Consider the following 121,896-nt stretch of genomic DNA (forward strand, 5'->3'; position numbering starts at 1 on the left):
CTAAGTCAGCGCTTCTTCATTTCAAAATAAAACTGCTCAACTTAACAGAAACAACATAATTATAAACAGTCTGATTCTTAAACATTTTTGCTTTGGGCAGTTACACTATACTTAAGACTGTGCTGAAATTGGAGCTTGACCATTTGATGGTAAGTTGTTGGAGGTAGTACAGACATGCCCTGCAATGGATTGGCGACCTGTTCAGGGTGTACTCTGCCTTTGCACAACAGTAGCTGATATAGGCTACATTGAGCCTGGGACCCCAAAAGGGTCTACTGCTGATGTCCTTACCGTGTTTAGTGGATGGATGGACGGACGGACGGACAAATGGATGGATAGTTTATTAGGCTTGTTTCAGCAACTGTCAGACATGTTTGTCTGGCCTGTTTGCCTATTTTCAGGAAAACTTAGGGTTTGATGAAATCTTATTCAAACAAGATAATAATGAACTTTAAGCTGATTAAACAAAAAGTAACTGTTTTACAACTGCTCTAAAGCTCTATAGTCACTGAAGCCACATGGGTTTACCATGTTACCATGAGGTGGCTTGTATAAAACTAATGACCCCGTCACTTCAATGTGAAATGGTTCAAATTCCAAAAACTGTCGCTACAGCACCTTTTTGGACCTCTGTAAACTATTTTATTCTCCAAGGCGACTATACTGAAAGGGGAATTTTTATGAACTTTAAAAAAACATTTGTCTTTGAAAAAAAAAAAGAACTGTTCAAATAGAGGTGTGGCCTCTTCGCAGATAGACAACTGTGGAATATTCAGCTTTAGATTGGCCTTACAGGAATGCGCTGTTCTATTTAGCCATTGTAAGGGTTTAATGTTTGGCCAGGATTGCCCTCTGATATCAGATTGGGCACGGCGAAAGTGGGAAAGGCATGTTGACTTTGCTCCACCCACCTTAATAGCGTTGCAAAACAGTGATTGGGTGTGACAAAGTAGTACAAAGGTCTTTTGGGTTCACCCATGAGTTCACGCACCTGCCAATCAAATTTATAAAGAAATTCACCCCCCAAAAGTTGCCAGGAAGAGATTAAAAAAGGTAATATACAACAAAAAAAACCATTGAACCCACAAAAAAGGATTTGTTTTGGGGAAAATTCTGACTTTCTAAATCAGTAGAATCCATTAACTCCATTCTGTAACCAGCCTCTAGTGGTCTTTGGTGGAACTGCAACATATTTTCTGGTCTGGGTCAGTTCGCAAAAGGAAGATGAAGGTTTGTATTTATCTGAAAAAATGACACAAATAATAATGAAGTTTAGTCCAATCTATTTGATCTACAGCTGCATTCTGCATGTCATCAGTCTTGCATGGCTTGAAATCATAGCATTTTATGGCTGTTTGAATAATGTCAATGTCTAGTAACATTTGTGGACACTTACATTTCTCCAGTCGAGCTGCAAAGGAGGCTGCTTGGTGGTGTAGGGGTTAGTGCTCTCACAGTGAGAAGGCCATGGTTCAAATCCCACTGAGACCTTTTCTGTGGGAGGTTTGCATGTTTTTTTCAAGCATGTGTGTGCTGTGCCCCTGCAACAGATGGGTGACCTGTTCAGGGTGTTCCCCACCTTCATCCAACAGTAGCTGTCTCATGGCTCCAGCATCTACATGACCCTGAAATGGATTCAGCGGGTTCTGAAGATGGATGGATAGACAGATATTTGAACATTTTCAAAAGGCGGGCTGTCTGTCTTACACTGCTCTGATTAAACAGAATTTTTGACAGATACTGTTACAAATTCGAGGCAATTTTAAAAGGAGTTGGAGACCTATGAAACTAAAGTGTGACAGGTCACAGCTCTGAGGAAGAAGCTGTGTCTCAGTCTATCGGTGTGGGCTCTGATCTTCCTGTTTCTGCAGGGGAAAAGTCATCTGCAGCTCCACCTTCAGAAATGTTTTAGTCACAAGTTATCACAGTCCAGAGTTGTTTTTACCTTTGGCCCCAAAATAATTGAACTGGCTTACGGACTCCTATGAGCCTGTCAAACATTATTAAAGAAAATAAAGCAGTATTTCAATTGATGAAAACCTTTCCTTTATCTTCACCATAAGACATGTTCTTTTTTTAGATTCCAAATAAGAAACCAGACCAGTCTTAAGATCAGACAGCTTATTACGTGACAACTAAAGTTTGAATACAGATAAAATCACAAAAGAAACTATTTGCGATTCGTGATGGTGGATCTAACATCTTTTCGAGGCTCATTTGAGCCAGACGCATAAAGAACGGGTCCAGTTAAAAGATATCATATTTTTAAAATAAGCAGCTGATGAAGGTGAAGCAGGAAGAAAAAACTGCTTAAAAGAGGATCAAAGTAATTTTTTTTAAATAGATTTTTTTTCCTGAAACCTGCAAAAAGAGTGGCTTGTAAACATCACAGAATTAGAATTAGAATTAGGAACGAAAAACCTTTTTTTAAGCGCTGATATACTTGACAAAATTAAAAGGAACAGACGATTTAGATTCCTAGCATTTTTTTTTTTTTATAATAATGTTAATGTAAAATATTATTAAAAAAAAAAAGTTACATACAAACAAATCTTCTGTGAATTTTGTGTGCTTGTTTTGTACAGAATGTCTAAAATTGTAGGCCAACAGGTGCACTCCCATGCAGAATAATATTTATTTTCAATGCTACAGGCTGACCTTCCTTTAAAAGGCGAGGGCCATTTACACAACGGCGAAATTCTTTTCCTGATGCCAAACTAGACGTCTGTCAAGCCTGTCCGGTTCAAGTCGCTAAGTAAGACTGAAACTGAAAATTAAACTCAACAAGCAGCAGAGGAGGAGAACATCGTCAGGCCATTGTGGGATGTTGACAAAGAAGATGATGATGTAAACAATGATGGATGTCTCTATTAATAGATCTGGCAGAAAAGTGGCCTCAGCCAGAGAGGCGAAAGGATGAGAAGCCCCATTATGTCTGAATGAAGGAGTCAGCGCCTCAGTCAAGAGGGCGCTTCACTAACAAAGCGCATGTGACCGAGCCGCCCCTCCTCTGCGCTCCCAACCGCCCCTCTCCTGCTGCGCTGACCCTGACTTGTTTCTGCTGAGTGGCTGTTTGGAGGAGTTCTGAAGGTCAGAGGAAAGACTCCATGAGCTGGGAGTCTTTGACCCCTCCGATCCGCCTCGCTACTGAGTCACAGAGATGAAGCCATCCTGCCATGCTAAAAGGGCAATGTGTTGTGGAAGAGCAGACGGCAAGTGGGCCGCAGCAGCAGCTCTGACAAAAGGAGGGCTGTGGGGAGCCACAATGGGATGGTTTCAGAGGAGGAGGTGAAGAAGATCTCAGGGTTCAGCATACGCACCTAATTGTTAAAAGCTTGTTTTCTTCAAATAAGAAGAGACGGCTGTTTTCAACCCCTCTGTGGTCGAGGATGTAAAAAAATTCAACTGATTGCTCTTTTAAACTAAAGTATCATATATATTAATTTATTAAATTGATTAATCTACCACTATGATTATCTTTTGATCTATATTTTGAGTGTTCCCCATCATGTTTTAATTATATTTATATTGTTTCTAGGACCTCTGAGTCATGGGCAAAACTGTTGAGGTGGAATAAGCTCGCCTCCACCTCCCATCACCCATGTGTTTACACACTCTAGCTTACAGCCCATCACACCCCCAACCTTGTACATCAAAAATGGTGAGCAATGTTGGAGCTATCCAGCCATCCAGTTTGGATCCAGATTCCAGCTCAGACAAGGAAAACAAAGACGTTCATGGATCTACTTGTCTTCAAGTGGATGCATCAGAATGGAGCAGAGCAGGGAGATTGTAGCCTGTACCAAACAACTAGGAGGTTTTTAAAAAATGCAATTTTTCATCTGCTCCTGATTAACAATGATTTGAAACAAAGAAAAATACTAAGAAATGAAATTTTATGCTTAATTTTCTTTATACATGTCCTCCATTGTCAGAAAATTGCTGCAAGAACAAGTTAAAACACAATTTTCTTCAAATAAAACATGCATTGTTGTCATATGAGACAACTGATTCAACCTTTCCAGCAAAAATGTGCTTTTATTATCTCCCCTGGTAATAATCGACTCCCACTCCACCCTGTCCTATACGTGCTCGTTCTCACACACATTTTTCTTAATCTTACGGTAAACAGCTTTCTTCCACCCTGGAGCCTTGCCTTTCCCAAACTCACCCAGGGAAGCAGAGCAGGTAACACTCAGTTGTTTTTGGCTCCCGTCCATGTGATCCTGACTGTTTAAACCAAATTTGCTGCCAAGCTTCTTGCCCTGCCCTTAAAAATTCTTGAAACACTGCCCAAAACGTACTGTATTCTTCTGAAAGAGAACTATTGGTACCTCTGTTGTGGCAATAAAAAAGGAAAAAAAAAAAAAACAAGAAAGAAAAAGCAGAACTGGAAGGAATTTGAGCAGCGGAGCGCAGAGAACTCTAAATCTAAACAGACTAAACACAGAAATGACTAATCAAGTTGTGACCAAGACGTTCGACTTTTTTTTCTCAACAAAAGTTAAAACTTGAGGACTGATTAACATTGTGGGCTAAAGCAGAACAGGCCGTACATCTGTCCCACCCCTAACCCATTTGTCTCCCTCGCTGGGAGCCTGTTTTTGACAAACATTTGGCTGCGTGGCGCGGTGCCACCTCACGAGCATTCCCGTAAACACTCATCGCTGCTGCTCGGTGCCAAAATGTCAGGGCCTGCGGTCGGCCTCCAACCACAGAGCTGAACAATCCCTCAACCCGAGCAGAGCATCAGAAACAAGCAACTGTGCAAGGAATTAAATGTATAAGGGGGGGTGGCAAAACCGGGCCAAACACCGCCAAGAAGGGCTGATTTTCCTCTGTTTATCCACACTCCCATGGATACTGACAGAAAGACAGGAAAGGTAACTCTGAATGCCAGAGAATCACCTGAGATATAGAAAATACGATCAGGGCAGGTGACAGTAAGCAAGGCCCAAATGCCGCCCCCCTAAGAGCTCATTTTGACCCATCTCATCTGTGCAAACTGTTTTATTGGCAACTAAGAATCCATCTCTGTGCACATCAGTAAATAAGAGATCTGTTGTCAAAGCAGCTGCCCAGCAGGATCGCCGATTCAAGCCTGGGGTGGAATGAGCAAAGCATCCTACCTGACCTGTTCTGTCTGCGCAGGGATAAGGGATACAGAGGAGGAGGCCATTCATGCATGGTTGTGTGGGCGTTCAAAAGCGCACAAGCAGCAGGCACACAGCCCAGTCAGGTGCACTGCTGGGGAATCAAGTTTCCTTCTTCGGTACACCGTCCTACTTTACCTGTCAGGCAGAAAAAGAAAGAAAAAAAGACACAAGGAGTCTGTTGTGAAGAGAGATCAAAAAGAAAGACTGAACATTTAGCTTGAACATGTCTTCTTCCTGTTATTCTTGACAGCAGTTTAGAGAGGAGGCAAGATGCCCAGCATACGCAGCATCTCAAACCTGTCAGTAGGTTTGAATCTGCGGCTGATCACAAAAAAGCCGCTGCTCTGTGCATCATGAAACTTGGTGTCAGTTACAATAAAAAGACGGAAACACATCTATAAGAATAGTTATCGCTGCCAAGCTGATAGGATCTCTGATCAAGCACAATTTAGTTAAATGTAGAATTATTTGTCCAATTTTTAGTTTTATTTGGTTATAAAAAAGAGTTATTGGATAACCAGAGGTTTACACTGAACAAACATAAAAATGTCCTTTTAATGAACTCTTACATTGATGACTGACAGAGAATAAAATCATCAGAAAAATATATAAAAAAAGCTATCAATAAATAAAATAGATGTATTAATTTAAAGACCCACTCAGATGAAAACGTCTTTTAGTATTTTTCTGAGGATTGAGGACAAATATAGAGTTAAGATTAAAATCGCATTTCTGAGTATTTCTTTGTTTCAGATTGTTGTGAATCAGGAGCAGAGGAAAAAAAATGCATTTTGAAAAAGCTTGCAGCTGCAGTATTTGTTTTCCTCGTCTGAGCTGGAATCTGGATCTAAACTGTACGGTTGAAAAGCTCCAAAGTTGCTCGCCATTTTTGTTTTACTGGAAATGTCAGGTTGAAGGTGTGAGGGGCTGTAAGCTAGCGGGAGAGCATGTGAGGTACATTTCTAATGAACTCCTACCTATGCAGAAACGATGCCCTATAAAATGACAGGCTGGGAACACTTGTACAATAGATCCATAGATTATTGGACTGGGAGTTTAATCCTCTTATAAAATCATATATTAATAACTGACAGAAAAGCTGTTTTTTGCTTAAAAAATACAAAAAAATATCCATGAACAAAATAAAACTAGATTGATATTCCTTTTTAAATTGTTTTTTTTTTTTTAGAGAAATTTAATTTAAGTAATAGATTGTACAGCCTGAGGGGTCATGTAAGACATAAAAATTCCCACTGGAGGATATTTTCTGGGTCACTTCCCTTCTCCTGAGCCAGAAAGTCCCCAACGTCTCCGCCACACGGACAGGGTTAAGGCACAAACTGGAATGCTGCTGGAAGGAGGCCGGAGAGGGCGTGGCCGTCTCTAGCTCTCTGGAGGAACTTTCGCGTCATCATGCCCAAATAAGGTATGTCGACTTCCTCTACAGGACAGCTCAGAATCTACCTATCACAATATACATTTTTAATTAATTAGATGTAAATTGATGTTTTCGAAGTCAATTTATTGATTTATCAAAAAATTTGTTAATAAACACAAAAATTCGGCGCTTTTTCACGCTAAGAAGACATAAATGAACACATAAAGGAGTTAACAGCTAAAATGTGATTTTATAAACTCATTTTCATTGGTAACTGTGCCCAAATCGTGTTTATTCCGCGTGTTTTGTCACTATTACTCCGTCGCTGTCTTCCTTCGGTGCGATCTCGTGCCCACAGGCTTGTTTACAGTCGCCCCTTCCCGGCATCAGCGTCACTCAAAGTGACGTCTGCGGGGCGGAGTTACCGCGCCGCTTGGCCAATCAGGACGCCGCATGTGTTTGGCAGGCATCTCTGTGTCATGGGTGTATAAAAGACAGCCACTGGTCCTGGCTGAGCACACCTCAGCAGGCATCAAGGGCTGAAAGTCCTCCGGTCAGGGTTTCGCACAGTTTTGACTTGAACTTGAGAGGAGTGTGGAGCAGCCGGAAGGACGCTGATTCGAACACAGATTCGTGGGACTTGTTTCGCTCCTTTTCTTCAAGTGGTTTTTATTTATTTTGAATTTGTGGACACTGTTGACAGGCGCTGAGAGCCCCGTTTGATGCATGCTCTCTGCTGACACAGCTTTTGTTGATTATCCAGAGACTGTATTTCTGTGAGCACCTGGTAAGCTCAACTTTTTCCTACGACTTTATGTCTACAAAGATGGAACAGCCTTTTTATCATGACGACTCTTTTCTGGCGGCTTACGGCCACTCAGACGCGGCAATGCACGACTACAAACTGCTAAAGCAGAATATGAATTTGAACTTGACAGAGCCTTATCGCAACGTGAAATCCCAGCTGAGAGCCGACGACCTGTACCAGGGCGCGCAACAGGACGTGGGGTCTCTGAAGCTGGCATCCCCAGAGCTCGAGCGGCTCATCATCCAAAACAGTAACGGTGTGATCACCACCCCCACCCCGGGTCAGTACTTCTACAACCGGGGCATCACCGATGAGCAGGAGGGGTTCGCAGAGGGCTTCGTGAAGGCGCTGGACGAGCTCCACAAAATGAACCAGATGCCTCCTCCTAACGTGTCCATCGGAGCCGGTGGAGTTACGACGTGCTCGGGGGCGGCCTCTAGTGTCTTCGGCTCCCATCTGCAGCCAGAGACTCCCATTTACACAACACTGAACGCCTATTGCCCGAACACGAACCTCTCCTCTGCGTCCAGCTACCCAACAGCCACCATCAGCTACCTGCCGCCTCACCAGCAGAACCACTCTCAGACCACGACGCACGGCAACCACCACTTCCAGCACGCTCTCCCCGGCTCCGGGCTCCATCCGCAGCGGCTCGTTACCTTGAAGGAGGAGCCCCAGACCGTCCCCGACCTCATCAGCAGCGACGGCTCTCCTCCAATGTCCCCGATTGACTTGGAGACGCAGGAGCGCATCAAGGCTGAGCGCAAGCGGCTGAGAAACCGGCTCGCGGCGACCAAGTGTCGGCGGCGCAAGCTGGAGCGCATCGCGCGGCTGGAGGAGAAAGTGAAGGTCCTGAAGAACGACAACGCGGGGCTCTCCAACACCGCGTCGGTGCTGCGGGATCAAGTCGCCCAGCTCAAGCAGAAGGTCCTGACGCACGTGAGCAGCGGCTGTCAGCTGATGCTCACCAGCAAAATTGAAGCATTTTGAGAAGACAGAGACTACTAAGTGACTGAAAAGTGATAACACTGGAGTCATGCTCTGCATGCGCAGCACTGGAACCCCGGCCGATGCTGCCGGCATCACAGGGCCGAGTGAAGCAGCTCATGCCGTTTAGACTGATTGAATTGGTACTTCCGGATGCTGGACACCGCTCTTAGGACCATTCAAGCTTAGAAACCAGGGCAGCATCCAGAGCGAACAGAGACTGAGCAACAAAGCGGGCTCCTGGCCCCGCACCTCGGGTTTACTAATGGTAGAAATGGGAATAATTATTGTACTACTATGTACCTTTTTGACCCTATTGTCATTCAATGCTGCATTTATTCAATATGTAAATTATTTTTGTTTTCCTGGTTGATCCAGGAAAACCGATGTCCAATGTTTACAGTGTCTTTATTTTTTATTTGTGATGTGTATTTAAGTAAAGTGTTTTTAAAAATGAAAAGTTGCCTTTTGGGACCCTTTTATTTATATTTCCAAAGTACACATATTTTATAATTCGGTTTCATAAAGTACACCAGAGGGAACAGTAGAATTCGCTGGAAAGATTTTATTTCCTGCGATTCTAGAGACACTCCTACATTCCGCTGTCATTGTTTTTACGCACAAAACGTGGCTACGTAGGTAGGCCTTTCCAAATTACGCAAGGGGTTATCCATATATGGGCAAGTTGGTGCCTACTTCGTCACAAGTGAGGATTTCTGGGAACCCCCGCCCAGGTAGTGCAAACTGGTTTAATCGCAATCCCTCCTCGTATTGAACAGATACCGGCTGAGAGCTCCGGAGGGGCGGTGGAATTTCCTCTCAGCTGTTGCACAACTTTACACCGAGCTACCGCTCACCCAACGGAGCAAAGAGCAAACGTGTTGTCAGGTGGATGGGCTGAAGTTTTCCTCCTTTGTGGAGTAACAGGAAATTATTAAAAAAAGACCCGAAAAACCAATTAGATACATTTTTGAGCAAAACAATTTGCGGACCTTTGTCCCTCACGGAAGCGTTCCTGTAGAAAATTAACCGAACGACAGGATGTGACCGTGATTTTAGGAATGCTGAGGGTGTAATGGCACGCCGTTTGGCAAAAAAGGAGGCGCGCGTGGGCGTGGAGCGTAGGAGCAATAACATTTTTTTGTAGGCGTACCCCCGAGGTGAAATGTGAGTGGCACAAATTAAAAAAGTCCGGTCATATGTTAGAAAAATCCACACTTTTAACAAAAGAGCTAGTAGATAAAGATAATTAAAGTGAAAGTGTGAGCATTAGTGATCAAAACACGATGGAAGAAGAGTTGTTTTCTTTTTAAAATGATATAAAACGAAGACCTTTGTCCTAGAGAAACTATGGAAAGTGGTCTCCAGAGTGTGGAGGGGGATTTCTGACCAACTGACGCACTCCAACAAACACGTCGACCTGCCGGGGCCGTAAAGAGCGACGTGACAGTAAAGGCACCCACACGGAAACCACTTCAAACGACTCCAGGGGGAAACCTGCAGTCAATGCGCTCTCACTGAGACATGTTTTGGAGATAAAAACTTTTTAAGATGTTTTTTTGACCCTATTAGTGTAATTTCCATCAATAACAACTCCTATTTTCGCCGTGATCATGAAAATAGAATCAGGTACACCCACGCAGTTTCTCCTTTCCTGCCTTTTCAGCACTCAGACTGTTATCAAGGGGATGTACATTTCTTGAGTGTATGTTTTCTTTACTTAACAGATCATACAAGAAACGATTATTCTCTCGCATCATCTCAACCTCACAACAGTGCTTAAATGTCTCGATTTACGCAAACGGCGGGCCCGTGTGCTCCAGAGTGCGTAAAACAGGGCGCACGAGCGCCAGTTAAAGCCAAACAAAAGGCTCTCGGCGCGCTTTAGTCCACAACCCACACCAAGTGTCTGTGGGAACATCTGTGATCTGAACATTGACGTATGAAGAGCTCTGGTGGGTTTGAATTTTCCTCTAGTCGAGCCCCCTCCCCTCCTACAGGCGCTCATTCTATCTGCTCCTCTCCCCCCTCATCTTCTGTTCTCTCCTCGAGCACCATGAATATTCCTCCCACCCTGCAGCAACCATCTGAGCCTCTTTGAATCACTGCTTAGGCGGGTAATTAGACGTGATTTGGGATGGCGGTGCTTTTTATGTGGCCTAGATTGGGGAAAGTTCTCAGCAGTCATACAGAATAGCTGGAATCATGTTTATTCAATGTGTTGTGCTGGGGAAAGTGGGGGCTTCTCTCTGGAAAAGACCGAAATATGACCCACGTATTTGACATGTATGGAAGGTTATTTCACAGGAAAACTCAGAAAGCTTAAAAGATTATGGTCATGTAACAGAAGCAGCTCCTCCATCAGGCAATAGAGTTAGTCCTTCTGTAAAACACAGGCCGCGTGATTCTGGCATTTAAGTGACATTTTCAAATGTATTTCTAGTCTAATATATGCTGCAGAGAAGAGGCCCTTTGAGTTCACCCTTTCACTGAGAAACAGTGAAGAGATTTTGTTTGTGGACCTGTATCGCCACCTACTGGAGAAAAGCAGGCAGTGTAGAGTGAGAGACCTGCAGCATCCATTCATCCATCCATCTTCGAACCAGCTGATTCCCTTGTTGTGGTCATGAGGTTGCTGGAGCCAAGCCAGCTACTGTTGGGTGAAGGTGGGGTACACCCTGAACAGGTCACCAGCCTGTTGTAGGGCCACACAATCACATTCACACCTAGGGGCAATTTAGAGTCACCCATCAACCCCTGAAACATGTTTTTGGACTGTTTCTGGAAACCGGAGTGCCTGGAGAAAACGCACACATGCATGAGGAGAACATGCATAGTCCACAAAGAAAGAACCCAGCTGGAATTCAACCCAAAGCCTTCTCTCTGTGAGGCGAGAGTGCCAATCACTGTGGTGCACTATAACACTGTGCAGGCTGTACCTCTGCATCAATATAAGCTATTTTTCACATAAACTAAAATTTGATAAATAAACTTCAGTTTTTATTAGGATGCATATGTTTTCTTCTCTTTTAAAATAGTATTCTCTTTGTGAAGTTTTAGTTTTTGTATGAAAGGAAAGTTTTAGGAAACATCTAAAACAAGGGGAAAGTAATTTGGGGTTGTTGGTTTGGAGCTGCTTTGTTGATTGCTTGATTTATATTTATGGACTAAAAAAGGTATATAACTGAAAATGACACGACCTAAACTGAAAGCCAGCAAGGATGTCAGAAAGGGGCAAAGTGACCATGGCGTGGTGTGATGTGGACTACACCGATTAGATGAGAAAGACTAGAGCTCAAAATCACAATATATTGACACATTTCAATTCTAATATTCATTTTGTTTAACAATGAAAGCTGTTTCACTTTATTAGTGGTTTAATAATAAAACAGTGAATAATTACAATAAAAAAAAAATGAAATTTCTTTTGTTTTTTGGAAAATGACAGAAAATCACTTTGAAATTAAATTCATCGAGCCTTGCAACAGACTGGCCATCTGTCCAGAGTGTACCCCGCCTCGCCCAACAGTAGCCGGGAGACGCAGCGGTAACCCTGTGACCTTGAAAGGGATACAGCCGGCTAAGAGAATGGATGAATGGATAGATGGAATAAATGTATAGATTTGATAACTGATGACTGCCCCTCCAAGACAAGATCCATATGGTTTATTGAATTTTTAATATCCAACCTATGGGGGAAAAAAAAACTCTTGAGTCTTATTGAAACTTGTTATATGTCTGGAAAAACTGGGTACGAACTAGCAGCATATCTTTACAGTCCTACAATAATTACTTAAACACAAAAATGACATTGTCTGTTTTTTTAGTTAGAGATTTAGGAGCTTGAATAACTGCAACTTTCCTTTTATCCCAAATTGATTTTTCCCTTAAGCAAAAACACATTTTTTCACATGTCACATTTTTGTGGCACAATTGAAGTTTATGTTTTCTGACTTTGTGCATTTTCTAGCGAAATGTTTTTTCCGTTTTTTTTTTACAGATGTTTATTTTTCTTTTGTTATTTTTGTTTAGCTATTTTTTATTTTTAGCTGTTTTTTTGTGTGGCTTTTTCAGTATTTTTTATTTATTTTTTGCAGTTTGAAGGTCCATAGACCTGACAGGTTGCAGGAGCCCTCCTTGGTGTGGCACCCTGATGGTTTGCAAGTGCAGCTCTGTGTTGGTGGAACCTGCCGGTATTTTCTCTCGTTGCAGAGGGTTCCTCCAACACAAGCTGACTGGCATTTGGAGCAGGAACAGCAGCTCTGGCTGGAGCCCTTAGAGGGGGGCCTCAAAGCAGCATTCTGTGGTTGTTCTGTATGCTTTGGGGCTTTGTCTACCCCAGCTAAGAGCACAGCCATCGACCTGGAGTCCTGAGATTGTTGAGAAATCACCCGGATCTCTTCTCTGAGGCTGTTAACTTCTCTCTCCAAAGCCTTTTATCCTCTTGCAGAGAGGAAAACTGGAGTTGTTTCAGCATATTTCTCAACCTTTTCTTGTATCTGCAAAAGCAATTCTTCCAGAACAGTATTTTGTTCTTGCTGAGCCTGGAGGCAGTTTCCTCTTTGCACTTTTGTTCTAGAACATCAGCAGAAAATCCACAGTCTCCACAGACGCCTGCCCTTTCTTTGTAGAGGGCCACTCGTTGGGCCGTTAGCTTGGAGGTGAGGGCTTTGTTTGGTCAGAAGCAGACTTCTGATTGGCTCTTATTGCTGCACATCTGTCCTTTAGTTCAGCCAGGTTTTTCCGTTTCTCCTGAATTTCTTCTACTTCTTTGATAATATTTGATTTTGCTGTTCCAAATCCAGATTTTGATTGAGGATATTTTGTTTCTAATTGGAAGAGTTGTTCCTGCTTTTTTTTAAAGATTTTCCTGGAGATCTTTGGTTTCTTTGGCAGTGTTTTTGTTCTGTTTTTCCAAATCAAGAGTATCTGCCTTTGCTTGATGATATTCATGCTTTATTTTTGAGACTTGTTCCTGCTCATTTGGTCCAGTTTGTCCATGAATTCAGAATTGGCTTGTTTCAGTCCCTGGAGGGTTGGTGGTGACCTTGTGGAGCTGCCGAACCCATGGTTTAGCCTCCTCACACTGCAGAGTAAGCTGAAGGATTTCAGAGCCCAGGATGGTGTTCTGCTCATCCAGAACCTTGGTTAGGTCCAGGATGGAGGTATAATGTCATTTCATTGCTGCCTCCTCCTCATGATGTCTCTGGAGGTCTTTCAGCAGCTTCTGGAGAAAAATGTTTTTCTCCTGCAGTGTTTGGAGGTGATCTTTCTTATCTTTTAGCTGCTTTTCTTGAGGTTATAGAGTCATGATGGTGGTTTGGACCCTTTGAACCTCCTTCTGCAGATCTTGGTTCTCCTGACAGAGAGCTTAGGCTGTGAGCTTGGTTATCTTTAACTCACTGGATAACTCTCTTATCTGGAGTTTCTGAAGAGTTGCCTTGAGTTATGCATTGAGTCAGAAGATGGATTTTTTGCTGCTGTTACTAGCAACAGTCCTACAGGGGTTTTTGGTCCTGGATTTTCTTGCTGACATGTCTTTTTCCAGCTGCTTGGTGAGGTTGGAGGCTGACTTTTTTGCCTTGTTTTTTCTTTTCCTTTTTCTTTTTTTTTTTTGTTTTACTTCTCCCCGTTCAACAATTTATAATTTAAAAATTGGGTGGATGAGCTGTTTACACATACTTGAGGAAGGTATTTTGAACTCTGGCTTGAAATTCAACAGCAACCAGAAATTGTTTTAAACAACAAACCAGTGCAAGAAAATACCTGGATGCTTTTGTGCAGTGGCGTCAGTATCAAGGCCTGGAAGACCCAGAAGTTGTGGAGCAGAGAGTGAAGGCAACATGTGCTCCTCACAGCGTCACCAGGTCCTCAGCACCACAGGAAACCTGCCGTGACTGAGGCTGTGGTGACTCAAAAGGAGCTGCTGCACGGCCTCAAAGCGGTTGCTGCCAACAACTCTTCCAGAGAGACTCTCCGGATGAGAGACTCCTTCCTGATCCACTTTCCTGCAGAAGGAGCAGATTCATGGCAGAATCACGATTCTGTCCTCCAAGGACTGATCCACAGTGGCTCTTTTCAGAGCCACTCACTGTACTGAGGGAATTTGTGCAGGAACTGATGTGTTGGTGGTGGACATCCAGGGGGGACAATATAGAAGGACGGACTGGGAGGTAGCTGCATGCAATGAGCTAAGATGGAGTATCAATAAAGCTTCAGTAGAACAGCTACAATGGGCTCCTGAATTCTTGGTCACGCTCTGCCTGCTCGGACATAATCGTACATGGTGTGAGAAGCCAAGAAACTCGTCTCAGGCAGAGATCGGAAGATGACGCAGAGCTTGGTTTTCTTTTTTCTTTGTTTATAGTTCTAACTTTTAAAGGACATATTAGTGTAGTTCTTGACAATGCACTAGATTAAGACATGCAAACTAAAACTAAAAATAAACTAATCGCTTATACTAATTTTTGCCAAAACTATTTTTGTTGCTTTTTTGTGTTTTTACAATTTGACAGTGATAATCAGCAGATTCTTTCATCAGATTAAAAAACTCAGATGAATCTTTCTTTACAAGCCCTAACCAACTTCAGGGGTTAGAGCACAACCCCTCCCACAGCAGCAGAGCACTGGCAGAAGAATTGAACAGCTTCTTCCTCTTTTTTGAAGCTTCCCTTCACCTAGAGTCACCCCCCACAGCACTAAGACCGATGCGCCACTCATCCTCCAGGAATATGAGGTGAAAGGAACCCTGAGAGCTACCAAACCCAGGAAAGCATCAGAAACCCAGAAAACCCACACATGCATGAAGGAGAACATGCAAACTCCAAACAGAAGGAGCCCATCCGGGATTTGAACCAGGGCCTTCTTACTGTGAGGGGAAAGCACAAACGACGACTGTTGCTGCTCATCATTTAACTCTGTCATGAAAAAAACGCCCCAAATCACTGAACTGGCATGAGTTTGATCATGTAGTGTGTTTGGTCCTCCCCCGCCCTTCTGCAGCAATGGTATATTCCAATCAACTGTACACTGTCAGAGGATCGTGGAAATTTACACTGTTAGATAATTTAAACTTCAACTGTGTCTGATGTTCAGTCTGTATTGCAGAAATGCATGGTGGTACATTCAGCAGGTGGTGAGGCCTATATTGTCCAAATGCAAAGACCTGATCAAAAAGTAAAAGTAAAAACTAATAATAATATCTTTGACATTTTCTTTTTACCTTCTTGCCTAGTGCAGAGCCCACCAGGTTCCAAAAGTGCAGAAGAATGAAGAGAAAGTGGGATCTCAGGAACATTTTTTACTCAAATCCTTAAGAAGAACATACATTTTCTCAATGATTCAATGAGGTTCATTGTGTCTATAAAATTATACTGCGTATTTAAATTATTTTTTATCAGTCAGGGACGACCCTGACAAAGACGCAAGGTATTCCACCGAAACATGTCGGTACGTTTTATAAAACAAACCAGTGTCTGATAAAAAATAATTTAAATATGCAGCATACATTTTCTCAGTCAAATCGGTTCATAAACACACAGATGCAGGATTCTTCTCTGGCCGGTTTCTCCAAAGCTTTCAGGATTAACCAGATCTTCAACATTCCTCCAAACTCAAATTTGTCTTTCGAGTACGTATGAAAAACTTATTTCAGTCTCATTAGCCAGATGAAGGTCCCTCTTTCAATATGATGCTAATCCATAATTACAGAATGTGAATGAAAGGCGGCAGAGCAGTGGTTAGTCACTCTGGAAGTGTCTGTGTGAGAACATGCAAGTGACGGAAAGAAAGAGAGCAAAGCAGCTTCAAGCCCTTTGAAGGTCACATTGCAGAGACAAACGATAGGGATAAGCTGGTCCGCGTTACAATTTGTTGCTAACGTTGGCCTTGAGGAGCACTTGGAAATCTGCTGAAAAGGACAAAGATAACCTTGTCTCATCTACTGAAGGCTGCAGTTTGTCTTATCGCTCAAGCTGGGGTTCAGTCGCAGTCATTAGCCTGGTAAGTGTGTGCAGAATAATTCCCGTCTGTGACTTTCTGTCCTGCTCTCATTTACTCTGATGGCCACAGCTCTAACAGGGAACATGTTTCTAGCTAACATCATTAAGACACAGCAGTGAACAACAAAATGGTCAAAGCGGAGATCAGCTGCACACATAAACACACAAATATCGAGTGAAAACTGTGTCTGATTGTCCTCTCAAAAATAAATTTACAACGTTTTTTGTGCACCTGCAGAAGATGTTTTTGTAGAGACACAGGAAAGCACAACAGTGACCAGATCACAGTGCGGGTGGATTGCATCCATTTGCCTACATGATTCTCTGTTTCTGTCAGTTTCAGGCCCGAAGCAGTCATGGAAAAAGCTTAAAATACATTTTCCAGATGCTGCTTTGAATGTATAATTATCTGGATCCCTCCCTCCGAGTGATGGACGGACTGAGCTGCAGCTGCTGGATTGTTATTCTGCAATCTGGTCCTTGCAGTTGTTGTGCTGTAAGGACCAGATTGTTTTCACAATTCTTCTTTCTTACTGCGTCTTTAAGCAAAAATTTTAACCCTGCCATATGCTCAAAAACTCACCAAACGAATGTAGTACCCGGGGAAAATGAATTTTTGACACATGGAACAACCCCCCAGGAAAATGATGGCATCACAGCAGTAGAAAATGTCAAAAAAATGAATGGGGCCAAAATCTCCTATGGGCAGGGCCGGATCTAGACAACCCTGGTTTGGGGTGTAAATTTGTGTATACTGAGAGGTTGGGTTGTGAAATCATTGTTGACACCCTTTGCATTTACCCGGGGCATAGGACCAGTGCAAATGTGATGCTGGCTGGCTGATCATTTTGCTTATACTTATGGGGGCTCCCAAAAAAATGTCAAAATCCATTGACAGAAGCAAAACACACGTGGCTGGAATATTTAAATGGATTTGAGCATTTTGTGGCAAAACATGAAATCTACCCATTTTCATAGTTTAACACAATGTTCAAAAGACCAAAAAAGAACATGGTTTCAATGGAGATAAAACCAACAGAAAAGCTGCCATTTTGAAGACGGTTTTCGTTTTCTTAATGAATTTGTCACATGCAGCTGTGACGGGGTAGCAGAGGTAGAAGGGGAGAGTGAAGGGCTTGCAGCAGCCACTCAGCCAGGGAGGGCGGGTCAAAGGGGGGTAGTGCTTGCGAGTTAAACCATTAATATTTAAATCAGCAACAGAAAGATGCATTTTGACATCTATTTTGTAAATCTTGTCTTTCAGTGCCTCTAAGAAGCCTTGATGTGACAGAAGAGATTTTAGGGAGACACATAATTCAGGATGCATTTTGCTTTGTTTTAGGATGGCTTTAGCATGTAAACGGTGCAAACGTTTTATTTTCGAACAAGTCCTGAGAACTCAGGGGAAACAGTGGTGCTTGTGCTTATTTCTGGAGCTTTGAGCCTTCTGAATCATGGAGCAGAGACATTATGCGCAGCCCTGCTCAGCAGGGGGTTATTATGTTTAATGAAAGGAGCGCTCAGCGGGACTTTGGAACAAGGAGACAAGTTTGCAAAATCCATCTTGTCTGGCGGTGAAGAGATGTGGTTGAACCTTTCATGTAAATATGAAGTTCATCCTCTAACAAGGCCCGAAATGTTGGGCTGGTTTCAAACGCAGCAGGTTTATTAGCTCAGCTAAAAGTCCACAAAGCTAAATCAGGGTCAGGCAGGCAGGGGTCAATAAGGAGCATGGAAGCATCAGAGAGGAATCTAGAGGAGTCAGGATCCAGGATTTGGATGAGATTTGGGGCAGGCAAACAGGGTCAGAAACAATACAGGGTCAGGAAATTAGAAGATCAGATCCAAATACAGCACTCACTACATAGCCCCACATTAGATCATGTTTTATACAACAACGTTTTAACTGGCCCATTCTTCTTTTAAACATGTTTTATATCATTAATTTTTAATAATTATCATTTGATATCTGTGCATTATGTTTTTATTTTTTGTCAGTATTCATTTCTTTGACCATTCTTTTAAAATTACTTTTACTTTTCTGCAATGTGTTCTTGCTTTTTAGATTAAAAATACATAACAGAATTATAATTCATTTAACTGAATTCCATTTGCTCAGTTTCCTCTAATCTTTTTTTTGTGTTTTTTATTTTCTAGTTTTAAATTGTGTGCTTGTATTTTGTTGCACTTCGTCATGTCAAGCAAATTGTGTTGGATGTGTTTACAAGGAAAGTTCTTTATCATTAAGGTTTGATTGATTCAATGACCGTGGAGTTCAATGAGAAGTAGCCAGAATGACATTCAGAAATTCCTCTTTATTGAGAATGTAAAGAAAAGCACAAAGACACTGTTTTCAACAAGAGTCACACACATCAGAAAAATCAACAAAACATTTATGGCTAACAGTATCCTTATTCTGCAAACACGATTAGAAAAGAAACACTCACAGAACACCGGTGATCAAACTACCAGAGCGACCTTTTCTGGTATTAACACAGCTTCTGTGGTTCCTGCCCCCCCCCCCCCCCCTCCATCCCTCCCCAAATGCTGAGGATGCCTCTCCACTGTCATCTTCCCAGCAGACCTCTCACCCTCTGTTAGAAAGTCTAAGTTACATTCATTATGAGGTTACACCGCATGACCTGCTCCGCTACGTTCCAATGGGTTCGTGAAAAGACGCTAACGCACAGATTTAAGTCGCCTAGATGGGTAAATGCATTTACAGCGTGTGTTCATGATAGTCAAGAAAGGTTGAGACTCTGGATTCATGCAGGTGTGATGCTGCAAAAAGTGCAAAAAAAAAGACTCTTTCAGTTGAAACAAAAACCTTTTGTGGGAAAATAATCAATAACTTCAGAGCTCTTGCAGACACGATGCTCTTTCGGTTGTTTACTCATTGATTGATCTGCTCCTAAAGGAAAAGTTGATTTCTTAGATGTGTTTAAAACTAATCGGAGGATGGAAGTTAAAAACTGGAACAGGACTGTTATATCTACTGACATCACCAGCTACATCATCTACAACCCGCTCCCACTCCCCTCCACATCCACCACCTCCAGTGAGCGCTTGCGCAGCACAGAGTTTCCCTTCCTCTTGTTCTGCACGGGCAGCTTGGTCTTGCATGGAGCCCGGTACTGAGGCAGGCCGGTCTTGGTGGTATCCAGCTCCTCCGGGTCGTCCTGTTGGGCCCTGAGGGCGGCGATCACATCCTTGTCCGATGGACTGAGGGTCAGGCAGCCGCAGGGGCGACCCTCCACCTCACTCTCTCCAGCCTCTCCCTGTTCCTGTGGGTCGTCTTCCACTGTCATGAAGGCGTCACCCCACAGACTCTCGCAGAGATCCCTGCCATGCTGGTACATCTGCAGACAAAACACACCGATACCCCTTTATATGAACACGACATGAACAAGATGGAAGCTTGCACAAACCTTTTTGAGAACAAGATTCTGTTTTTTTGAGAAACTGGAGAAACTGTCTTTTTACCATCTTTGCATCTTACATTGATCAGGATCTGACTGCTTCAAGACCCCGCTAAAATTTCGCTCCAGGCCTTTTCTTTCACAGCTCTATTCCGAAATATGAAAGACTATTAATTTTTTCATGAAATATTGGGAGTACAAAATTATTCAGCCCCTTTACTATTGGTGCAGCAAACTCTCTCCAGATCACCAGTGAGGATCTCTGAATGATCCAATGTTTGACCTAAATGACTACTGATGATAAATAGAATCCACCTAATCAAGTCTCTGTATCTATGCACCTGCTATGTGATAGTCTCAGAGGTCCATTTAAAGCACAGAGAGCATCATAAAGAACTAGGAACACACCAGGCAGGTCCAAGATACTGTTGTGGAGAAGTTTAAAGCCGAATTTGGATACAATAAGATTCCCCAAGCTTTAAATATCCCAAGGAGCACCATGCAAGCGATAATATGGAAATGGAAGGAGTATCAGACCACTGCAAATCTACAAAGACCTAAACTTTCAGCTCAAACAAGGAGAAGACTGATCAGAGATGCACCCAAGAGACTGATGATCAGTCTGGATGAACTGCAGAGATCTACAGCTGAGGTGGGAGAGTCTGTCCATAAGACAGCAATCAGTCGTGTACTGCATAAATCTGGCCTTTACTGAAAGTGGCAAGAAGATAGCCATTTCTTTAAATATCCATAAAAACGTTTTTTTTTTTAAAGTTTGCCACAATCCACCTGGGAGACACAGCAAACATGTGGAAGACGGTGCTCTGGTCAGATGAAACCAAAATCCAAATTTCTGGCAACAATAAAAAATGTTATGTTTGGCGTAAAAAAAACCCAGCTCATCACCATGAACACACCGTCCCCACTGTCACACATGGTGGTGGCAGCATCATGGTTTGCGGCTGCTTTTCTTCAGCAGGGACAGGGATGATGGATGGAGCCAAATACAGGAGCATTCTGGAAGAAAACCTAATGGAGTCTGCAAAAGACCTGAGACTGGGACGGAGATTTGTCTCCTGATAAGACAATGATCCAAAACATAAAGCATAATCCACAATGGAATGGTTCACAAATAAACATATCCAGGTGTTAGAATGGCCAAGTGGCCAAGGGGCTGCATAAATTTGCAAGCCCAATATTTCAGGTTTTTATTTGTTAAACAAGTTTGAAATATCCAAATAAATTTTGTTCAGAGGTGTAAAAAGTACTCAAAAATTTTACTCAAGTGAAAGTACAAGTACTTAGGGAAAATTTTACTCAATTAAAAGTAAAAGTATCTGGCTAGAATCTTACTTGAGTAAAAGTAAAAAAGTACTCCATTAAAATTGTACTTGAGTATTAAGGAAGTAAAAGTAAAAGCAAGAAAGAAAACTAGAGATTCTTGTTTAAGCTTTTAATCTCAAAAAACATTAAATGAAATGCATACAAGGTTTTATCCTGCTTTAGAACTGTTTGTATTTAATTATCAAACTATAAGACAGACAATCTAATGCCAGTACACGCTACTCAAAGTTGTAAAACCTCAGATTTAACTTCAGTAGAAGCTGATTCTCAAAATTGTTAGTGTCAAGCCTAGCTCTTTTGGGGCTGAAAAGCAATCCTGCAGTGCTGAAAAGCCTCTCACAGGCAGCCGATGCGGGAAGAGGTGTATTAGTCTTGATAGAGAGGCTGCAAATAGCAGGAAACGTGAGCAGAGACTCCCTGGTGTCTGAAACACAGGCCAGATATCCATCCAACTCTTTGCTGGCTTCATGTGTTGTCGGTTTCAAAGAAGCGAAAAAATCTTCATCATCAGATGAACTGTTGGCCAATTCCTTCTTGTGGTCCAAAGGCTCCAGATGCACTCTGATGTAGTCCATGCCTACAAGCACAGTGAGCAGACACAAAGAAAAGTTTGGTTGAGGGGCTTCTGACTGGGAACAAATTTTATGGATTTTGTCATTAACTACATTTACGTGCAGTCATCTACATCTAAAATCATGCAAATCCCTTATTTTAGCATAAAATCTAACTGCATTTCCAAACCACATATGATACATATGAGTTTGGTTTCAAGAAACACTGAGGGATAACTACAACCTGCTGCAAGAATACTTTACATCAATATTCATATTGAGATCACAGCCAAAGATGGGATATAACATTCCTAAAAAGTGCAAAAATAAATAAATAAAAGAATAATTTTGGTATGGCTCAAAGGTTGCCCAGATTAGAATTCGTCAAGTGTATGTTGCTTGCATTCATTTACCTCGTTTTATGATGGTTTCATCATTTGTCCAAGAGGTCCGAAATTTAGGGAGAAGGATGGCAGCTGCTATGATCTCAGGATCTTCAAACATATGCTTGAATCGTGTTTGGATTCCTTGTTGTAGGGCATCCACAAGTGGGTCACAGTACCTGAGAGAATGGTGGAGTCGCTGAAGTTTCAAGCTTAACTGATGGACACTAGGCAGCAGCCACCCCAGCTGTGTATTCGTTTCCGCTTGCAAGATGTCGAGTACTTTTGCAACTGGACGCATTGTGTTGGCCCACTCTGTCAAGAACAGCATTTCTGCTGGATTAAACCTACAGGAGAAATCAGCATAATCAAAGAGTATTAAACAAAAACAACCCACATTTGTTTACATCGATAGAGGGGAAAAACACTTACATTGGAACCTCAAGAGAGGTGCATATATTCCGAAGTGCGCCTTCTCCTGCTTCTTTGCAAATTTGAAGAATTCTGTCAACAGCCATAAAAGTTGAATTCCACCGCGTTTGGTTTGGCCTTAAAAGCTGAAGCCGGCTTTCTGATTCAACAGCTTCAGCTGCTAGAGCCGATCGGCTGCTTTTATTCCATAAAGCTTGGCATTTGCCAAAGACAGATCTGTAGAGTTTCTTGTAGTGTTCATTTGAGAGAGCTTTTTGGGCATCAACGCTTGAGACTAGGTTAAGTAAGTGACAGGCACACTTTTGATGTTTTGGTAGCTGGAATTCGAAGCCATCGTCTTGGTCCAGGACTCGTGAGGCATCTTGGAATTCCACACCATCACTTCCCTCACCACAGCCTTCAGAATCAGTGTCATCACTTTCACACCTTCTTGCCTCAGTCTCGATATCATTGTTTTCCACACCAAAAACTCTGAAAGCCTTCATAAAGTTGGAACCACTGTCTGTGGTTGTGCAAACAACCTTGTCACGTATTTCATACTCTGAGTGGATATCATTCATGGCACTGGCCAGTACCTCAAAAGTATGAGAGCCCATTAATCTTTTGCAGGCAAGTGCAGCGGAATGTCTTTCAAGACTTCCAGGGTTGATCCAGTGAGCAGTTACACCAATGAATGACTTTCTACGTGCAGTCCAACAATCCGTTGTGGTTGCAATCCATTCAACTTCACTCATGGCAGCAGTCACTTTCTGTTTCATGATCAGAGCAGCTTCAGCTATCTTGGAGCGTAAAGTAGGCCTTGTAATGACAGAAATGCCAGGCTGCAGTGTACTAATCAGCTCTTTAAATGATGGCAGATCAACAGTGCTGAAAGGATGAAGTCCTTGAATGATGTACCTTAATATAGCTTTGTTCACAGTGACTGGAGACACATGTTTGACTGGGAAAACTGAGTCAACTTTCAGTTGCTTACTGCTGGAAGCATGGGTGGAGGTCCCGATCTTTCTCTTCTGTGCTGTCAATTTAGAGTAGTTTTTGAGGTAATTTGGGTGCATTCTCTGTAAAAACAACAAATAAATATTTATATTGTATGCAATAAATGTAACAATTACACATACACTCTCTGATTACAGCATTAAAGGGTTAGTTCACCCAAAAATGAAAAGATGTCATTAATGACTCACCCTCATGTCGTTCCAAGCCCGTAACACCTCCGTTCATCTTCGGAACACAGTTTAAGATATTTTAGATTTAGTCCGAGAGCTTTCTGTCCCTCCACTGAAAATGTATGTACGGTATACTGTCCATGTCCAGAAAGGTAATAAAAACATCAAAGTAGTCCATGTGACATCAGTGGGTTAGGTAGAATTATTTGAAGCATCGAAAATACATTTTGGTCCAAAAATAACAAAACCTACGACTTTATTCAGCATTGTAGCGTCACTGCGAAGTCGTGAACGCGGATTGACAACAGACCCGGAAGAGAATACAATGCCGAATAAAGTCGTAGGTTTTGTTATTTTTGGACCAAAATGTATTCGATGCTTCAAAAAATTCTAACTAACCCACTGATGTCACATGGACTACTTTGATGTTTTTATTACCTTTCTGGACATGGACAGTATACCGTACATACATTCTCAATGGAGGCACAGAAAGCTCTCGGACTAAATCTAAAATATCTTAAACTGTGTTCTGAAGATGAACGGAGGTCTTACGGGCTTGGAACGACATGAGGGCGAGTCATTAATGACATTATTTTCATTTTTGGGTGAACTAACCCTTTAATAAAACTGACATTTGCAGCCAATTGCACACTTTATAATGTTAAATACTTGTTGATTTTAGAAATACAGTAGCATTTAGTGACAATCAAACATTAATTTTATTTCTGATTATATTGACAAAAACACAGGACTGTAAGGCTGACATGACAGGGTGAATTGATTTCATTACATTAGTTTTGATGGTAACACTTTTACAATAAGGTTCGTTAGTTAACTACATTAGTTAACATGAACTAATAATGAACTGCACGTATACATGTTAATTTCAACATTTACTAATACTTTATATCTTGTTAACATTAGTTAATGCACTGTGAACTAACATGAACAAACAATGAACATCTGTATTTCTATTAACTAACGTTAACAAAGATTAACAGATACAGTAACAAATGTATTGCTCATGGTTATTTAATGTTAGTTAATACATGAACTAATCAACCTCATTGTAAAGTGTTACCGTTTTGACAATACAACATGTTTGGAAAAAAATTTCTCGCTTGGTTTTCTTGTGTTTTGCATGAATTCAAACACAATGAGAGCACGGAATGATAATGATTATTCAAAGCTGCAATAGGCGCCAAATTTCCCGTGGACCTAACGTTACCAATTACAAATGCATTTTAGCATTTTATTACGTGAGCCTTATATTGTCAATCGCATGCATTAGTGAAAATAGGCCTACTACACATATAAAAGGCGCGCCATCAACGTCAAAACATGCACACCCAAAAAAAAAAAAAAAAAAAAAAAAAAAAAAAAAAACTATCAGTAAAACAAAATACTTAATGTACTTACCTCAATATGCTTCCTTAGGTTTGATGGCGAACTTTTGAAGGCCGATATTTCTTTATTAAGCGGGAGACAGAGGACACATTTCATCTTGAATGAATCTTTATTTACACCACTTAAAGAAAAGAATTCGCGAAGATACGGCCACGGGTGCTCTTGATCCTGTGGCTGATTTTGGACTGTGCTGCTCGCAGCTGCTGATGAATCACATACTTCCTCCATTTTCTTCCACTGATTGACTGTTATAATTTCCCTAATTTCCAGGTCAAGGTGCTGTGCATTGTGGTAATAGATGTGACATGACGTCACTTCCAAAGGACCAATGAACATGTCTGACCAATTTCATATAATGTGAAAACGATTTTCATAGGCAGAATAAATAACATTTAAATTAAACTGGGCATCAGCGCAATTCAATTGGTTTGGTAATAGCAAGGGAAAATAGAATGAAGTGATCTCCAAAAAATAAGTACTTTTTGACTGTAAATAAAATTGTAAGGAGTAAAAAGTACTTTTTTTTCTAAAAAAATGTAATTAAGTAAAAGTAAAAGTATTGATTTTTAATTGTACTCAAGTAAAGTAAAAATCCCCAAAAATAATACTTAAGTACAGTAATCAAGTAAAATTACTCAAGTACTTTACACCTCTGATTTTGTTCCACTTCATGATTGTGTCCCATTTGTTGTTGATTCTTCACATGAAATGACAGCTTTATATCTTTGTGTTTGAACCCTGAAATGTGGTAAATGTTGAAAAGTTCAAGGGGGCCAAATACTTTCGCAACGCACTGTATATATTTTTATACATGATGCCAGAGTGTGTGTCAAATTGATTCATGTCCTAGCTCAAACTCCTCAAATCATACCTCTTCAGATTAAATGAAAAATGAATTTCACTTTTAAAACAAAAGTAACATTTCGATATATTGAAAAATTCTCTGTTTTTATTGCTATAAGTTGAAATAATGTAACGTTACAAATCAATTTATTTATTAATTAAAACAATAATACCACTAACTGGTTAAAAAGGAAACTATTAAAATCCTGCATCTCCTCAATTCTAGTTTTTCAGTTAGATTTTTTTCTCTGACAGATTTGAACTCATTTTATTTGTATTTTGTGTTCTGAGATCACAAATGCATGTTTTCAAGGTAAACGCATCTGTAATATTGTCCTCTCTGACACAAACATCGAGTGAAGTAAATGATTAAGAACCTTCAGAGGTTTTAAAAGGCACTTTATTCTCCAACATCTCTTACAGGAGTCTGCAGTAACCTGGCAGCTGCTCTGGCTTTTGTCTGCCTCTCCTGCTTTCCTTTGCTTGTTTATCAACCTTCAGTGCAAATAAAATAGCACGACCATGAAAAGCTCACTTTAGCATCTGCAGCTTTTCTCCAGATGTCCCTAAAATGCCCCAACAAGTAGAGGGACAAGGAGCGTGAAACTAATCCACTTCAAGACCAACTGCACTGTTTCTGTCTCAGAGTTGAGACATTTTTGTCTGAGAAAAACTCAGACAAAAATGGTTTATGGAAATCTGTATTCAGCTTTGATTAAAGGTAGATTATACTGGAAAACATTTGACATAAAAAGTAAAAGTTTCCAAATGCTTTATAAAAACATGATGACCACTGTGTGTCAATTACAGACAAGTAGGGTTAGGAGTAACTTTGAGCAAAAGTAATATCTTCATTTTTACTTAAAGTTTCACTCCAATCATCTTTTGATCTTTTGCAAAAGTGTTAGTAGTTGACTTTTATGTCATTTGTAACCAAAATCAAATAACCTGTGTAGTTTTCAAGGACATTGTTTCTGCAGAGAGGCAGTAATTCATTAGAAATTTAACCCTAAGTTTTGGGTGGGACTCCTGGCTTGGAGCAACCTGCCCCCCTTTCCCTTTTTTGCTGAGAGCTCTCTGTTTTCACACTCTCCCGCTAGCTTACAGCCCATCACGTGTCCAAACTGCCATTAGCGGTGCAACAGCCGTATGGTTTTGAGCCAGTTGTCAGTTCAGACGAGGAAAACCAAGAGGTACATGGATCCAGTTGTCTACTGAATGGAGCAGGGCGGGGAGATTGTGCCCAAAGTACTTTCTACACCACAAATAAGCCTTCATCCAACAGTATTTTTTTCCGTCTGCTCCTGATTCACAACGATTTGTATAAATAAAATACCCAGAAATGCAATTTTAAGATTAACCCATAAGCACCCATGGTGACATCAGTGTAGCAGAAAAATGGCAGAAATAAATTCTGTGGTCCGCTTGGTTTGTGGTAAAATACACATAATTCTTTTTGTAAGAGAAAATGGGTTTGGGTTGTTATGGGTTATTTTTCTTTATACATGTCCTCCATCATCAGAAAAATGCTACAAGAACATGTTCAAAACACCACAAACACATCATTCCTCATCAGAGTGGGTCTTTCAACTTGATTTTAGTGACATTAAAATCTTTAATGCCTGCAAAATTGTGTTTTCTCTTGAGGCTTTATCGTGTTTTCCTCAGTTTATATCGCCTGTTTCTCTTTGTGTCTGCCTCCTTTCTTCTTCTTATCTGTTTAGCACGTTGAGACAGAGTCGCTCAGGATGCATCTATGAAGACAGAGATGTCCTATTTGTACTGCTTTGAAGGACGAAGAAGATGAGGGCTGCCTCTTCCAACGACATATGCTGTCTGTCCTACACTTTGGTCTCATCACATAGTACTCAAAAGGGTAAGCAGAGCTGCACGAATATCCTTCTCCCTCCCGCGGGCAGATTTGGTTTGCAGCCAAAGTGAATTCATGTTGAGCACAAGAAAGCTTTAGACAACATGTTGGGATTGAATAAGTGGGATATTTCCGGAGGGTCTCTGCTGTCCTTCTCAGGCTGAAACCTGAGGCATCACAGTCTGGCTTTCCTTTCCTATTTGCATTGAAAAACTGGTGTGCATGTGCTTTGGTTGTCGCTGGGGCATTGCTTTCCAAACGTTTGGATCCCTGGATCGTGATGGGGCTGCTGGGGGTTGACAAACTTTAAATCAGTAAAGAAAAGAGGAGTTTTTGATGACAGCAGGGAGCTGAGCTCCCTGAAGCCTTGGACTCTTTCAGAAAGTATCACAGAAGTTCTGCTCTCTCTGCAGATCCAATCAAGCTTTTTTTAAGGAACACGGTGGCGCCAGATATCATCAGGACATTTCAGGTCAAAAAATTGCTGAAAGTATTCTTGAAAAATAGGTTTTTCTAACCCTTTTTAATCTAGAATTTAAATAAATCTAGGTTTTGTAAAGCACACATCTTTACTGTTTTTTTTTTATAGTTTAGTGGTTACCTATTTTTCTATTACAATGATACTAAAGAGCCCAATTAGAAAAATAACAGTTGCTTTTTAACATCCTTTGTGATTATCTGATTATTCCTTTTACAAGATTGACCAACAGTTGAGTTGAAGGGGTCCCTCATAAATATTCTGACAGTGCCCCTGTGTGTCTCTTATCCCTAAAAATATGATTAGTTGGGACATGTGGAGGACCAAAGAGGAAGTGGCAGGTGTGAAAAATTTTTTTGTGCTTGGAGGACATGCAGGTCTGGGCTTAATGGCATAAAAAAAACTAAACCCTAATAAAGCAGGATGGTACTAGGATGGACAATTATTTTAAAAGCAACCTGTGTGCTGGAAGAAAACCTGCAAAGCGTGCAGAATGAAAACAGACCTTAGCTGGCAGATGATGTAACCAAAAGCTACTTGAGGAGTCTGAGACCAAATGTCAGAGAGGTTTTTGCATGCAGAGGATGTGAGGCCTTTGCCTTAGCAGCAAATTATCATCTACTGCTAACAGCAGCTTCAACATTTACTCCACTAACGTGATATCAAATGAAATATTGTAACTGATGCCTGAAACAGAACTGGAGGTTTCTGCAGCAGCATAACTTGGGGTGAGATCCAGAGCTTTAGATCACAGTGACCCGCCTCTGCTGGCATGGCACAAAGCAGGCGGCATTGTTACTTTGACCCCAAAAGTGCAAAAGATTTGTTTTGCATTCCTTCCTAATACATTCAATTGAGAGCTGCTTGAGTCTCTTGGAGCCTATTTGTGGCATTAGCTGTGCCCTAGATGGAAACAAGCCAAGTCAAGCCCACTAAGCAACAACAAAAAAAAAAGGCCCAGACTCGTGTACACAAACTCAAACACAAAAATGTCCTGCTGCATTCGGACGTTTCTGCTGATCCTCTCGTTTCCAGCAAACAGTTTTTTTTACATCTGATTCCTGCACTCTTTTGGCAGAGTGTGAGGGGCAGAAAGAGGGGATGATGGGAAGTGAAAAAAGTGGGGGTAAACACATCAGGTCATGGAGAGTGATGTGTGAACGCTACTTTGCTGCCGGCCTCAGATGCACACCAGGCTCTGCTGTCAGTCCGCTTCTTTTAAATCACCCAGCTGGCCTCCGCCTGATGAAGCACGGCCAAGCTCTTTCACGCTCCAACCCACCGTACTGTTAACCCTTCACCTAACCACAGTCTGTGTCCAACATCTACCACCACACTGCAGCCAAAAAGGGCAGATCAGGACGGACAAGCTCAACCAAATATCAAACAGGTTTGGACAAAATCATTCCAAATTTTAATTAAAGTTAATTTTACAGTTTTCTTGCTTTTAATCTAATCTCAGCCAATTTTTAGTCAGATTTTAATCATATTTCATCCACATTTTGTCTGGATGAAATATTTAACCCCTTGACGCCTATTGATGCAAATATGCATCAAATAACGTGATGTCTCCAGAATAACCCTAATTTAGCACCTGCTTGAAAAAAAAAAGAAGAAGAAATTTTTCATAGCTGGAAATGAATTAAATTGTCAAGGGGTTAAACACATATTAAAAAAAGATTTTTAGCCATATTTAAGCCATATTTAGAAAACTTTTCAATCATATTTTGTCCAGATCAAGCATAATTTTGCCAAATATGATCATATTTCACTATATTGATGCATATTTTTTTGTCAGAACTATTTTCTGTCAGACTGTTACATTTATTTAACTGGTTTTCAGGTATGTTTTAAGCATGTATCAATAAGAAATCCGAAAAAGAGTCAAAGAAGACATTTGAAGTCTCAGGTATCAATTTCTAACTTCAAACAGAGGATTCATAGTGTTTTTTTCTAAATGACATGGCAGATGTGTGAGCTGAGCTACAACACATACCTGCTGGTACTGAACGCAGTTTCCGGTGCAGTTGTGTCCTCTCGGATCTCTGGCCCAGTTGCGAGCACACGTCATGTCCATCCTGCAGGCATCGAACCTGAGGATACAAACACAAACATAAAATGTGATGCAAAAATGACAAAAAGCCTTCTGTTCTTGTACATTTTGTGTTTGAGGTTTAAATTTTTAAGTTGCATCGGGATTAAAAACACATTATACTGACGCTGATTGAACCACACAAAGCTGATGCTGTTTTTGTCAGTAAACCATTTGATATTGCCAATCATTTGAATGACTCTTTCATTAACAAAGTTAAAAAGCTGGGATGCTGGATGACAACAAAGGATATATATTCTCCTTTTCAAAATATTTTAGTGATTATGGAAAATAAAACTCGTTCTTTGGTGTTTGACACTGTTAGAGAGAATATTGTTCAAAAGTTGCTTCTCTCACTACCTGATGATAAAACACCAGGTACTGATTCCATTGATGGTAGAATCTGTAAAATAATTATAAATGTTTTGGACAAACCAATGTTATATATATATATTTTTTTTTTTTAAACTTGTCCTGTCCAACAGCTGGGCAGACAGATGAGAACTGAGGGCCTCTTGTGTTGGACATATTTTACTTTAGTAACAAGAGTTATCAATCTTCAGACAAACCAGAGGTATGTCTGAAAAAAACCCTTTTGTAATTGAGGCCAAACTTTATTCATTTTAATCATATTTGAAAATCTTTGGTGTTGAACTGGACGGAAAAGGAAAGAGGGGAAGAAGAGAGAGTGATGTTAGAGAGAGGGGGGGATAGGAGGGTGATAATAGGGGGGGGGGGGGGGGGGGGATAAAACCATGAAGCAGCATAAAGCAACAAGTTACTGGTTGTTTTTCAAGACCGTAAGGTTCAAATGTTGTACAAAAAGGGCGGGGCCTATCCACACGCACACTCAAATGTTATAAACACACCTGCTATCTGCAAAAATGTCCACATCTCAACATGTACACAATACAGATAGTGTTCACACACGCATACCTATGCCTTCAAACCAACTAGTGTGAAATATTTCATTCATTCAATCATGCAAACTATTAGTGCAAAGGTGAGCTAACACCTGTGCTCAAGTGAGTGTTTAAGTTCTTCTAAAATGGATGGTGGAATGTGAAAAGAACGAGGAGGAGCGCCCAGCCACCCCCACACCAAGACCCCTGCCGTTATATTTTTATTGGAGCACTGATCAGAGGAGTCTTTCCTAGAAAATGGAAACAATCAAAGATTGTACCTCTAATTAAGGATGAAAAGTCAAGACTTACTACTTCAAATTGCAGACCAGTTCATGTTCTCCCTGTTTAGAGTAAAACAGTATTTATCGTAATGTTTTATTGCACATGCTAACGTTTAATGGGTTAAACTCACAGTTCAAACTTATTTCTCCCATTATCCCATTCTCCCTCACCATACGTATCAATCCAAGACTGCATTAGTAGACCAGCGGTTAACACATATGGAGGATGTTCTTTTAGATTTCACAGCTGCATTAAATGTAATCGACCATGATATTCTGTTGGCAAAGCTCAAATGTTATGGATTATCACAGATGTCTCTTTCATTGATAAGAAATGCTCTTAATGGCGGAAAACAGGAAGTCGTTTTTAATGGTAGCTTGTCTGAAACAAAGTTTATATCTTGTGGTACACCACAAGGTAGTTGTTTGGGTCCACTTTTAGTTTCAGTGTTCATGTAAATGATCTGTCCCAGGAGGTGAGAAATGCAGAAGTGATGTTATATGCAGATGACGCAACTTTATTCTGTGCATCTGCTACTGTCCCAGATCCCAATACATCCCTACAGAATAAAATTAAGTCAATTACCGATTGAGTTAAGTCAAAGAAATAGTTTTTTAATACATCAAAAACAAAATGGATTGTTTTTGTTACAAAATATTTGATGTTGAAAGCACCATGTTACTTGAATATGAGCTTTGACAATAGTTTGGTTGAACGAGTGACTAAAACTAAGCTTCTGGGCATCAAATTAAATGATCAGCTCTCATGGACAGATCAGATGAATCGTATGGTATCCAAGATAGACAGAGGAATTGCCTTGGCTCGAAATTGTGCGCAATATTTTCCACCTTCAGTCATGAGAACAGTTGTACAGTCTTTGGCCTTTTCACCTCTGGAGTATTACCTGGTCATTTGGTCCAGTGCTGCACAGGGGCATCTAAAAAAATAACAACTTGCCAAATATCGAGCTCCCAGAGTGGCTCCTGGCTGCTCTTGTTGGACCAATGTGAATGAAATCCACACCACTTTAGGTTGGTTGAGGGTAAAGGTCAGATTACAACTCAGTCTTATATGCTGAGTTGTAATATGACATAACATCATCTTTAACAAATGCCCACAATTTTTTGGTAAATTAAGTATTATACATTGGGTTTTGTCATCAACATCAAACTTTGATTATTCCTTTTTCAAGATTCAATTGTGTGAGAAGAACAGAACCATTTAGATCTTCTTTTGCATGGAATCAACTTTCTGGGAGGACAAGGCTTATTAATGACAAATATAATTTCAAAAAGATTTTAAAACTAATATATATGGACTGCTTACAATAACTAACGATTTGTACGATTTGTTGTTATGAAATGTATGCGTTGTTGGTATGATGGTACAAAAATAAATTCGTTTTGAACTTATTATAACATGTGAAACTTTTAAGGTAAATATGACAAATTCATTCGTAAATTTTGTGAAATCGTTTTAGGTTTTTGTGAAACTTGTAAAATCTATGTATTTTATGCTTATGGACCCCAGGAAGACTAGCGACCACTGTGGAAGCTAATGGGGTTCCAAATAAATAAATGTCTGTGTGACACTGGGAAACATGTCAAACTACAAGCAACGTTGAGTTGAAAACTTCTGCCTGCACTGCTTTTGCTATTTTAATTTTATCTTTTAAACAGCACAGCAACAAAGATGTTGCATTTTGTTGACAGTCCTTTGCTGTCAGGGTGGGAGCCTGTTATAGCGTTTTTCTTTTGTTTTTTTTTCACAAGAAAAGACCCAAATATGTGCCACCAGGGTCCTGCCTGTGTCCCACATTCTTGTGCTGTTTATTGAGTCTTTGTCTTGGAACAGAGAGCTGCTGTTGTACAGAAAAGTAATCCCTCCCTTATGTGTGAGGAGAGGACAGACACTGATTTTGATTTAGGTCGGCCCGCCTGTGTGTTTTGCAGCCTCACCAATCACGGCAGAAGCTGTGGCAGAGCGGCACGGCCTGGATGTATGAGCGCCGATGAGGGTGAGGCCAGCGGGAGGCGTCTGGGGAGCAGCGGTAGAAGCATGACACGCGCTTTAGGAAGCCTTCACACCTGAAGAGACATGGTGAGGATGTTACATTATGATGTAATGATGTAAGTGCGGGAGTCAGCTGGTCACATAGGGAAAATCTAATGGCTACTTTTAAGAATTTTATTCATTTACTCCGTTATATAAAAATATCAAACAAGAATAACAATAAATTGACACATGGGAGAATGACAGGAGGAAAGAAAGATGGTGGCACATACTCAGAACTCAGGGGCCCACATTTGTCCCAGGGCTCGTTCTTATTGCTCACAGAGGGAACATGTGAGATGTCCTGGATGTCATCTGAAGTGCAGCAGCTGTCTGCAGCAGCAAGGACACATAGATTGTTATTGTATAAGATGGCTTTCAGACACCAGTCACCACAACCTGTGCGTCATCACTCACTGTCAGCGTACAGTCCGCACTCCGTCAGGTAGGGCTCTGGACTGGGCTTGGCCTTGTGTTTTCCGTCCTGCAGACACGCTCCCTCCGCGCTGGCTCCTCCAATCAGCGCAGCCGCCAGGTAGATGCAGAATGACAGGATAAGATGGGAGGTGACGTCCATCTCTGCGTACACAAACAGGTAATGGAAGTTCAGCACTCTGGGCAGCGGCGGATTAACCCCCGCCTGCTGGACTCTTGTTGTCAGGAGCAGGTCGTAATACCTGCTTAATCTGAACAGAGTAGGTTGGTTGTCTAAATAAACTATTAAGCAAAAGTCATTCATATTTTTAATCTTGGTTAGGTTGGATGGAAAAAATGAGACAAAAATGCTTCTATTTATGGTAAAGGAAAGATCTAAGAAGCGAACCAGCAGGACGTTTGGCTTCCTGCGAGCCGCCTGCGCTGACCGGGACACAGTGAGCCAATTAACTGGGACTTGCACTGTGCCGAGGTGGATGATTGTATTTTAATCTGAGGAGCGGCTTGTCGGTGCGTCGGATAACCTACATAGGATGACTTTAAAATCCTTTGATATTACACGCACAGCAAACCCGCAACTCTCCACTGCAGAAGCGTAAAGAAACATAAAGAAAGACACGCGTGATACCTTTGGTTTCGATTGTTGATTCTTCTTTTTATAACGAGATTAACAGATTTAAAAAACTAAACTTCGGTACAAAACACAGTCTGTGCTCTTTGTAGCAGTCGGAGTATGAAATATTGGAGCAATGCAATTTAGGCAAAAATAGGATATTTTCTTTTACTTTTAACTATTTCATATAACCAAAAACCTGTCTTTATGGGGTTTTTCTGTCCCCAGAACCTCCACCATAGATGTTCTGTGGCACCTTTGCTGTAAAATGGTAAAATCAAGTCCAGCAAATGTGGAATCTTTTCAGCGATCTGTCAAATACGTAAATGACAGGAGGGGAAACAAACAAAGTTGTGCGTAATCCTGAATCCCGGACGTTGTTACCTGGTTAGTTTCCTCGCCTTGCTTGGTGCTTGGCTGTCCGCGCCTCCCTGCTTGTTGCTGTGGCTGCCGCGGATGTCCTCCTCTCTCCTCCTCTGAGTGTGATCTCTGCTGCCCGGGGCGCGCTGCTCGCCACTTTGTCACCGGTCTATATGAAGGACATTTCAGTGTCTTCCACCAGGCAGCTCACCCCCTCCATCTGCCGCACGCTGGAAAGCCTTCTCTCTTTTCTCTGCCCCCTCCCTTCCTCTTGCGCGCACACAAACACTCGCAAAAGACTGCGCTCTCTCCACGTTAATCTGCCAATAGGATGTTTACCAAATCCTTCCTGTTGATAGCTTTCCATCCGCACAAGGAATACAAACATGGAAGCGAACATTTGGTATTTTATACGTTAAAAAAATGACTGGTTTACTTTCTAAAAGCAGATGGTGCTGAGTCACAGTTGTCCTCTGAGCTCTTTTTGTCCACGCATGGAAACACTCTGGGGTCAGGACTGTTTATTTAATTCCAGATGAAGAGGTCAGAGCAGGGCAAAGAGGAGATGTAATACATGCATGATATGCTTAGAACACAAATCTCGGTGGGATGCTTACAGCAGGGACTCACAAGATGTTGCTGCACAAATCCTTCCACTTGTAAAGAATTTGGTTTATTTTTCTGAATGCATTTCTGATGAAAGAGGCTCATGCAGGAACAATAGTCTACGTGTAAACCATCATCACCGACTTAGTCCAGTGTCCCCTGAAGTCGTATGTGACAGAAGTCGCCCTCTCTGCATTGTTATTGCTACTGGCGCTTTAATCTATCCTCCCTGTGGGTGTGTTGTGCCAACCTAATCCCAGACTATAGGTGCGCCTCTCCCTCTGGCTCTATAGTTAAGACCAGATGGAGAGTGTCTTGTGGCCTAGATACATCCGCCTCAAAACAAGTCTTTGAAATCGGCAACATGTCTTAGACATGATTGGTTTTGGCACCAGAGTCGAGCAGGGACAGGCAGGCAGTGGACAGATTGGACATCAAATAAACACACAGGCTGAAAGCAGATCAAACTCCCTCAGCGAAGGAGTGGCTCAGATATACTCTAAGTGACCTGAAGGGGGAAAGCAGGGCTAGCTTCGGGGCCTATTGTCCACCAGACTGTTTCATAACAGTCGTCCCCACCGAGAACTTTATCAGTAGGGGTGAGAGCGCAGGGGAGAGAGGCATCGGGACAAACAGTGCTTCATCTGGTAATTAAAGGAGGAATAACGATATCCTTTGTGTGAGAGCTATTCAGGGAACGCAGAGAAGAAGGACAAAGAAGGCCACCAGAACTCTCTGTGCATTCTCATTGAACAGGGATGGGTCACTGCTGGCCTCTGAGCATGTATGCAGACTCATCCATCCCTGCTGTGACACCAACTTGCAGAAATTCAGTTTACAGGATCTCATATTTGTTCCACTGACCTACTTCTCCTGCTTTTCACATGAACTTTTGAAAAGGTCTAAAAAATCCACAATTAAAGCGATTCAGCAAAACTCATAAGGTTAATAAAAAAATGCAGCTCTGAGAATCACAGACTATACATATCTGTGGCACCTCTGGTTTTAGTTTGTCAACAGCAATATGACAGGATTACACATAACATTTATGCTGCTATACTATTTTCAAGCTAACTAGTTAGTTTGATTTCTAAATGTATTTTTTTTGGATAACCAAAGTATATGAAAAATAAAAAGAATCTGTGATGACTTATAGGAAAGAAGTTGTCCAAAGCTGTCTGGCCCTTTGTAACACTTGAACTGGCACCTAGCAAACGATGGTGAAATGGTGCCAAGGGAGTCTTTGACATGGCCAGAGAAGAAAGTTTCATTCAGCTCTTTCTGCCAGGACCCAAAATGCAGGAACCTTGACTTGTTTTAGGAACTCAAAGCTTTTTTTAAGAAAAAAAATTGTAAACACAAACCAACTGGGTACAAAGAAGGGATAAATAAAACGTATGACAAATCAGATGACCTGGTCAGGATGAACTGAAAACAAGACATGTGAATACACTGAGGATAATAAACTGAAATGAAGACAAATGCGGTTGATCATCAACTCGACCCTGGTGTGAAGGGGAGGACACAAAAAACAACAATTATCAAGAAAAAATATCTGAGAAATAACCAATCCTAAAATAACCAGTCCTCACACTTTCAGCCACATTGGAATGTTTTAAAGCATGAATTACCAAAAGGTTACATCACACATCAATGATTATTGTTGTTCTTATATTTTTCAGTCATAATCATTATCTAGCTGCTGTTTTTAATAGAGCTATGGTAACAACGCAATTTACCCTTTGTGAGCCCAAAAAGGTTCAATTAATTCTATTCTGTCACTACCTTTAAACCAGTTTTTAGCATTGGTTAAGTTATCTCTCCCTGCAGGAGCTGGAAGCAGATTTCCTCTTCTTATCAATCATTGCATTTGATGCAAGTTTGGGGGGCGTAGGACAGCCTCAAATCATCACACTACCACCACCGTGTTTGACTGTTTCTATGATGTTCTCTTAATTAAAGGCTTTGTTGTTTGTTTTGTAACAGGATCAAAACCTCCCACATAGGTCCCTGTCTGTCCGAACACAACACAAAATATTTGTCTAACCGATGATCCAGACGCGGGTGACCTATGCAGAGTGGACCCTGCCTTTACACAGCAGTAGCTAGGGTGGCTCCGTGACCTTTCAGGGCAACCACGTGACCCTGAAAGAGATTGAGCAGGTTTAGAGGATGGATGGATGATCCAGATGTTTTTCTCTGATGTATTTCTTGCTTTACTGTGTCTTTGTCTTCAGAAAACATCCCATACATCCATTTTTCTTTTTCAAGAGCCTAGTTTGGAACACTACATAAAATATTAATTTTATTTAGGCTACTTTCGCAGATAAAACTGCTGATCAACTGGGTTTTAATCATTTCACAATGAGCCCATGAGGTTATAGGTCCATGTCAATGCATCAAAAGGCAAAAGAGAAGAGTTTGGCCGAACAAATTCTCAAAAAAAATTTTATTCAAGAAAAATGCTGATGCTTTTGCACATTCCTGGCCTAAAATAAATGATAAACACTGATTGTAAGAAAAAGAGCAGCAGCTCTTCATTGTTCTCCCATGATTTTCTGCAGAATTAAGCTGCAGCCTCTCCTTCTCTAATCCGGTTGTCATGACGTTGCTGTAGAGTAAATATGTGTCCAGTCAGATGGTTCCCAAGTAGATACGTGATGGATTAAAGCCCACACATCTGAAGATCCTTGAAGGTTTGCACAGTGATGTGTCTCAGAAAAAACACACTCTTTACTACTGATACTTGAGAATGTTTTTTAACAGAATTCTTTATTCTAATGTTGAGACGGGGACCTTATAAGAAAAACATACTACGTCCTGGGTTAGGTGTGGTTTAGTTCTTTGTGGGGATCTGATGCGATTTATTTTGAGTTTTGTCACATTGTGAATCACAAAGGTGTTAAGCTCTGAATTCAGCATTGGGAAGATTAGGCAGACTGATTCGTTATCTCAGGAAAATCCAATGCAGGGTACATCTGAGCTAATCCTTCACATCCTAACACGGGAAGCTCTTTAAGCGCATTAAACTGCACTTCCTTTGTTTTAATCTGAACGGCTGTTGAATGCTCCTTAAACACGTAACAGCAGCTGCTGCAGTCAGTCTAGACGCTAAGCTGTCATCTCCTATTAAATATCTTTTTTTGTTGAGTGCAGGTGTTGGGTGACCTTCAATCAATACAAACCAGAACTGAAGAATCTGCAGGTAAAACAGCTTTCATTCAGTCAGTGCTTTAATCTGCAAATGATTTTATCCACAGACATACTTACAGTGACTCAGGCAGTGTGACGTTACATCTGACAAGAACAACAACATCAAGGCAACTTTAGGACACTGGAATAGCAACAAGCACAGTCCTATGTGATTTTCTTATTTTCTGTATTTTCATTGGTTCTGTTCAGTGATGTTTCTTGTTTCTCTTTTGGGCTGCTCCCTGTTGAGGGTCCTGGAAGCATGCAGTCTGAGTTCTCCACCTTGTGGTCACTTTGCAGTGGTGCATGCCATGCAAAGTTAATGAATGTCTTTAGAAATGATCAGGACCTCCTTGAGTTTTCGTGTGACCCTTCCTTTGAAACCAGGGTGGGTTTTTGTCCATTTTTCCCTTCCCAGTTAAGCTGAGTGGAATCTTTTCTGCACAAAAGAAAAGAGCAGCTCCGCAGTTTCTCTGCAGTTTCTAGAGGGAAACAGGCAGGCAGGAAACGAACCCGTTTCTCTGCCATCACAGCAGATCTTAAATGAAGCTGTCGTTTCTAGTTCTCATTCCGTCTGAGTTTTCTCTCCTGGATCTTCTTCCCCATGTTCATGGTCATGGTGGCCACAGCGTAGGTGGATAGGATCACAATGGTGCTCCCTACAAACTGAGACGAGGCCCCTCTCTTCGTCACAAACCTCAGTCCTTGCCTGTGTGAGTGAGCCTCTGCATTCCCCACCATCTGAGCGACGGGCTCCATGGGTTTTGTTCGGATGGACAGCTCCATCAGGTGTTGATTCTTCTGTCTGCTTTATGGGATGCGGCTTCTTTCCTGCTGCAGCTCAGTACACCTGCACACCTGCTTCCTCACAGGCCCCTATATCTACTCAGCCATGCGTGCTCACGTCAAATCCTCAGACTCGGTTCGGTGCCAGACTACGTCAAGGATGAATTAGGTCTTCTGCCTGCTGTCCAAACTGAGCGGGCCGAATTTATCAATGGAACAGACTGAGGTTATAAATTTCCCGCCTCAGCCTGAGGACAAATGTCAGAGCCAGCCAGGGCATAACCTGTGAGAACCTGCTTGTTTGTTTAATTTTCTAAAGTAGAGTGATAATTCAATACCAAGGTTCAACAAACAAACCAAAAACAGTAAATTATTTTGTATTACAATTTTATTTGATAACTTATTCATAGTCTTATTGCATCATTTCTCTAGTGAAAACAATACTGTTTTTATCAAGCAATTTCATAGTTTTAATTATAAATTAAATAACTTCTGGTAAACATTAATGTCACTTAAAATAATATTTATAATTTAAAATAAACGTAAGAAAATCAGTTGAACAGAAAGCTAATTGTGCACCCAAAATATCTGATTCTGTTTCTTATTTGTTAATAAATATTAAAATTATTTTCAGAACTTTTGCTGATAACCAAGTACACCTTTTTGTTTTTAAACTTGTTACTTTATTTGTTTTTCCTGACAGTCACCAATAGGGGTTTAAAATTATGATTTCATTTAAACTAAGCCTTTACTGACTGACTGACTGACTGATCCATATGATGACACATAACAGATAAAAGATGCACAAAAAATACACTGTCTGTCTATGTTTTCAGAAAAAATGTAAACGCTAAAACTTTTGTCAACTTTGACGAAGATGGAGAGAAGATACTGAATCCATAAGAATTAAAGTTAGTAAAACATGCAGTAATCTTGCAGCAAATAGAAAAAGGAATTACTTTTTACAGTCATAAATTGCCAAATGAATGCATTATGATGTCATGCAAAGAGTCTTAGGATTTTTACACCATCCGGGCAGATGATGACAGTTTTGCTGCATTTATTTGTGTTACATTTCAGGAGGAATGACAGTGAAAATTGCAATATTTCCCAAACAGATCTAGAATTAAACACTGAAAATAAATTGTAAAATAGATTTAAAAATTGTTTAAAAAAATCTGTTCCCAGTGGATGCAGAGTATTTCAATTATTGTGCAAAACGTGTTCAGAACAGATTGTTGGATTTTTTTTCAGGTGGGGCTTTAATTAAAGTTTTTCATGGTTCCTGGTACAGCAGGTCTGTCAGCACGGCGCCTCCTGTCTCAGACTGAACGTGTAATTCATCATAGCTGAGTGGAAAACCTTCCACCCATCCGTTTCAAACTAAAATGCTTGTTGAAAAATAACTATTGATAATTTGAAATAGCATATCATGAAACTCCGTGGTAATTTAAAGAATGGTGATTGCAAATTATCATGTTACATACATAATATCATAGAAACTGTCAAAAAAGATTTGCTAAGTTTTTAGTGACAGTCAAACTTCTAGCAGTGGAGATGCAGAAAACTCCAGCAACAAAGACCTTTAATGGCATACTTGATTTTGTGTTGATTTGGTGCAACAGTTGTTATTGTTGGAAAGTTCACTTTGCCATAGATTTAATTAAGAGGAAAATAAATAAGTCCCAAAACAAAGTCATGCCCCGACATCTGGACCTGAGTGGGAAAATCTGCATTAAGTGTGTCTATTTTCAAGGATAAAATCTCAGTGGAAACTATTTATACACAAATATAGGAAACCTAAAGGGGAGAAGATGTTTTCAAGATGGAAAAAATAACTCACTTTATTGTGCAAGGCTCTAAAACTCCTATTTTTATCTTCATTCTCCTGAAAGCCTTACCCCAAGTCTGTTTTAATGCTCCAATATCCAACACTTGGAGGATTTATCATATCTAATATCCTCTGCTCACACAAGAAGAAGAAAATGAAATACTACACCAAAGGGTCTGCAGGATTTGATCAGATTCCGTATCAGACATTAAATTGGTGCCAACAAATGGGAATTCTGAAGCTGTGCAATGTTGCCATGAGGGCAATGCATTACACGACAGAACGCCAGACAGATTCATGTCTGCATTACAAACACGGTCTCTGCAGCAGCAGACAGATGGCCCAAGACAATCCTGACAAGCGGCACTGTTTGTTCCATAACTCCACTTCCAGAACGACACCTCAGGAGAACATTAATTGACAAGACAAATCAGGATGTTTCTTTCCTGTTCCTTCCAGTCCTGCACTCCGGCTTGCTGCAGAACACATCCCAGCTCGTCTTTGCATTTATCTTCCACATGTACCTTTCAACAAACCTTTTCTCTCATCTCAGTGGAGTCAGTGTGGGCCTAAAGCTCCAGCTTGTGCCTCTTTTTGGATGCTGCTGTGTGTGCACTCTTTCAGGCCTGTTTACGTCATTTTAATGGGCTTAGCTGTGTGCTTCAGTTAGGTCTTTTCATCAAGTGTCTGAGGACTGAAAGCACAGGCTGGGTCTCTGCCAGTCCTGCTTTAAGACTGCACCCCATTCCACATCTACGCCGTATCCAATACTTGCGTGCATGGAAACTATTAGAACAAGCCCTCCTGCAGATGGGAACATCTCCTGTGACACTGTTAAAAAATACCAAGAAGTTTCTAGCCCTAGAAGTTCCTTTTACACCTCCTGGGACAAACTTATTGTTCCTCCACAGATGAAGTACATAAACCATATGAATACCTTTCCTTCTGTTTAGCAGCAAAGGCATGAAATTGTCTGTTTCATTTATTAATATGTCTAATTATCCTAATTTTGATTAGTTACTGTATGAATGTATAACTGATGTTTATATTGCTTGTGTGTATTATTTCTACTTAATTGCTTGAAATAAACCATTTCAAATCAAATCAAAAAAATTGTGGCATCCTTTCATGTTTACAGGTAAATTATAAACTATGTTTGTATCCCATTAAAAAAGTATAATCAGATCACAGAAGATCTGTGACTTTTATTATAGTTTTTTTTCATTTAACATTTTTTTTGACTTTTAAATTTAATTTACAATGTTTCATGCTTCTTTGAAATAAATCTTTTCTCAGAAGAAAGATGTTGGACCTGACCCCCATCTCTTAATGCAAAACAGCCCCTCCAAATATAGGTCAAGCATTCTGTGAATTATTTTTTTGTCTTCAAATTAGCAAAATAAAGCTGTCAATGGGATAAGAAAAATGGTCTTAAGAAGATCTCCAGTCTCTAGACTCTCAAACTAAGATTATTTTTGCTGTTGAAAAACTTTCTTGAAAAGTTTGTTTTTCTTGCAAGACAAAAAATGAGACTTTTCTTTTTTTTAAAAAGGGTATTTTTGCTTTCTCAAGATTCAGTTTTTGCAGTGTTCAAGTATGCCGTTGAGTTCTGACAGAGAGTTTCATGGTGGAGAGTTCAAGATAGTGAGCAAAGCAATGTTTTGTCGATGCCTAAATCAAAACAAAGTTGCTCCAACAGTCAATCCAATCTAAAGGTTGACTCCCATACCTACTTTACATTTTGACATGTTTAAATCCAGTTATGAGCTCCTGACCGGCAGCACCTGTGCATGGCTTAGTGGTCAGGCGTTGGATGCAGGAATCAAGACGTTACCTGATCTATAATGGAGAACTGATGCTCCCAAATCCCAAGCTGCAACAATGTTTGGAGTGAGCTTTACCATCTAAAAACCGAAGACCAAGTTCCAGCCAGCAAACAAGCTCTGGCTAACATCCAAATTAATCTAATTTGAGTCACAGTCTGTGAGTGTGTTCAACGCTGACCCCAGCGTGACCCTGTGATCGCCTTAGATTAAGCTGTTCCTCCGTTCTAGCCGTTCTAGCTCATTTGATGCACATGAGGAGCACAGATAGATCTAAGTAAGCACTTCATGGATGTCCTAAAAAAACAAAAAGATCAGAATAATTTACTTAAGATACTAAATTAACCCACCTAAATTCATTCTGGAATTCAAAATGTGGTGAAGGTTTTGGAGAATTAGAGAAAGATTGGTGGTTGAGTCCATCTGTAGTACTTTGACTCACCACAAGAGGTCATGGTTGTGATTTATTGTGAAGTGACTCCACCAGGAAAACATGGTAAACAGTAAATGCATTGACACAGAGACACAGAGAAAATGTAAACGAAATAGAAGCAGCGGAACTAATAAAAAAACAAATAAATACATAAAAAACAGACAGCACTGAAAGGCTGCATTATTAAAAATGAATAAATGGACCCAGCTTGTGAATCTGATGTTTCTCAATCCATAATCTTTCATTTGTTAGTTCTTGTCCACTGAGCTTAGTCCTGTGTGTGGCTGCAGTTTTTGCACAGATAACAAAATATTAAAAGTTACAAATAGGCCAAAACCTACAATTTTGTATTGCTTTTTTCTTGGGTTTAGGTACTCTTTTTCCAAATTACCAGTTGTTTTATTTGGGTTCTGTTCATTTTTTGAGTTTCTGTTCTGCCTCTATTAGAAACGGGATTCCCGCCATTTAAAAAAGAATAGTGTTTCCCAAAATTCAAAATTCGTTGTTCTTCAAGGAGCCATTTTTCAAATGAACATTAATGAACATCTTTTAATCAAGACAATATGACACATTATTTTGAAAACTGTGGTGTTTTTGTTTTTTTTTACTGTTCACTCTATTGTTTTAAACCAATTTCCAAATAATAAGTATAAAAGGACCCAAAATGACAACACAACACATCACTGCATGTGGACTAAATGGTTCTCTCAGGTATCAACACTTGATTCTGAATCAAAATTGTTCTTTCAAAACTCCGTTTATGTATAAACAACTGTCTGACTGGATACATATCCTTTGTCTTTTTGACCTCAGATTTCGGTTTTAATGGACTGCTTTGTGTTGCTGTGTGTATCTTCAGTTTGCACCTCACTGCAGATTTTATTAAGAGAAATTAAAATCTGAGATTATTTCGTCAAATCAAATCAAACTTAATTTATAAAACACTTTTCATATAAAACCATAACATTAAGTGCTTGACAGATGTCATTCCTGCTGTTCGTTCACTCAATTGCATTTAAAAAAATGAACGAAGGTAATTGCCTAAAAATCCTGCACAAAAAAAGATCTTAAAAATGTTCCATTTATTAGATGTAACATCTTTTTTTAAGTAGTTTTAGATAAATTAGTTTACTTAAGGTTTGCGGCATGTGAAAATCTTTATCTTGGATGAAATGGTTTTCACAAAGGAAGCAGAAGCTCTGTGGTTGTTTGAGAACCAGTGAGCTTCAAAACTGAACACCATGAAAAGAAATAATCTCACCTGAAGGAAAACATGACTTTTCAGTAGAAGCCATGGATCTGACTCCGAACAAAGTCTGTTGGTAAGAACCAACAATCTGAACAGAAACCAGGTTTGAACTGTTAACACATTAGTGTAACTACAGGCAACCCAGCATCAAAGACCACGATCACAAAGAAGGAACACATGAAAGCTTTGATTTTGGGGTTATTTCCCAGAAAGTAGAAATGTTGCAAACATCTAATTATAGTTGAAGACTTTGGAACTCATTGGTTGGTTCTTGATTTTAGGCATTTGATATTTTGATGTTAAAACTCTAAAATGTTATTTACCTTATAACATCTGCTTATTATTAGTCATTCAAGCTTTACTCATGAACAACTCCTTTGAAAAATAATTAATTAAATCTTTTTTTGTTTATTTTCTCTTTTTTTACCAAGGAAAGTAAACTGAATACAAATTTCAAGAACATTTCTGCTTATATAGATTTGTTTTATCCGTTAAAGAGACAGTTTTGCTCGAGAGCTCTTTGCCGGCAGAAGGTATGAACCTTCATGTTTTGCACTGAAGCGGGGCGCAGTGAGGAGCAGCAGCTGCTGCACGGCTGGTTTTGCAGTCCTGCAGCAGCTGGACGCGCCGGGAGGCCGTCATCCAGAATTCCCCGGTGATCTGCTGTCACGCTCTGCGCTTCAGTGTTCCTGGAGTATGTTTGACATCCATGTGCGCTTTCCTGCCCCCCAGGTTACTGGATTGGAAAACTGTGGGCTCATATTAAATTGATACACATCCTTAGTAACCTTTTGGTGGATGCACACTACATTGGGTCTAGACTTGCTCCAGAGTTTGGTAACTCCACTAGCAAGCAACTAACTGAAAAAAAAATCTTTCAAGTTTTCTGCTCAAACCTCAGGGTAGGTTAGATCTTAATTTTTCTCTCCATTTTTTTGGTTAATTGACTGCTGTTTTTGTTACTTTCAAGATGCAGGCCCCAACGACCATGATGATCCCTCTGTCCCCAGTGTGATGCAATTGGCTTTTTGGGCAGGCTGTTAACTTGTTCATTGAAAGAGAAGCATTTAAAATAGTTGTATGTTTTGACTATGACTGCATTGACAACATGCCAAGTCACAGTATCTGCTTCCCACCTGTCAGAGCTGCACAAAAACAGTCACTTTTCCATCAGCTCTCCTCAACTCTTTTGAGGAATTCAGAAACAGTATGTTAACTTCTCTGAAGTGTGGTGCAGGTTTTCAAAGATGCTTGACTCAGTGTTTCAAAGATTTTTACAAAGCCCTCAACCAGACTTTTGTACAAACGTATTTAATGGGTCAAACATAAAAAGTAAAGTTTTACAAAACACAAATGGTGATTATTAACCATTTATTTGCTTAAGGGGGGACAGGACTTTGTAAGTTCTTTTCACATTGTTAGTTTTTGCTCCATCCTGCTGTGATGACATGCAGAGTTCAGTACAGAAATGTCAATGTCTTGGCCATGGTTTTCCGATGTCCCACAAGGGTTCAACAGTTGGGACAGGTCTGAGTCAGAGAGACGACAAGCCACAGAGGAAACAACAACTCCAACAGTTTCCTGCTCTGCCTGGTTAAAGTTAGATTATTGTCCACTGCCTACAGCACAAAAAATCAAACAAAAATCCATCCATCCATCCATCCATCCATCCATCCATCCATCCATCCATCCATCCATCCATCCATCCATCCATCCATCCATCCATCCATCTTCTTCTGCTCATCTGGGGGCAGCAGTCTAAGCAATGATGCCCAGACTTACCTCACCGTGGCCACTTCCACCAGCTCCTCTGTGAGGACCCCGAGGCGTCCAGGAGGCCAGGGGAGAGACGTTGTCTCTCCAGCTTCTTGGGTCTTCCCCAGGGCATCTGCCCATGCCTGGAACACCTCCCCAGGGAGGCATCCAGGAGGCATCCGGACTAGATGCCCAAGCCACCTCAACTGGCTCAGCCGCTTGTATCTGGTGCATCGTTTTTCAGTCAATACCCAGAGATCATGACCATTGGTAGGTATTGGGATGAAGATCGATTGGTAAATTGAGAGCTTTGGTTTTCCCTCACTTGTGAACAAGACCCCAAGATATTTAAGCTCCTTCACCTGGGGCAGGAACACTACTTTAATACAGTTAAGAACCGTGACCTAAAACTAAGTGGTGCTGACCATCATTCCTACCACTTCACACATGGCCGCAAACCGTCCCAGTGCATGCTGGAAGTCCCATCTTGATGATGCAAATATGAAAGCATCATCTGCAAAGAGCAGAGACGAAATCATGGCATCCCAAAACCAGACCCCCTCCGGCCCCTGGCTGCACCAAGCCAAAGCCGTAAGCCGAATCTACAGCCAGAGACCTGTCCCCCACCAGGAGGCTGAGGAAAAAAACGACTTGAAATTAGCCAGAAACACCGCCGGCATTGAGCTAGCGCCACCAGCACAGGAGAACACTGTTTACAATGAATGGTGATGGTTTGTCATGCAACATCTTACTTTCTAACATATTTTTTCACTAGCAGTTACTGAGGGAGCTCATCTGACTAAGCTGTCGCCCCCCACTTACATAGAGTTTGATCTTTTTTTAATAAAATAACATATAAAAAAATGTACATCCGGTTGCTGATACGTTGACGTAAGACTCAATCATCCGGTAGCCAATGAGTTACTAAATGTCTGGGATGTCCTGCCTCCCCTCCCATTGACTGGCATGTCCCCAATTTGACGTGTCCATGATTTGACAGGTTTTAGAACCACAAAAAATAAAAATAAACGGGCACCTGAGATATATGACTTGGGTTATTTCTTTCAATTGCAAATTATGGGTTATGGTTCTCAATTTATGCATTGTGATTTGCGAATTTAGGGTTTTAATTTGCAATACATTAGGTACCGAATTGACACAATACACAACTGAGTGACTGAGTCAATGGGCTGCTGCCTGAGTAAAGATTCTGCATCTGATGTTTAATAGATGCAGATGATCAGAAAGAGACCTGCAGGCAAACTGTAATTTTATGAACTAGCACATGACTGTTCTTGCAGGTTGATGCCTGGGTTTGATGGGATTCTTTGAACTCCCATTGTTGCAGGGATGAACAGTTCAGCCACATCAGGTCAAGCTCAGAACGAAACCCAGCAGCTGTTACACTTCAAACTCAAAAGGATTACAATTTCATTATGCAAGAGGATGTGAAAGCAGCTTTCTGTTATCTGCGGAGGCTCAGCTCCAGCAGTTCGGTCAAAACATCAATAACAGCATTTTGGAACATTAAGAAGGAGTTTTGCTGCAACAGACAAGCTCAGAGTTTCCACAGCAGGAGTCTTTCGGCTCTTTTGCCTGTCTCTGTGATCCCCGTGTTGCAGCTGTGACAGAGGAGTGGAAAGACAACAAGGCTTTGTGTGCATTTGTGTGCATGAGAGGCGAGCTGACAGCGATGGGAGAGTTTGGTCTGTTAGTCAGGGTTTACACAGCATACAAGCTGCAGAAAAAAACACAGCCATCAGCACAGAGACCATCTGACTGTGACTGCCAGCCAGACAGTACTGGCAGCTCCATTTAATCCTACAAATAACAGCCTGCTTACTGAGCTTTTTGCTTCTTCTTCTTCTTCTTCTTCTTCTTTATGGACTTTATTTGTGCATCTCAGAACAAACTCTGACTCAGCTGGGAGAGAAAAAACAAAATCCCCCTTGAAAACAGTGAGCTTGTAGGATTGCAATCTACACAAGGGAACGTACTAACAGTAAAAAAGCTAAAATACAAATAAATAAATAAATATATGACAATCTTCTTATTAAGAGCAAGACAACTACTTTAAAAGACATCATGACTCATTAGTTGACCTTAAAAAAATGTCAGGCTGTGCAGGGTCGCAGGGTTGCTAGAACCAACACAACTTAGGCAAAGGTGGAGTTCACCCTCAACAGGTCACCAGTCTGTTGTAGAGCCACACAATCACACCTAGGGGCAACTGAGAGACACCAATTACCCCATGCAGCATGTTTTTGGACTGTGGGAGTAAACCGGAGTGAGAAAACCCACAGATGGATGGGGAGAACATCCCACCAACAATCTGTATTTTGAGACAGCTCAACACGGTGCCCCTGTGTCCTGGAACCACCCCTCTCTTTGTCTGCTCCCATACCTACTGCTTTATAAACACAAGCTGCCTAATCAGTCAGCAACAGGCAATCGCCACACTGTTCACCCAACCATTATTTTGATGAATAATGGGTGGGTGAAACGTAGGAGAAAAATATGCCCAAGCAGAGAAGTTGTTGGCTTGTTGGTAATCCCAGACTCAATGCTTAAGATGTAGAAAAGGTAAGGAAGATGAAATAATAGGAAAAAGAAAGAACAAGGTGAATAAAAAATAGCTGGTCTCTCCAAACAAACATTTTTCTGAAATCCCAACAACCAGGTATCCATTCTTTCCCCAACAACTTAGTTAAATGTCACAAAAACCCAATACTCCCAAATTAAACTGACATCTGTCTGGCTCCTCCCTGCATATCTGCATGGTGTGGCTGGGCCAATGGGGGAAAACAGAAAACAGTTGGTAACAGTACCCTGCAACGTCTTAACTACTGCTGCCAAGTTGAGGGGACCTGGTGCCCCATGCTTGGGGGAGCTGGGTGCTCCAAAAGCTGATGACTCCTATCTAGTGATATGCCAGCAATGCAATTTTTTTCTTTGAAGAGTACACTTCTAAATCTGAAAATCTCCCAACCATTTCATACTACAGAATTAAATCCCCAATTAGCCAAAATTTGAGTTTCAACGCGCGTTCGATGGACGTTTTGTAAGTAGAGCCTGAAAATGTTCTTAAAAACACACGAAAGCGAGAGTTTTGAGCCCGAAATGTGCATTAATGTGTGTTTACTGAGACTTTTTTTTAGAAGTGTTCAAGCAACCAGTGAAGCTTTACCTTAGGATGTTGGCCAGTAATGCAAGAGGGATCACAGTTTAGGTACAGATGGATGTCGGCGTTCTTAATGTAATATACAGTGCTTTGTTCAATTTCTAAGATCTGTGTTAAGGCGCTTGATAAATTATGGTGAGGAGGAGGATGAACTACCTCAGAGCACAACATATGAAATTTAGTAACAAAGAAGATCGCAGGGAAGTTGAAGGAGAAAGGCGGACTTTGCACAAAAATAAATATTTAGGCCAATTATGCAAATTCAAAAATAAGGGAAAGTAAGTAAGATAATTTTGACTATATATTTTTTATCATTTGTTGAATCCATATTTGTGAGGTTATTTCCCTGTACCATCCTTCTAGGTCTCCCTGCCAGGACCTCCCTCCACCCACCCCATTGACCCACGACCTTGTAAAACTTGCTGGAACAGAAGTTTTTCCAGGCACCTACTTAGGTCCAACTTGAAGGAGTCTTTGTGGCAAGAACACTTTGGGGAAAAGATTCCCTTCATCTGGTCCGAAAACTCCTTAGTGTCCTTCATGAAGAACTACGTCTGATCTCACAACCTGATCCAAGGAGAAATGTCTTTTGTTTGTTTCATTTTTGAAGGATTCCTTTGTTTGATGGATATCTCTAACACACAAATATTTATGAGTTGAATCGGTAACTTATTAGACTGAACCACTCTGATCTGATGCTGATTGCAAATTATCATATAAAACATTTCCACAGCTTCCCTTCCACCTTTGGAGCAGCTTGGCCCAGCACGGACTGTGTGGGTTGTGTTTCTGGCTGCTTCGTGGCAGATGTCCCGCACCGATAATGTCAGGCCTGTTCGGGCGGCATATGTTACATGGAAACTGTGTGAAAGTCCTAATCCACAGAATGGTGTTATGTAATGTCTCTGCCAAATGAAAAACAATGAGTGAGTCCTGAGAGAGACAGATAATTTTTTTCGGAAAACAAAGATTTTGATATTTTCAGGAGACGCATTTGCAGTTTTTCCTCATATCTTATTGGCCTCTGATGCATTTCTGTGTTTAAAATCAAATTTGGGTTTAAAAAATAGTCCGATTTGGCTACAATAATGTAAGAATAACTGTGAATTGAGCACCTTCTCCGACATTTTCAAGTAAGTCATCTCAAGATAATGTCAGCATTGCATTTTGAGGTTCATTGTTGTACGAGGAGCAAATTGAAAAGAGTGAATCAAATCAAAACTAAGTGCAAAGTATTTAAAGGACACTGAGTTCACTCTTGGTCTGAAGAACAGCAAGATTCATGAGTAAAAAAACAATTTAATGTTACGTGGGGGGAATGAAGGAAGCACCCAGGCGCAGAGAGGGTGAGGAGGCAGAAGGTTCCAGGGAAATAGGAACTTCAATAAAGTAAAACAGGCTAATGAAACCAAAAACCACTGCAGAGCAGGCTGGAAGAACTCAAAACTCGAAATGCATCTGAAACACTAGAAAAACTGGAACCACTAGAAACGGGGAAACATTAACCTTCAAACTATGGAGCAGCACAGGAGGACGAGAAATACATAAACATAAATACATACAAACGAGACACAGGTGGAAACACTCAGGGCAGGTTGGGACTAAAAGCTAAACTCGACACAACAACAAAACAGGAAACCTTACAAAATAAAACAGGAAGTAGATATTCTTTATTGATCCCACATTGGGGAAATTCAATTGTTACGGCAGTTCAAAAAGCAGAGAAGAATGACAGCAATGTGCAAAAGTGAAGAGTGTTCAAAATGTGCAAAAATACAAATAAAAAAGTGCAAAAATAGAAAAAGTAAGTAATAACTTATGTACACTATTACGACATAACGTATGTTATGCGTAATAATAAAATTAAATAAATAAAGTAAAAAACACAGAATATACAGATGAGCTATGGATGTATGATGACCGGTTTGTACATGCATATTTAAACTGTGGCATTGTACAATCTTACAGCTGTTGGGATGAATGACTTGCGGAACCGTTCCTTCCTGCATGGGGGGTGTAGAATTCTGCAACTGAAGGAGCTGTTCAGTGCCTCCACTGTCTGATGTAGTGGGTGAGAGGTGTTGTCCCCGATGGATGTTAGCTTGGCCAACATCCTCCTTTCACCCACTTCCTCCACAGAGTCCAGTGGACACCCCAGGACAGAACTGGCCCTCCTGACCAGCTTGTTAAGTCTCTTCCTGTCCCGGTCTGTGCTGCCTGCTCCCCAACAGGCCACGGCGTAGTGGATAACAGAGGCTACCACAGAATCATAGAAAGTCCTTAAGACAGGCCTGCACACTCCAAAGGACCTCAGTCTCCTCAGAAGGTGGAGGCGACTTTGGCCCTTCTTATACAGGGCATCGGTGTTGTGAGTCCAGTCCAGTTTCTTGTTGAGGTGAACACCGAGGTATTTAAAACTGTCCACTACCTCAATGTCCAAGCCCTGGATGCTCACCGGTGTGTATTGTGATGGTCTCCTATGGGAGTCAATCACCATCTCCTTTGTCTTGGTGTTCAAGCACAAGTGATTTTGCTCACACCAGTCCACAAAGTCCTTGATGACTGACCTGTATTCCAGCTCGTTCCCCCCCGACACACAGCCAACAATGGCCGAGTGGTCAGAGAACTTCTGGAGGTGGCAACTGCCGGTGTTGTAGGTAAAGTCTGATGTATGAAGGGTGAAGAGGAACGGTGAGAGCACCGTCCCCTGAGGAGCACCAGTGCTGGAAACCACCACCTCCGACACACAGTTGTGTAGCCTCACATACTGTGGTCTGTTGGTGAGGTAGTCGGTCGTCCATGCAGCCAGTCTTCCGTCCACTCCAGCCCCTTCCAGCTTCTCTCTCAGCAGAGCTGGCCGTATGGTGTTGAAGGCGTTGGAGAAGTCAAAGAACATGACCCTCACAGCGGTTCCGGCGTCCTCCAGGTGAGTCAGCGCCCGGTGCAGCAGGTAGATGATAGCGTCATCCACCCCGATGTTCGGCCTGTAGGCAAACTGCAGAGGGTCCGTTTCGGTGCTGACCACTGAGTGGAGGTGGCTGAGGAAGAGTGTCTCCATGGTCTTCATCAAGTGGGAGGTCAGGTAACTCAAACCATGACAGAACAACAAAGAACCAAAACAAAAAAGCAAAGAAACTGAAACCGTGACATTTTAATATTGAAAGATTTACTTAAAATCAGCCTACCATCATCTTAGAAATATTTTAAAGTTTAAAAAATCTGATGTCTTAGCAGGACTTGGAGAAACTAGGTCATGTATTCACCATTGTTTTTGATTTGATTTGAAATGGTTTATTTCAAGCAATTAAGTAGAAATAATACACAACAGCAATATAATCATCAGTTATACATTCATACAGTAACTAATCAAACTTAGGATAATTAGACATATTAATAAATATTGCTTGAAAGGGAGTGTAAGGAAGCGAATTTATGTTATCCCACTACGTTATACTATAACCATTTTATTACATGATTTATCAATATCCGGTTCCTAGCTTTTATCAGACAGTATTAAGAATCATAAGATATCGATAAAGCACATGACAAAGACGAATTACTTAAGTATTACGTCAAAAATAACAATTTTAGAAATCAACATGGCAAATGCAGATCAGTCATCTAAAATATATGCAGATTAAGTTACTTATAAAAGCCATTCATATGATTAAAACATAATACTATATCAGTAAAGAAGACACAACACTGTTTCAGGAATTTTAATAGCAAAATTTCATCAAGTATCAAAAGTTAAAAACATGTGCAAAATTATGTTACATTAGGAAAGATTTTTGAATCAATTTACAATTTATTTTAACAGTGTTTTAATGGACTCAGAGCTCAGGTTCTCACAAGAACAGAAAAAGCAGATCACATCAGTCCAGTTCTGAGGTCTTTACACTGGCTGCCTGTCTACCAAAGAATAGATCCTAAAATTCTGTTGGTTTGGCACCAAAATACATGATTGACTTCCTTTAGTCATCTAGATCTGGCCATTTGTCAGCTCACAGAGTCAAAAGCCAACATAGAGAAGCTGCATGCAGCTTCTATGCTCCACAGATCTGGAAAAGACATCCAGAAATCCTCAGATCAGCTGGAATTCTCAGTTTATTTAAATCCAGTTTAAAGCTCAGCTGTATTTGTTTTTTTGAAATTTGCGTAATTTTACCATTATATGTGCTTATGTGATATAAAAGTTATTCATCAGTGTTCCATGCATGAAAAGTCTGTTTGACATGAGTGGCCAAAAGTGTTCGCTCACCCATCCAAATGATCAGAATCAGGTGTCCTAACCACTTGGCCTGGCCACAGGTGTATCAAATCAATCACTCCGGCATGCGGACTGTTTTCACAAACATTTGTGGAAGAATGGGCCGCTCTGAGGAGCTCAGTGAATTCCAGTGTGGAAATGTCATTGGATGCCAACTGTGCAACAAATCCAGTTGTGAAATTTCCTCTCTCCTAAATATTCCACAGTCAACTGTCAGCTCTATCAGAACAAAATGGAATAGTTTGGGAACAACAGCAACTCAGTCACCAAGTGGTAGACCGCATAAATAAACTGATGGAGAGGGGTCAGTGGATGCCAAAGCGCAAAGAGGTCGCTGACTTTCTGCACAGTCAATGGCTACAAAGCTCCAAACTTCGTGTGACCTGCAGATTAGATCAAGTACAGACTGGAATGGGTTTCCATGGCCGAGTAGCTGCATCCAAGTCACACATCACCAAGTTCAATGCAAAGCGTCTGATGCAGTGGTGTAAAGCACGCCGCCACTGGACACTAGAGCAGTGGAGAAGCCTTCTTTGGAGTCATGAATCCCGCTTTTCCATCTGGCAATCAGATGGATGAGTCTGGGTTTGGAGGTTGCCAGGAGAACAGTACGTTTCAGACTGCATTGTGCCGATTATGAAATTTAGTGGTGGAGGAATTATGGTATGGGGTTTCTTTTCAGGACTTGGACTTGGCCCCTTAGTTCCAGTGAAAGGAACTCTGAATGCACCAGGATACCAAAACATTTTGGACAATTCCATGTTCCCAACCTTGTGGGGACAGTTTGGAACACCCCTACCTCTTCCAACATGACTGCACAACAGAGCACAAAGCAAGGTCCACAAAGACAAGGATGACAGACTCTGGTGTGGATGAACCTGACTGACCTGCGCAGAGTCCTGACCTGAACCTGATAGAACAGCTGCAAAAGGTGGACCAACATAATATTGAAATCTATGGGTTAGAATGGGATGGCACTTCAGTTCATGTGTGAGTCAAGGCAGGTGAGCCAAAATATATAATAACTGGTGAGCCAATACTGTTATACTATATTACTACAGAATGTAAGCATTCTGTAGTAATACAGTGTATGTTGAACCGTCATGGAAAACCATATATTTGAATGTGTATATTGAAAAAAAATATTCACATTTGCATAAGATACATAATATTTGCGTATAAACCAAGTAAACACACGTAAGCTGCAAATTCTCAATTGACCAAAATTTCTGAACAGTTCAAAACCGAATTCACATAAAGACCCGTTGGCCGAAACCCTCCACCGACATCTGCGCACATCGGCGAATGCAGGAAACACTTATGAATTATGTATACCACGCATCCGAAATGTCATATGTGGAAAATGTGCAGAATGTGAATAGTGGCTGTGTGACACGACCTTTAAATGCTTAGTTTCTCATTCAACTTCACTGAAAAAAATCCACACATTTGGTGGAGCGTTGTTCTATTTCTTTTTTTTATTACTATTATTGATCCTGTGCGTTTTCATGATTGGGTTCTGTCTCTGTCTGTGGTGCTGAATTTGAAGAAGGACTAAACTTTCCTCAAAACTATGGAGTTCATTACTATAATCTTTAGAGGAAGTTCGAATAAAACATCGATTTCCTCTCTTGTTTTGGGTGGAGGGGGTTGGATGATGTTTTCCCATTCATCTGCAGCTCCTCACGTGGGAGGAGGGGCGAAGGGGAATCCCGGCCACAGAAACATCCTGTTCTGCAGCCTCGACCTCCACATTCCAGACGCAGGAGAGCCGCGCGCGCATGACTGACCCGAGCGGTGATGCTTTTGGACTGAAGTGAATTTGAACTCAGATTGGGATGGTGTGGAGGAAGAAGCGCTCCTCGGTGATGTTTACAGGGAAGGACAAGCTCCTCCCCGACGAATCAGCGGCGGTGTCAGGCTGACCGCGGAGCTCGTGGATGAGCGGCGCGTCTCTCTCTGCGCTGCTCCGCCGCTGTCCTTTGTGTGGAGTGAAGCTGACTTTCTTAGATTCTCGTTTGTCAGTGGGGGACGTGTTTTCGTCGTCGTGTTTTCAGGCCCTCCCCTCGTTTGGCTGAGCGCTAACAAAGCGCGCAGACCTCTGGCGAAATGTCAAGGATGCGCGGACAAGGAGGCGGCGTGGGACGCTTGTCACGAGTGAAACTGTGAGAACTAGAGTCTTTGCTTTTCTTGGAGTCTTTTTTTATATAAGTGAGACAGTATGGGACCGCTTGACACGGGTGTGTGCTCGTGGATCGCTTTGACTTGACCCCGGACTGCATGAGTGTGCGCAGTCCCTCCGGCCTCACCGTGCGCCAGGACGCCCCCACTGCGGACAGTCTGCGTTCGGATGTCAGAGCCGCGCTGAGAAAACTCACATAAGGGACGGCATAAAGGGGTGCTTCAGTGAGGGGAACCCCATCCAGGAGCCCCGCAGCTCCTCATCTGCCAAAGCAATGGATGACTCGGGGATTATAAGGCGGCGGAGGCTGCAGGTGAGCTGAAAGGGAGTCAGTTTCCCATCCTTTACTAGTCATAGTTCACTCTTGTTTAATCCCTCATTGTGACGTTTAATTTCTTAATGTCTTATTGATTCCCCCCCTAACTTTCTTATCATTAAAGGTCAATCAAAAGAGTATGACTTCCATCAAAACAGCTGCTCAATTAGCAATATTATGAGCCTAAATCCAGTAAAAACCTTTCATACCTGCAGCTGTTGTATCTGAGCTGATTCCACTGAAGCCTTTGCCCTCGTTAAATTCCCATAAAGATCATTTCTAGATGGAATTGTGCACACTTAGCCCCTTGAAGGAAACACTGGTAATGAATGGCCACTCAGGCATGTTGATCTGACGTGTTTAAATGTTCATCCATTATGAAGCAGGCTGTGTGAGCGCGGGTCATCCCCTCCCCATCAGCGCACGCTTCGCTCATGTGAAGTGAGGAGCAGGCTGCAGCCACACAAACGAGCGCGCACGCACCTGTGCGTTTGATTTCATTCATTCTGCACTGGAGTGGCTCCATTTACTCAAACCAAGAACTGTGAGAGACTGGAGAACTGCGTGGAGGAAATGAGGCGATGATTCCAAGTCTCATCATCCTGACATCAATATTTGTGATGAAGAGACCAGAGTCTGAAGCATTTTATAGACATTATGGTGTTAATGGCTGTAAAAAATGCCTCACATTGAAGGATCTGTGCATTTCCCTCATCTGCCCGTCGTCTTTACGGCTTTGTCTAGTGAAAGTGTGTAAGTTGCGTTAACTGCTATGCTCAATCCCCGCGGGCCTCATCATCCAACTGTCACTCCCTCGGGCGTAATGCGAGCACTCTGTCACCCTGTCTGCACCATATGGCGGCACGCCTCTGCCCTCTGCAGCTGGGGGTCAGAGGTCAATCCCATATAGTGCACTGCTGCAGCAAACACAATCATTTAGCCTTTTCTGTCAATATACTTGACAATGGAATCACGTTTATTATCAAACAAATCTTTTTTCAATTGAGATTAAATGGATAAAAAATTTGAGAATTTTCACCCATTCACTTTATGGACTAAAACAAATTTTTTCTTTGACGTCTTTTTTGCCTTGCAGGAGTTTAATGTATTAATTAAAGCGCAGAGCCTGTTAGCGTTCCTGAAAGTGAAAGCCTGCAGGCTACATGCTGATTGTCTTCCTCTCAGACAATGCTTGAAGCCTGGAGGGTTATGTGCATTTTCCTGAGTCAAATCATGCACTTAGTCTTCAAGATCGTAAAGTTTAGCATTATATACTTTCATAGAACCGATCAATGAAAAAATTAAAAAAACATTTTGGACCTTGATATGCTTCGTTGTTTATCAGCTCAGCTTTCTGGGTTCTTTATCAATGAAGCCAATGAAAGATTTTAAAGTCAGAATTTAATTTCATACATCAACATTTTACTTTATTTGAATTATTTTCTCTCATTTTTTTACAGTTTGTTAATTTTTAAGGAATTCTTTTGAATTGAGAGACCCTGCAATAATGCAGTACTTCTGTATTCTCACAAGGTTATTTGTGCTCAGCTTTTAAGTCCCACTCTGATTAGGTTTTGATCTTTTTTCCAAGTGTTTCCCGTGATCTTTAATTACAATTATGCCGCTTTTAGCCAAAATCAAATAATCTGTGTCATTTTCTAGGACATACCGTAGTTTGTGCCGATTGGCAGTAGTTTGTTTGAAAATTGCCTCTGAGTTGTGAGCGGGAACGTTGCATGATGTATCTTTACAAATCTTGCAATTTTGACTTTATATATGTTAACATTTTGACTTTTATTCCATGTTTCTTGAAACTGCACAACAATGTAGTTAGATATCCTGCCCTGAAAACACAAATCAAGACAGAAAATCTTTAATACTGTTTAAATGAGAACAGTTTACTCTTCAATGTGCTTGAAGCTTTGCCATAATAGATTGTCTGAATCAGTCACTTACTTAAAATTCAAGATAAGGCCCACAGACGCAGCATCACCCCGGAGAAAGTTCCTGAACTAGCTAGTCAGTCACTAATGTAAGTGATGGCCGGTCTGACCACTTTCTCCTGGCACCACATCCCTCATCCATTGATCCCCCTGCCTTGTCTGCTGGCCAAACCCTTTCTCCCTTCTCTGCAGTGGAAATGGACCTTCCAATACATCATGTGTAAGCACCAGCAGAATTTATATTCCTGCAGCTTAGCAAATGCTATTTCTTTACTATGAGGTCTTTTTTTTCTCCCCCTGTTGCTTCTTTAGTGGAACCGATGTGTCGTGAAGGACACGACCGCAAAGGAGCCTTTATGGGTGTAACTTATGACCATACCAGAGGACAGGATTATTTACAGGCCTTTAACGTCTCTGTCGGCTGGCATAGTGCATCAAAATGTGTGTCCCTGAATGACTTTTCCCTGCAGAAACACTCCAGTCTAATCAGGAAAAGATTGAACAAACTCTGCGTTCCTGCAAAAGCACTTTTGGGGATCGAATCTATCAGCAGTTAAAAGGTTTTAAGAAAAAAAAAACGTATATGGTTAGATTTGGAAAACATCTGTCTGTAGCTGTCAAGTGACAGCATTTTAATTGTCATCAATGGAGCTTGTGTGCTCTCCTGTCAGTCTACAGCCTGGAGCTATAATACATCAGACAGTCATTTATTAGCCGCAGGGAAACCTGAAACAGCCTGTAACATGGTGCTTGTCAGGCTTTGATCGACACATCTTCTGAAGTTCGTCACCTTTTTATCTTCACAATTCACGAGTTGAACGGCAAAAATGAATTCACGCCGGAAGACCCGCTTCTGACTGATTCACATTTGCTGTAATGTGGGGAGCGCCGCTTTGTAAAGAGCGAGGTGAGGCATTCAGGGACCATGGCGGAGTCACTGGGAAGCCAAAGTCTTTGGAATCAAACAGTAGAATCCACACATGCAAACAGAACTCTTCTTCACAGTATCTGCTTATCTTTTTCTTTGAGAAAATGTGGAGACTTGATTTAGAGCAGCTTTAGAAGCATCCATCTGCTGTTTCTTGATAAGGAACAGAGCTGTCTATCTATTTTGAAGTCAACCATATCACACCGATTGAAGGCAAATGCATCTTAATCACATATACTTTTACACTAACATCAATTTTTACTTAAAACTCTTTTTATTTCCTCTGCCTTCCTTCCCATCTGATTCCAGCTATTACAGGCTCACATTTTGACTCCAGATCTCCTTAAAGACCCACTCCAAATGTTTTTGGTGTTGCTAACTTGTTCTTGTGCCATTTTCTCATAGTGAAGGACAAATATTAAGAACATTTATCATAAAATTGCATTTCTGAGTGTTTCTATATTCAAATCATTGTGAATCATGCAGGAGCAAATGAAAAAGGATGTTTGAAAAAGATTCTATTTGTTTCGTAGAAAATACGCTAGGCGGACCACAAACTCCTTGCTTCATTCCCTTCTTGCATCCCTGGCAGACAAATAGACCCACGGACGTCTTTGTTTTTCCTCATCTGAGCTGGCATCTGACTCAAAACTGTACAGCTGGACAGCTCCAATGTTGCTCGCCACTTTTGTTGCACCGGTAATGTCAGTGTGAGAGACTGTAAGTTAGTGGGACAGTGTAAACAAAGGCGTCATAGGAAATAAGTGGAGGGTTGCTTCCAGCCCGGCTGACAACTCAGAGGTGAATTTCAAATGAACTACTGCTGCTCTGCAGAAACTATGTCCTAGAAAACAGTACAAGTTTCTGATTTTGGCTAAAATGTCATAATTATAATTAAAAGACCACTGGAAACACTTTTATAATGGATCAAAAGATAATCAGTGTGGGACTTTAAATTTAGTCAAGTTTTGCCAAGTTAATAGATACTTTTTCAATTAGGAATATACTGACTGAGCAATAAAGGGAATTCATGGAAGGGAAATTGATTAAAAACAGAAGCAGAAGATGATTTCACAAGTGCTGCACTTCATTTCATGTTCCATTTGGGTCTTTTACTGTCTGGAATGATGAAGTTATATTCAATCATGAGCTTTTACTTTTAGTCATAAAAGATTATGGAGCAGCCACCTGACAGTAGTCATGTGCAAACATTATTCCGCTTGTTTTTAAACCCAAAAGTTGTGTCCAGCGGTTGTTTTAGAAGAACTGAACAGAAGAACAAAAATCCTGTGACCTGAAGGAGTCAGCATTTTCAGTTTATCTTTAATGCAGGTCATCACTGTCTTAGATTTAATGAGCTGAAGACTCAAATTTGCATCACATGGAGTGATGCAAAGATGAGTTTTTTTGCTCTCAATGGATTGTGACCTTAAGTTCAGATTTTCCAGCTAAAATGGAACGTGAAGGAGGGTCTAAGGGCAGGGATGCCAGTTCAGTTTAGTCAGTTTGTTAGTTCAATTTAGTATTTTCCTTTTGAATTCTATGTATTTATGATCCTTTTGATGTTATGTTTTACTTTTCAATTACCGACACGAAGCCCATCGAGACGACTGTTGTTGTGAATTTGGGCTATACAAATCAAATTGAGTTGAATTGAACCTTTTTTGTACAGAATTTTTAGGTGGAAAGCCCTGTTAATAATTTTGAATTTGTCTCACGATCCTGCTTTTACAGTAATTTTATTTTTCCGGCCTAATATAGCTGATTGGTTGAAACCTGAAACATGGAACAGATGCCTCCCAGCACCGACACTGTCATCGCCTGAGGCTTACAACTATCACAGCTTTATAGAAGGTCTTTTAATGGATTCAGGGTTGTTTCCTTTTGTTCTCATTGATTGAAACAGCTGCTCCAACATCTGGTCAGGGCTTGTAACAACCTTCCTCACGAAGAGATTTTTTTTGTAAGTCATGTTCTCCTTGACTCTGAAAGCTGGGGGCCAATTAGCCAAATCAGTGAAGGACGAGTGGAAATGGATTAATGCAGTTCCCATTTACCGTAGCTGTGCTCACAAAACAAGTTTGTGTCAGTTAACAATGAAAAATGTAACAAAGTTTAACAATTTTGTGTACTTTGTAGCTGTATCTTGTTAATTTGGTAGATCAGAGGCACTGACACTTAAAGTCCCACTCCAATAATCTTTTGACCTATTTTTAAAGCGTTCCCAGTGGTCTTTTAATTATGATTATGCCGTCAAAAAACCGGTGTCATTTTCGAGGACATAGTTTCTGCAGAACGCCAGGACTGCATTAGAAATTCATCTCTCAATGGTGGGCAACTCCGCCCCCTTTCCCTTCCAATTGCTGATAGCTCGAAGCAGTGTTGCCCATCCAGCATATTTTTTTATGTAGCAAATATCACCTTTTTTTAAACTACATCTTTTCATTTTCTCCTGATTCACAACAATTTGAATACAGAAATACTCAGAAATGCAATTTTACGGTTGATATATATCCTCCTTATATACTGTATGTCCTCCATTATCAGAAAAACACCACACAAATATGTTAAAAACACAATTTTCATGGAAGTGGGTCTTTAAAATAATGTCTGTGATGATTCTCAGTCATCAGGGTGACGTTATCACAGGATTCTGTTCTTTAGGGTATCTGGCAGATGTAAGCACTTTGCGGATTTTGTCAGTACCTAATTGAAGATTGTCATTAGTAAATAAATTAGTAAATTAGTAATCTGTCTTATTCATTCAGATGAATCAAGTCTGAGCTTTGTGTGGCATTACTGTGGCTTTCAGACAATGGCAGCTGGTCCTTTCTTGCCTGTATCTGCAGGTGAAATTCGATGATTTCTGTAGTCTGCAGGTTTTTTGGAATTCTTTTCATATTCCTGTACCTGCTGAAGGGGATTGCCAATAAATCTTTAAAAATTCGGAGTCAACCAAGTCATGTAATCACAGGAATCAGTGTCTGATTCTGTGATACTCTACATAACAACTGCCTTAACCGGGCTCAGCAGCCGGTCAGTGGGTTGCTAACAGCCCCTAACAACATTAACCTGTGTGACAGAAGAGGGTGTGAAGCTACTAATGCTATAATTGCATCTGCCACTATGAGTAATGCCCCACAGTAAACAGCTGGATAAAACTGAAGGGCAAAATATTCCGAGCCATGACAGAATGTCTCATGCTGGCCATTTCTCATTTTTTTCTCCATCCTCGTTTACTATCTGCATCCCCTCCGTGTCCTTCTCTACTTCAGGGGTTAGCAGGGATCCAGGCTGTGCTGGCACGAGGCTTGGCAGAGAGTGTGTTTGTCTTTTTGTGCTGTTTTGTGCTGTGTTGGTTGGTTTTTGTGATAGTGAAACAAAGTAAAAGGTGCGGCAAAAACATCTCACTGCTTCTCAGGTTTGGTGTTAACCTCAACAGTTTTCTTTCATCTTTGAGTAGGGATGTCTTAAAAGTCAGTTCATTCAAAATCAAAGCTTTTATTAATACATGTTATAATAAAAGGTTACTATTTGGCCTAAAAGTAGGTAAATAAGTCATGTGTCACCTGCTCATCCCACAGATCCTTACAAATATGGCAACACCTCAAAATCAGATAAAGATGCATTCCTACAGTCTGCTCAAAACATAAATACATGGTATTTAAAAGTACTGTATGCCACTTTTAAATAATGAAAGAAAAAAATACTCCATTTGTCTGCTGTCTTTGTATTCATGTTGATGTAATCGATTAATGTTATGCCATCATAAGAGCAGGGTGGTGCAGTGGTTAGGAATCTCAGTGTGAAGGCCATGGTTTGGATCCCGTCTGTTTTCCTGTTTTCCTCGTTCATGCGTGGGTTTTCTCTGATTCCCCCCGTAGTTCAAACACATTCTTCGTAGTTCATTAGTGACTCTAAACTGTCCCGAATGTTTGTTAGTGAGTGTTTAATCTGTCACAGGTCTGCTGTGTGGCCCCTGCGCAGGTTGTACTCCGACTTTGCCCTTAGTTAGCTGGGCTCTGACAGCCTTATGACCCTGAACAGAAATAAAACAGGCTGAAAAGAAGAATCTCGGTTTGACGCTCAGGCCAGTGATTACCACGTCATTCATTTGCGTGTACTGTTCCAGCTCCATCACCCTTCTTTCCAGAAAGGCAATCCTCTGGTCTTGCACTTGCTTCTGGACCCGCCAAACCTTCACCTCCTCGACGAAGTCCAGAATACCCTTTTGTTGCATCCTAACAAGAGAAATTTCCTCTGCAAGGAAATCAAGTGCTTTCTTTTGGTCACAACCTTCTTCGGTTGTTTGGGTTTTTTGGGACCCATTTTTATTTAAAGGGAACCTGTTTAAGCAGCCAAACCACCAAGTCAGGACTGGTTCGGTCCAAAACAACTTCAATAAATTAAGCTAAACATTGTACTTCTAAGTGTTTCTTTATTCAATTAATGTGAATCGGGAGCAGAGGAAAAAATGTCGAGGGGAAAAGGCTTGGAGCTGTGGCGTAGAAGCTCCAATTGTTTGGCCACAGGCTCCCTGCTCCGCTCCATTCTGATGCATCAACCTGCGGACAAACAGATCCATGTTCGTCTTTCCACGTTTGAGCTGGGATCTGGCTCAAAGCTGCACAGCTGGAAAGCTCCAATATTGCTCATCATTTTTGTTGCACCAGTGTTGTCAGGATGGGGGTGTGAGGGGCTGTAAGTTAGCAGGAGAAAGTGAATTTCTAATGAAAAAAAAACATATTTTCTAGAAAACAACACAGTTTTTCAGATTTTGGCTAAAAATTTTGTAATCCTAGTTTAAAGCTTTTAAAATGGATCAAAAGATGATCGGAGAGAGACTTAAATATGCAGACCTGCTCCATGACATAAACTCATTTTCTTTTCAAACGCGTTCTTGTTTAAAGTGAAGGAACAGGCATTTCAGCCATCTCAAACATGTACCTTCCTCACATATTTGGTGTTATTTACAACTGTAAAACAGTTTTAAAGCATTTTGCTCCTACTACAAATACATTTTTTTCAAAAGTGCAAATTTTTAAAGGAAAATACTGACATATAACAGTCTGCTTGTACGTCTTCTACTAACAAAATGCGCCATCATGTCAAAATGAACAAAATAAACTGTCTTTTTATCAAGACAAAACTTGTTGACCAAATGCATTCTTACAATGACTGATGTTTCTATTAAACCATTTGTATATTTTTATCCATGTTTACGGATGTAAGTCTTATGTTTTGTTTCTCTTTCTCTCCAGGATTTGCCTTTGCCGCGCAAAAACAGCAGGTGAGTTGGACTTTCGCTTCTCTCCTCGTCCTTCTCCACACCCTTCCAACCTTTTCCTTCTGTCTCAGGGGAACGTTAGCCTCTACATGATTATGAAGAAGTGGCTTCCTCATCAGCGAAGTCTGTCCTCTGAGGTTACAGCAACCTTGCAGCTTTCTTTGGCTCAGCACACTTTTTGTTTTACAGCAGTGTGGCTTGTAGAGAGAAGTTTGTTCTCCATGTGTGAACGAGGAATTGGTGGAAAATGGAAAAGATGAGGAGGAAGCCCTGTGGCGTGCAGCTGAAGTGTGTCAGATAGTGTCGAGCCAGAAGGAAGCTCTCCGTGGTGCCGAAAGCCTGTCTGTCTTGTTCCAGTTACTCAGTCTTTCTTCCACACCCTCTCTTGCCTTTGTTGAATTTTTATTATCCATTATTATTCCACTCTCAATTCCAATTCTCATCATTTTGCCTCTGCTCAGCTTCATTTCCCTTTTCCTTTTATCCCTTCCGGCTTTATCTCCAGCTTAGAGTCTCTGTGCAATATCTGTTTCTAATTACAAAACCAGCATTGTGCCTATGGCTCACTGATATTAAATCTATTAACACAAGAACTCTAAATGAGAACTTTATAGCTCTGTATGGAAATATTGCACCGTTGACATCCACTTTTTTATGTCTTAGAAAATAACAACTTATATGAAACACAGTCATTTATTATTTAATGTTGTTAAAGAATAAAGGCATGTTTTGCTATAATTGCAACGTGCATTTATCAGTAAAGAACTGCATTTCAACCACATAAGAACAAAAACGAGTTTTGCTTCAATGATACATAAATTACGTTTCATTTTCTGTATGAAGACAGGCAAAGCTGTTGTAATATTGAAAGAAACATTTGGGGTAAATATTATCCCACTCCTGGAGACAAGCACACCAGTCTGATGTGACTCGGTATCAATGTTACTCAGGCTTTTATGCATCTTGGTTGTAGTTAATGATGATGACTGTTTGGAGAAACTAAACTGGATTAAAATACCCAAGTTGTTAACTTCACAACTCAACTATCTGAGCTTTCAGAGATAGAAACTTTAAAAACAAGTTCTAACTTTATAAATGTGAGCAGGACTCTGCAACTGATGAGAGAAAACTGAGCCTTTTTGGAGACAATTAAAATACTTGCTGTTATAATTTGATGTAAGCACCGTACTATGAAAAGTGGATTCATCCTGTAGACCAGGGGTCAACAACCCATAACACTAAAAGAGTAATTTGGTTCCATTTCTTACTGACTGAAACCCAGCAAGAGCTGGCAAATTCCCACCTCACTGTTAAAAAAAACTTGTTTTTGTGGCATTGAAACCATTCATTTATAAAATATAGCCTTTTAAAGATTTTACAATGTACAGCCACCAAACAATGAATAAAGCAGTGCAGTAAATCAAACAGAGGAGCTTCCAAACATTTCCAACATTCAACTTTCCCGTTTAATTGGGTTTAGTCGGTCTGTTCTGCTGCTGCATGGCGTTCACTTGCTGCTCTGTATGCTCACTTCAACTTTGATCTTGTAAATTTACTACTTTAAATCTGATACATTTATGAGAAAAAGTCGTAAATTTACGAGAATTAGTCGTAAAATTGCAAATTTAAATCTCGTAGTATATACATATTTTTTTTTTCGTAACAATGACTGAATTACAGTGATAAATACCGGTAAACATAGTGATATAAACAGTATAATAATTTTACCCTCTTTTTATTTTGAAGCACATCAAATTCCCTTTAAAATAAAATACAGCCTGTGTCAAATAAGATGCTCCTGCTTAAAGGACAGTGCCTCTGAGCAACAACTAGACACTTGTTGTGTGACAGAAGATCAGAATACAACAGAATACAAATACAAAAACATCAATTACAACTGAACTAAAACAAGTTAGCCTAACCTACAAACTACCAATGTAAATTATCAGCATTGAAAGAGCCACAATGGAGCAATAATGGAGCTCTTGAGCAACAGGTATCAGATCCCTGCGTTATATTTTGCCCTATATAGCACCAAAACAGTTGCAGTCTAAACAAAAATGTTCTAATTTATTTGTATTTTTTACTTTGTTAAACATCTATGTTTGAAGCTGAAACCGTTTTATTTGGATGCACAGACATTTTCACATCAGCTGAAACGTAACTCAGTCTGTTCACAAAAGTAGTTTTCCACAGCTAATCTGGATCCCTGGATTAATACTAAGATTGAAGCAGAATTAAAAAAAAGGATGTTTGACAATGTTCCTTCATCTGGATGACACGGCTCTGTTTCTAAGCAGCTCTTTCAGCGACAGATTGTTACCCCCAAAGAGTCTGAAGAAGCGACACCGTTGGTCGTTTCTAACCTGCTATCATCACAGCTCTTCCCAGATCCACTGTAAATGTGTTCATTTGTTGTTTTAGTCACTCTATCTATGTTCTAGTCATTTTTAAATTATATTGTGCAATCTTAACTACTTAATTGTGTCCCCCGGTGCCAGTTTCTCTAAGATTTTGTAAATATGCGATACATCTTCTTTTTGTGAACTGTACATACTTATTACTATAATGCAGCAATGTTGAAATGTGCCTATTGTGGGACGAATAAAAGGGTTATCTTTATTTATTTATTGTTCTGAGGTTAGTGTCTGGTGAGATCTGGGCTTTTCAAAGGCGTTTCAGTAAAATCTGACTCTACAGGTACATTTGTGAATGGGAATGTTAATGTAATTATTGGCTTACCCTACATTTATCACACAAAAGAAGAAAATCACATTTCTCAGCCTGTAAATGGTACCAGCACACCTTGGTCCCTTTGTGTTGCGGCCTCCCTGACATCCCGTCTCCCGGGATGTTATCGTCCCACCAACCATCACTGCTTTGTGAGCTTCTATGGCTGAGTTCAGTAGGGTCGGCATCACGTTCAATCTGCCGGCTGCATCCATTCGTGGGTAAACACTCATTCAGAGTTTGTGACCAAGAGTGCTGCACATCATAATTAGCTCGGCTTTTTCACTCTTTGTATTCGTTCAAAACCTTTTCCCCGCAGTTATGCAACAGTCCTCCCGAGGTTGTCCTTCAGCCTTTCTCCTCTCTCTGCTGGCAGAAGTTAACCTCCCTTTTGACTCGCCGCCATCCTCTTTTTTATGATGCAAATAGCCTGCAGGAGATCCTTTTAACTGAGAAAATGCAAAACTCAGATGCAGTTCACAATAATACTCCTCGGCCCTTAAGGATGAGCCACAGTCCCCTGAGATCTTTTGTTTTCCTTTCCAAAAGACGGACCCACCCTTCCTCCATCCCCTCGACTCGTGGCACATTTTCCTCTTCTGTTTCTCCACGTCTCGCTGTTTTACTCGCTCAGAGGAGCATAGAATATATTGTGAACTTTTAGCATTTGTTTTTTTTTGCCATTGAATCATCTTTGCCATGTGAGCTTCTGAATTTCATCCTGTTCTTGCCGATCAAAGATACGACTGCTCATCATGCTCCGCCGAGCTAGAAGGTATGGAGAAGCTTCAGACAGACATTATGACATGTTTGTGTAATTTTAGGCCGTGGTTTGGTGGCATTTGGAGTATGCCCTGTGCTTTTGTTTGTGACCATTAGCAATATACATTACCAAGAAATCCAACTAACCCAATGTGTAATCTAACAGCTGTTTGCGGTGCAGCTTAAACTAAAAATCTTGAATCAGGGTCACTAAATTCTCGGTAAAAATCCAACATTAAACCTTCACTTTTTACTCCAAATGAGAGGATTAGGTTTCTGTTGGAGAAGAAGTGTCAATTTATTAATGTGGGTTTAAATTGGTTGTAAGCGACTTTGTTTCATGTCCTGGCTTTGAAAAAAAGTCACTTTCACCCTGCGTTCGTACTTGAGCTTTTGATTCAGATCTTTGTAATTCAGAAAAGAAAGTGCTTAGAAAACTAAACTATACTAAAAAGCGTATGAACTTGTTTCCAAAAATGCTCAACTCTTCATTGTTTGGTATCATTACTGCATACAGTCATCTCTGATGATTTCGACGCTTTGAAATTAGTGTTTTACTGAAAAACACATTACTTTTGTTGTGCTTTTCAAAAACGTTGGTATTTTATTGGTAGCTGACCACTCTAAGAATTATGTTTTACGGATCAGTGTGATCAATACAGTAATAAAAAAAGACAATTACAACAAATTCCCAACAGGTTTTGGTTAAAGAGTTTAAAAGTGCATTGAAACCTTTGCAAAGGTCTTCACTTTTCTTCACATACCATAATAGTCGCTTAAATAGTAACATACTTAGCAGAGGGATCTTCAAATCTTCTGAATTGAGTTTCTATCAAAACTTAACGCAAGGCAACTTTGCGGTGATTTGACGAATGAAAGAGAATTTTGATCGAGCAAAGATAGAAGTGAATTCGTGGATGATAAATATTTTGCAAAACCAGCACAGACTTGAACAAGATAGAAGTGCCAAACATGAACTTTTCAAACAGCAGCCGAAGCAAAAGAGTACATTGTACATGTGGGCAATGTCTATCAAGCACAATTTCAATCACATTCGTTTTCTTTATTTCTTTTTGTTTATTTATCTATTTTGCAACTGAAGACTACAAAGCCCCTGAAGTTATATAGAAATAAAAATAATTAAAACTGTTTTTATAAAGAAGCAATACCAAAATAAAAAGCTTAACTGTTTTCTTTTCTTTTTGCCATTTTCTGTATTTAGCTAGTTGTCAAGGCCCTCTAGAAGACAACTACCAGTCTCCATCCAATCTACCTATTCATTTAATTGAGAAAATACATAAATTGGATTTTATTTATTCGTTTTCTTCCAAAACTCAAACTTTGCCTCTAATGTCGAATCATTAACAATGCACCAATGATATTGCTGGCAGACATTTTTGTTTTAGTTATTTATTCATGATTATCTTGTATGTAGCTAATGGATTTAAATTATTTATTTATTTGTTTGTTTGTTTGTTTTGGGTTTTTTCACAGATACAGTGCACATCCAAAGCATTGCTGCAATGTGCCAGAATTAGCCCAAAGGCTATTTTTTATCCGTAGTCCCATTTAAACATTTAAACCATGATGCATTTTAGCCGATTTTTTTAAAAGGAGGGGAAGGCATGCATAGTGTCTTCAAGTGATTTTTGCTTCCCTGCATACAAAGGATTAAATTGTATTCTAATGGAGAGAGCACTTTGACCAAGCTTAGACACACCGATGGACAGTTATCTTAAATGACAGTAATTTATATAGAAAATTACTCAGTTTTAAATCGATTCAAATTTAAAATACGTGATCTGATTTGTACACATCAGATCTCTCTTTTGGCATCTTAAAATGTACGTTTATTTGCAGCTAAACCCACGGAATAAGGAGAGGGTCTGCCTCAGAAGGAGGACCACATGAGTGATGAAATCAAAGGAGGCGGGGAAGGAAGGAGGCAGCTCAGGAGGTGAAATGAGGATACAGGGAGCACAGGACCCTGGGGTGATATCTGTGTCTGCCCCTCCATTAGTGACCGGTTCACTAAGGTTACGTGAGCAGCAAGCAGCTCTTCCGTCTCCTGCACTCAGTCTTTTGTGTCATTCACTTTCTTCTGTGATTTTTTTCTTCTTTTGCCTTCGGTTTTACTTTTGAATGTGAGTGGACATCCTTGTGGGCAGGAGCTAATTTATTTATTGAGAAAACATTCTTTTCTTTCTTTTCTTTTTTTTCAGTTTTGGATCAGATTCAAGGTTGAGATGTTTGTGTTTCAGGAACTTTTTGTAGGCTTTAATGTGTGTTTGCACACAATGCAGGGTTTAAAACTACTTTTATAAAACAATCTGTTCTGGAATCGTTTTCATTCTTTTTGTTCATAAAGTTGTTTTTGTGCTCGTCCAGATGGATGGTCATTAAGATACTAAGTTTGCATCTTAAATAAGGATTTAAAATTAGTGAAACATAAGAACTAACGTTCGATAACACCAAAGAATTTATAGTTGATAAATTTCTGGACATTTACACAAAATTCCTACGTGAATAGACATATTTGCTTCGCAGCATCATATTTTCAAAATTCAGAACAGAAATAAACTTTTTTAAATAGGTTTTATTTTGACTGATATTTGCATCCGTGTATTTGCAATTTAAATTTTCATTTATTAATTCCAGAGTGGTGAGGGGGCAGGACTTAGTAGAAAAGAGCCTGTTTTAATTTGTAGTGAATCAAGTCAGTCAACCACACTGTCTTTGAAAAATTGATACCTACTCAGAATAATTTAAACACGAGAACTGTTAAGGAAAAGAATAAAGCTGTCTGTGAAGTGAAGTTTGGATTTTTCCTACTGAATAATCCACATACAAATGTTCCAAAAAGTATGGCTATCCTTTTTCGGTGGACTGACTGTCACGGTGGTGGCTCGAGAGCCGGTTGGACCCAGATGCAGAGGTGTGGCGTGGCGTGGCAAGAAACATGGGACAAGGCATGACAAGACATGAACACCAGAACAGGAATACTAATGGACCAACACAGGAGGAAGGCAGAGACAAGACTTAAATACAGACAGGGCAGACAAGACACAGGTGAACACGATCAGGGCAGATGGGGACCAAAGGAAGTAAAACTGAAGAAACCAGACAAGACAGGAGACTTTCAAAATAAAACAGGAAACAGAAACTAGACAGAACAAGGACCAAAACAAGACACAACAAACTGAAACCATGACACTGACCCTCTTCTAAGCTTATTGCACATCAGAATCTGACTTAAACTTTATTATGTGCAGAATTTCTAATATCCACCAAAAGGTAACCCCCCCCCCCCCCCTTTTTAAGCTTGTTTTACTTATTTTGATATTCTGTCATCCATCAAGGTTTGCTCTAAACTAGGGTCACCCCACACTAGGTTGATGCCGGCTTTGGCCTACCCTGTAAAGTCTTCTTAACGTGCAATGATTCATTTAAAAGATGCCAAAATAATTTATTTTTCCAAATAGAATGGAACTGACAGACTGAAGGACCCAAAATGCCTGAGTCCAGGCTTTGTGGCAGAAACTTAAACCTTAAATAAATGAACAAAAACATGACAGACACTAGTTAGCAACAAAAGAGGGACAAAACATGATGACCTGAAAATGAAGAATGGAAAACCTTAAATACACTGATAATCATTAACACAAAACAAGAAAATGATCGACTACCTAAACCTATAGTGTCCTAGTGACCTACAGGGAAAACTTAAAAAAAAGAACATTACCAGAACTAAGGAAATGTTTCTAAAGCAAAATGCACAATCCTAAAAAGAATTAATTTATATTGTTTAAAGAAATAAAAAATAATAATACATTTTATTTAAAAGCGCCTTTCAAAACACAGATTCAAGGACACTTTAGAGGTTAAAAAGTAAAACTCAATAAAATCATAACATGTTAAAAGCAATAAATAAGTTGAAATCATTAAGAAAATCCAATAGCAGAAGATGAAGAGTTGTGATCTGGAAAAGCTTATTTAAACAGATAAGTTTTGAGTCTGGATTTAAAAATTAAACAGGAGTCAATGTTACGGAGGTCTGGAGTTCCAGAGTTGGGAGTCGAGCGACTGAAGGCACAGCTCGCCATGGTGACCATATGGGCCGGAGGGACGGAAAGCTGAAGGGAGGAAGAAGACCGGAGAGAGCGAGAGGGAGTGTTGATATGGAAGAGATTGGAAAGATAAGATGGAGCCAGGTTATGGGGGGCTTTGACTTTGTAAACACTTTGTAAAGAAGAAGTTTGAATTGAATCCTGAAAGCTACTGGAAGCCAGTGCAGCTGCTGGAGAACAGGAGTGATGTGATGGAAGGAAGGAGTTCTGGTGGTGATGCGGGCATCTGAATTTTGGACCAATTGAAGTTTATTCAGAGTTTTATTGGGAAGACCAGAGAGAAATGCAGTAGTGGAGGCGAGAAATGACCAGACTATGAACTAAAACGGAAGCGGAGTGGACGGTGAGGGAGGGGCGGAGACGATTAATATTGCGAAGATGAAAGGCAGACCGAGTAATGCTATTAAAGTGAGATTGAGATTGAATGGGTAATGTGCTGTCAACGATGACACCCAGACTCTTTACCTGAGGGGAGGGAAAAATTGGAGAGGAATCAATGGAAAGTGTAGAACTGGAAACTTTGGAAAGGGTGGATTAGGAACCTATTACTATTATTATTATTATTATTATTAAAGAAATAAAGAATTTTCCTTTGACATAGCCTTAGCTTTAAATCCATGTTGTCTGTGTTCTGTAAAGCTGATAGACCTTTAAAGCAAAAAAAAGAAATTGAGTTCAGAAGTGAGACGATGAGTAGCAGTGTGATCAGAGCTCAATGCTCAATCTTGATGTTCCACTTATACGACACGTAGCCGACTTTGATACCACCAGGAGGCCTAGAAGCCCCATTTATTCAGCTTTGTAGCCACTTGTGTAAAGGCCCAAATTGCAATCATTCTCAACAAATCTTTTGGGAACATTTTTAGCTACACTCATTGGCCACTTTATTAGGCATGTAGACATGGTCCAGACGATCTGCTGCAGTTCATACCGAGAATCAGAATGGGGAAGAAAGGCGGTTGAAGTGAATTGTGGTTGTTGGTGCCAGACGGGCAGCTCTGAGTATTTTAGAAATTGCTGATCTACTGGGATTTTCACCCACAACCATCTCTTGGGTTTACAAAAATGGTCTGAAAAATAGCAAATATCCAGTGAGCGTCAGTTCTGTGGTTGGAAATGCCTTGTTGATGCCAGAGGTCAGAGGAGAATGGCCAGTACACTCAATGGACAATAGGAGATAAGAAAAACATTGTCTGGTCTGATGAGTCTCCATTGCTGCTGCTACATTTAGATGGTAGAGTCAGAATTTGGTGTCAACAACATGAAAGCATGGATCCATCCTACTCTGTATTAACAGTTCAGGCTGGTGGTGGTGGTATTATGTGTGGAGGATATTTTTCTTGGCACACTTTGGGCCCCGAATGAGCATGGTTCCAACACCACAGCCTATCTGAGTATTATTACTTACCATTTCCATCCCTTTGTGAACACAGTGTACCATCTTCTGATGGATACTTCCAGCAGGATAAAGCGCCACGCCTTAAAGCTGAAATCATTTCAGACTCGTTTCTTGAACATAACAATGAGTTCTCTGGACTCAAACAGTCTCCACTGTCATCAGATCTCAACCCACTAGATCACCTTTTGGATGTGGTGGAACGGGAGATTAGAGTCATGGATGTAGAGACGGCAAATCTGCAGCTACTGTTCTGAAAGCATTTAACCTTTTCCTTCTGAAAGGAAAAGGAGGTCCAACCCAGTTCTAGCAAGGTGGACCTAATTAAGTGACCGGTAAGTACATTTTGATGAAAAATGGAGAAAAAAACCCCCAAACAGCTGGAATCTTCACAACTGCTTTAATCTTTTAGGTTAGTTTATTATCAACAACAGGATTATGGATGCTTGATTTCAAGACCAGTTCTGCTGAGGGGTCTCAGTGTTACTTCCAAAACATTATCATTAAAAGGAAAAACGATCAGAACCATCTAAATTTAAGGCATCTGAAGTGTCATCCCTACTACAAACTGTGATACGTTTTTATCACCGACTTCTAAATTTACCCTAAATGTCCTTTGAGTTGTAGCTCTCATGTGTGGTTTAATTCGGAAACGTTCGAAAGTCTGCTATTTGTTTGCGAAAAATGTAAAAACTTTAGTCATGAAGCACTATAAACACATGCATAGCTGATCAGCGAACATAAACATAAATAAAGCAGTTAAAACACATGAGCAGCGAAACAAAATCAAAACCAATATCAGAGTAAAATGTAATGCTAATTCTCTTGCTTTAAAAATAGTTTTGAGAAGTGGTTTAAAGAAAGGATAAAAAGCATGTATGCACAGATTAGAGGATGTATAGAGGACAAGATAAAACATGTTGGCCCCTCAGGGGCTGTGGCTCAGGTGCATGCTGCTCTTTGACACACATTCTCCTTGTAAACACTCTTCCTCTGGATCTAAGAAAACCATTGCACTTCACCTAATCAATTAAATGCATTGGAAGGGAAGTCAGATGGAGGCAAAGGCCCCTGGATCCCACTGAAGCCTGAGTCCTGCTAAGTGCTGCAGCTTCCCCTAAGGAGTAAGGTTTAAACAAAAGCATTTTCCATTATCTGCTGCACCCAGCAAGGAGCAATGCTTTTCATCTCTTGTAACTGTAATGGACCAACTTTGATCCTCTTTCTCCCCTTTCTCCCCCCCATCATTTTTCTCGTCTTGTAATAAAAGGTTGCAGATGATGCAGGTTTCTGCACAGCCTTAGATGCCCCAGAGCTTGTCAGAAGACTAAAGAAAACCTGAGAGGGGTATTCTAAGAAAAAACAAAAGGTATACAAAGGAATTTATGATATGCCAGAGAGTCAAAGGTAGAAGGTAAAAGAGTAGTTTTATCCTTTTGAAGTTTATTTCCAGCATCTTCTTTGTCTTTTGGCTGCTTCCTTTAGGGAGTCGCCTCAGCAAAGAATCCGCCTCCATCTTATCTTCTCTGGATCCTCCTTGTTCCCACTAACCACCTCTTCGGTCTTCCTCTAGACCTGTTTCCTTGTAGCTCCAACCCCAACATCATCACTGTTCCTCCTCTCAACATTCCCAAACCATCTGCTGCATTTATCTCCTAAACATCTGCCGTGATCTGTTCCTCTGATGGATCCATTGCTGATCCTAACCATTTTCATCACACCCCAAAGAAGATCCAGCTCCGTCTCTTGTCTCTTTCTCAAGCTATGCACACACCAGGCATGTGACTTTTAGCCTATGGTGTTCACACTGGACAAGCAGGGAGGGGCTTCGGCTTCTTCTTTTTCTACTGTTTCCTAGCACATGTCCGCCACATACAGTTGAAAGAGCTTTCGTGTGAAAGGTTGAAGCGGTGCAAAGTTTTGGAATCTTGTCATATAATTACAGTTGGGCACAAACTGCAATTGTTAATTTCTTCTTCATGATCAATTTTTAAATGGTGCGCACTTCCGTGAATTAAAAGGGACAGATTCCATAGATACCAAATTTGAGTACGTAGTTGGTGTCATCATTACATGACGACCTGGTTTTGGTTTCAATGCGTTTTCAACGGCAGTTTTTTTTTATTTGTAGAGGCTGAAAACGGTCGAAGAAACTTGTGTAGCGACGCGTGAACATGAGTTTTGAACGTAGAAGCTCGAAACGTGCATATATGTGCATTTACATGGACTTTTTTTTAGTGTAAATGCTGCTTGAATGTGCATTGCAGAGGGCAGTGTGAACTTAACTTCAGAGTCTCTAAACAACATGGCTGCTACACATTTCCTTTCATTCTTGATGACACTCCTTTATCACACATCACACCGGAAACCTTGCTTGAACCATGCAGACCCCTATTCACTCTGTTGTTCTGGACTGTTGACCTAAAGTCCTCCACCTTCTTCATCTCTGCTCCCTGTAACTTCACTATTCCGTTTGAGTTCCTCTCATTTACGCACAGATACTTTTGTCCTGCTGCAACTCCAGAGCAGACCTCTCTAGATGTTCCTCCACCTGATTCCTGATCTCTCTATAGATCACAATGTCATCTGCAAACATCATGATCCACAGTTTCCTGTCTAGCCTCTTTTATTAGTCTCTCCATAACCACAGCAAAAAGAAGAAGCTCAAAGCCACTCCAAATTTTTTTTGGATAAATCTTTTAAATTAATTGTACTTTCCCCCCCCCCCCCCCCCCCCAATCATCTTGGTCATTTTGAAGGCTTTGACGTTTTCTCGTCTGATGCAAATGTGCTTTTCTCCTCTGGCTACAGTTGAGTTGCCATTTCACATAATGTCCCCATTAGATGATCTAATGCGTGTTCTCTGTCATCCTCTCCGCCATTCTCCGAGCTGACATAAGGAACCGGACTGACTTCTGTAATGATGTGTACATCTTTCCAGTCCTCCCTTGCTCTCCCTGGTGGGCATTATCAGAGGTCTCTCTGCTGCATGCTGCATAGCAACAAGCTGTCATGTGACCATGACTCCTTGTCTCCACCGCGTTCCCCTCAGACTCACAATCTCTTTTGTTCTTGTTTCAGGAAGAAATCAAGAATTTTTATGTCAGTTTGTTAAGCTCTCCCAGCTTTCACATTACCGCTTTCCTTTCTCTTTTTCTGTTTTCAGCTTCTTATGCAGTTCAGAATGCTCTGCTGTTGGTCCTCCAGCTGTAATGAGCTCACTGTTGATGAAGGTTCCTGTTTGTCCCGCTTTGTTCGGGCTCAGCCAGTCCAGTCTGTGTCATCCTGCTCATGCGCACCGAGAACAACAGTCCCTCGTGTGCTCTGTTTGTGCATCCTGCCATGCAGCGTGCATGTTCGTCGGCGAAAACTGGGCCACGTTTGCCTCACATGTGGGGGATGAGCACAAAGCACGCTTAACCTTTTGCTCCATCTGCTTCTTAATAATTATTTGACATCATTCTTTTTAGTCACACTTCTCTTTATGTCTACCTGAGTTCATCTTTTCAGCTGTTTCTACCAAGACCACCTGGACTTTGAGGTGAAGCTCCCCCTCTCCTCCCATCTATCTCTCAATCTGCATTGACCAACCAAAACCTGCCCTGGGCTCCACTCCGACATTTAGATTCTGCCTCAGCAGCACTGCAGAGTGTCTGCACATATAGCTGAGTGTTTTTCTTCTCAGGCAAAAATTTCAAGGCCGAGCATTGCTGGAGTTTGTGTGTTTACAGGAGGCTTCTATCGATTTCCTGCAGCACCAACAATCCATTAAACAAGAATAGTCCTGCAGAGCGTCTGGATTAGTCTTGCTCTATTTTTCATGTTTGCTCTTCAAAAGTAACTTGTGTAGCAACAAAACTCTGCCCATGCAAGACACGCAGGTGCACACAACTAGTAAAAATACCAACAAGAGGAGCATAGCTTAAAACAGATGAAGCAAGTCACTAAAGAATGAAACAGCTGGAAGTCCATGAGCCCAATAGAAGGTGCACAAAAGACAGTGTTCACTTTTAGATTTAACTGTCTTTTTAAATAAAAAAAACTTTCATATTTATGATATCCTATTGAATTCAATAAGAGAAAAAAAAACAGGAAGTTTTTGTAAAAAAAAAATTCTGGGACTTGTGTTCTAAAATTTGTAAGAACTACAAACAACGCTTTAATACATTTTTTAATTCAAATTATTTTGATTAAATATTTATTTTATCTTCAGTTCAGCTGGGTTATTTTTGCGTTTGAGGACTGACATTGAGGAACTGGCTTCCTGTTTGCTTGTAGTTTACAAAAAAATGTAAAAGGTTCTTCAAGAGAGCTCTTACCTTTTTAGTTTATTTTATGAATTATACTGTAGTATAAGTAAATAAACCATTGAATGTGTAGCAATATACTAACTAAATCCTTCCTCAGACTAAGTTGGAACATTTTAAGTTAAAATATAAAACACAATATAAAACACAAAATTCAAATACATATCAAATACATAAAACAGATCTCTAGAACACTTTGGTCCAAAAATCCAAACTTTGATCAAAAGGTCAGAGCAGAGGAAGAACCAAGCAAATCCATGACCTGGGAATGTTTCTGCGACATAGAAACCAAGGTGAAATTATGCTAGCAGATCTGTGTCCTTGCATTTGCTTCATGAACATGCTGAAAAAACTTCCCAATTACGGACTCAGATTCTGACAAAACCCTGCCTAATGGGTTGTGAGTTGCTGGTGCAGAATTTAAGTGTCTTGAGTCGACAGGCAAATTGAAAATGAGTCAGTGTGGTCGTCCCAGCATAATTAACTGAGGTCATGGAAAACTAGGCGTCCAATTTTTCCACAATGATTATCCTGTTCCATCATCTCTCCTCCAAGCGTCACCATCCTCTCTTCCTTTCTTGAGTGGGGCGGTTAAGCAGAGATGGATGAGCGAGGAAAATTTAATTGTCTTTATCAGAGTATTCTCCAAAAGGGCGCCAGCTGAGGCGACCCTTCTTCTGTAAGCCAGACTGATGCATCCTCATACTCCGCTTTTTCTCCCTCTTTTGTCTCTGCAGTTGCCGCACGAGCAACAGGAAAAGTCTGATTTTGACGACCACGTCCCCCACGCTGCCACGCCCACACTCCCCCCTGCCCCTGCCTGGGCATCTCGGTAAAACAGCTCAGAGGTTTTGCATGTGTTTTTTGGTTTGCCTTCAAAGATCTCAAGGATTTTTAACACACTTAGATTAGCTCCAGTACAGCTCCCTGTCATGTTTTTTTTTCACTGAGTAGGAACCGATCACATTGGTCTTTTGTGTCTGGTGTGTAAAGTGAGAGTAGAGGAAACAGTAAGGTCTGTGACAAGCTGGAGCTCAAACGCCTGAACTGACACTTGACAACAAATCAAGCCTGTTTAATCTGTGTGAAAACCAAAGTATTAAATGAAATGCTGATGTTTCATGGAGATTACCATGCAAGTGGTCTTTGTTGTTGCCAGGCAGCAGCAACAAAGCAACATTCCTCCTGTTTTTACAGGAGCTGAGCCATAAAAATGTTATTAAAAATTCACTTTTTTACTCTTTCCTTAAATTAGTTTCTTCACTAAGCTTTAATTGCCAATATGTGATCAAAGTTCCCCCTGACTTTACAGTCAGATTGTGAAGATTGTGTTTGAGTAGAACTGATATAAAACTAGAGAACACTTTCTCTATAGCACAGCAGACACACTTACACATTTCACCAGGCAATGCCTTAGACACATTTTCCCTTACGGGTGGATACAAATTGTCTGTGGGTGGAAATTGGACAAACCTGTAGGGGGCACAGAGGTGGCTAACACAATTTTTTAAGATCGTAGACTGGTCGATGAGCAAACATTTTGTAATACATCCTACAGGCTTCCATTGCCATTAGCAGCAGCATTTAAAATGCACGCATTAAAACACAAACATAAAGAAAACCACGAATTACAGGGAAAATAAGTTTTAAATAAAGACTCAAGGACGTTTATTTTAATCAGTTTTAATTCTAGAATCAATGTGTTTTGATCTCATCTGATAATTGCAACACCGAACAACAGGCACACTACTTTGACAGTGTGCAGTGATTTATTTCATGCATTTTCAGAATTTTATGTTCCCTGGTAGAACACAACTTCACTAAAAAAGCACCTGCAGCAAAAGGTCACTGCCTATCCCTGCAGGCTCTGCATTTCCTCAGCAGATATTGGCAGTTATGTTTTGAACCAATTTATGCTTTGCTGCAGAGTTAATCTGCTCCTTAGACTCTAAAAATCAATAAAAGGCCTCGAGGCCTTGAAAAATATTGCAATCAACTTTACATCCCTCCAGAGCCTAATGCAGTAACCATTGCATCTGTCATGCTGAATGCCAAAGTCACTGTACGATGCTTTTTCTTCATTGTGATCTGCTCTTTCATGCGTCATTCTCCACGTTTGTCCCACCAGGAAGCAGTCCCCTGGACAGCCCACGGAACTTCTCTCCCAGCAACCCAGCGCACTTCTCGTTTGCCTCCTCCAGAAGGTCTCTGCTTCATTTTTACTGAAATGCATTATCTTGGTACAGTTCCACATTTCCTTTTGTAAGTGAGAGATGCAAAACTTGGCGGGAAAAGAAAGTCGGACTGAGACAAAGGAAAGAGATAGTGGGATGTTAGGAGAAATTTCACACATCGTGAGAGGCTGTGAGAGGCTTTCAGTGTAAAAGGCTGACTCATGTGTGACCGGGGCGTCCCATCACAGTCACATCTCACTCACACGGTGCACAAGAACATGGCTGCTATCCGCTTTCTTACATGATGTTTTTACACAAAATCCCTTTCAAACAAGTTAGTAAAGTAGAAAAAACACAACAACTGTAGCTCCTTGACGCCCCGTTATCTGCATCAAACCACTCTTAGTATTTACTTGAAAGCAAAAACAAAAGTTTTTTTTAATAGCTGGACATAAATTTAGTTGCCAAAGAGATTCAAAATATTTAAAGTAAACATTTTTTCCAGTAAAGACATTTCAATGCTGAATGGGATCCATTTAAGAGTTAATCCAAAATATGTAGTAAGACTAAATTTTAGAATCAATACCCTGGATGAGGCTCTTTTTGATTTGCTCAGTATTGATGTTTTTCTTTCTAAGCACAAATCTTGTTTTGTGTTCAGCACAGATTTATGGATCGCGGTGACTTTTTACTTTGTTCTTGGAGCGTAAAAGGTGCAAGCATCAGGCAACATTGATTTTTTTTTACCTTCCATCCAAAGAGATTCTGAGATTTAAGAATGTTTGACTTATCTCTAGGGGGCCTGGTTTTGAAGTGGAATTGGATTTAAACTGATGTTTAACTTTAAACTTTCATATATCAATTGTAGAAATTAATTTTTTGCAATTCAATAAAACACTTGCAGGTCTAAACTTCTTCTTAAATGACAGCATCACACAAAACCGTCAGAATTCAGGTCTGTAAATTTTAAAGTTAAGCCATCCTAGGCAAACACAAACCCAGTGAATGAGGCTTTCTCTCGTCCTGACAGTGGAGGATTCACTAACAGAACTTTACGGTCTATAGAGTCTAATGAAGCCACATTTATCACTTCAGAAGCAGCAAAAGGAAATCCCTTGTGGTTTTTTTTGTCTCTGGAATGTGTTAAATGATTTGACATGGATTGGTAAGCACAGCAAATGCTTGGATTTAAAAAAAAACAAACTGTGATTGTGTTCCCTGCAGAGCCGATGGGAGGAGATGGTCTTTAGCGTCTTTACCTTCTTCTGGCTATGGCACCAACACACCCAGCTCAACGGTAAACGACCTGTCCACCGTGCAACGCGTCAAAAATATGTTTACTGATTATCATGAAGGAATTTTACACTGAAGTAAAATGAGGCACACACATAAAAACTGAGCTTTAAAATGCTGGCTTAGTCAAGAATCCGTTTAAGAAAATCTAAACATCGTCTGCTGGATTTATTTCAAAAACATTTTTTTTAAAAGCAGCTGCAAAAGTTTTAACTTAATTTGCAAAGGTCTCTCATCAGCAATCACATTTTTCAAAGGAAATTAGCATGGCTCTCTTTGGGAAAATGTCTTGCATGGCTTAGCTTTGTTAAATGGACGTAAAAAGGAATATTGATAAATGTCAGGCCATATTAATGTGGGGGCAGACTGCATTTGATCTACAGAAATATAATAATTAAAAAGATGAAATTAAATGAAATAAAATAAACAAAAATTGTTGATCTTTGTGTAAAGAACACTGAGAGGGTTTGTTGACTTTCAGGACATTGCTGAGAAATACATGACCCACTCAAAACTATTCAATTTCCTGATTGAACAAGAAAGAAATAAAAATACTATTAAAGGGGAAAAAATAGGAAAGTGTAAACCTAGGTTATTTTATGCAAGCACCTTTTTTTTCCAGCCATGACAGTTAGTATTTCTGTAGAGCGTCACGTCTACTAAACTGGCACAGATTGATAAATATTAGTCCATAATTTCACTCACATGTGAAAAATTGGGTTGTTTTTGTGCTGATTGAGGCTCTGTGCACTCCCTCAATCTGTGGCAAAGCCCAAAATTGATTTCATGAGTCATTGTAATTGAAATCGCAGTGACACAATTACATGAATGCGCCTTGAAGCGCCGCTCAAAAGCCTTCATGTAATCTCTGAAGTACCACGTTTTTTTTATTGGTGTAAACATCCTTCACAAAACAGGAAAACCTAAAATGAAATGTTTATCCTGAAATAGTTCTCTGTGTGAAAACAGAACAAATGCAATAAAAATCAGGAATATAAAGTCATTAAAGTATTCCTGGTTTTCCTGACTGGTAAGTCTCCTCCAATCATTTTTATCCCTTTTCTCACCTGCCACTCCCCCCCATGCCCTTCTCATCTGCAGTCCTCCAGCTCCTCTCAGGAGCGGCTGCACCAGCTGCCCTTCCAGCCCACCATGGATGAGCTCCACTTCTTATCTAAGCACTTCGGCAGCACAGAGAGCATCACTGATGACGACGGGGGCCGCTGCTCGCCCCACATGCGCCCACGCTCCCGCAGTCTCAGGTCAGCAGCAGGAGACTGTGGGATTAAACCAAAAAAAAAAAAAACGTTTTTTTCTAGCAGACTCATTTCTATTCATAAAATCTTGTTTATTGGATGGAAGTTTAATTTGCCACTGATCAAAACCAGTGAGTTCAACTTTTCTGTCAATGTGGTGTTTCTCCCAGCAGCCCTGGACGCTCGTCTTCCTGCTATGATAATGAGATCGTCATGATGAACCACGTGTACAAAGAACGCTTCCCAAAGGTGAGACACACTAAAATAAGGGAGTTGTGAGCAGCATGTTATGTGAAAAAGTACACAAAGCAAAGAATGGCCTTTTGCTTTATGACGTCAAAAACTGAATCTATTTCATGACTACGTGTTCAGACAGAATATCTGCTTTATTTGAAAAATCTAATTTAACCAAAAGGAAGGGAGGAAAAGCACTCTTTAAATCACTACAATACATGAAGCTGAAGAAAATGTTGGGTTGCACGGCATGAAAAAACTGCCTCAGCTTTGGACTCTTCAATAAACGATCAGTTCTTACTCTGAACTGAGGTGGGAACAGAGAGGAAATGAGCTGATGGCGGGCAGTGATAAGAATCAGGCTGTTGAAAATGGTGCCCTGCAGTTTTCCAGGAGTGTAAAAGCTTTTAGAGCACATTAACAAAGCAAAAGAGATTATTTTGGAATGGATTCAATTACAGTCTTCCAAAGCCTCAAGCTTGTCTAAAGAAAGAATCTTTTTTTTAGGTGTTATACCCTTTTATTCTGTCTCCATCGTTACACTTTTTCCTTTATCTCCACTGTTATGACGTTTGTCCTTCTCTGCCTCCGCCCCTCATCCGGCACCAGGCCACAGCACAGATGGAGGAGAGGCTGGCCGAGTTCATTCAGGCCTTCTCTCCAGAGAATGTCCTCCCGCTGGCCGATGGAGTCCTCAGCTTCATCCATCACCAGATAGCCGAGCTCGCCAGGGATTGCCTGACCAAATCCCGCGAAGGCCTCATAACCTCAGTCTACTTCTTTGAGCTGCAGGAGAATCTGGAGAAGCTTCTTCAGGATGTGAGTTCAATGCATTCACGCCAGAACACGAAGACGTGGAACGCTTTAGGAGTATCACATCAGAGGCAGAATAGAATCCAATACAGCCGTACCAGACGGCAGCCAGTGGGGCCGTCGGGCGCTGGACACCAAGACGCAGGCCAAAGATGGAGCCAGGACCCAGAGGACCCTGGATGCACCCACCACCCCGCCGGAGTCTCGTCACCGCAGGCCAGAGCAGGCCCAGGCGCCCCAAAAATCATGACGCAACCACTGCTCCACCCCGCCATCCCCACACACCACACTACACTCCTCAGAAATACAAAACAGAGTAAAACACAGAACGGATGTCTTTCTGCAAAGTTGACCAGATAAATCATAAAATATCTTGGATTTACAATAAAATACATTCTTTGAAAAGTGGACTATTATTTTTCTTCTGGATATTGTTCCATTCTATTGAACCATTTCACCCTGTTTACTACTAAATTAAAACAACGATACTAATCACCGTAGGGAATGTTTTCAGATAGGTAGAGATACTTTAATTATTCCAAAGGAAATTGATGAAAATCAAACTTTTTATTAAAAAAAAAAGATGCAAATATTTGCTCCGTAGGTTTCTATCTCATTTAAAAATGATAAATGGCTTTTCCTGACTGATTTATGTGTTTGTGCTCTATTTTTTGGGTAAAAAAAAAAACGTGTTATATAGCGCAAAGACGGTTCCATTGAGCCCTGTATGCATTAGTCTGGATTAAAGAGGCTGAAGATCTAAATCTGAATGTGTCTTCCTGTCTGTCTTTGTCTGCTTGCCAGGCTTTTGAGCGCTCAGAGAGCTCTGAGGTCGCCTTCGTCACAGAGTTGGTGAAAAAGCTTCTCATCATCATCGCCCGCCCAGCGAGGCTGCTGGAGTGTCTGGTAAGAAGAAGCCACACGCAGCCTGCTGCCATGATCACAGGCCTCCTGCAGCCTCACTGCTCGTTCCTCTGTAATCACATCCCTCCTGTGAATGCCAGCAAATGGGTTTACGTTAAACTGACGTGACACACATATCCATTTGTCAGGTTATTAGAATTTAAGCAGGCTGATGCATGACACAGCAAGGGATGGGAAATAATTTAAGAAGAGGCAGAATCTGAACATACATTTGCATTTAGATGAACATTTTTCATGCCGCAGTAGAAAACTCCAGCAGATGATTGGTTTCTTTCAAGCCAGACTCAGTCAGGCCTTGGACACGGTGACTCCTGAACCATGAGGATGTCTGAGTGTGTGTTTGTCTTTGAAGCCCCACTCAAGTGTTTTTCATAATCAGAAATCACGGGCGAACCCGCGTGAGAATCGATCCTTGCTTTAGTGTCATGAATGACAGCAAAAACGGCCTCAAGGAGAATGGATTTATTGATCCAATTTAAATTAGCCTTTCAATGTGTTTGAGGTCCCTCATGCAGCCCGTGTCCGATTAGTAACAATGTTGTTAGTCACAGGACTCAAACAAGAAATCAATCAGTCTTTCCGGGTTTACAGTGGTGATTCAGGTGAAGAATTCTGTTTTTTTTTATCTTTTCAAATGCAATTCTTGTTTTGTTTTTCTCTAATCATTTAAATCAAAATGTAAACTTAAAGTAAACAAAAGCTACACAAAAGCATTTAAATTTCATTTATCATTTATCAGGTTTTTCGTGTTATTTTTCACCTTTAACTAGAATGACCAACTACAATAGTAAAATGAAAAAAATACGTAAAAAGGATATTTTTATCAGACTTCTACAAAGATACTATTAGTTAGGAGTATTAACTTGTCTTAAAAGGTAGAAAAAAATTAACTATACTTTTACATCTGTATTCATCAGTTTAATGAAACTTTAAGTAATAGCTTAGTATTTTAGGGTATAATATATTAAACACATTTTAAACCTGAGGCTCCGGAGCCACATGTGGTGCTATTCCTTTATCCCTACAATGTGGCGCTTTGGCTTTGTTTAGTGTTTAACATAACAGAGCAAAATGATGATTATTGTTGAAGTGGTTTATTGTTAGACTAAATTTAAAGCACAGGTTCTTATTTTCTGCTGCACAACAGTCTAGTTTCTGTTAAGAGGCAAATAAGAACATTGACATGTATTAATTGAAAGAAAAGGTATTCTACACCAATGTTTATATATTTGAAAGTAAAAGAAGAAAAAGGAATTCCGAATGCCTCGACCCTAAACCAATGATCAGATGCATGAAGTTGGAGCTCCTCTAAGGATTAATTAGAGACAGGACTTCTTCCCTTACATTCTTGCCATGTTGACCTAAAACAGTTGACTAACTTTCTAAACGTTGTTCATCTTTCCGCATATCTCTTCAGGGGTTGCAACAACTAAAGAAATTATCTATTTTTAGACTTGTCTATTCTTCGGTCAGTGATTTAATGCACAAGGTTTTCCTTGAGTTATTGCTCTCACTTTAACTATTGATGTAAAAACAATATTTCCTCTGAAAACAAATCAATGTATAAACTGTCAAAGTATAAATCTGATGACGATATGTGTTCTGATGGCCATATCCTGGTTTTCAGGAGTTTAATCCTGAGGAATTTTATCATCTGCTGGAAGCAGCGGAGGACCATGCCAAAGAGGGCCATCTGGTGAAAACCGATATTCCTCGTTACATCATCAGCCAGCTGGGACTCACCAGAGACCCGATTGAAGGTGAGAACCTCAGGGGCAAACTTTGTACAGCACTTAAGATAAATGAAAAAGATACATTTGCATCATCTGATTTAACCAAGCTGTTTCATCAGAAATGGTGAACTTGGACAGCTACGACAGCGAGGGACCGGTTACTCCAGAAACGGATGATTCCACAGAGGTGAGATCCAAAGTGATTCTCACTCCAGTTAGTTTCTCCCACTTTTCCTATTTTGTATAACTTTCGACCTGCTGGAACTGGGACGTGTACACATAGGGCCCCAGGGGTGCTTGAGCATCTGCCCTTTTTTGCCTCCTATTAAAACGTGCCCTAGTGCCCTCTTTTTTTAAATTAATGTTAACAAGATACAAGAAGAAAACATGCTACAAAAACCCCACAGTATTCTATCAAACCCATTTTCTTGCGATTCGGGGGTCCAGAGCTGCCGCTTCTGTCTTTGTGGCTCCACTTGGACTCTAAGAGAGAGAGCGAGAGAGTGAGCGTCCGCGAGAAAACCTGCTGCCCCACAAAGAACTGAAGAGACGTGATAGTGAAACTACTTAAACCTGGGAGTTCTGGTCTAACTAGCTGTCTTCCACTGATTCAACTAGCTAAAAAATGGTTATTTTTTTAAGAAAACTCTATATTTGTCCAGGAGTCAGTTTCTACTGTTGCTAGACATCTGAGCATGGCGCATCAATTAAGCACAGAGCAGATCGTGCAGGCCATGGATAGGAAGTTGGGTGCTAAGTACAAAATAAAACGCTGGCTTCATTAGTCTGGAGAGAGTTTGTGAGAAGATTTCACCTTTTTTGGGTCAAATCTAGTTGTTTAAACCCATTTGAGTGGCAATAAGAGTAACAATTCATTTTGTTTAATATTCTCCCAGCCTTTATTGATCTGTTTGATATAATATTTTCTGATTAGAATTGTCTTCTTAAAACTCTGTATCATTCAGTTTCACCATCTTTTTTATCAAAATCTTTCCAATCACGACAAAAGCTTGTGTGTAGAGGATCAGCAGTGAATTTATTTTAAAATTTAACTTAATTTCTACCCCTTTAAAATGCTGTCTCCTTCAATTATTAATGACTTGGCTGCTTGTATTTATCCATTCAACTTTGTAATTTATGCTGACGTTCCGGGAAAAGGAAACCCCTCTCATCAAAACTCAGAGCTTTCCCATTAACATTAGACAGACCTCGAGCAGGGGCAACTTAAAAAGGAAATAAAAACATGTGAAATTGAAAGGAGGTCGCTCACTGATATTTGGAGTTCTCTCAGCATTTCATCATCACCTGACAGAGCAGAGAGTTGCAGTAATGGCACCACCTTTTTGGGGTTTAACCCACCATTTCTGTTCATTATGCAGAGAACCAATGGGTCTCAATGTTTTGAGATTTTTTTCATTTCAGGACTTCAGGCTATACTGAACTTGACAAGAAATAACTCAGTTTGCAAAAGCTTGCAGGGTGAACTTTTTAGCCATCACACTCTGATACCTCTTTAGAATCATATTAATCAAAGCATGTATGATCTACAGGGGAAGAGCAAAGCAATGAAACCACCAGGAGAAGCAGATTTCCAGACCATCAAATTGATCAGTAACGGGGCGTACGGGTGAGCAACATCTTGTGTGACCTTCCTCTCTGTGGCAGAGATCTGTATTTGGACCGAAGCTTTAAATGAAAAAAAGATTTCTCTTGTGTATGTTTATATTTATCTGTAGATTGCTGTATTAAGTATGAGCATACAGTATGTTAAATGTACCAATAAACTCTGACATGACTTTTTGGATTCTAGTTTGTGAAAATCGAGTCTGTAGTGGCAAGGCTCACAGTTGTCAAGAATAAGAAAAATGGCAAAAAGTTTTTGAAAACAGGCTAAACATTAGTTAATTTTTTGTGGACTTTTCAGCATGAAAGTCAATGGGAAATTGTTAGCATCTGAAATCAGCCTCCAGTGGTCATTTAAGGAATTGCAGCATTTGGTGCTTAACCGAATGCCAACCAAATTTAAGGGTCTATATCATGCAAAACCAACTTTTTTGAGCTTTTACATTTGTGTTACAATGTTCATTCCTCACAAAAAACAACGCTAAAGCGGGATTTTGATCCATTCACGCATTTTTAAACATTCTTCTAAAAAACTCCACTCTGAGCACCATCCTCTCCCAATCCTCAAAAATGAGCGGGTGCTCACATTGTGACGTAGATTAGTCAGGAACAGCCCCTTCCAGGAAGAGTCTGCACCCCCCCCAGGTTAACACACACACCCAATTTCTCCCCTGAACTGGCGGTGATTGGCAAAAATACCTTTGTAAGTGCTCCAAAATATGCACATCCATCTTTGCAGAAGTTTGGATGTTTGTTTTTGTGGGTGAAACGAAGACATGCTGCCATGCAGCCATGCAGCTCTAGGTTAACGGCATGAAATGGGAGGGGCACCCACAAAGAGCAAAAGCCGGTGCCTCAGAGATCGAGTTGTCTTACTTCCGGGTAGGAAAATGAGCTGTGAAAATAACTCATATTTCATAAAACATTTGTTCTTTACCTTTGTTCACGTGAGGCTAGTCCAGAACTCTGCTGCATGCCTTTTATGACCATGCTTGACATTTAAAATGCATTAAGTGCAAAATTCCTGGACTTGGGCCTCTCTTGCATGGGTTTTGCTTTAACCCATAGATGGCAGCACTAGTTATCCAATATTTAATCCAATGTTTAATTCAAGAAGGGCCCAAGTCCAGAGACTTTAGTTTGCTAGTCCTCTGAAATGATAAAAGTGAGGTGCTTCATATTATAGCATTTGTAAGCTATGAACTGGTGCTAAATCTGGGTAAAGTATTAATCATTTGATGTAGCCTCCCTTTAAGCTATGCCATTAAAATCATTTCCTGGAAGAACAAACCTCTTGGACTTGGACCCCTTTTGAAACAACCGATTCATTTATTTGTAACTTCACAATGGCCTGTTTCAGTTGCAGCAGTTAAATCCTTGGATGGTTCACCTAACTGAACAGGTCTGAGGCTCTGGACTTGAGTGCAGAGCAAACAAGTGCTGCTTCTTGGCTAAGTCATCAGTGTAAATGAGAACTAGTTTTTGATTGAAACACCGGGTAAATAAAAGTTGTATAGGTTTAGCTCGGTCCACCTGAAAATGAGGTTCTGAGTACAGTTGCAAGTGAACCATGGTGTGTTTCACTGTAGCATAAATAAGCAATGACCAGTTCAACTTACTGGTTCTGAGGAAAGTTTCTGCCTGTTCTTGTATGTAGAGGGGGTTTTCCTTTTGCTTGCTTGGGATAACACAGAAATGTATTTAAACCAGGTAATCTGTTCAGAAATAAATTGATTATTAATAAAACAGTTTAAAAACATTTTATTGGAAACATCTAGTCTGAATTTGACTATGACCATCTTAATTATTTTATAAGGTATTTTTTAGTTGTGTTAAACCAATTATTTTAGGCCTTCATTGGTTTGATATTATCTAACCATATGCTGCTGTAATACAATACATTCTAGTAAATACAAGTGACCTTACTGTAACTGCAGGCTTAGTTTCTGGGCTTTAATGTAAGGGAAGCCCAATACACAGCAAGTCTCCTTCAAAGCCCCATATCTGCAATGAAAACCCAAACATTTGCATGTTCTTCTATGTTTTTGTCTAGTGCTGTCTACTTGGTGCGCCATTTGGAGTCACAGCAGCGTTTCGCCATGAAGAAGATCAACAAACAGAACCTGATCCTGAGGAACCAGATCCAGCAGGCCTTTGTGGAAAGAGACATCCTGACCTTTGCAGAGAATCCCTTTGTTGTCTCCATGTTCTGCTCTTTTGAAACGCGACGGCACCTCTGCATGGTCATGGAGTATGTGGAAGGTAAGCATTTGATGATCTGCCACAATATCAAGATATCAAGATCCAGTGTGGATGTCAGTTTAGCCAGGACCCTTCTGTCTCCCATCTCCCTGACTGATTCCAGGCTGCAGAGCCGAACTTCTTGTTGATATTGTCCAGCTTCTGCCTTTCCCTCACAGTGATGCATAAATATTGCACTCAAACTGACCTAACAGGCACAGACACATCTATTAGATATCTAAATCATGGCTATTTCAAAGCTTACAGCTATAGATATGCATTATGCATCTGATGCTCATTCATAGAGGTATATTGCACATCAAGGTTTGGATCTCTAGTAGAAGACTTTCCCACAGCTCATTGTGGTCCCATCATGCCTTGCAGATTGCAAACAAGCCGTTTGGGTAGTGTCTCCCCACCAGGCACAAAATATAGAGACAAAGATAGACATCCACAGTAGATTTGATTCGATTCAATTTGATTTGATTTAAACTGATGTCTGCAAATTACTCATATGTGTTTGTTTGGCCCTGTGACAAAGTGGTAATCTGATTTGGGTGTACTCCACCTTTGACAGTTGCTGGGTTGGAACCAGCAAACCTGTAACCCTAAATGGGATTTAGTGGGTTCTGAAGGTGAATGGATGGACATAAAATTGCAGTAATTATTTTCTAACTAGCACATGTTCTCTAATATACATCTAAATATATGCCAATATTAGATGTCTACAGTTGTGTATTAGACCTCTACATCCAGTTATCTTTCAGAACACTATTGTAGACATCTTCTTCTTTCTCTTTCGGCTTTTCCCATCAGGGGTCGCCACAGCGAATCATCCTTTTCCACCTCACTCTATCATGGACATCTTCTACCCTAACATTAGCCAACTTCATGTCCTCTGTTAAGACATCCATATATCTCCTCTTTGGCCGTCCTCTTGCCCTCCTGCCAGGCAGCTCCATCTCCAACATCCTTTTACCAATATATCCACTATCCCTCCTCTGAACATGTCCAAACCATCTCAGTCTGGCTTCTCTGACTTTGTCGCCAACACAGGCAACATGAGCCGTCCCTCTGATGTACTCGTTCCTTATCCTGTCTAACCTGGTCACTCCTAAGGAGAACCTCAACATCTTCATCTCGGCTACCTCCATCTCAGCCTCTTGTCTCTGTCTCACTGCTACCGTCTCTAACCCATAGAGCAGAGCTGGTCTCACCACTGTCTTGTACACCTTTCCTTTGAGTCTTGCTGGCACTCTTCTGTCACACAACACTCCTGACACTTTCCTCCACCCGCTCCAACCTGCCTGCACTCGCCTCTTCACCTCTTTTCCACACTCCCCATCACACTGAACTGTTGTCCCCAAGTACTTAAACTCCTGCACCTTCTTCACCTCAGCCCCCTGTAACCTAAGGCTTCTACCTTGATCCCTCTCGTTCAGACACATGTATTCTGTCTTACTACGACTGACCTTCATGCCTCTTCTTTCCAGAGCAAACCTCCACCTCTCTAGCTGTTCCTCCACCTGCTCTCTACTCTCACTGCAAATTACAATGTCATCCGCAAACATCATTGTCCAGGGAGATTCCTGTCTTACCTCGTCTGTCAGCCTGTCCATCAGCATAGCAAACAAAAAAGGACTCAAAGCTGATCCTTGGTGTAGTCCCACCTCCACCTTGAACTCCTCTGTCTGACCTACAGCACATCTCACCACCGTCATACTTCTCTCATACATGTCCTGAACTACTCTGACATACTTCTCTGCCACTCCAGACGACCTCATACAGTACCACAGCTCCTCCCTCGGCACCCTGTCATACGCCTTCTCTAAATCTACGAACACACAATGCAGCTCCTTCTGACCTTCTCTGTACTTTTCCATCAACATTCTCAAAGCAAAAATGGCATCAGTGGTGCTCTTACGGGGCATGAAACCATACTGCTGCTCACAAATCTCCACCTTCTTCCTAAGCCTGGCTTCCATTACTCTTTCCCACAGCTTCATTGTGTGGCTCATCAACTTTATTCCTCTATAGTTGCTGCAGTTCTGCGTGTCACCCTTGTTCTTAAAGATCGGAACCAGAACGCTTCTCCTCCATTCCTCAGGCATCTTCTCACTCTCTAGAATCCTATTGAACAACCTCGTTAGAAATTCCACTGCTGTCTCTCCTAAGCACTTCCATACCTCCACAGGTAGGTCATCAGGACCAACGGCCTTTCCGCTCTTCATCCTTTTCAGAGCCTTCCTAACCTCATCCTTTCCAATCTCTGCTACTTCCTGCTCCACAACAACCACATCTTCCTCCCTTCTTTCCCTGTCATTTTCCACGTTCATCAGCTCCTCAAAATACTCCTTCCATCTTTTCTGTACACTCTCCTGAGTTGTTAGCACCTTTCCATCTCTGTCCTTAATCACCCTTACCTGTTGCACGTCCTTCCCATCTCTGTCTCTCTGTCTGGCTAGTCTGTACAAGTCCTTTTCTCCTTCCTTTGTGTCTAACCTGTCATATAGCTCATCGTAAGCTTTCTGTTTGGCCTTTGCCACCTCTCTTTTCACTCTATGCTGCGCTTCCTTGTACTCCTGTCTACCTTCCTCAGTCCTTTCTACATCCCACTTCCTTTTAGCCAACCTCTTCCTTTGGACGCAGTCCTGTACTTCCTCATTCCACCACCAAGTTTCTTTACCGTCTTTGTATTGTAGACATCTAATAGAGTCATAAAACAGAGTTGAGAGAGATGTCCTAGTCCTAATAAATCTACTATAGATGTCTATTAGATATCTTATAGACATCATGTGCCTAGTGGGAAGATATGGTCATTGGACTGACAGTTAACCATCAAATCCTCATCTTTATAATATAATTTTGAGTCAGGACTTTATTTGCTCATTTTGGAAAGATATTGAGCTCAAAGCTGAATACTGGCTCAAATTACTCCAATATAAACCAACTAATAATATCCCCCTCTGATCACATTGAATTCAAACCTTTCATAGGGATCCAATGAATAGGAAAGATGTGACATAAATGCTAAACCTCAGAAACAAGGACAAAAGTCTGTACAGTGAAGTCAATCCACTTCTTCTCTACCTGTGAGTCAATGACGTTGCAGTTTAATATGTACACGTACGTAAAACAGCTCGCCAAATTTACATTACGTACGTGCAAATTCTATTGCAATTTTGAGTTTCTCTAAAACCCATAGAAAAAAGTGCGACAACAACTGCCTCTCACTATGTTGTTCTTCTGAACAAACACAGCTGCACCGCGGGCTTCAAAAGAAGAAAACACTGCAAAGCGGAGTCAGGATGCAGCGGCTCAGTCTGAAGAGCAGTGAAACACACCTGAGTCACTATTTGTCTGACTGTACTTTGTATTTTTTCATAATCATTTTATATTTTCTCCCGTTTAATCCAATTCTTCGGGTCGCGGTGGGCGGGGCTAATCTCCGCGATTTGAAGCTTTCTGTTCACATTGATGATTAAAATAATTATTTGACAGTACAGTACAGAAATTATTTGTTGAAAAAACATTTCTAAAGTACTTTGATTGGTGAAACAAACGCTTGAGCTTGTAAAATGGTTTGTTCTTTCTTTTCTATTTACAATAGAGTATTTAATTGTATAATAATTGTTAAAAGAAATAAAGGTTTATACTTCACGGATTTTGCCTATCACGGGCTCTGTTTGGAACGTAACCCCGGCGAAAAACAAGGGTTTACTGTACTCAAGTAAGAGTAGCACTACTTCAAATTATCACTACTGAAGTATGAGTAAATAAAGGCCTTTAATTTATTTTGTGATGTCTAAAGTCATAAGACTTTAAACTGTTTTGTCATTCTGTTTTTTTTTTATTTGAGGCAAAGCTGACTGCTGAATACAGTCTAAATGTCAGGAAAAACTCTGAATAACCTTGAATACAGGATGACTCAGAGCCCAGTCATCACAATTCCAGAGAATTGCACCCGAACACGCACGCACACAGTGGCACCACTTTGTTGGTTGAAAGCTGCAAGCAGACATCCATGTAATGCAAAAATGGTCCAAACGAGCAATGGATATGTGTTTTGTTGACAGGGGGGGACTGTGCCACTCTGCTGAAAAACATCGGAGCTCTGCCTGTGGAAATGGCACGCATGTATTTCGCAGAGACCGTCCTCGCACTGGAGTACCTGCACAACTACGGCATCGTACACCGAGACCTGAAGCCTGACAAGTGAGACCGTTTGGTTTCAGGGTGAATGGGAACTCACTCTACATCCCAGTTTTGAAGCAAAGCTCTAATGGTTCTGCTTTGATTCTGTTCTCAGCCTCCTGATCACCTCAATAGGACACATCAAGCTGACTGACTTTGGCTTGTCTAAAATGGGCCTGATGAGCCTGACCACCAACCTCTATGAAGGACACATAGAAAAAGACACGCGGGAGTTCTTGGACAAACAGGTACAAATGTGTACATATAGAATTACTTGTTAAATAAAATGGTCTTATAAGAACCATTTATAAAAGCTGTTCAAAATAGATTATTTGCCATAAATCCAGTACGATTAAATCAAAATACAAACGGATCTGAATTGTGACTTTTCCCATGAATTCATTTGACATGTTTTACTTTACACAGTACTTTGTGGATAATTTTCCTTTTGTTTTCTTTTCTCATGAGAATGAATTTGACTTTTTAAAACTTGTGATAACCCAAAAATTTAAGAAAAATCTCATTTTTCCTGTTAAATATTTTTTTAAGTGTTTATCATTTTGTTTAGTAAATAATGATAATGAAAGCTTAATAAAGAATAAAAAATACTTATATAAACATTTTCTCTAATAATATTCTGTGGTTTCTTATAGTTTCACTTTCATATTACTGAGCTGTTTTAATTTATTTTCATGTATGATGCTCTTTGCAGAACATCAATATTAAAGAAAAAATATATGAATTCTAATTAAAAATTCCAACTTTGCACTTGATTAAGAATAAAGAAAAATATTTTTTCTTTTTTGACTAAATAAGACCCCAGATGGAAATTTACCAATTTACCAAAAAAGGTTGAGAAACTGTCAAACTACAGAAAAAAACTTGTCAGAAATTACAATTAATTGCAGTTTACATTCAATCCCATACTTTAGACACAATATTGGATTCAAAACAATAAAGTCACCAATTTTGTTTTGTTTTTTATTATACTTTTTTGTGAAAGTAATTGCTGGCAAAAGTACAATAAATATCCTGAAATAACAAATTCAGTTGGAAAAAAAACATTTGTTTGCTAAAAGCAGCTTTTTTCTTTGAAGTCATAATTCTTAGATTTTAATACTAAATCTGGAAAAATATGACACGTCTCTTTTTATTCTTTTTTCACTCTGACTGTTTTCAGTCACATAAGCATAATTGATACTCATATTTGTTTCTGTCACAATTTAGGCTGATCCCATTTAAACGTGGTTAGTCTAAAATGTCTTTTGATCACCGCATTTCTATGCAAAGACATTTCCCTCTTTTGTGTGGCAGCCTTTGTAAATCCTGCATAAAGGAGGCCTTAACAGACGGCACAATGGAGTACTGTTGCTCCTGTTATTGCAACCTCCTCTTTTAGATGAGGCACCTTTCATTCGGTTTCAGGGGCTTTGAATTGAAGCCTTATTATCTCTCATGTCCACATCACAGCATCTGTTAGCATTCAGTGCAAGCCCATCTGCAGATGAAACCCCTCAGCGGTTCTTTCATCTTGTCTTGGTATCTCTTTTACTGTCTAAGCCATAAATACACTCAAACCAACCTGTACTTTCACTTTAGCAGTGAAGAAACCTGTAAAACAGGGAAGGACAGAAGACAAAAAAAACAATCAAGAAAGTTTGACTTTAATGGTTCTTCAAGGTGTGCGGAACCCCGGAGTACATCGCCCCAGAGGTGATTCTCCGTCAGGGTTACGGGAAGCCGGTGGACTGGTGGGCTATGGGCATCATCCTGTATGAATTCCTGGTGGGCTGTGTCCCGTTCTTTGGAGATACTCCAGAGGAGCTCTTTGGACAAGTTATCACTGGTGAGAGCACCAAGGTTTATGTTGAGTTAAAATCATCGGATTTAAAAGAAGCTGCAACTCGTCAGGCTGTGATGAGTTAATGAGTTCATCATTTCTGAGAAATAACATCCTTTGCTCTCCATTATTCCTCCTCCTCCTCCTCCTCCTCTTTTCTCTGCTGTAGATGACATTGAGTGGCCTGATGAGGATGACGCTCTTCCTGTTGATGTTCAGCACCTGATATCATCGCTCCTGCAGAGAAATCCACTGGCACGACTAGGAACAGGTCAGTTTGGGTTCTTCTCCTCTGTCAAATATACCTCAGGTCATTTCAAATTTGAAAAATCCCTTTAAAAAATAATGTCCCAAATGTTTGAACGGGTTTATTGCCATTACTGTTGTGTCAGTTTGAAAACACACGTCACAGAAAAGTTGCTGTCAATGTTTTTATGTATAGATAAACATATTTTCTCAAATTGTCATGAGTATTTCCATAAATTTATTTGTTTTGTCTCTGTTTTTCTTAAGGCTTGGGTTTTTTTTTTGTGTGTGTTGTCGGTGACTAAAATCATTGTACGGTTTTTAATAACCAGACACCCCACCAAAGAATAAAATACATGTTTTTTAATAACTTGCTTACAGAAACAATATCGGTGATTGGTGAAGGGTGAAGGGGAAACCAGAATCTAATGCAGCAAACGCATCAGAAAAGAATCTAAATGTGTCAATGTAAATTAAAACTTTTGAGCACTTAAACTAAAGTAAATTCAATTATTTTCTTTCAGGTTTCAATGATCTCAAACTGTTGTTCTGATTCCTCCTGGATTGTGGCACCACAATGACTAAACTAGGTTTATCATCAGCAGTTGAAATTAGCCAAAAAGTGGATTTATATTACTTCTAGATTTAAATCATAACGTGAACAACTTAGTAGCCCTGCAACAGACTGGCGACCTGTCCAGGATGTCTATTGCCTTCGCCCACAAGTGGCTAGGATAAGCCCTGGCAGCCCAGTGACGCCGAAAGAAACAAAACGGCTTAGAAGATGAATGAATGAAAAGTAAATTGTTTATTTAGAAAACCTTTATTCTGGGGTCCATCTAGTTGTCAAAAGGTTATTGCAAAGAGCACAATTAAATATTTATTAGGCTTTTTTATCCTTTATATTGTGCTTTTAAAGAAGATGGATTCCTTTTTAAAATGGTCCTTGTTTATTTTTATGGCTTTAAAAGACTTTTAATCTTTAAAAAACTATTAAAATCCTGTTTTTTTCAGCATCTCAAATTCTGTTCATTAAGTAGAAATGCCCTTTTGTGGTTAGACATTCTTATGGGGTGGTTTTCTTGGGTAAAGGTGACTCTTTCATCATGAAGCACTTCCTTCGAGCAAACCTGAGCTTCAACTGAACGTGACTTCAGCTGGTATCTTTTCTGCTGCACCACTTCTGAAGCTTTTTCACCTGCCTGCAACTGTCTCCTTTTCTTCCCTGCAGGCGGCACTTTTGAGGTGAAGCAGCACTCTTTCTTCACGGAGGTGGACTGGAACAGCCTGCTGAGGCAGAAAGCAGAGTTTGTTCCTCACTTAGAGTCAGAGGAAGACACCAGTTACTTTGACAGTAAGTAACCCTCAAGCTGAGGTTATGCTCAGATTTAGAAAGAGTCGGTGGAAGAAGAAAACTAGTGCTCCTAAACTGTCACCTTGTCTCCAGCCCGTTCTGAGCGCTACCATCACGTGCAGGCATACGAAGAAGATGACACCAATGACGACGAACCGGTGGAAATCCATCGATTCTCATCCTGCTCCCCTCGCTTTAGCAAGGTCTGGCCCCTGCAGCCCAACCCTCATGCTGTTTTCTCCAGGAATGCTGGCTTCACTCTGTTCTGTTGTGCTCACCTGAAGGTTTACAGCAGCATGGAACACCTGTCCCAGCTGGAGCACAAACCTCCCCCCGTGACTCTGCGGGAGCACAAGGCCCCGAGGGAGGATCGGGTGGGAAAAAGAGAAAGCCTGGGGAGCGTTACCCTCAGAGAAAAGAGCTGGAGAACGGGTTCTCCTGAGATGTGAGCTGAGGAAACAGGAAAACACAAGACAGTTTTTCCTCTGTGATCCTGGACTATGATGCTTTCTCTTTCCTTTCAGGAAGCGCTTGTCCTGCTCGGAGACCTTCTTCACCGAGTGTGACTCCAGCCTGGCATCAGGCGCTCGAAGACGCTTCTCAGCCCTGATGGACACGCAGCGCTTTGCCTCCCCTCTGGAGCTGGACTTTGAGCCACCTGTTCCAGGGAAGCATACTCCTATAAAGACCAGGGGAGCTTCCCTGGAAGGAGCTATGGGATTTGTCTCCCCTCATGGAGATCTGAGAACTTTCCTCAAAGATGTGAACAGTGTCGCTGCTGGAGGTGGGAATGACGCCGACTTGTTATCTATTTCTTGTTGAAGATGCATCCATGCAGTAATGGCTGGCTTGTGTTCTGATTTTATGTCACAGACAAACTTTTGAGACCGGCTGATTCTACAGGAGCTGTCCCTAGTTTGGGGCTTCCTGATCCACAGGGGTCCCGTGGGGCCACCACTGACCTGGTTCTGCGTAGAGCCCGACATCAGCAGCTTTCGGCTGAAGGAGACAAACCTAACTCCCGTCCAGGGACCAAAGTTATCAAATCTGCCTCCGCTACTGCGCTGTCTGTCATGATTCCAGCAGGTGAAGCCACACAACTAAACAAGGTTATTTACTGAAAAACCATGTGATATTCATTTAATTTCATCTACTGCTCTTCAGTGGAGCAGCATGGTGCCTCCCCACTGCCTAGCCCCATGTCTCCTCGCTCCCTCTCGTCCAACCCTTCCTCTCGAGACTCCTCCCCCAGCCGAGACTGCTGCCCAGTGGTTAATGTCCTGCACTCTCCAATCACCATCCACCGCTCCGGGAAGAAATATGGCTTCACTCTGCGAGCAATCAGAGTCTACATGGGGGACAGTGACGTCTACAGCGTCCATCACATGGTTTGGGTGAGACACGAAGTCTGTCTCAGCAAAAATAGAAATTAAAACACATTTATGCTTTCCTCGTATATTAAATATAACCCTGTTGGAGCCGTGAATAGAACTCCGCAGAACCCCATATGTTGCGCATCCAAAATCTTGAGTAGCCTAATTAAAACGTATTTTTTATGATTGAGCATGTGGAGGATGGGGGTCCAGCCCAGGAGGCGGGACTAAGAGCCGGTGACCTCATCACTCATGTAAACGGAGAGTCAGTTCACGGTCTGGTTCATACGGAGGTGGTGGAACTAATCCTGAAGGTGAGACACACAGTAGTTTAACCCTGTAAAGCCTACAACACAGAAAATTCAGTTATTTTGGAATTAAGATGTTTTTATACCCTTTAATGAAAACCCATCTATTGGATGATGTGATCAGTGGTGGGCCCTCTGGACCTTCAAGCCTTTCTCTGATGACCTAAAAAATATCTGAACCATGTCTTAATTATGTTTTGTCCATGCATATTCATTAAATAATTCCAAATAGTCTGTCCATTCCCTTTTATTGTGTTTATGACACAGAGGTATTTTTACATTGGAGCGTTTAACCAATCGCAATTCAGCTGTCCTTTGATGCCAGGTAGGAACAGAGTTAAAGAGGTTTTTACAATCGGTTCAGAGGGCTCCCTGATGCGAAATCTAATGTCGGATATTAGTTTCTTCAACCAATCATATTCGGTGTCAGCAGGGCCTTCTAGCAGGCTTAGGCACGTCACAGTATCCAGAGCTTCTGATTGGACAGAAGTTTCAGGAATGCCGGAACAATGTCCCACATGCAGCCTTGCCCAGTTTGACACAGAGCCACGGAGTGCTTTTTGATCCATCTCAATTAAAAACAGAGCTGACTGTAATGAACGCCATGGAGGATTTGGAAAGGAAAATCTCCCACTGATCTCCTTGACTTGAGACATGAGATCATGAGTAGCCGTACAAATTTATGTGTTTGGTGCTGACCTTCCCCTTGTCCACTGCGTCTGTTGAGTGGACATTTTTGGCTCTAAAGCAAATTAAAACCTACGCAGAAACACAACTAGACAGACTGGGCTCTCAGCACTGGCCTTGATGGAATAGAAAAGGACTTCTTGACGGAAATGAAGCGCAATAATCAACATGACAGGGTGATCAAACTGTTTTTGAGAAAAGAGAGGAGAATGGATTTTATCTTCAAATAATCTGATTTTTTGATGAGTCAAATGATAAATATCATTATAAATAATATTATAAATGTATGTGGTTATTTTCGATTTTTCTTTTTGCTGTCTGCAGTTGCAACGTTTACTGTTTTGTTTAATCAGTTTGTTTAGAAGCTTTTCTTGTGGCTGCAAGAATTTTCCACATGCAATGCAAACTGGATTCTGCATCGTAAAATGGTTAATGATGGGTTAAGGGATTGACCTAGCACTGAAGGCCCAGGTGTAATACACGGTCCGCCACTGGATTTGGTAGTATTTTGCTCACAACAATGTTAGTTTAAAAACCCATAAGAATCCATGGTGACATTAGTGCAACAGAAAAATTTTAGAAATTCTGTCCACTTGGTTTGTGGTGAAATACCGGTACACATAATTTTGTTTTCAAGAAAAAGTGGGTCTGGGCCCTTAGAGGTTAAGATGCAATATTCTTGACATGAATGTTCAGTAAAAAAAAACAAAAAACACCTTTTTTACTTACTGTCTCAACTTTGATCAATATATTTTTTGCACGGAGGAACTGTATTATAAAGAATTCATTCAGCAAGTAGTCATTTAAAATAATTTATAGCAATAGATGAGTTATTCACACCATAAACATTTGAAAATCAGATAAGCTATTCCCACCAAAACATTTCATGGAAGCAGCCATTTTCAAATGAACAGGAAAAGCCCTTTTACTGCCCCTAGTGGAGGTATGATGAAGTACAGGGCAGAAAACACAGACCAAGTTCTATACAATGGGTTTGTAAGAAAAGTTTGGAGCATGCTAATGAGATAGAGGTCTCAGAAATTAATGTATTAAATATGATAAAAATGATTAAATTAAGTTAATCCCTAAAGTATGTGGACATTTATTTTTTTTAATCTACAATATATCAATACTCGTGCTTGTGTTTCACAGAGTGGAAATAAAGTAACAGTCACAACAACTCCTTTTGAGAACACCTCGATCAAAGTGGGTCCTGCACGCAAGTCAAGTTACAAGTCCAAGATGGCGCGACGCAGCAAGAAACCAGGAGTCAAAGAGGGACAAGAGTAGGTTCTTCTCAAGTTTTGTAGTGTTTTAGTGATGGTTTCTTAACCACTGATTGCTGTTTCTGTACTGCTTCATAGACAAACTGAGGCAGTTTTTGATCCCCTCTGCCGTCAGATTGCACAATTCTATGGGAGGATGTAAAACACTGGAAGTACTCTTAACAGACATAAATGAATTATAACTTATGGAGATAAACCGCTTTACTTTATTTGTTAAGCACATTGGATGTGAGCGCTGTGAGCCATAAGCACTCTCACCTCACACTGACGAGGCCCTGGTTCAAATCCCAGCTGGGATTTGAATGTTCTTCTCGTATGCGTAGGTTTTCTGCAGGAACTCCAGTTGCCTCCCACAGTCCAAAATCATGCTTTATTGGTCAATTGGGGTTTCTAAATCGTCCCTAGGTGTGCATGTGAATGTGTGTCCCTGCAACTGATCGGCAACCTGTTCAGGGTGTACCCCACCTTCACCCTAAAGTAGCTGGCTTGGGTCCATCAGCCCCATGATCAGAAACAGATTCAGAGGATCTGAGGATGGATGGATGGATGGTTGCTGGATTAGTATCTAAGCGTGCTTGTAGTTTGGATGTATTGTTTTGTCTTTTCTCCTTTCTTTTGTCTTTTAGTAAAAAGCGCAGCTCTCTGTTCAGAAAAATTACAAAGCAGTCCAACCTGCTCCACACCAGCCGCAGCCTCTCTTCTTTGAACCGCTCTCTGTCGTCTGGAGACAGTCTCCCAGGATCCCCCACCCACAGCCTCACCGCCCGTTCGCCCACTCAGACTTACCGCTCCTCTCTGGAAACATCTTATTTGGGTTAGTATGAAAAAGTACAGACCACAGTTTAGTTGAGTCGATTAAGTCCAAATATTGGGAAAAGTATAAAACACAGGGTGAGAAACTGATAAGAAATGTTTTGTGATTTCTCCTCAGGCACTTCATCTCAGAGCAGCTCCCCAGCATCCAGCACCCCCAACTCCCCAGCAGCCTCCCACCACATGAGGCCCAGCTCTCTGCACGGCCTCTCTCCCAAGCTCCACCGACAGTACCGCTCAGCACGCTGCAAATCCGCAGGAAACATCCCGCTGTCACCTCTGGCTCACACCCCCTCCCCAACCACCTCCTCTCCCCCACCTCTCAGTGGACACACAGTCGGCAGCTCCAACACCACCCAAACCTTTCCTGCTAAGTTGCACTCTTCACCCCCTGTCGCCCGCCCCCGCCCCAAGAGCGCCGAGCCTCCCAGGTCCCCCCTTCTGCAGAGGGTGCAGTCTGCAGAGAAGCTCGGAGCACCGATTCTGCCTTCCTCTTCTTCGTCATCATCATCGCCTTCTCCTTTGACAGGGGTGGTGTCGTTACGCAAGCATAGCTTGGAAGTGACTCACGGGGATTACAGAAGAGAGTCTTTCCACTGTGAGCACAGTCTGCAAAGTTTGCTAGAGATTGAAGGAGAGAACGGACCTGCCCCCCCTTCTCCTTCCTCGTCTTCCTCCCCTTCTCCTCCACTGGGAGGTGAGATCGGAGGGTTGAAGCCTGTTCGGAGGCTGGGGAGGCAGGAGTCGCCACTCAGCCGGGACACGCTCATAACAAAAGACAAAGATTCCCAAACTGCTGCGTCTGACATCACTGGACGACAAGCTAGAAATGCTACTGCTACTTTTGACAAAACTAGAACAGCAGCATCAACTGCTGAGACAGACTTGAGTAGAACTTCAGGCGAACTTAAACCCAGAACCTCGTTGGAGGAAACAAAGCTCAATCCTGAAAACAAACCACCAAATCCACGTGTTTTAGGTTCTGAAGCAACATTTACTAAGAGTAAACCCAGTGAGAAAACCTCAAACACGTCAAGGAGCCTCCAACAAGAAGACACCAAACAGCAGAATGTGCAGACAGAGAATGGACCTGCAACCAAAGCTCAGGAGAAGACTGAAGAGAAAGAAAAATGCTCCGCCGGTCGAGACAAAAGTAACACAAGGAAATCATCAGGGATGGAGCAGACCAAACAACCTATAGGTCCAGAAACTCCTGAAAAAGGAGTCATCCGCGTAAGCGACAAAACAGCTGACACAACAAAGGTCAAAGGACCTGCACCCCCAGTTCCAGCTCAAGTACAAACCCAGCCTCCAACCAGAAACAGGGTGGAGAAGTCAACAAGTAGCTGCCGAGGGGTCAAGGAGGAGAGGGCACACCTGGAGGTCCTGGAGGAGAGTCCCACGTCCCCTTCTCCAAGAGCGGCCTCGCCCTGCTCAGGCAAGTCACGGCCAATATCTCCAGGAGAAAAAGCCAGTTTTGTTACTCAGCTAACGAGTGTGGCTAAAACCGTGCTGGGGCCTATGAAAGGGGGGCCCCAAGAAGCTGGTAAGGCGAAGGATGTTGCAAAGACGAGCGAAGAGAAGAGAGGAGGCACGTTAGCAAAGGCAGACACTCTGTCTGGGGGCATTCGAAGGGGTGCTCACAGCACTGCCCCCACCACCGCCGGGACTGCCCACTCTGGCAGAGGAAACGGCCGTGGCTTCAAGCATCAATCATGATGAGAAAAGCAAAAATCCTCCCTCGTAATGCCTTTTGCTGTAGCCTCACACTGACATATCATGACATATCCTTTGAATGCAGGGGAGACACCAATGCCTGACAAAAACGCACCAAAAAGAAGACACATGGCGTGCAGATGAGATGTTAACAAGGAGCCTGATGAAAACTGTGTGCACGTGATGTCATCACACTGATCTGCATACGTACGTTCATCACATCGTGCTGTATGTAAAAATGTCTTAACGCGTGATTCATAGCAGAACAATATACAGAAAAAAGGAACATTGTACAGCAGACGCTGGAATAGAAAACACTGTGAACAACAGCTGAACTTTCCACTGAGGGTAAACTGTTACAGTCATATATTTGTACTTCTTTTTTAATCTCAAAATGAGATTCCAGATTACAATCTATCCGGAAAAATTGTTAAAGACCCGCTCCGATCATCTTCTATTGTAAATGTGTTCCCAATGTTTTTTTTTATTATTATGATGATGATGCCGTTTGTAAGCCAAAATCAAAAAACATGTGACTTCTTCTAGGAAAATAGTTCCTGCAAAGCGGCAGGAGTTCATTCGAAATTTACCTCTGGATTGTGGGCGTGACCCTTAGAGCAGGGAGCTTGTGACCCGCCCTGCGTACTTTCTACATTACAAACACAATCTTTTTTAAATGGCATCTTTTTCATCTGCTTCTGATTCACAGAGATTTAAATATAATAAATATAATGTATAATATAATTATAAATATAATAAATAAAATTTAAATAAAAACCCAGAAACACTTGTCCTCCATCATCAGAAAAATGCCATGTTAAGAACAACAAAAACACAAGGTTCATCGGAGTGGGTCTTTAAATGTTCACATTAGCTCATTAGAAAAAGGAGGAACAAGGAAACCTGGGAGTTTTCAGGAAAAAGAACAAATACCTTAAAACTATTTCCGGCGTGAATAACAAAGAAGCTAACTGAGCTAACACATAAGTGAATCAAGACAGCAGAAAAACCCCAACAGCATGGCTGCAGTGAGAAAAAAGGTTTCCATAGCGCACATTAAAATAAGTCAAATATTACAAAATTTTGATTAAAAACCCCCAACAAAGAAAAAAAACTAATGTTAGTGTTGCTAAAGCTCTCTTTAGAGGGTAGTTTTTTTTTTTTTACTTTTTGTTTTCCAGAAATTCCTTTTGGGGGAAATTTTTTCAAACTAGTGGTGGAAACGGTTGAACCAAACTGGGAGACTCTGATAACGCTGAGCTATTCTCACATTTTTCTGCTCCTATTATGTCATTTATCACGCACGTCCTGTTAAAAACTAAAAGATGACCAGGCATGGAGAGATTTTCCATTTGTTGGCCCGTTGGAAACTGGACCAAGGAACCAAATGCTCCCACTGACAGAACTGGTTGATCTGTTTAAGGGCTGACTTTCAATGGCATTGGAAGAGGTCCATGAACTTGCACAGGGACACTATGCAATGATGCCACTTTTTAATGGTGTCCCCAATTGTTAAGTTTACATTATGCTCTTGAAAAAGAGAGAAAAAAAACGTTTGCAATAAGCCAAGCAAGTACCTTTGTCATAAAAACTGTCTGCTGATCCTAGTGAAATGTGCAATCATATATTTAGGCTAATTAGTGAGTGTGCTCCTAGTGGGTAAAGAGGCCATGTGTGTGATGAAGCATGAAATAGCTAGCACATGGAGAGGAATATACGTTCTCATTTGCTCATTTCTGTTTCTGCACAGGTAGAGTTTGTTGTTTAGTGTTATACGTGAAGGAAAAATGCAAGTCATTTGTTCGGGGCTCATTTAAAGTCTGTGTTTTGTAGAAATGTGTATTATTATGCAATCCATCAGTGCCCTAGCTAGGCATCCTTGTCAGTGAAACCTTTAAGATGTTGAGAGCTTCATAGTGGTGAAGTCTTGTTTGTTGCGTGTAAAAAAAAGTTGTGTGTCACCAAGAAACAAACCAGTCTTAGACTGACACCATGTGGACATCTTCATACAACACCAGAGTATATAGGGAACAAAGAGAAATGTGTGTAGAAGTCTGAGACAGTTTGCTTGTGAATCTTTCTCGTAATTGTTGTTATAATGTCTATTTTACTTCCAGTTCAGATTTGCTTTATTTTGATGTTCATAAATTAAACATCAAACTAATATTTGGATATTAAACACTAATGTTTGTGTGTGATCTGACAACAATTGCACTTTATTTATAGTAGAAAAAAATGTTTACTGTGATTGATGTATTTATTTTTTTATTTTCTATTTATTGAACAATTTTAACTGAGTTTCATTGTGCTAGTCACACTGGTTTGCCATTGGAAAACAACTGCATAATAGCTGTGAAATCTGAGTTTTTTCTCCATATGTCAGGACTAATGTTTCTGTCCCATCCATCTGTGTTCAAAAAGTTTGACTTTTTCTTTTGTCTGACAGTAGTTTCCCTCTATGCCAGTACATATTTACAAAAAAATATTGTGCAGAACCAGAAAAAGCCTACAGGATATGAAATGTAATTAAAAATAAAACGATAATGTCTTGTGGGGAATCTTTTTTGTACCGGTTTTCATTTATTCTTGAATGCAATCATAATGGCTCAAATGGCAGTAAAAAATATTTCATTGTTTGATAATTAAGATAATAATCGTTCTTGAAAACATCAATAAGTTTCAATGTAGAAATTAAAAAACAGGTTCAATATAAGGTCTTTAAAGTGGACTAAAAAGAAATATGCCTTTTGTTTATTCTAATACTATGTTCTACTTAATTTCTCTGTTTTCCTATTAATATTATTTATCATAATAAGGTTTACAGTTGCAGTAGGAAAAAAAAATGTGCTAAATTTCTTTTTTGCCTTTTTTTGTCTTGAATTTGAGTTCTGAAAGCTTTTATTTTGATGTTTTAAAATTATTGTACTGATAAAGATAATAAAAAACTAAAATATCCCATCATTTGGAACAATGATAATTTTTATCAAGAGTTTGTAGTTCTTTTAGTTATAATACATTAGTTATAACATAGTTATAGTTATAACATAGTTATAACGTAACTAATGTTATAATGTATTATAACATTAGTTATAATACATTACTTTGATCTGTTTTGTTTTTCAAAGGAAGTTGCAGCTTTTATTCTGAAGGCGAACGTACGTTACTTCCGTTTTTCGGCTGAAGTTCTTTTTTTTAAACTTTATTGTACAAAACGTAAGTACAACACAAAATACAATTTTGCAAAGTAAACTTCAGATATGCCAGAGGAGCATAAATATAACATGCATTTTACATAAAAACATTCAGGTTTCTACAACGTTCATACAAACACCGCTTTCTGGTTAAGGCTTTTGGAGATGTTATTTTCTTTTTTTTTTTCATACTTTATTGACAAACAACATAATACAATAACAACGTGAATGTCTCAGGGGGAATTGAATTTTGGAGATGTTATTAGTTTAATCTATAAACACACGGGATAGAAGTTCGTGACGTCGTCCAGTTAAGGAAGCAATACCAAGTGACCAGTATAAACAGGAAGTGACGACACCGTCACTACTTCAGTCTGCTATCGGATAAATGTGTGGGCATTGACTGTAAAAACAACCTCCTGTGTTGGTGTCGTACTGAGCTGACTCCAGTAAAAACGCACAAGCTTGCTCTGGTAAATTAACCAATTATTCACTAATAAATTACCGACTGGGTTGTCTGCACGGAAAGGAAGAAATCACGATGCGACATGAGGTACGTGTTTTTTCTCTTCACTCACGGTAAATTTCTTGCCGTGTCAACTTTGCTTTACTGTGTCCTGTCAGCGGAGTCATCAACCGAAGTCAGCATAAATAAAAGGAATATTCGGTTAAACCTATAAATGATTTATATTAAAAAGCTCAATGTTAGTTTGTTTTATGCTTATGTTGCTGTTAAATTCAGTCCAAATCATGTTCCCTGCTGTTTTTTCTTCCTTTTTTTCCCTGTTTGTAGCTTTAAACCCCAAACTTAGGGGTTGTAACATTGCAAATAGAGTTTAACTTTAGTCATTTGCAACTAAATGTCAGTGTCAGTGTGGGTTTAAATTTTTAGCAGTTAATTTGGTAAAAAAAAAAAAAAAATTAAAATAGAGACAATTGTAGGCAGGAGGAAAAACAAAATTTTTTTTCCTGTTTGATCTGTTTGCATTTGTCATTTCAGCTGAGGAAGAATACGATGCAAGAAGAGTCAGCTGTCTGACATGTTCGACCTTTGAGCGATCCTGCAAAACTGCATGAGAAAGCAGGATTCTTCAGTGATCAATACATCCATGCGTCCTTGTGATGCCACTGAAAGAACCGAGGCAGGTAAATGTGTTGCAACATTATTATGGGAGGAACAAATTCACATTTTCACAGCACGTTTTTGCTGTTTCCTCCAAAAAGAAAAAAAGTGTGACACAAGATAAAATGGTAGACTAGCCATGGCAGTTTTCTGAAAACATTATTATACCTGTGTTTTATCAAAAACAGCTACAAATATTTGTCACATTGTTTTATATTTCTGAGAATGTATTAACTCAACTATACCACCAAAAAATAATCCTTTAAAAGCGTCACTAGGAATGCCACATTCTTTTAGTATTAATAACTTGTTGATTTTGTACATTGTTAAATTGGTTTAAACAATATGTGTTTTTGTTTAAAGTATGTAATCAAATCTGTACAAACTGGTAACAAATTCAGAGCATCACTATTAATGTTTTTAGAATAACCCCCCAGCTCTAATTCTTGGTTTTTGTCTTTTATTTGACCTTTATTTCAGCAGGAAGTCCCATTTAGATAAGATCTCCTGCTGTGTGTTGGAAATGTTGGAATCTTCCAGTTTGATCCATTTTGTTAAATATTCTAATGTTTTTATCTTTACTGGGCTGGCCTTCGTGCTGGTGCTTTTTTACTGGAGCTGTGGTGTTGACCTGAGAGTATAACTCTTGATTTAACCGTTTTATTATTGTTATACTGTTCATTAATGATACATTATTTGTAATTTATGGTTTTAATCGTATGTTTTTTATTGGGATGGTGGCTTTCGGTCCAGGCCCCCCCTTAAAATATAATTTTTTCTCTTAACGGGACTTCCTGGTGAAATCAAGGTAAAAATTTAGAAATCAAATCAACCAAAACCAACAAATTTCTCTTCCCCTTTTTCTGTATCATTGGCACAACAAGTTATATTTAAATGCACTGTTTGACTTGAATGGAGTACACGAGTATTTCTGCTGTTCATTCAAGTTAAAAACTGCATTTAAATCTTTTGAAGTATTCTTACATTTTCGGAGAATTCTCAGAGTTGTCATTTTAGTTGCTGCTGGATGAAAACCACTAAAATGACATCTCTGAGATTCCTCTGGTCACAGGGCACAGTCACATGTTTGGTTTTGTGAACTTTCTGTTGCCGAGAAGGATTGGCTTTGATTCGCTCTGCACGAGCTCAAGCGTTTCCACAGGTGAAAGCTGCTTGAAGCTGCTTCACAGGGTAAGATTTGCTGTGCTTGGCTGCTCAAGTCACATGTTTTACCTCCTTGCTCTCTTTTTTTAGGCTGCTGTGAAAAAGGAAGGAGCTTTCTTGCTGAATTCTAGTCATCTCTCGTAAATATGAATCCCAGCATGCTTTGCGATGACCTGCCAGCTGCTGATGATCCCATGGATGACTGGCTCTTCCTGTCGCATAAGTCTGTGGAGTTTCTGAGCGATACAACATCTCTGCAGGAGACGGGGGACAAAGGGAAACTTAAATCCAAGCTGGTTTCTGTCTGGAACAGTGTCAAATATGGTCAGTTTTATTATCATGACTCCAAAACTCACCGAGCATGTCTGCATTACAAACTCATGAACTTTTAAATATTTCAGGCTGGTCCTTAAAGCAGAAAACAAAATTCAGCAAGAGCTCTCCCCTGATCTTACTTGGAAAGTCGTATGAGCTCAAGGATGAAGGTGAGGCGATCTCTTCGTTTAATAATGCGAGGAGGGAGAGAAAAGGTTTTCTCAAATCGATCTGCGATTGTTCTAGCAAACAAAGAGCGTTTCCGTCGCTCCTTTGCATCCCTCCTGTGGCTGACGTACAGGCGGGGCTTCCCTCAGCTGGCTGGCTCATCCCTGACCACGGACAGCGGGTGGGGCTGTGTTCTACGGACGGGTCAAATGCTGCTGGCTCGAGGTCTCCTCACACACCTGATGCCCCCAGGTGACAACATTCAAAGCAGTGTGCAGTCTGTGTCTGCTCTGTTCTCTGGCTCTTCTGTTTTAAAGCAAAACAGAACAACAAAGATTTTGTCTTTTTGTTTTTGAAACTGTAAAGTATGATGAATTATCAGGACCTCCATGAATATAAAAAATAGATGCATTATCAAGATTAAAGCCATAGAATTATGAGAAAAAGTACTAATCTTATGAGAATAAAATCGTCAAACAAAAAGATGTATTTAAGTTTGTAAAACCTTAAGAAAAAAGTGCTAATTTTAAGAGAATAAAGTTATAAAATCATGAGGAAAAAGTCATAATTCTACCAAAATAAATGTATAAAAACCAAAAAATATTTTACGAGAAAAATGTGGTAAATCATTAGAAAAGGATTTGCAAGATTACATTGTAAAACTGATAAAAAAGTGCTCATTTTAGGTGACTAAAAATGTAAAATTATGAGAAGAAAAGTCTCAATTGTCTGAAAATAAAGTTGTAAAATTATGAGACATAATTTTACAATAATAAATTAATAAGAAAAGTCTTCGTTTTACAAGTAAAAAAACACTATTTTAGACATCAAATTGGTGGTGTAACCATTGATCCACATTCTGTGCCTACTCATTCCATCAAAGCAGCAGTTTATGATGATGCCACAGGTTTCAGTTTATCATTGGAATCCCATAATGCATTAGGATTTCTGCAGCTGGACTGCCTACAGTGTGAAATGTGCGCCAGCTGTAAATCCACAGTCTTCTTCTGAGAGACCCAGTTTCCTGAAAATTCTTTTCAGTGTCCCAATGCGTTTTAATAAAACAATGCTGACTGGCTAAAAGGCTTAGCAGTAGTTTCAGAAAATAATAGGAAATACTGAGGTAACAATGTGTTCTGCGTCTCCCACACTGTAACATAATACTGTTTTTTATTGTTATTTATATTTTCTTAGTAAACGGCCTTTGGCCTAATAAAGGTGTGACTTTAATCTTTTAAACTCTTAATTCGGACCATATGAAATAATAACTTTATTATTAAAAAATATTGACTTTATAACTCCTAATCCTACAAGTTTACTTTCACATTTTTTTTATTCTTTTTCACAATTTTTTATTTTTATGGAGGTCGTAATTCTCCATCCTATCAAAGACCTTTCAAGATTTATAGAAGATTTATATACTTAATCTGGAACTTTTATTTTTGTTGAAGCTGAGACTTTTAAGAATTAATTCAGAAAAGGAAGGGTATCATAAATAGAAAAAGAACAAATTAACTGTTAACAGATGTTTTTAAATCTAAGTCGACTACTTAGACTTTTAGAGTCGCTGTTATTGTGTAACTGTGTGGGTGAATGGGACTGTGACTGTTAAGAAAGGTAGAAAAGTGTAATACAAGTATACTTTATTTACTATTTTGCGTCGGCTATAACTTGAACCTGTCGGGAATCATTTTTAATCTTCAAAAACTCCTTTTTTTCTTTAGGAACCCAGCTAAGTGTTTTTGTTCTGATTTGATTTTTAGCTAAATGTGGATGACAGGAACTCCTGAAATGATCATTTCAGATTACAAATAAACATAAAAATGTGTTTTACAGGCTGGATGTGGTCGGTGTGGTACCGGGCTGTGAAGGATGACCTGGACCTGCCTCACCATGCAGACTGCACCGACTGCAAATCAAACATGAGGTGTCGATATCAGAGCCTGGGGTCCTTGTATGACAGACCTCTAGAGGCCATGCACAGAAAGGTGGTTTCCTGGTTTGCAGACCATCCTAAAGCCCCCTTTGGGATACACAGGCTTGTGGAGTTGGGTGCAAGTTCAGGAAAGAAGGCCGGGGACTGGTACGGCCCGTCCATCGTGGCACACATCCTACAGTGAGACCCGAAACAGCACCGTAAGATCAGAACACACTGGAGTGCCGCCTTCAGGTTTTCTCTCTGACCCGAAGCCGTCTCTCCAGTGTGTTCCCAGCATGCATTCCTTTACAGAACCGCTGCAGCAAACTTGATTCTTTTTCCAGGAAAGCTGTGGCGGCTTCAGTCGACCTTCCCAATTTGGTGGTCTATGTTGCTCAGGACTGCACCAGTGAGCATCTCTCTTGTTGCACTCAGAACTGCTTAAAAGGAAGGTGGAAGCAGTTCTCTGAAGCACCCTGTTTGTTTGTTTGTTTGTTTGTTTGTTTGTTTGTTTGTTTCAGTCTACCTGCAGGACGTACGGGGGTTATGTGAGCGGCCTCCCCCTCACTCCTGGAAGTCTGTCATCATCCTGGTTCCCGTGCGGCTCGGAGGACAGGACCTCAATCCCTCCTACATCTCCTGCGTCAAAGTATTTAAGCAATTTTTTTTACTTAGCAGTTGAGAAAACGTATAATAGCTGAAGGCCTCTTGTGTTGGACAGATTTTACTGTTACAATAGGGGCTTATGCAGCTTTTGACTCACACAAGGTGTATATTTGTATTTTATTATCTTGACCAGACAAACTTAAGACAAAAAAGAGAGTGAGTGTGGAATTTTAGAAATGGGAGAAAAGGTACACGAAAGCAAAAATGGGTAAAGAAGTTGGAGAATGACTAAAGAAACAGATGGGAGAGGGTAGGATTTAAAGGGGCAACAAGGTCCTCCAGGTTTTTCATTTGCATTTTCACCACACAGGTTCGGTCTGTCCACAGACACACAGCAACACATTCGGATATTACAAACATACTGTACCTGTTGGCTCTAAAAACCTTCAAACATATGCATGTTGACACTTACTCAGTACAGATACAAATCAGCTCACACACATACCTATATACATGCAAGAAATCACCTGTCCACCATAAACAGTAGAGGAAATAAGTATTTGATCTCTTGCTGATTTTGTGTTTGCGCACTTCAAAGGAAACTTACACGCTGTCATCCTAATGGTAGGTTCATTTGAACAATGAGGAATCAAGATCACATTAAAAATATACATAGATTTGTTTGTCTTTCATGGAGGTAAATACGTATTTGATCATCTTATAAACATCAAGGGTTCTGGTTCACACAGACCCTTTAGACTCTCTTAATCAACCTGTCACCTAAATGGAAGACACCTGTTTGAACTGATCACCTGTAGAAAAGACACCTGTCCACAGAATCAGTCCATCAGTCAGACTCCAAACTCTCCAACAGGGAAGGACTGAAGAGCTTTCAGTGGATTCAAGGGAGAAGATTGTAGACCTGCACAAGACTGGACTGGACTACAAAACCATCAGCAAGAAGCTGGGGGTTACCATGGCAACTGTTGGTGCGATGTGACCATCAGTCCACCTATAGGTCAGGGACTCCAAACCAGATGTCCGATGCCTGGTGGGGTTTCCATCATCATGAGAACAGAGAAGAACTGGCCTGAAACAACAGCAGCTGAGCCACAGTCACCAAGGCAACCATTGTTAATACTTTACACCACAGTGGTTTAACATGTTGCAGAGCTCACAAAGACGGCACATGTGCAGGCCAGACTGAGGTTTACCATTGAACACCTGTCATCATGATTTAGAGAGAGATTGGGAGAAGGTGCTGTGGTCAGATGAGACCAACATGGAGCTCTTTGGCATCAACTCAACCCGTCGTGTTTGGAGGAAGAAAAATGCTGCAGATGAAGCTAAAAACACCATCCCAACCGTCAAGCATGGAGGTGGAAGCATCATGCTTTAGGGAAAGGGGGGGGGGGGGGGGGGGGTTTGCACAGGGCTACTTCACCGTGTGGACGGAAGGATGGGCGGGGCCATGTACCATCAAATCCTTCCCTCCATCTAGAGGCTTAAAATGGGTGGTGGATGAGTCTTCCAACAAGATAATGACACCCAAAACATACAGCCAAGACAACCAAGGAACGGCTGAAGAAGAAGCATATCAAGGTCATGGAGTCGTCCAGCCAGTCAATCCTATGGAAAACCTATGGAAAGAGCGGATGTTGCTAAGCAACAGCCACCAAATCTGAGTGATGTAGAAGTAGTTTGTAAAGAAGAATGGACCCAAATACTTCCTGATATGTGCAGAAACCTGCTCATCAACAACAAGAAACATCTGACCTCTGTGCTGCCAAAACGACTTTTACCACAAAGTATTAAGTCTGTCTCACAAGAGAGATCAAATACTTTTTTTCTCAATGAAATTCAAAAATAAATTTGAATACATTCTTTCCAGTTGATTTCTTGTTTGTCTTTGTGATTTTCTATCTCTCCCTGTTCAAATGAAGCCACCATTAGGATGACAGACTGTCAACTTCTTTTTAAGTGGGCAAACCCACAGAATCAATGGGATCAAATACTTATTTCCCTCCAGTGTATCATTCCTGCACACATACAGATCTGCTGTTTGTGCAAAGGTAAACAAGTACCGATGTTGAAACCATTCTTTATGCATAAAGGTGTTAGAACTGTGCTATATTACCTGAGGTCCTAGAATGTAGACGATAAGCTTTCAGAGGAAAAACACATTTTGTTTCAGCTTAAAAATATTGTCATCAAAATCCTGAAATCCACAGTCAGACTTTTCCTTCAAGGTCATTTTCCTCCCACAGAAACTCCTGGAGTTGCAGTGCTGTATTGGGATCATTGGCGGTAGACCAAAGCACTCCCTGTTCTTTGTTGGCTTCCAGGGTTAGTGGAAGGACAGTGTGGATTATAAAAATGTTTCTCCTCAGTTGGATAATTGTTTTTTTTTTCTTCCACTGAATGACAGATGACCAGCTGCTGTACTTGGACCCTCATTACTGTCAGCTCACTGTGAATGTGACAAAGGAGAACTTTCCTTTGGAGGTAGGTCACCGTATTTAGTCTCTTTGGCTGCTGATCTCTGACTTGCACCAATAGTTGCTGAATGTTTCACATTCATTTGTTTATCTAGCCTGCAGGTCATCATGGCTGTATAGAACTGTCAGTGGCTGATGCAGAAGTACTTTTAAACCTGGGGGATGATTGACAAATGACAGATCCCTTCCAGAAAGAGACAGTTCCTATATTTTGTCTAAAGATGCTCACAGAGTCTGCTCTCAAAGCTCTTTTTACATCAAATTTCTCCCTAAAGTTGTAAATTATTCTGTCCTTTTGTCAAATCTAAGACTAGTCTGTTGTTTTTGATGAGCATTGTTTTTCCTTGAATTCTCCACTTTTGTTCCTGGCTCTTGATATTGATTCATAAAGACCGTCTTTTACTGGACCAAGCGAGGCTGCAGTTTGTCATTTTTCGTGTTTGCCTTTAATAACAATACTGGATGAGTCCTTACGGTGTTCTTGGAGTTTCTCATCAGATTATATTTTCTCAAAGGTTATGCAGGTTTAAACAGTATTCTCTCCTTAACCCTGTAAACCCACTACATCAAAGAATTGACAGAAAATTCTGATTATTTTTTTTAGAATTGGGATTATTTTATAACCCTTTGATAAAATCTGCAACATAAATATTTTGCAGTATCTTTTTTTTAATGAGATGCAGTTAGTATCAATTATGATATTTTGGGTGATTTGGTGAGTTTTTGCTCACAACAATGTTAGTTTAAGATGCAAAAATATTGACATGAGTGTTCAGAAAAAAATGAGCATCGTCTCAAATTTGATCCACACATTTTTAACATGCTGTAACCATAGTCGACGCGTGTAACTGGATTATGAAGAGTTATCAACTCATTTAACATTATTTAAATACAGCAAGGGTCTATTTAAAAATTATTAACAATAGATGAGTTACTTTTCCCCTAAAGTTTTGAAAATTAGCAAAACTTTCCCCCCCAAAAGTGTTTTTAAACAGAAAAGGGCCTTTACTGCCCCTAGTGGAATGATGAAGAGCTACAGGACAGAAAAGAGGCCAGGTTATACACAATGGATTTTTTAAGGAATGTTTCTATCATTCTATCTACTGTGATAGGGGTCTCAGAAATGCGTGTTTCAAATGTGGTAATGGCTTTAAAAAACGGTTGAAATCTTGAAAAAAAACTATATTTAGTCTGTGTTTTGTTCAATTTAAAATCAGGGTTTAGTGTTTAGTGTCCTTTACTCTCTTTTATATACTTGATCAAATACTAAACTCAACTAATAAATCAATTTGTTGATGTTTCTTTTCTCTTACAGTCGTTTCATTGTAAATATCCCAGGAAAATGCCGTTCTCCCGCATGGATCCCAGCTGCACCATCGGGTTTTATGCAAGCGGACAACAGGAACTTGAACTATTGTGCACAAATGTTAATGAGGTCTGCCTCGTCATCTATCTAATTCCAAATTTGGCTTTTTGTTTTGGGTCTATGTCTAACATATGACAACATTTCACCCCCCACTCTCACCCAAACAAGAAATTTGCTGATTTGATTCTCTCATCTCTGAAATCCTATGATGTATGAGTTCTTCACTTCTGCAGGTGGTCTCCACATCAGCAGAGGGATACCCCATGTTTATATTTTCAGAGGGGGAAAGTTGGAAGGACGAGGAGCACAGCAGCTCCCCCGTGCACAGGGTCACCTATATCCAGAGGAGCAGCGATTTGAAGAGAGTCAGCACCAGCAGCAGCATGGACGAGTTTGTTCTGCTGTGACAGAAAAGCTGCACATCAGCCCTTTAATGTGAAGTTTGCACTAATGAGAACTGAGACAGCCATCTTCACCACGGAATCTGCTGAACTGATCAGGCATTTCGTCTGAATGTTGTATTTTAAGACTGCTTTTTGTACATTTGAAAATGTATTTTAAATTTAAAAATTCATTCAATTGAAAGAAATTTGTATTTTTTATCTTTAGGAGTTATTAAACCTGTTTGTGTGAAGAAAACAAACTGCAAAACAAAAGATTCCTTTGGATCGGTTCAACAAAGTCGAGGCTTTTGTTGCTGTGAGATTTGTGTTTCACGTCACTTTGCTGCACTTTGGGTTCGATCATTGGATTCTTAGGAACACCTGACTTCCACATTTCTGATAAACATGCTGACATTCTGGATTGTTTTTATTTAAATAAAGAGTTTATGAATTTAAGAAACATTTTTGGACTGTTTTTTTCTACCGAATGAACAACTCTGCTGATGCAGACAGACACTTCTTTAAGAAAAAGGAAGGCTGTAGGTGTCAGTGAATGACCATCACAGATCAAACTTTTTTCTAAATACATTTATGCTGTGCAAGTTATTCCAGTTAGGCACTGACAGATGCCTCAATAAAATTATGTAATTTCATGTCAAAAATTCCATGTAGCCACTTTCAATGGTAGGGGTCTGGACTTCCAACAAGCTCACTCCTGATTGGGGAGAGTGGTTGCCATAGAAACGTTGACTCAGACCAATCGCAGCATACTGACCATTTCTGATTCCAACATGGCAATGTATTACAAAAAATGGCGACTGAATTGACTTCATTTTTTGGAGCTGGAAGTAAATCATTGTCTATGGGTGACATCACTCAGTCGAATTCTCCAACACAGTCATGGCTCTGTATCAGAGTTAGCCTATCAGAGCAGGAGAATGCAGATCAACATCCATGTCAATCAAACTCTCCCACATAAACACTTTGACTACTTTACAGTGGGGCAAAAAAGTATTTAATCAGCCACCAATTGTGCAAGTTCTCCCACTTTAAAAGATGAGAGAGGCCTGTAATTTTATCATAGGTATACATCCACTAAGAGAGACAAAATAAGAAAAAAGAATCCAGAAAATCACATTGTATGATTATTAAAGAACTCATTTGTAAATTATGGTGGAAAATAAGTATTTGGTCAATGGCAAAAGTTCAACTCAATACTTTATTATATACGGCACCCTTTGTTGGCAATGACAGCAGTCAAACCTTTTCTGTAAGTCTTCACGAGGTTTTCACAAATTGTTGCTGGCATTTTGGCCCATTCTTCCATGCAGATCTCCTCTAGAGCAGTGATGGTTTGGAGCTGTCACTGGGCAACACAGACTTTTTACTCCCTCCAAAAATCTTCTATGAAGTTGAGATCTGGAGACTGGCTAGAACCCTCCAGGACCTTGAAATGCTTCTTACAAAGCCACTTCTTTGTCACCCGGTCAGTGTGTTTGGATTGTTGTCATGCTGAAAGACGCAGCCACGTTTCATCTTCAGTGCTTTTGCTGATGAAAAGAGGTTTTCCTTCCAAATCTGAACATACATGGCCCCATTCATTCTTTCCTTTACACAGATCAGTCATCCTGGTCCCTTTACTGAATAACAGCCCCAACGCATGATGTTTCCACCCCCATGCTTTACAGATGGAGGGAGATTATCAGTGGTCTTGTATGTCTTCCATTTCCCAATAATTGCTTCCACAGTTGACTTCTTCACACTAAGCTGCTTACCTATTGCAGATTCAGTCTTCCTGGTACAGGTCAGCAATTAGCTCCTTAGACAAGCTCTTTGGTCTTGGATATCTTACTGAAAAAGTTGCAGGTCTGTGAGAGACGGAAATCTTGCTTGTTTGTGGGTGTCTAAACACTTATTTTCCACCATAATTAGCAATTAAAGTCTTTAAAAATCAAACAATGTGATTTTCTGGATTTTTTTTCTCATTTTGTCTCTCATAGTTGAGGTACACGTATGACGGAAATTACAGCTCTCTGTTCTCTTAAGTGGGAGAACTTACAAAATTGGAGGCTGACAAAATACTTTTTGCCCCACTGTGTACTTAAACATGAGTTAAATGTAAAGCTACAGGTGGAAGACTGTCTTGTCTATAAAATAATTTTTTGTTTTCCTTTATTTTGAGGGATCTTTGTGCCTTTTGATCCTTTGATTGTCTTTGTGATTTTAATACGGTATTTTCTGCACATTGTGAGCTAAGGCTATGAATATTTAGAATTGTTTGTTTGAATTGATTGATCGCGGACTGTATTGAACTACATTCCGACAGCTCCTGGAGAGCATTACTCTGTAGGTACAGGCCGCATGGCTCTGCCATATTGTTTAAAGTACAGATGGGCGTGATACTGAAGTTCAGGCAGAACGAGTCGCATGCAGAAGCCTTGCTCCTCCTTGGTCAGATTACCTTGAACACTGTAACCCAGTATGGTGGCAGAGTCAGGCTGCCACGGTCTGACTGATTCCTCCAGTTCCTCAGGCGAAACGTTTTTGCCAGCCACACATTTCTGTCTGATTCTGCTCGAGGAGGCCCTCAGAAGATCCACATCTCTATTCAACCTCTCGGCTCCGTACTCCTCCACTTTCTTTTGAAACAACTTCAAGGAGAAGTCATACAGCTCCATCTCCAAGTCGTTCCAGGTTCTTATCCTGGCTTTGGTTGTCTCATCTAGGGAAGTAATGCTGTGTGCAGAACGAGTGTTGAAGTGAACATAGGCGAGCTCTTCCAGTTCCAGCTTCAGCAGAGCCCGCAGCAAGACCAGGGACTCATCAAAGTGCTCTCCAATCATAATCAGGTGGAAGGTTTCCACCAGCGCAGTCAGGTTAGCTGACCAGGCCATGTTCCCATGCTGGAGATCAAGGCCAAAATCAAAGCTCATGGGGTTCCTACCAAGCCCATTTTCAGGAGATTTAGGGTCCCAGAAGGATTCAGGCGTCCCCAAAAACACTGAAAGGGCCGACCTGTTCTCCATAGTCTCTGCAGCTTTTTTAGCCAGGGAGAAGGCCGGAATGGAGAAGGTGTAATAGGAAAAAACCGACTCAAACGTCTGCACGGGGTCACGAAGGATGGTGATGTAGATGGTGTTTGGAGGCATCACCTTTTTTAGCTCTTCCATGTTTAGACGCATGTGGCTGCAAAGTATGTCAAACTGAGAGGAGCCTTCAGGTAGCTCATCCACAAAATCGGCCTCGAATCTGAGAGAGGAGAGAGGGTCAAACACCAACATGAAGCATTGGGAAGCAGACAGGCTCTGAGACTTTGCCTTACTTGTCTGGATAGCTGAACTGGTAGCTGTAGGAGGGGAAGGCAAACGTTGCTCCATGCTTCTCCCCCATGCGGAACAACAGATTTTGCACTGTGCTGCTTCCTGTCTTGTGTGTTTTCAAAAACACAACAGGTGGAGGATTATGCCTTCTGCTCCTCAGGATTTCAAAAAAAAAATTGGGATATTTTGCAACTTGTGCACTTGTCTGTTTTTGTCGGCTGTTTTGAGCTTTTTGTTTTGACTTTTCATTCAGGTCCTTGCTTTCTTTCAGTGGCATCCCACTCCTGCCTTTATGTAAATCCTGTGCACTGGGGAAACCAAACCACACAATCAAAAGGAACAAAAAGAAGTCAATGCTTAGGGAAGTGTTTTTTTTTCTACTTACCCTAAATGTTTCAGAAAATAAGTGCTCAGAAGGATGGTCAGTGAGGTGACCCCCAGGACCAGCAGAAGTCCTGTCACACGAAATCTCCACAACTTCAAGAGCCACCAGTGATGTTTCATCTCTCAGAGGTATAGGTGATGCTGTTTTCCTGTTCCACTTCAGAGTGTGGAACAGCATATGAAGCTTTAAAGACTCTTAGCCTGCCTTGACCGGAGTCTCCTTAAGCCTGTTGGTCACATGTCAAAGGGCGGCCTAGGTGGAGCATTAAATACCTTTTAACCTCCAAAGTTAAACGGCAGTTGAACTCAATCACCGTTTCATCTAAACCACTTGGCGCAGGATACTTGCTGTGGAAAAAGAAAAAGTACCTGACGATCTCTACCGATGTGGTTCACTTTTGAGTTTTCACCTGCTGATAAAGCTCGTACTGAATGTATGTGACCCTGCAAAAACTATCTTTAAGTCATTCAAACATTTTTTTAAGAAACAAAAGTTGATGGTGACTGAACCTGTTAGAAAAATGTCACTGTGACAGGTGTGTGTTTACCAAGACTGCACATTTCATTTCTAAACTTCAAGCAAATCAAGAGGGACAATGAGGCTGGTTTCAGGAAGGAGCTATTTACCAGTGACTCCCGTCTCCAAAATAAGAGCTTATTTGGATTCGTTTTCTGTTATAACCAACTGCGGATGGTCATTTAAAAAAAAAAGTTGCCTCAATGTCATTATAGATTCGTTTTTTTTATCCAATGTTAGAGCCATGTTATTTTTTTAAGGCAGGTGGGAGGACCTGTGTGTGGATTTAAACTCCCACTATGATCATCTTTTGATTTATTTTCAAAGCATTCCCAGTGGTCTTTTAATTCTGATTATGCCGTTTTAGCTCAAATTAAATACAAACTTGTCATTTTATAGGACACATTTTCTGCAGAGCGGCAGGAGTTCTTTAGAAATTCACCTCTGAGTTGTGAGTGGAGAACCCCCCTCCCCCTTTCCCCTTACTGAGAGTTCTCTATTTACATGCTCTACTGCTAGTCCCTCAGACTCCCAACCGAGCAAGATTGGGGCTATCCAGAGGTACAGTTTTGAGCCAGATGTCAGCTCAGATGAGCAAAACAAAAATGTACACTGAAGAAATTGAGACCAAAATAAAAGATATAGAAATTGACAAATACTAAAATTGCAATTCATTTATGGTCTATGATGTTTAAAAAAAAACATTTTTCATAATGTAGCCCACATCATACTTTATTAAACCAAAGGTTGCTGGTAGTAGCTGGTTACCA

The 121,896-nt window shown here is 40.6% G+C and overlaps 5 protein-coding genes and 1 long non-coding RNA gene across 16 annotated transcripts; 3 read left to right on the plus strand and 3 right to left on the minus strand.

Annotated features, from left to right (window-relative positions):
• The first annotated feature begins 7,038 nt into the window (after nucleotides 1-7,038).
• Nucleotides 7,039-8,789, plus strand: junbb (JunB proto-oncogene, AP-1 transcription factor subunit b). Its single transcript, XM_004071833.4, has one exon. It carries the CDS (start codon nucleotides 7,349-7,351, stop codon nucleotides 8,330-8,332), a length of 984 nt encoding a protein of 327 aa, XP_004071881.1. The 5' UTR covers nucleotides 7,039-7,348; the 3' UTR covers nucleotides 8,333-8,789.
• Nucleotides 8,790-18,624: 9,835 nt separating this feature from the next.
• rtbdn (retbindin) lies at nucleotides 18,625-35,226 on the minus strand. The gene is made up of 6 exons (XM_004071832.5): nucleotides 34,986-35,226; nucleotides 33,971-34,132; nucleotides 33,787-33,886; nucleotides 33,460-33,588; nucleotides 30,219-30,315; nucleotides 18,625-19,688 (listed from the first exon to the last, which is right to left on the minus strand). The coding sequence occupies exons 2-6, from the start codon at nucleotides 34,128-34,130 to the stop codon at nucleotides 19,347-19,349; spliced, it is 828 nt and encodes a 275-aa protein (XP_004071880.1). The 5' UTR covers nucleotides 34,131-34,132; nucleotides 34,986-35,226; the 3' UTR covers nucleotides 18,625-19,346.
• On the minus strand, nucleotides 21,187-25,686 carry LOC111947815 (uncharacterized). 2 transcript variants are annotated; one of them, XR_013657545.1, is made up of 4 exons: nucleotides 25,044-25,686; nucleotides 22,459-23,516; nucleotides 22,057-22,373; nucleotides 21,187-21,669 (listed from the first exon to the last, which is right to left on the minus strand). It is a non-coding gene; the product is annotated as an uncharacterized LOC111947815 (long non-coding RNA). The 2 variants fall into 2 exon arrangements; XR_013657544.1 differs by lacking the exon at nucleotides 25,044-25,686 and having other exon boundaries at nucleotides 22,459-25,004.
• Nucleotides 35,227-55,783: 20,557 nt separating the features above from the next.
• mast1b (microtubule associated serine/threonine kinase 1b) lies at nucleotides 55,784-106,731 on the plus strand. 7 transcript variants are annotated; one of them, XM_020705487.2, is made up of 27 exons: nucleotides 55,784-56,582; nucleotides 64,718-64,746; nucleotides 78,803-78,897; nucleotides 80,194-80,269; nucleotides 81,464-81,536; nucleotides 82,634-82,794; nucleotides 82,959-83,037; nucleotides 83,632-83,841; nucleotides 84,640-84,741; nucleotides 86,387-86,519; nucleotides 86,600-86,679; nucleotides 88,043-88,119; nucleotides 90,169-90,377; nucleotides 94,433-94,571; nucleotides 94,666-94,798; nucleotides 96,231-96,396; nucleotides 96,560-96,661; nucleotides 97,868-97,990; nucleotides 98,084-98,193; nucleotides 98,275-98,435; nucleotides 98,515-98,774; nucleotides 98,864-99,076; nucleotides 99,155-99,384; nucleotides 99,555-99,677; nucleotides 101,511-101,644; nucleotides 102,271-102,458; nucleotides 102,576-106,731. In XM_020705487.2, exons 1-27 carry the CDS (start codon nucleotides 56,544-56,546, stop codon nucleotides 104,174-104,176), a joined length of 5,046 nt encoding a protein of 1,681 aa, XP_020561146.1. In that variant the 5' UTR covers nucleotides 55,784-56,543; the 3' UTR covers nucleotides 104,177-106,731. The 7 variants fall into 7 exon arrangements, with proteins under 7 accessions (XP_020561146.1, XP_078807333.1, XP_078807332.1 ...); XM_078951207.1 differs by having other exon boundaries at nucleotides 102,295-102,458; XM_078951206.1 differs by having other exon boundaries at nucleotides 99,558-99,677.
• A 981-nt stretch (nucleotides 106,732-107,712) lies between these two features.
• LOC101163578 (cysteine protease atg4da) lies at nucleotides 107,713-117,365 on the plus strand. 4 transcript variants are annotated; one of them, XM_011478573.4, is made up of 13 exons: nucleotides 107,719-107,917; nucleotides 108,365-108,510; nucleotides 109,742-109,975; nucleotides 110,053-110,136; nucleotides 110,213-110,386; nucleotides 111,971-112,061; nucleotides 112,173-112,250; nucleotides 112,397-112,461; nucleotides 112,574-112,701; nucleotides 114,926-115,004; nucleotides 115,087-115,163; nucleotides 116,472-116,591; nucleotides 116,756-117,365. In XM_011478573.4, the coding sequence occupies exons 3-13, from the start codon at nucleotides 109,798-109,800 to the stop codon at nucleotides 116,927-116,929; spliced, it is 1,248 nt and encodes a 415-aa protein (XP_011476875.1). In that variant the 5' UTR covers nucleotides 107,719-107,917; nucleotides 108,365-108,510; nucleotides 109,742-109,797; the 3' UTR covers nucleotides 116,930-117,365. The 4 variants fall into 4 exon arrangements, with proteins under 4 accessions (XP_004071879.1, XP_011476875.1, XP_011476874.1 ...); XM_078950828.1 differs by having other exon boundaries at nucleotides 107,725-107,917; nucleotides 108,365-108,506; XM_004071831.5 differs by having other exon boundaries at nucleotides 107,713-107,917; nucleotides 111,971-112,250.
• A 1,879-nt stretch (nucleotides 117,366-119,244) lies between these two features.
• LOC101157945 (galactosylceramide sulfotransferase) lies at nucleotides 119,245-120,295 on the minus strand. The gene is made up of 2 exons (XM_020705000.1): nucleotides 120,228-120,295; nucleotides 119,245-120,154 (listed from the first exon to the last, which is right to left on the minus strand). Exons 1-2 carry the CDS (start codon nucleotides 120,293-120,295, stop codon nucleotides 119,245-119,247), a joined length of 978 nt encoding a protein of 325 aa, XP_020560659.1.
• Nucleotides 120,296-121,896: the final 1,601 nt, after the last annotated feature.

The sequence above is a fragment of the Oryzias latipes genome, chromosome 8 (assembly GCF_053564925.1).
Source record: "Oryzias latipes strain Hd-rR chromosome 8, Olatipes_Hd-rR_3.1".
In the NCBI taxonomy this organism is placed as follows: Eukaryota; Metazoa; Chordata; class Actinopteri; order Beloniformes; family Adrianichthyidae; genus Oryzias; species Oryzias latipes.

Excerpts from the sequence above, each read along its gene's own strand:
- junbb (XM_004071833.4), top strand. The coding sequence starts at position 7,349 with ATGTCTACAAAGATGGAACAGCCTTTTTATCATGACGACTCTTTTCTG.
- rtbdn (XM_004071832.5), bottom strand. The coding sequence starts at position 34,130 with ATGGACGTCACCTCCCATCTTATCCTGTCATTCTGCATCTACCTGGCG. Across the intron at positions 30,316-33,459 it reads CACAGCTTCTGCCGTGATTG|GTTCGATGCCTGCAGGATGG; the intron begins GTGAGGCTGCAA and ends TTGTATCCTCAG. Across the intron at positions 19,689-30,218 it reads ACTGCGTTCAGTACCAGCAG|ATGTACCAGCATGGCAGGGA; the intron begins GTATGTGTTGTA and ends TTTTGTCTGCAG.
- mast1b (XM_020705487.2), top strand. The coding sequence starts at position 56,544 with ATGGATGACTCGGGGATTATAAGGCGGCGGAGGCTGCAG. Across the intron at positions 98,775-98,863 it reads GAACAGTGTCGCTGCTGGAG|ACAAACTTTTGAGACCGGCT; the intron begins GTGGGAATGACG and ends TTTATGTCACAG. Across the intron at positions 99,077-99,154 it reads GTCTGTCATGATTCCAGCAG|TGGAGCAGCATGGTGCCTCC; the intron begins GTGAAGCCACAC and ends ACTGCTCTTCAG.
- LOC101163578 (XM_004071831.5), top strand. The coding sequence starts at position 109,798 with ATGAATCCCAGCATGCTTTGCGATGACCTGCCAGCTGCTGATGATCCC. Across the intron at positions 109,976-110,052 it reads CTGGAACAGTGTCAAATATG|GCTGGTCCTTAAAGCAGAAA; the intron begins GTCAGTTTTATT and ends TAAATATTTCAG. Across the intron at positions 115,164-116,471 it reads AGGAGAACTTTCCTTTGGAG|TCGTTTCATTGTAAATATCC; the intron begins GTAGGTCACCGT and ends TTTCTCTTACAG.
- LOC101157945 (XM_020705000.1), bottom strand. The coding sequence starts at position 120,295 with ATGGGGGAGAAGCATGGAGCAACGTTTGCCTTCCCCTCCTACAGCTAC. Across the intron at positions 120,155-120,227 it reads CAGTTCAGCTATCCAGACAA|ATTCGAGGCCGATTTTGTGG; the intron begins GTAAGGCAAAGT and ends CTCCTCTCTCAG.